The sequence below is a fragment of the Triticum urartu genome, chromosome 5 (genome assembly GCF_003073215.2).
Source record: "Triticum urartu cultivar G1812 chromosome 5, Tu2.1, whole genome shotgun sequence".
NCBI lineage: Eukaryota > Viridiplantae > Streptophyta > Magnoliopsida > Poales > Poaceae > Triticum > Triticum urartu.
In genome coordinates, this window is record NC_053026.1 from 223,236,946 (window position 1) to 223,381,124 (window position 144,179).

A 144,179-nucleotide genomic window follows, 5' to 3' on the forward strand; every position below is an offset into this window, starting at 1 on the left:
CGGACGTTCGTCCTATAGATTTTTCCTTTTCAGTTTATTTTCGGCCAGGGACCTATCTGTAATTATTTCTATCACAGATTAGTCCCTGATCTTTAAACCCTCTACTTTTTGCTTGTTTATCCAAATCCAACGAAACCAACGCCAAATTCTTCGTTACGATCTCTCTGTTCAGATAATCAACTTGTACATGTTTTTGACAGTTTAAAATTTCGTTTCAAATAGATTTGAAATCGAACTTCTTTTGATCATAATTTGAGTTTCGCACCTCCAATTTGATTGATTCTTTGTGCAAATCGAAGCTCTTCACTTGAACTTTCTGTTAAGATCATTTTATTTGGTTTTACCCTTGAATCTTATGCCGGAGTGCTTATGTATGCTATTGTTTGTTGACGATAGAGTATCCTGAGTGCGAAGCTTGCTAGTACGAATCTCTATGGTTTTTCGATCGTCAGCAAGGCAAGTTACACTTCGATCATGTCCCTTTTATTACCCAGTTTTTATGCATTAGTTTCAACCCTCAAACATTGCATGAGTAGGATTGTGAACATGTGGTTATGGTTAAGCAGTTGATGAGGTAGGAACCTATTATCCTTTTACCAACCCCGGGAACATACGTTTGTTACTTATTGCTTAGCCATGCTTGTAGACAGGATTGGTATGTGAGATTCATGCAAGTTGTGAGAGATAATAATTAAGGCAAACTTAAGGCGGCTACTTTAATACACATCTGGGTGGATTGGTTGCGGGCACTTAGAGCAATCCAGTGTTGTCCTAGGATATCCCGGAGTACCCGTGTGATCATCCTATGGAATGCTACCCAGGCTCAAAGGGATCATAAGATTATTCATACCTAAAACTTCTGTGTGCAGCCACAAGCCATTATGGGCTCTGGCATAGTTGAGTAAGTTGTGTGACCTCTCTCAGTGGTAGGCTAGCAGATGTAGGGTAAAGTAGGTGGTACTGTCTACCCAGAGTAAAGAGTTAATGCTTCAGAAAGACTATGTCTCGATCATCCGATCATGGATGTGGTCGTGTCTTGTGGGCAAAAGTGCACAAACCTCTGCAGAGTGTATAAAGTAATCATGGTTATGGACATCTTGAGTATCTGGTATTTGAATTATTGATTTGATCTCATCACTTTACTTAATGAATTTGGTGGGTTACTAATATTAATTTGGGATTTGATATGGGGAACCCATTCTCAATAATGGCATAAACTTGGTAGTTAAATAAAAATTTATTCCTTTGTTGTAGGGAAAAATGAGCTTTATGCAAATGTTAAACTTAGAGCCTCCACCAGCCAAATATGCATATAGTGATAGTTATTATTGCATCATTTTTTCTCTATAGTGTGATCTTGCCAGCATATTCCATGTGCTGACCTACATGGTTGCAACATATCATGTTGCAGAATTTGCAGACGAAGAGTAAGGTTCGATAGGTCGTTGTCATGCACTCACTTTTGCCGTGGAGTTGGATGGACTCATTTATATTCGATGCTTCCGCAAGTTATTTAGATGTCCTTCAGTCATATTATTGTAATAAGTACTCTTTATGAGACACTCGATGTAATAATTGTGTGATTTAACTCTGTTATAAATCCTCGAGTACTATGTGTGTCAGCAATACCGATCCAGGGACGACACTTATGCATCGAGGCTACGGTCCATTGGGATCGGGTCTCTACATCTAGACTGTGTTGCAAGCGGTACATTTATGGAAATTACATTGGGAGAAGCTATGAAACTCCTTGATAATATAATGGCAAACTATTCTCCATGGCACACCGAACGAGCTCCAACAGGTAAGAAGGTAGACTATGTTGAAGAAATTACTACTTTGAGTGATAAAATGGATGCTCTTATGAAAATGGTTGCTAGTAAAAATTCTCATGTTGACCCTAATGATGTGCCATTATCTACTTTGATTTGGAAAAATAATGATGCTATTGATGTTAATTTTTTCTTTACAAATAATTTCAAAAACAATGCTTAAAGAGCCAATTTTAATCCTAGACCCTATCCTGGAAAATCCTCTAATAATTATGGTAATTCCTATGGAAATAATAATAATAATAATAATAATAGAATACATACTGATCTTGAGAACAACATTAAAGAATTCATTAGTTCTCCATCGATTTTCAATGCAACAGTAGATGAAAAATTGAATAAAGTTGATGATATGGATAGAATTGCTCATGATGAGGAAACTCTTAAATCTAAAATTTGGCCACCCAAGCATGATATTAATGAGTCTATTAAAGATATTCATGCCTCCATTAATGAAAGCAAGGACAGAACCGCTAGGTTGAGAGCTAAGCGAGAATTCCTAGAAAAAGCTATTCCACCTGGTTTTTTTTCGTAAGCATGATGAAGATATTAAAATGATTGGTGTCTCACCTATTGAATCCTTATTTATAAACATAAAACTTGATGAAAAAGGGACTGGAGACGGGTCAACTTTAGCTAGAAGGTGTCCAATTGTTCAGAGGGTGATGATTTGGATGATAAAAATCGTAAAAGTGGGTTTGGAGAGGTCAAGATTTTAAATAGTGATGTCCCCACTACTTTGGATTACAAGGACTTTAATTATGATAATTGTTCTTTAATTGAGTGTATTTCCTTGTTGCAATCCATGATAAATTCATTTAATGCCTACAAACAAAATAAAGCTTTCAGTAACATATTGTAGAAGCTGTGATGAAAGCTCATGAAGAAAAGCTAGAGTTAGAAGTTTCAATACCTAGGAAATTGCATGATGAATGGGAACCTGGCAAATTTGACAATTTTGACCTCGGGACGAAATCAATTCACAGAATGAACTGCCCATGAAACTATTTCACGTCGATGACCTTTTTGTGTAGCGCCCGCCACATAGGTGTCACACCCAACGGTGCAGCGCCTACCTCTGGGGCGTTGCACGCTAGTCCACTGTGGCAGCCCCTAGGCCCGCACCTAGCAGTGCAGTGCCTAGGAGCTAGGTGCCACACGTTTAATGTGCAGCGCCTAGGAGCTAGGCACCACACATTTAATGTGCAGTGCCTAGCGCTCGGGCACTGCACTGTGACTTATCCAGCCACTTGGCTGGGCCCCCTCCCCCACTCCCCCACCCCACACACCCCAACCTGAGCTTTGCCCCCTCTCCCACTCTCTCCCCCTCTCAAATCCTCTCCCAAATCTTGCAAATTTGAAGAATTTGTCCGTGGATTTCGAAGTCAAACCCTCCCTCAAGGTAATCTTCTCAGATCCCCTTGTTTTGATCCAAGTAACGTTATCAAATTGCTCATTTCTTGCTAGTTTGGGGAAACCCTAGTTTTGTTTGGATCTAGAGATTTTCTTGGAGATGTGAGATGTTTGTTTGCCAATTTCCTATGATTAGGCTTTGTTAGTATGTTAGGGTTATTCTTATGAGTGTTCTTATGTTGGTGCTAGGGTTAGGTTTAGGGCTAGGGTTATGGTTAGCGTTAGGGTTATGGTTATGGTTATGGTTAGGGTTATGGTTAGGATTAGGGTTGTTGTTTGATATATATTTTAGGGTTTGTATTCCATGTTAATCCTTAAATTAGTACTCATGGAAGCAATGTTACGTTGTGTTGTTTGAATGCTTATAGGGATGGGAAGAACATGTGTGTTTGTTCATCATGGGGACAAAGACGCCTTCTTGAAAGGCAATATTGAACCGGACCCGGATGAGCTTGACATGGTGTTTGATAGTAGTCCTAGCTATGTGGAGCTCTTGCAAAAAGTGAGGAAAGATTTGAATTGGATGGACCCTAGTGATATAGTTGAGTTGGAGGGAAGGCATAATGTAGGTTTTGGAATGCACATCCATTGGAAGACAATGCCTGTCAACTCGGAGCAACGTTGGGTTGCAGACAAGGAAACGGTGGCCGAATCACTTGACAAGGCTCTTGAGTTATTTGCAACAAAGAAGGTTGATTCAAGTTTGCATTTGGACTTGAACCTGAACCCCCCCCTTTGGTTGCTAGTAGCCCCCCACCCTTGAAGCGATATGAAATTGTTGAACCTCTTTTGACCCAGGAAGTGAGGCCAGCATTGAGCCCGTTTACAAACAACCAAGATGAAGCTTTGCAAGAGGTCAGTGATGAGTATGTGGACGATGACAATAAATTTGATCTCCATGACAACAATGTGGGTGATCTCGACAAATATCATTTGCAAGAGACAATGGACCATTCCATCCCTTTTTCCCATGCATATGCATCAGATTCGGATGACGAAGGTCCCAATGAACAAGTTGATGAGGAGGGGTTCACGATGAAGGAGGCCGAAGCTTTCGAGAAGGTATTCAGTCGAGATCAGAAGACACCATTGTTCAAGGATGTTAGTCTCGCGGATGAAGCCATTGTGGATGGTGGCAAATCTATATCTCTTGGGGTTAGGCCAAAGTCTCACCGTGATTTGGGAGACGACAAGAACCGGATTGCTAAAGGGTCTAAGTTCGAAACCTTCTTGTAATTGAAGATGTGGCTCGACAACTACTCGGTTACGCATTATTGTCCACACAAGGTGGTGCACTCGGACGTCAATGTGCACTACACGGTTGCATGTGCATGTGAAGATGAAATATGTCCATGGATTGTGCGTGCAAGACCATGGAAAGGAGGTCCCACTTGGCACGTAGTGAGTTGTGTGCCAACTCACATGTGCCGAGGCAAAAGGGTGGACGGAAAGATTGTGTCCCAAGACCACAGACAACTCACGTCTGAGTTCATCGCTTACAAGCTCTCGAACACAATATCCACACTTCCAACAATGAGCGTCCAACATGTCATTGACCTTGTGAAAGCCATCTTTCATTACAAGGTGAAGTACGGCAAGGCATGGAAGGCGAAGCAAGCCGCATTTAAGATGTTGTGTGGTACTTGGGAGGAAGCATACAACCGAATCCCTAGGTTGTTTATAGCCATGGCCGCCACAAACCTAGACATGGTTCATGTGGTCGGGCCTCATGGGCACCAAACAACGGTTCATGAAGGAAGGAAAGTATGAGTATTTGGACGTGCATTTTGGGCGTTCGAGCAATGCGTGAGGGCTTTCGAACACTGTAGGCCGTTCATCGCCATTGATGGCATGTTCTTGACCAGACAATACAAGGGCACCTTGTTGGTTGCGATAGTTAGCAATGCATCAACAATTGGATATAGTTAGCAATGCATCAACAATTGGATATATATCCTCATGCCATACCTCTTGGGTGACCACACCCACATCCTCATCCTCCAAATGATCACCATGGCCCCGCCCCGAAGCGGGATCTGATGGTGTCGCTGACCTAGACCATTCTGGTGATACATACTCGGGGTCACGACAACCGAAAAGGTTTCATAGCCACCTTAACTTTTGGCCCTGGCGCTGCAACTTGTACAAGTGAATGACACATCGAACGTAGCAACACATGTTAAGTGCTAGTTTGAAGGAGATGTGAACCTTGATGAATGCTCGAAGTGCACCTTCCCCATTGCTTTTTCCAGCCGGGGTTGTTTCAAGAATAGTCTCGGTCTCATCAGCTGCTTTCTTGATCTGGGCACGCTATGAACAGAAACGGTATTAATGTGTTGGGCAAGCGAAGATGTGCATAGTGTGAATGAAAAGGAAAAAGGGCAAATACCACAAAGTTCATCATTGGAGCCGAAGGGATCACTGAGTTGCCTTTCCTGACTAATGTGTTGTACTGGTGCTGGGCTATCTCATCAAAAATGGTGGGATCTTCCAAAATCTCCTCAGCATACGCCAGCTTGCATACCTCCACACGGGTACTTGCAAGAAACCATCTGAGATAGTTGTTGAACGCGATCGGGCAGTGCTCACGAAGTTGGGCTCATTTTCCAGCCCTAGCTTTCTCCACACTAAGCGCAAACTGTACGACATACTTCCTGTGATGCTTGTCCCAATCCTTGATCTTCCGCTGCTTTTTCCTATCCAACCTGCAAGTTAGAAACAGAATATTAGCACCATCAAAACCACTGAGAAGCTGCTAAGGGCTCAAGGTTAATTGTATCTTACGCGTGTAGCAACTTGTCCGTGTCCTTCCACTCCGGCGGGTGTGGATGGAACAAACCAAACTGATGGAACACTCGATGTGGCAGGTGAAGCTCAACCGCCCAGTTGCATATGAGTGGGCACATCGGATTCAGCATGAACTCTCTAGGGTTACCAAAACTCTCTCCTTTTCCATATGGATCCCATTCCACCTGCAAAATGGGATAGAATGCAAAATTGATATCGAGTTACAATAGAAGCATCATAATCACTTATGCAATGTCGATTCACCTGCTCAGGTGTGATCGCATCCAGCTCGCTCTTGTACAACTTGTACATGACCGAGGGATCATCCGTCGTCTCATTTAACACATCCCACTTGTAATCCCATGTGGGGAGCCGTAGTGGGTCGCCTTTGTCGTCCCAATCCTCGTACTTCACGGTCTTCGGTCGTTCAACTGGCATACGCTCCTGACTCCATATGGGAAGTGCGAGAAAACAACCACCAATACCTCCAGATGATCTACAACAGGCTTCATCCAACTGCACATAAAAGAGAACATGGTTGAATTAACAGCAAGATCGCATTCATAATGTAGCAATGAAGTGAAAAATAAACAACTTCATACCTGTCTATACAAGTAAGCCAGTGTCGCGGAACCCCAACTCCATTTGCTATCGAAGACGGTCAACGCCTTCAGCCACATCCATGGAGCATTCTTGCCTGTGCCATCAGCAAACATAGTCCTAGATATCACGTACCACATGTAGACACGGGCATATGTCTTGACCGTGTCCTCATTAGCTTCCTCAGGGCAAGTACCAAAGTGCTCAGTAATCCACGTGAAAGGAGCACCAGCTGCGACTCTTTCCTTCTTCTTGCCTTCTGCTACTGGTTCCCGAGGCTCCGAAGGAACCATACCGATAAGGGCATTCATCTGCGCGCCACCCATCAGAATCGATGCTCATACATAGAGGATTCCCATCAATAGGAATACCGGTGATCATAGCAATATCCTGGAGCGTCACGGTCATCTCCCCGGTCCGAAGATGGAAACTGTGTGTCTCCGGCCTCCAATGATCGATACACGCGGTGAGTGCTGGAGCATTGTTGGGTGGCTTCGACCGTCTGACCATCTGAATGAAAGGGAGAAGTCCTGTCTCCCTTACATACGGTCTGTATCGCTCATCATAGCGCATCCACCCAAGGGTGACCCCGTGAGACCGAAGCTTCAAAGGTGCAAGATCCTACAAACAAACAAATCATAACATTACATATGGGGCATTTGTGTTTGAAATAAACACGAAATATATAACACCGGCCCCTTTCATTATTACTCGCTGCTCCACCGACATAGCGTACGACTAGTGTTGTTTGTCCCAGTGATCATCGAGAAGCCAAACCATCCTAAAAATTTGAAAGAAAGCTTTCTTGTCAACACGATTATCTTTTGAATACAAATAAACTAAAGTACGCATAGTATATGCAAAATTCAAAGCATACGTATCCAAAGCATTCTTGTCAATACATATACAATTTCAACACAAATAAACTAAACTAGGCCTACTTCATGCAAGATTAAATACAAATATTTTTTCCATATAAATAACATGTCAACCTATGTATACAAACCATATCTTTTCAACAAAATCAACTAAACTAGGGTTGCAAAATTAGGTATCTAATACATGCAAGATTCTAATACATGCCACATTCTAATCTAACAAGGGTTCCTTAAATCTAATACATGCAAGATTCAAACAAGGGTTCCCCAAATCTTCAAAATATCATACATTCCATGGATAGAAAGAAGGGGATCGAAGGAGAGTACCTTCTCGGATGGATTGGTGAAGGAATCCACATACCAAATCATCAGATCTGAAGAATTTGGGAGAGGGGATTGAGAGGGGGAGAGGAGAGGGCCGCCGCCGCGGCTTATGCCGTTTCTGTAACTGGTGGTGCAATGGGGTGGGGGGAGGAGAGGGCCGCCGTGGCTGGATAAGTCACAGTGCAGCGCCCGAGCTCTAGGCGCTGCACATGTGTGGCGCCTAGCTCGGAGGCACAGCACTGCTGGGTGCGGGGACCAGGGCTGCCATGGTGGACTGGCTTGCAACGCCCCCGTGCTGGGTGTTGCACTGTAGGGTGTGGCGCCTGCGTGGTGGGCGCTACACAAAAAGGTCAACGGTGTGAAATATTTTCACGGGCAGTTCATTCTGTGATTTGATTTCGTCTTAAGGTCAAAATTGCCAATTTTGCCTGGGAACCTACTATGAAAGTAAAAAAAAGATTATGAATATAATGCTTTATGTAGTCTAGGTGATAGTGTTTCCACTATACCAAAATCTTTATGTGATGTGCTAGGCCTCACTTATATGGATGAATGTCCCTTAATTTGCACTTAGCGGAGTCCACTATTAAGAAACCACTTGGTAGAATAAATGATGCTCTTATACTTGCTAATAGAAATTATATGCCCATGGATTTCATTGTGCTTGATATTGAATGTAATCTGTCTTGTCCTGTAATACTTGGTAGGCCTTTCTTACGAACCATATGTGCTATTATTGATATGAAAGAGGGAAATATAAGATTTCAATTTCCATTAAAGAAAGGAATGGAAAAATTCCCTAGAAAGATATTTAAACCACCATATGAATCTATTATGAGGGTCACATATGAAATTAATTTGAAGAATGACAATACTTGAAACTATGCCTTATGTCTAGCTAGGGCGTAAAACAATAGCGCTTGTTGGGAGGCAACCCAATAGTTATCTTATTTTTTCCTTTTAGTTTTTTTGAGTGTCCACACAATTATGCTACTATTATGATTGTGTTTTTATGTTTTAATTAGTGTTTGTGCCAAGTAAAGCCTTTGGGATGATTTGGTTGATAGTTGACTTGATTATGTGAAAAACAAAACTTTGGGGCCCAGTACTAGAATTTTCATAATTCACCGGAACATGATAAAATTCTAATTTTTATACACATTATTGATATACAAATTTCCCATGTTGTCTTAATATTTCAAAATAAAAGAGTTATAGAAGTATAGTGTTTGTTCAAATCATTGTAGACAGTTCTGTTTTAGATAGATTATGTTTTCTTTGCATACTTTGCTTGTTTTTAGTGATGCTATGGATTATATCAGGGGGTATATGTCATGGAGAAGTTAAAATATAGTAGGTATTGTGCAATACTAAAATATGAATGGTTTCATAACAATACCTAAAGTTTATGATTTGCTTATTAGACTAACGGATCTCACGTGGTTTCTGTTGAGTTTTGTGTGCTGAAGTTTTCAAGTTTTGGGTGAGATTGCGATGGATGAAGGAATAAGGAGTGGCAAGCACCTAAGCTTAGGGATTCCCAATGAGCCCCACGGTAATATTCAAGGAAGGCCCAGTCTAAGCTTGGGGATGCCCTAGATGGCATCCCCTCTTTCGTCTACAATCCATCGGTATATTACTTGGAGCTATATTTATTCATCACACGATATGAGTTTTGTTGGAGCATCTTGTATTATAGTAGTCTTTTCTTTGTTCACTTTTTAGTTTGCCACAATCATTGTTTTCTCCACACACACCTTTTGAGAGGGACACACATTTATTCGTGATTTTTTAGAATACTCTTTGTGCTTTACTTTTATCTTTTGAGCTAGGCAGTTGCTCTAGTGCTTCACTTATATATTTTAGAGCACAACGGTGGTTATATTTTAAAGAAATATTAGCACTCTCATGCTTCACGTAAAATCTTTTTGACAGTCTAATAAATAGTAATGGCAATATGCACGTGTTATGAAATTAGTCCTAATTAATATGATAGGTATTCAAGAGGTATATACTCCCTCTGTTCCAGAATATAAGGTGTATTGATTTCCGTGCTAGTCAACCATTTGAATGTTTGACCAAGATTATGGAATAAAATAATAACATCTGCAATATCTAATAGATAAAATATGACACTACTTTTCATGGTTAATCAAATGATATAAATTTTGTATCGTGGATATTGATATACTTTTTCTAAAACTCGATCAAACATGCACTTGTTTGACTTTTGAAAAAACAAATACACCTTATATAAAGGAATGGAGGGAGTAATAAAAACTTTCATGTAGATCACTGAATATGATAAGTTTGAATGCTTGAAATAGTTTCGTGATATTAAGATGGTAATATGTGGGGGGTACTAGTGAATGATTGTGGTTTAGTAAGAATATTGGTGTTAAGGTTTCCTGAAGCATGCGCATATAATCTCTAGTTATGCGATGAAGTTGGAGCATGATTTGTTATTGAGTATCTTCCCAAGTAAAGAATTTTCCTACCTATCTATCCCACTAGGGCGTGCATAGTAGTACTTTGATTCGAGGGCTAATAAACTTTCACAATAAGTATGTAAGTTCTTTATGACTAACATGAGTCCATGGATTATACGCACTCTTACCTTTCGCCATTTGCTAGCCTCTTTGGTACCGTGATGTGCCCTTTCGCACCTCGAGAGTTGGTGCAAACTTCATCAGTGCATCCAAACCCCCTGATATGATACACTCTATCACACATAAGCCTCCGTATATCCTCCTCAAAACAACCACTATACCTACCTATTATCGCATTTCCATAGTCATTCCAAGATATATTGCCATGCAACTTCCATTGTTCCATTTCTATGACATACACATTCATTATCATATTGCTTTGCATGATTATATAGCTGGCATAGTATTTGTGGCTCAGCCATCATTCATCATTATCATACATGTTACGCTAGCATCATTGCACATCCTCGTACACTGCCAGAGGCATACATATAGTCATATTGTTCTAGTATTGAGTTGTAATATCGTGTTGTAAGTAAATAAATTGTAATGATCATCATTATTAGAGCATTGTCCCAGTGAGGAAAGGATGATGGAGACTATGATTCCCCCACAAATTGGTGTAAGAAACCAGACGAAAAATAAATAAATAAATAAATAAATAAATAAGAAAAAAGAGGACAAAAAGAGCCCAACAAAAAAAGAGAGGAAAAGAGAGAAGGAGCAATGTTACTATCATTTTCTACACTTGTGCTTCAGAGTAGCACCATGTTTTCCATATAGAGAGTCTCCTATGTTGTCACTTTCATATACTAGTGGGAATATTCATTATAGAACATGGTTTGTATATTCCGATGACGGGCTTCCTCAAATGCCCGAGGTCTTCATGATCAAGCAAGTTGAATGCATACCCATTGATGTCTACTACGCAACTTTATTCTTGTAGATTCGTGTTGGGCCTCCAAACACAGAGTTTTGTAGGACAGTAGCAATTTTCCCTCAAGTGGATGACCTAAGGTTTATCAATCCGTGAGAGGTGTACGATGAAGATGGTCTCTCTCAAACAACCCTGCAACCAAATATAAGAAATCTCTTGTGTCTCCAACACACCTAATACATTGGCAAACTGCATAGGTGCACTAGTTCGGCGAAGAGATGGTGATAAAAGTGTAATATGGATGGTAGAAATATATTTTTATAATCTGAATAAATAAAAACAGTAAGGTAGCAAATAGTAAACGGGCACAAAAATGGTATTGCAATGCTTGAAATTGAGGCCTAGGGTCTGTACTTTCGCTAGTGCAATTTCGCAACAATGCTAATATAATTGGATCATATAACCATTGTAACATCCCAAATTTTCAATTTCGAATGTTATACATATGTCATCAATGCTTATCATATTTTATTGCATTTTGTTTTACGATCCTAGAAAATCCTAAGCAACTCAAGGACCCACGGAGAGAGTTGGGGATTTCACGATTTTCATATTGGATTTTTTTGCAAATATTGGAAAGAGGATCATTTTGGTTTTCTTATTTTTCTCTCCAAAAATATTTCATAATAAAAATATATGAGAGGAGATAATATGACTTCTCCAAACTAAATGAAATATTGGAGGTAAAATGTTAAAATCAAATAAATAATTTTTTTGGATTTTATTGCTATTTTATTTGAATTAGAAAAATATGCATTTTCCAAAATTGCATTCTAAGCCCAAATAAATGTTCACTTTGTCCGAAATATTATTAGAGGACTGTGCAAATTTATTTCTTGATTTTTGGACTTCGTTTGGTATTTATTTTATTTACTTTACTCTGTCCGTTAAAAGAAACGCGAACCGACCTAGCGGGTCGTGCCCGACCCGGACACTGCCGCACCAGGCCTTTATAAGGCGAGGCAGAGGCCGCCTCAGCACACACAGCCGCCCCGCCGCCCCAAACCCTAGCGCCGCCAGCCGCCGCCGCCCGACGCGACCGCGCCGCCGCCACCCGCCGCTGTCTGTCGTCGCCGTTCGCCGCCGGAGTTCGTCGCCGCCGGTTTTTTTGCCGGTTTTCGTCGGTTTTATTTCGATAAAAACCTAGATCTTTTTTTATATCGGGTTTTATTTCGGTTTTATTCGTTTTAGTTCATTCAACGAATGTTCGTTCGTTAGATCTATTAGTGAACGGCTTTCGTTAGATTGGTTCTGTTAGCGGACGTTTGCACCGTAGTTTTTTCTTTTTATTTTCTTTTTCGGCCAGGGACCTATCCGCGAATATTTTTATCGTAGATTAGCCCCTAACCTTCAAACCCTCGTAACTTTTCAACCGTTTGTCCAAATCCAGTGAAACCAATGCCAAAATCTTCATCTCGAGCCCCTCTTTCTCTTTAATCAACTTGAACAAGGTTTTGATAATTTAAAATTTTGGTTTCAAGCAGATTTGATTTCGAAGTTTTTTTGACCGTAGTTTCAGTTCCGTAGCTACAATTCGGTTGACTCATTTTGCAGATCGAATCTCTTTAGTTGCGTTTTTAGATTTGATCTTCTTGTTTGATTTTTACACATGCATCCTTGCTTGATTGCTTATGTATGCTATTGTTTGTTTGGGATAGAATTCATGGAGTGCGAAGCGTGCTACTACGAGTCTCTAGGGTTTGTAGATCGTCAGCAAGGCAAGTAACACATTCATCATACTCTTTTCATACCCAGTTTTTATGAATTAGTTACAACCCTCAATCATTGCATAGTTAGGAGTCGATAACATGTGGGTATTGGGAAGTAGATGATGAGGTAGAACCTATTACCTGTTTTATTTTCAAACCCTTGGGAGTTACTCTACGTTAAGCTTATGTTGCTATGCTATGCTCGTAGACGTGGATTTGGTTTGAGTGTATCCATGACAGATATGAGATTGTTAATTAATGGTTCAAATTAAGGTGGCAACTCTAATACACATCTGGGTGGATTGTTGGTTTGGGCACCTGGGTTATACCAGTGTTGTCCTAGGAGATCCCGGGGTTATACCGTGTGATCCTCCTATGGTCCGCCACCCAGGCTCAAAGGGATCATAAGATTATTCATGCTAGAAACTTCCGTGTGCATAGTTGAGTAGGTTGCATGACCTCTTCCAGTGGTAGGCTAGCAGATGTAGGGGATGTAGGTTGGTACTGTCTACCCTGGGTTAGAGTTAATGCTTCTAAAAGACTGTGTCTTGGTCATCCGTTTCACAAACACCATGTAGTGGGAGAAATCCAACGGAGGAGATCGAGTCTTGTGGGGAAAAGTGCGCAAACCTCTGCATAGTGTACAAACTAATCATGGTTAGTCGTGTCCCCGATTATGGACAACTTGAGTATCTGGTTCTTGGATTATCATGTTGATCTCATCACTCTAATTTAATTTGTTTGGTTGATAATTACTTTTATTTGGGATTGAGATGGGGGTACCTTCTTAATATTTCAACTACCATGATAGTTAAATAAAAATATATTCCTTTGTTGTAGGGAAAATTTGGCTTTTCGCAAAACATTATAACCATAGAGCCTCCACCTGGCTTTTCGCAAAACATTATAACCATAGAGCCTCCACCAGCCATATATGCATGTAGTGATAGCATTTATTCTGTTCATTGCTCTACTGTGTTATATTGCCAGCATATTCCATGTGCTGGCCCGTTTCCGGGCTGCAACATATCATGTTGCAGACTTTTCATATGAAGAGTAAGGTGCGCTAGGTCATTTCTCGTGCACTTAGCTATGCCGTTGGAGTTGATGGACTCACTTTATCTTCCAAGCCTTCCGCTGTTATCTTATTTAGATGGCCTTAAGCCATATTTGTTGTAATAAGTTCTCTATTGAGACTATCGATGTAATAAATGTGTGATTGCTACTCTGTTATAAATCCATTCATGTACTGTGTGTGTCAGCATTATCGATCCAGGGATGACACTGAAGCACAAAGATTTGAACGTCTAAGGTCGGATCGCTACAAGATGGGATCAGAGCCAGGTTGATTGTAGGACACAACCACTAAGATGAGCCACAGGTCACTCTTCTCTACCCATTTCTGAATCCTCTCCATTTTCTACTCTATAGGATGGCGGACACAAGGAACAAGTTTGCACAACCGGATGAAGACACACCCTTTGGATGACACTTGAAGGAAGTCACTAGGTACCTGAACATTGGAATATTAAGCTTCACCAGGACCTACACCGCCACTTTACCAGAAGAGGAGCGGTGGATGATTCAAGTTCAAGTTCCAGGAAGGACATTCATGTCAGTTACTGAGCCCATAGAGTTTTCCTTTGATGCACCAACCTGGAGTCTAGGAAAAACCATGGCAGCCCACATCGCCATGTGAAGCATCGACGAAGTTTATCAAAAGGATCTTAAGGACACTATCTACCAGATATGTGGGCACCGAGATGAACGATGGGAGATGATCAGCACCAAGAGAGACATGTCCATTGCAGCTTTCATCCAGGAGTTAAACCAGCACATTCGTCGACAGGAGAACCAGATGTGCGCAAGCATGATAGATTTGAAGAAGGTGATGACTAGGAACATGGATCTTGAAGAGGAACTCAAGTCTACACGCGACGGATATGAGGAGGAAATCACAATACTAGTGTAGAAGAATGACGACCTAACAAGGAAGCTAGGAGTATTCATGGGAGACCCTGTGCCAAGAGGAGATGACGACCATCCAAAGGATTACATCATCATCGATGACACCGACTCTGACCCCAGTGATGATGATTATGAAGACGAAGCTTGAGCAGATATCATGGAGTCTTCCACCGATCAAAATTTCTAGATGACCACCATATGATCAGTAGTATTTCCCCATGTATATATTAGTAGTCTGAGCACTGTAACGATAGTTCTAGACCGATTTGTGTGCCCTTGCTTGAAATTGTTCTGGAGTGATATATTTGTGTTTGTCTCATGTGCATATGGGTGGTGCTTTCTCATTAGACCTCATTCTATTCTAATATCTCCCCTCTAAACCCATCAGATACCTCCAAGGAGTGACCCCGGATTTGTCTTCCCACCGGAGCTCACTTAGTTGATCCAATAGCACAATGCCTTGATGTAGCTACTAGTCCAGAACCAAGGCAACAACAACAACCCACCGCCACCACCACCTCCAATCGACAACTTAGCCCATTTTCTGAGGTTGCAGCCGCTGGTGTTTTCCAGTAGCGTCGAGCCAATAGTTGCTGATGACTGGCTATGCAGGATAGGAAGGGAGTTGACCACCGCAGGTTGCACAGATGCGGAGAAGGTGCGTTTTGCCGCACACCAATTAGATGGACCCGCAGCCTCATGGTGGGAGAATTACACGACCACTTTCCCTATAGCCAATGTCACCTGGGATCAGTTTCAGCAAGCATTCCGCACTGCTCATGTCTCAACTAGAGCTATGAGTATGAAGAAGCATGAGTTTCGCAACTTATGCCAGGGCAACCGCACTGTGGAGCAGTACGTGGAGGATTTTAGCAAGTTAGCTCGCTATGCCCTGGATGATGTGGCCACAGATGCCGCGAAGCAAGAGAAATTTATGGAAGGGCTGAATGACGAGATGGGTGTGCAGTTGATGGTGGCAACCTTTAAAACTACCAGGAATTGGTAGATAAGGCTCTTATGATTGAGGGAAAGCAGCAGCAAATTGAGAGCCACAAAAGGAAGAATGGACAAGGGGAGTACAATTCAGGAGCTCAGCAGAAGCCACGTTTTACCCCGAACTCGGGAGGATATACCCATAACCATGGAGGACATAACCACAATGGAGGAAGTTCGCATAACCACAGTGGTTCCAAGAATGGAAACGGGAATGGAGCAAGTAGCTATCAGAACCACTCTAACCCAACCACACCCGCCAAGAAGGATCAATGTCACATTACTTGTTTCAAGTGCGGGAAGACTGGGCACTACGCCAATGATTGTCCTGATTTGAATAAAGGCAATGGGAATGGAAGCTCTAGGAAGAAGCCCAACCCTTTCAATAGGGGACAAGTGAACCACATGAACGCGGAGGAGGTTCAAGAGAAACCAGACGCAGTGATTGGTAAGTTTTTGGTTAAGTCATTTACCGCTCTCATTCTTTTTGATACTGGTGCATCACATTCATGCATTTCAAGGGGATTTGAGGACAAGTTTAAGTTACCCACCTTAGCCCTCAGGACACCCTTGCTAGTAAGCTCACCAGGTGCAGAGTATATGGCCAGCCGATGGTGCGATCGGATACCCTTAACCATTGGTAGCCATATTTTCCCCTCATGCCTTATAATTTTGGACTCGCAAGGATTGGATGTGATACTAGAAATGGACTGGCTATCTAAGTATGGAGGAAACATTGACTGTGCTAGTAGGTCAATTCTACTCACCACCCCGGAGGGAAAAATGATCAAGTATATATCCACGCATTCGCCGAGGAGGACCCAAGTAAATTCTCTCACGGGAGTTGTTCAGGAGGAAGTGCCTGTAGTGAAGTATTATCCAGATGTATTTCCAAACGAATTACCAGGCATGCCGCCGGATCGAGACATTGAGTTTTTGATAGAGTTATTGCCAGGCACTGACCCGATATCTAAGAGACCATACCGGATGCCCGCAAATGATCTGGAAGAGATCAAGAAGCAGATCAAGGAGTTATTGGAGAAAGGTTACATTCGACAAAGTTCGTCACCATGGGGAGCCCCAGTGCTCTTGGTTGAGAAGAAGGATAAATCTCTGAGAATGGTGGTTGATTATCGTGCATTGATTGAAGTGACGATTAAGAACAAGTACCCACTGCCGATGTTCAATGATTTGTTTGACCAGCTGCAAGGAGCTAAAGTATTTTCCAAGATCGATCTTCGATCGGGATACCACCAGCTGAAGATCCGAGAACAGGATATACCCAAGACAGCCTTCACCACAAGGTACAGGCTATATGAGTACACGGTTATGTCATTTGGATTGACTAACGCCCCATCCTATTTCATGAGTACGATGAATAAGGTGTTCATGGAGTTCTTGGATAAATTTGTCGTGGTGTTCATTGATGACATTTTGGTATACTCAAAGAATGAAGAGGAACACAAGGAGCATTTGCGTTTAGTTCTCGAGAATCTCAGGGAACATCAGTTATACGCCAAGTTCTGCAAATGTGAGTTTTGGTTGAAGGAAGTTGGATTTCTTGGACATGTTATATCAGGAGAAGGCATATCAGTAGACCCTACTAAGGTTCAGTCAGTCACTGAGTGGCAGGCACCCACCTCAGTTGGAGAGATCCGCAGTTTTCTGGGACTCGCGGGATATTATCGAAGATTCATTGAGAATTTCTCTAAGATAGGGAAGCCCATGACGGAGTTGTTGAAGAAAGACACCAAGTTCAAGTGGACAGATGAATGTGAGGTAAGTTTCCAAGAGTTGAAGAAATGTTTGATTACAGCCCCAGTGATGATTCTGCTGGATATACGCAAGGATTTCCAAGTGTATTGCGACGCATCTTGCTTAGTACTTGGAGGCATACTTACGCAAGACGGAAGAGTTGTTTCATATGCCTCACATCAGCTTCGACCGGATGAGTTAAATTATGCCACACATGATTTGGAGTTAGTAGCTGTAGTGCATGAACTCAAGACCTGGAGACATTTTCTTATTGGAAATCATTGTGATGTGTACACGGATCATAAGAGTTTGAAGTACATTTTCACATAGAAGGAGATGAATCTCAGGCAGAGAAGATGGTTGGAGCTTATAAAGGATTATGATATGAAGTTGCACTATCATCCAGGCAAGGCCAATGTCGTAGCAGACACTTTGAGCCGGAAGAGTTACGCCAATACCCCCGTAAGCGGAGGATTGCCAAAGGAGTTAGCTGAAGATTTCAGGGAGCTATGCTTGGATATAGTTCCTAGTGGTTTTGTTGCAGCATTGGAGGTTCAATCAACATTATTGGGAAATATTCGAGAAGCTCAGAAGGATGACAAGGAAATTGCCGAGATAAAGGAGAGAATGAGCAAAGGAAATGCCAAAGGTTTTCGTGAGGATGAGCACGACACCCTGTGGTTTGAGGACCGTGTTTATGTGCCAAATAATGCAGAGATCAGGAATTTGATACTTCAGGAAGCTCATGACTCACCATAATCGATACACCCCAGAAACACCAAGATGTATTTGGATTTGAAGGAGTGTTTTTGGTGGACTGGTATGAAGAAGGATATTGCTGAGTATGTAGCAGTATGTGATGTATGTCAGAGAGTGAAGGCAGAACATCAGAAGCCAGCAGGATTACTGCAGCCTATGCCGATACCCGAATGGAAGTGGGACAAGCTTGGCATGGATTTCATCACCAGATTACCCAGGACCCAATCGGGATATGATTTTATCTGGGTAGTGGTGGATTGTTTGACCAAAGTGGCTCACTTTACCCTAGTGAAGACCACCTATACAAGTGCGAAGTTGGCCAAGATATATATGACCAGGATCGTATGTCTGCACGGAGTTCCGAGGACCATCGTATCGGATAGAGGAACACAATTTACTTCAAAGTTTTGGCACCAGCTACACCAGACTTTGGGTACCATACTAGAGTTCAGTATAGCCTTTCATCCGCAGACAAATGGACAGACCGAGAGAGTCAATCAGATTCTGGAGGACATGTTGAGAGCTTGTGCTCTAGATTATGGATCTAGTTGGGATGACAATCTGCCCTACGCAGAGTTCTCATACAAGAAGATGCAGAACACCGTTGATGTGGGATGAAGTTGGAGACCGTCAGTTGTTTGGACCAGATCTGATTAAAGAGTCAGAACAGAAGGTTAAGCTGATTCGACATAGACTGAAGGTAGCTCAGTCCAGGCAGAAGAGTTACGTAGACTCCAAACGAAAGGAGGTAGTATATGAAATCGGAGACAGAGCGTATCTTCATGTATCACCACTGCGAGGAGTTAAACGCTTTGGAGATAAGGGAAAGTTAGCCCCGAGATTTGTAGGACCATGTCGAATTTTAGAATGTATGGGAGAAGTGGCTTACAAGTTGGAGTTACCCAAAGGACTGTCAGGAGTTCATGATGTGTTTCACGCTTCCCAGTTGAAGAAGTTCCATGCCGAGATGGACGATATTCCTCTAAGAGATACAGTGCCCCTGGAAGCAATTCAGTTGGATAGTGATTTGACTTACGAGGAGAAACCAGTCAAGATTCTCGAGTTTGCCACCTGAGTTAGATGCAGTAAGGTTATTAAGTTTTGCAAAGTTCACTGGAGCCACCATACAGAGGATGAAGCCACCTGGGAATGAGAGGAAGATCTACGCAAAGACCACCCACACCTATTTTCTAGCCAACCCGAATTTCGAGGACGAGATTCATCTTAAGGGGGGTAGGCTTGTAATATCCCAAATTTTCAATTTGGAATGTTCTACATAGGTCATCGATGCATATCATATTTTATTGCATTTTGTTTTGCGATCCTAGAAAATCCTAAGCAACTCAAGGACCCACGGAGAGAGTTGTGGATTTCACGATTTTCATATTGGATTTTTTTTTCAAATATTGGAAAGATGATTATTTTGGTTTTATTATTTTTCTCTCCAAAAATATTTCATAATAAAAATATATGAGAGGAGATAATATGACTTCTCCAAACTAAATGAAATATTGGAGGAAAAATGTTAAAATCAAATAAATATTTTTTCAGATTTTACTGCTATTTTATTTGAATTAGAAAAATATGCATTTTTCAAAATTGTATTCTTAGCCCAAATAAATGTTCACTTTGTCCGAAATATTATCAGAGGACCGTGAAAATTTATTTCATGATTTTTGGACTTCGCTTGGTATTTCTTCTATTTAGTTTACTCCATCCGTTTAAAAAGAAACGCGCACCGACCTAGCTGGCCGTGCCTGACCCGGACAGTGCCACGCTAGGCCTTTATAAGGTGAGGCCGAGGCCGCCTTAGCCCACCCAGCCACCCCGCCGCCCAAAACCCTAGCACCGCCCGCTGCCTGCGACGCCGCCGCCACCCGCCGCCGTCCGCGGTCGCCGTTCACCGCCGGAGTTCGTTGCCGCCGGGTTTTTTCGCCGGTTTTCATCGGTTTTATTTCGGTAAAAACATAGATCAGTTTTTTTAGATCATGTTTTATTCGGTTTAGTTTATTCAATGAACGTTCGTTCGTTAGATCTTTTAGTGAAGGATTTTCGTTAGATTGGTTCTGTTAGCGGACGTTCGTGCCGTAGTTTTTTCGTTTTATTTTCTTTTTCGGCCAGGGACCTATCCGCAAATATTTTTATCGTAGATTAGCCCTTTATCTTCAAACCCTCGTAACTTTTCAACCGTTTGTCCAAATCCAGTGAAACCAACGCCAAAATCTTCGTCTCGAGCCCCTCTTTCTGCTTAATCATCTTGAGCAAGGTATTCATAATTTAAAATTTTGGTTTCAAGCATATTTGATTTCGAAGTTCTTTTGACCGGAGTTTCAGTTCCGTAGCTCCGATTTGATTGATTCTTTTTGCAGATCGAATCTCTTTAGTTGAGTTTTCAGATTCGATCTTCTTACTTGCGTTTTACCCGTGCATCCTTGTTGATTGTTTATGTATGCTATTGTTTGTTTGCGATAGAATTCCCGGAGTGCGAAGCATGCTACTACGAGTCTCTAGGGTTTGCAGATCATCAGCAAGGCAAGTAACACATCGATTGTCGGTGTCAAAACCGGCGGATCTCGGGTAGGGGGTCCCGAACTGTGCGTCTAGGCGGATGGTAACAGGAGGCAAGGGACACGATGTTTTACCCAGGTTCGGGCCCTCTTGATGGAGGTAAAACCCTACGTCCTGCTTGATTTATTCTTGATGATATGAGTAGTACAAGAGTTGATCTACCATGAGATTGGAGAGGCTAAACCCTAGAAGCTAGCATATGGTCTGATTGTATGTTGTCCTACAGACTAAAACCCTCCAGTTTATATAGACGCCGGAGGGGGCTAGGGTTACACAAGGTCGGTTACAAAGGAGGAGATATACATATTCGTATTTCCTAGCTTGCCTTCCATGCCAAGTAGAGTCCCATCCGGACACGGGACGAAGTCTTCAATCTTGTATCTTCATAGTCCAACAGTCCAGCCAAAGGATATAGTCCGGCTGTCTGGAGACCCCCTAATCCAGGACTCCCTCAGTAGCCCCTGAACCAGGCTTCAATGACGATGAGTCCGGCATGCAGTGTTGTCTTCGGCATTGCAAGGCGGGTTCCTCCTCCGAATACACCACATAATGAGTTTGAATACAAAGATAGTGTCCGACCCTGCAAAATGAGTTCCACGTACCACCATAGAGAGAATAATATTTCCACAAATCTAATCCGCTGACACGTTTTGGCAACATGACATCATGCCATGGCCTGGTGATTATTCGAACCGTTTTTCTTTAACCAGCCCCGTACATAACGCGAGGCGGTTTCTTGACACGTCTTGTCAAAGCAGAGATCGTGTCCCCCTTATTACGGGATTCTCATCAATACGGGCGTGGGTAACCCAACCGCGCCATCAATTATAGCGCTTGGGGGAGAAGCGAGTTTTACTAGGCCAGTGGGGGCGCATAGTTTTGTCTGCCCTTATAAAGGGCGGATCTCGGGTAGGGGGTCCCGAACTGTGCGTCTAGGCCGGGTGGTAACAGGAGGCAAGGAACATGATGTTTTACCCAGGTTCGGGCCCTCTTGATGGAGGTAAAACCCTACGTCCTGCTTGATTAATATTGATGATATGGGTAGTACAAGAGTAGATCTACCATGAGATCAAGGAGGCTAAACCCTAGAAGCTAGCCTATGGTATGATTGTTGTATGATGAAGTTGTCCTACGGACTAAATCCCTCCGGTTTATATAGACACCAGAGAGGGTTAGGGTTACACAAAGTCGGTTACAATGGTAGGAGATCTTGAAGATCCGCATCGCCAAGCTTGCCTTCCACGCCAAGGAAAGTCCCATCCGGACATGGGACGAAATCTTCAATCTTGTATCTTCATAGTACTGGAGTCCGGCTGAAGGTATAGTCCGGCTACCCGAACACCCCCTAATCCAAGACTCCCTCAGTAGCCCCTGAACCAGGCTTCAATGACGACGAGTCCGGCACGTAGATTGTCTTCAGCATTGCAAGGCGGGTTCCTCCTCCAAATTCTTCATAAAAGATTGTAAACACCAAGAGTAGTGTCCGGCTTTGCAAAAATAAGTTTCCACGTATTGCCACAGAGAGAATAATATTAACAAAAAACTAATCTGCTGACGTATTCCGCAGCGTGACATCACACTACGGCCAAGCCTTTATTCGAATCGTTTTCACTTTTCCACCTCAGCGTGTTTTGCGAGGCGGTTTCCTTGGCACGTCTTGTCAAAGCAGAGATCGTGTCCCCCATTTACGGGATTCTCATCAATACGGACGTGGGTAACCCAACCGCGCCATTTATCACGGCGCTTGGGAGGCAAGCGAGTTTTACTAGGCCGGTGGGGACGCATAGTCGCATCCACCCATATAAGGGGATAAGGATCCACCTTTTACCTATGCCTTCTTCCTCCTTTGCCAATCCATCTTCTGCGCACCCGAGCTCTAGCACCCAAGCCCGCACTTCCTACCTCAACCTTATCCAATAATGTCCGGAGCGGGAGGCAAGTGGATGGTCTCCTCCGTCACATAGGGCCATGTCAAAAGGCTAAGGAAGGCCGGATACTTGTCCAAAGACATTGCGCACCGGCTTACTGAGGAGGGGCAGCTTCTCCCCACCCCAAGGCCCCATGAGAGGGTAGTATTCCTTCCCCACTTCCTCCGCGGACTGGGTTTTCCTCTCCACCCATTTGTTCGCGGGCTCATGTTCTACTATGGCCTAGATTTCCACAATCTGGCCCCGAACTTCATCCTCAATATCTCGACGTTTATCGTCGTGTGCGAGGCTTTCCTCTGCACCCGCCCCCATTTCGGCCTCTGGCTCAGGACCTTCAACGTCAAGCCAAAGGTGGTGCCCGGCAACCAGGCGGAGTGCGGAGGTGCCATGGCGGGCAAAATAGCCAACGTCCTATGGCTCGAGGGCTCTTTTGTGGAGACCTTGAAGGGGTGGCAGTTAGGATGGTTTTACATCACCGAGCCACGTGATCCAAAGTGGATCGCAACCCCTGAATTCCGATCCGGACCCCCTACGCGGCTCACATCCTGGAAGGAGACGGGCTTGTCATGGGGCGATGAAGAAGAGGTGACCGGACTGCAAAAATGCATCCAGTCCCTAGTGAACAAGCAGCTCAAGCTTGTCAATGTGGTCCAGGTCATGCTCGTCCGCCGGATCCTTCCGTGTCAAGAACGAGACTTCAATTTGTGGGAGTTCAACCCGGCGCAGCACCGAACTCTGAGCAGGCTCTTCGACACGACGTACAAAGATGTCTGGAGGGGGCTAACCAAAGGCGCCAAGGCTCCCACATCCACCTCCGAAGACCGCGGATTCAGCTCGCAGCGTCCTGCTGGCGAGGTAAAATATTTTCATCTTTTACAGGATGTTAAGTTTTCTTCATAGTTTGACTCTATGCGGGATCTAAACTCCCTCACCTTTGACATGATTGGCGGGCGAAGTCCGGACTGATTAACTATCCGGCTCCCTTGCCCGAAGACCCAGCCCCTGCTCTCCTAGTGAAGCTGCTGGTTCCGGCACCTTATGTGGTGCCGGAGAAGAAGGCCAAGAAGAAGAAGGCCACGGGGACTCGAAAGAGTTCCCGGCATATGGTAGTGTTGGACTCGTCGTCCGACGAGTCCGAGACGCACTCCTCCCATGAAGACGAGGAGGAGGAAGAAGAGACCTCTCCCCCTCCAACGGGGGGAGGAAAGAAGAGGAAGGCCGCCCCAGTAGGGGAGGCCGAAGGGTCCAAGAAGAGGAAAACCCCTCCGCCGGACTACGCCCTCGACGCCGACGAGGACGAAGAGGAGTGGCCGGACAGAGCCAAGCGTCCGGCGAAATCATAAGTGTTCGGATACCAAAGTAACTCATGATATTCCTTTTGTTGCACAGCTTTCCCTAATGTCGAATGTAATCATGCAGCCCGCCCAAGGACGGTCTCGACGAGTCGTCAAGCGGCTCCCTGGATTCATCGGACGTGAATTCAGTTCCGCCCGCTGCCTCCCCCCGTGCTGCGGATGACGCCGAAGTGGCGTCGCGACAAGCTCTGGGGCAAGAGGAGGTGGTCCAGGAGGAGCCGCGAGGCGACCTCCCGGACTCCATGAGTAAAGGGGACCAGACCCCCCAGGGCTCCAAGTCCGGCTTTAAGCCGGACACCGCGCCGAAATCATCAACGGTTCCGGATTGCGGCAGGTGAACTCCTGCTAAGAGGAGCAAGCCTATTGAGCCGGCGTCCTCCGTCCAACCGGAGGCGCCGGACAATCTGCTGGAGGTGCTTAAGGGCGCCTCCATCGACGAGGAGCACCGTACCATCATGAGTACGGTGGTCCAGAAGGTTCGGTCCGCCAAAAGCGGACTGAGTGAAGCTTGTGCTAGCCTTCTAACAGGCTTCGAGGTAAGTAAAAAATATGTAAAAGTATTACCGCATACACAGTAGCCCCTGATGCTCTGTTTGGCATTCGGAAAGAAAAGCCGAATAGAGGATCTATTAAATATCGCAGGAGTCTAACTAAAAAGGAGTCAATATACGTATGCAGGCTTCGCTGCTGGCCACCGCCGCACTGACTGCGGAGGTGGGTGCCCTGAAGCAGCGCCTCGAGCGGACCGAGCAAGAGCTCGACCTTGCCAAACGGTAGCTCGAGGAGAAAGAAGGTAAGAGATACCTTATAGAAAAAATGACTATAAGAAGACGCAATTGCAAAACATGACAGGAGTACACTGCTTATTGTAGGGGCCACAACTGAGGTGGCGACCCTCAAGCAGGCGCTGTCCGAGGCCGAGAAGAAAGCGGCCACGGAGCGCACCGAGCGGGAGAAATTTGAGGCGCAAGTCGGCGAGGTGCAGCAAGAGCTTCAGGCTCTGATGGAAAAACATGAGAGTCTGGAGCTCGACTCGAAGGCGCGAGCGTCCGAGCTTGATGCGGCCCTTAAAACTGCCAAATCTGCCAAGGCCGAAGCCCAGAAGGCCCTCCAGGAATTGGATGCGGTGAAAAAGATAGCGGCGGGTAAGGCATTCTCTATGCAAAGCAGACATATAAAAGTAAACTACTTGTTACTTACCCGAATTCGGAGCTCTCCAGGGGCATTCACAGATCTTCCCCGTAGCGTATCCGATGCCGCCGCATTCTACCGAGCCGAGGAAGGCAGCTCAACGGAGAAGGTGTTCTGGTCTCAGTACGCTGAGGCCGGACACCCTGTGCCCTTGAGAGACCAGCTGAAGCAGCTGGTCGAGCTCCACAAGGCGGCCGAACAGGGGCTGCCGCGGATCTCGGGTAGGGGGTCCCGAACTGATCTTCAGGATGCCAACACCAAGCTGGACGTTGAACTTAAAGATGTTCGTGGCCAGCTGGCGGACTCCACAAAGGAGAATCAGCGGCTTCGACGCGGCATATTTAGTAAGTGCTTAAGCGAATCTTTGAAAAAAAATTCAGCGAGGAAGTCGACTAACAGAGTAATATCTGTAGGTATGCTAACGGGTCGTCCTACAGAGGAGATGCCCGGTTCTACGGGTGACCTTCTTCCCGAGCTCTCGCAACTGCACGAGCGAGTTCGGCAGGCGATGCGAGGCGTTGCCCAAGCCTTATGGCCTTCCCACTCTATGCCTGAGGGCCTTAGAGAGCTTTCGGAGAAGCTTAAGGGAGCTCGGCGGCGCTTCCGGTTGTGGAAGATATCGGCCTGCCGACAAGGCGCTAGGGAGGCCTGGGCCATGGTGAAGACACGGTACACGAAGTCTGACCCAAACCACATGGCCGAGGTCGGACCTGTGGGGCCTAACGGGAAGGAGATTCCTGTAAGCTTAGTGTACGGCCAAGTAGAATTGGCCGCAAAGTATTCCCAGCAGGACTGTAAGTTAGACAGCCTGTTAGATGGTATTGAAGAGGAATACAATCAGTCAGAGTGACTATGTAATTTTTAATTGACATGTGTAATGCCATCTAGCCGAATTGTAGATCGTTTGTCGTTGCCGACCTTTTTGCTTCAACCTCAGGACCTGACGGTCCGGAGTGTGTCCGAATACCCTACCGGTTATGTAAGAACCGGGGTATGCATGGAGACCAGGCGTAGGGGTCATTAGTGCTTTATCAGACAAGTGCCCAACTAGTTATGTTATATTACATGGTTAGTAAGAAACATCTTCCAGAGAGAATAGTTCCGTTAGGGGTTCCTTTCTCTGGGAGGCATGCCCTAAAGTGCATGTCCGGACTGAAAACGCAGGAAAATCATCTGGGGGCATATATAAATGAGTAAAAAAGGTCATCCTTTAGTTCACTGACCGAATATTCCCTTAAGAACGCTAGCTTTCGGCTTCACCCAGTCTGAGGTACACATCCAGCTGATCCCGCAGTAGCAATCGCAGAGGTGCTCCCTTTACCACCTAAGCACAGGAGCCAGGCAACCCATCTTGGCCAAAACTTAAGTCATATCGATGCATATAATGGTGAAGAAAAGGTACATGCGGAAGTTTGACACATGTGGTGGGCATGAAGCCCATGTAAATAAGCTTCTGTTAAAGAAGCCCCCAGGTTTAATGAGTGCGAGTAGCACGTCAGTTGAGGAGCCTTTAAGGGCTATAAAAGAAAAGAGGGGAAGGGGAGAAATGTAAGACAGAAAATGTAAAAAATGGACAGAGGAAGGAGACAAACATAGAGTCCGGCACTAGGCATAGAATCTTCGGAGAGGGGCTGCGTTCCATGGGTTCGGCTCGAGTCGGTTATCCGACGCATCTCACAGGCGGTATGCTCCACCAGTCAGGACTTGGTCGATTATGAAGGGACCTTCCCACTTGGGCTTCATCTTGTCCTTTTTCTTGTCCGGCGGGCGTAGAACTAATTCACCAACGTTGTAATTTTTGGCCCGCACTTCTCTGCTTTGATATCTTCGAGCCTGCTGTTGATAGAGTGCGGAACGGGCTTTTGCCACGTCGCGCTCCTCCTCTAAGGTGTCCAAACTGTCCTGCCGATCGAGCTCGGCTTCCCTTTCTTCGTACATGCGCACTCGAGGTGAGTCATGAATTATGTCGCAGGGCAAGACTGCCTCTGTGCCGTACACCATAAAAAATGGTGTGTATCCGGTGGTACGATTCGGCGTGGTCCGCAACCCCCAGAGTACGGAGTCGAGCTCCTCTACCCAGTGCGTGTTAGATTCCTTGAGGGACCGCACTAATCTGGGATTTATGCCGCTCATGATGAGACCATTTGCACATTCGACCTGACCGTTTGTTTTTGGGTGATAGACGGAAGCGTAATCGAGCTTGATGCCCATGTTTTTGCACCAGAGTTTTACCTCATCGGCCGTAAAGTTCGTGCCGTTATCAGTGATGATGCTGTGGGGGACACCATAACGGTGTAGGACCCCGGATATAAAGTCTATCACAGGTCCGGATTCAACCGTCTTAATAGGCTTGGCTTCTATCCATTTGGTGAACTTATCCACCATGACCAGTAAGTATTTTTTCTTGTGGGTTCCGCCTTTAAGGGGTCCCACCATGTCAAGCCCCCAGACCACGAAAGGCCAAGTGATGGGGATAGTTTGGAGGGCGGTGGGTGGCATATGGCTTTGGTTTGCAAAAAGCTGGCAACAGACGCATTTTTGGACCAAGTCCTGAGCGTCCGCCCGGGCTGTTGGCCAATAAAAGCCTGTACGGAAAGCCTTGCTTACAAGGGACTGGGCTGCGGCGTGATGGCCACCGAGTCCGGCATGAATTTCAGCCAGCAGGTTCCGCCCTTCCTCTTCAAAGATGCACCTTTGAAGGACTTCGGTAGTGCTTTTCTTATAAAGTTCTCCCTCATGGACTTTATAGGCTTTAGATCGCCGCACTATACAGCGTGCCTCGTTTTGGTCCTCTGGGAGTTCCTGCCTAGTAAGGTAGGCTAGGAATGGTTCTGTCCATGAGGCGATACTGGCCATTAGTACGTGGGCTGAGGTTGTGATTTCATTGGCAGAGCCTCCGATTATATCAGATTGTTCGGCGTCGGACAGTGCGGTTGGGTCCAGGCTAATATTGCCATGTTCCCCTTCCCATACTACGGATGGCTTGAACAGCCTTTCCAGGAAGATGTTGGGGGGGACCGCATCACGTTTGGCGCCGATGCGTGCCAGGACGTCTACCGCCTGATTGTTTTCTCGGGCTATATGGTGAAATTTGAGCCCCTTAAACCGAGCTGACATTTTGAGGACGGCGTTGTGGTAAGCTGCCATTTTTGGATCCTTGGCATCGAAGTATCCATTTATTTGGGATATCGCGAGGTTTGAATCCCCGTGCACCTCTAGGCGTTGAACGCCCATGGATACTTCCATCCGGAGACCATGTAAAAGGGCCTCATATTCGGCTACATTGTTGGAGTCCGTGTACATAATCTGGAGTACATATTGAACTGTGTCCCCTGTGGGCGACGTCAAAATGACGCCGGCCCCTAGTCCGGCCAACATTTTGGAACCGTCGAAGTGCATGATCCAGTTTCAATATACGCTGTACTCTTTAGGGAGTTCGGCCTCCGTCCATTCTGCGACGAAGTCGACCAAAACTTGCGACTTGATAGCTCGCCATGGCCTATAAGTTATGTTGAACGGGAGGAGATCGATGGCCCATTTTGCAATCCGTCCCGTTGCGTCACGGTTGTTTATAATATCATTGAGTGGTACTTCCGATGCTACTATGATTGAACACTCTTGAAGTAGTGTCGTAGCTTCCGGGATGCCATGAATACCGCATATGCAATCTTTTGATAATGTGGTACCTTGATTTGCATGGGGTGAGGACAGTGGACACATAGTAAACCGGCTTTTGAAGGGGGAATTTGTGTCCGTCCGTTTCCCGCTCGACGACGAGTACTGCGTTGACAACTTGATGGGTTGCTGCAATGTACTATAGCATCGGTTCGCCGATGTTTGGCGCGGCCAGGACAGGGTTTGTTGCCAATATGGCTTTTATTTCCTCGAGTCCGGCCGTGGCGGCATCCGTCCACTCGAAGTGTTCGGTGCGCCAAAGGAGGCGATAGAGGGGTAGCGCCTTTTCTCCCAAGCGGGAGATAAAGCGGCTTCGAGCCGCCACGCGTCCGGTTAATTTTTGTATTTGTTTGAGGTCCTTTGGGATATCCAATTGTGACAAAGCTCGGATCTTGGCTGGATTTGCTTTGATATCCCTCCCTCTCTTATCGAGGACTGCGGGCTAAGCGCGAAGCACCCTGCGAATCCGGTAAGTTCTGTTCATCTGGTAGGATATTTATTTCCCATAGCTTAACCATGTGCGAGGTCTGAGCTCCCATGCCTTTAACTGGACTGGGTGGAGGCATCGGAGCAGATTAACTGTCCGGCCCCCCCTGCCCGAAGACACCGCGGACGCTCTCCTGATAGAGATGCTGACTCCGGCTCCTTATAAGGTGCCGGAGAAGACCAAGAAGAAGTCCAAGGGAACCCGAAAGAGTTCCCGACGCCAGGTGGTATGAGACTCATCGTCTGATAACTCCGCGACGCACTCCTCCCACGATAATGAGGAGGAGGAAGATGAAGATGCTCCCCCTCCAGCCGGGGGAGATAAGAAAAGGAAGGCCTCCCCAACCGGGGAGGCCGAAGGGTCCAAGAAGGGAAGGACTCTCCTTCCGGACTGCTCCACCACCGCTGACGGCGACGAAGACGAGTGGCTGCTCAGGGCCAAGCCCCTGGCGAAGTCGTAAGTATTCGGATACCAGAATAACTCGTAGCATACCTTTGTCGCGCTGCATCTCCTAAACGTCGAATATGATTATGCAGACAGTCCTAAGCCCGTATTGACGTATCCTCGTCGGACGGCTCCTTGGACTCGTTGGATATGGATAGAGATCCACTTCCGACCGCCTCCTCCCTTTGCCCGACGGACAATGCCGAGGTATTGTCTCAAGGGGCACCGAGCCGGGGGAAACACTCCTGGAGGCGCCTCAAGGCGACCTTCCGGACTCCAAGAACAAAGGGAGCCAGGCTCCCGGGGGCTCCAAGTTCGGCTCTCAACCGAAAACCGCGCCGGAAGCTCCAGTGGTTCCGGACTCGAGCAGGCGGCCCCCTTCCAAGAGGGGTAAGACGTACGTGCCAGTGACCTCTGTCCATCCAGAGGCACCGGACAACCTACTGGGAGCGCTTCGTGGCGCTTCCATCGACGAAGAGCACCGCACTATCATGAGTGCGGTGATCAAGAAGGTTTAGTCCGCCAAGAGCGGACTGAGTGAAGCCTGTGCCAGCCTTCTAACAGGCTTTGAGGTAAGTATTTAAAATATAGGAAAAATATTACCGCATAGACAGTAGCCCCTGATGCTTTGTTTGGTGTTCACAAAGAAAAGCCGAATAGAGGATCAAATAATATCTGCGGGAGTCTAATATAAGTATGTCTATATGCGTATGCAGGCTTCCCTGCTGACCTCTACCGCACTGACTGCGGAGGTCGCCGCACTGAAGCAGGACCTCGAGGGGTCCAAGAAAGAGCTCTGCCTTGCTAAGAGGCAGCTCGAGGAGAACAAAGGTAAGTAATACCTAGTCTATAAAAGATGCGATTGCAAAATGACAGGATCATCATGAATTTTCTAGGGGCCACAACCGAAGTGGCGACCCTGAAGCAAGCGCTGTCCGAGGCTGAAAACAAAGCGGCCCAGGAGCGCACCGAGCGGGAAAGGCAAGAGGCTCGGGTGGGCGAGGTGCAGCAAGAGCTCCAAGCTCTCGTGAGAAAGCACGAGGCGTTGGAGCTTGACTCGAAGACGCGAGAGTCTGAGCTTGCCGCTGCCCTTGAGAGCGCAAAGAATGCCAAGGCTGAAGCCCAAAAGGCCCTCCAGGAGATTGAGGCGATGAGGAAGATAGCGGCGGGTAAGGCATTCAATATGCAAAGCAAGCATGTGAAAGTAAATTACTTGTTACTTACCCAAGTCCGGAGCTCTCCAGGAGCATTCGTAGATTTGCCCCGCAGCGTGTCGGATGCCGCAAAGGTTTACCAGGCCAAGGAGGGAAGCTCAACGGAGAAGCTGTTCTGGTCTCAGTATACTGGGACCGAACACCCGATGCCTATGAGCGACCAGCTGAAGCAACTGGTCGAGCTGCACAAGGCGGCCAAACAGGCCATGAAGGGCTTTATAGTCCGGATGTGGCCTGGCGACGCCCTTCCCAACAGCTACTTCAGCCTGGTGAGGCGGCTTGTGGATGCCTGCCCATGGCTGGAAGTCATCAAGCGGTCCGTCTGCATCGAAGGTGCACGCCGGGCTTTCGCCCGTGCGAACGTGCACTGGGCCAAGATGGACGCCGTGAAGCTGGTGAAGGAGGGGCCGCTGCAGGGCAAGGAGCATCGCCACCCCGAGATGTATTATGAGGGTGTCCTGAAGGGTGCCCGTCTTGTAGCGGACGAGTGTGCGAAAGATGTAATATTTGAATGAACTTGCTCGGGTGATCCTGTATGATGAAAACGTGTTCATATGCGCTATGCAACGCTTGTTTGAATTTAAAATATTACCTTCTGTTCGGCTGTTTATCAAATCTGAGAGATGGCTAGTCATCGGCTTCTGCCCCCATGCCACGAGTCCTAGGGTGTTCGGGATAAACCTAAGCACTCTTGTTCCCATTTTTGGGTCCTCCAAGGGAGGTGCTCAGCACAACGAACAATGCAATTGGACTATAATGCTTTATCACTCTCACTTAGCCATAGAATTCTATAATTTTAAATTTCGGCGAAGCCCCTAGTATTCGGAAGGCCGAATTCGGGGCGCTATACACGCCCTAAGCCGGACAGAGCTGACTCCTCGCTCTAAGCGGCATAATTCTTTAGGGACTCGAAACCTCTTGAACAGCGAACAGTCTCTCGCCTTATCATGACATTCAGTTTTAGCTTTCTCTACTGAGGTGCTTAGCCCAGCAGAACATGGCACAATCGCAGTAGTTCTCCCAGTGCTACCTTAGCCGATATAGCGAAACGTAAGTTACCAAAACATGGGAGCCGCGCAAACCCAACTATTGACCCAAGGCATGATTCGGAGCTGATGCATATAATGCTATAAGTTCGGGGTGCCGCACTGTCGAAAGTGTTCGGACTTCTAACGCCATATTATGGGGTGCGTTTAAGCCCCTGGCGTATATGCCGTACCAGAGTGTACGGGTGCTGAATGTCATGAATGAACATATATGTATATATAAAAAAGAAGAATAGAACATGCGATAATAGACTAGTGCTATTCATTTTTTATTCAAAAAGGTGTGTTAAAGCAAAATGATACAAGTAGGGTGATAAGCAAAAAGTGGGACTATTTGACATGTCCCTTCCAAGGACAAGCTGAGAAATGTTATTGAAAGCAGGTATTTCACTCATTATCAGAGACCACCTGGGAATTCCATGATGCGACGTAGCTTTCTGCCTCCTTGGTTGTTGTATCGTGTGTCTGGCAAACATACATCCGGATGGTGTTTCCAGAGAGTAAAGTCCTGAAAGAGAGAAAAAATAATAAGGCTGCAAGCCCCTAGTGCGGTTGAGCCGCGTCTTGGGGTGTGTCGTAGTCGTGCCCCCACCCCACATGTGCCCATGGTATTTTCAATGCGTAATTATGTACGCGGGGCACAGATTTAGCCGTTTGGCTGGGACTGGGGTGGGGGCCGCATTGCTATGCGAGCTCGGATCGTGCCAGGCAGTCCCGTTGCCGATTACTCCGGGCGCGCTTGAAGGTGTCCGGGTCTTGAATCGCCGAACTGGTGGATTGCCTAAAGAGGCTGCTTTGCGCTTCTGCTGTGAGGGCCACAGTGTGATCCTCCGTGCGGAGAGAGCGCTCTGTGTTTCCATTGACTGTGATGACCCCCCGAGGTCCTGGCATCTTGAGCTTGAGATATGCATAGTGTGGTACCGCATTGAATCTCGCAAATGTGGTTCGCCCGAGCAGTGCATGATAGCCACTGCAGAACGGGACTATATCGAAGATTAAATCCTCACTTCAGAAGTTATCCGGGGATCCGAAGACCACTTCCAGTGTGACTGAGCCTGTGCAATGGGCCTCTACACCTGGTATGACGCCTTTGAAGGTCGTTTTTGTGGGTTTGATCCTTGAGGGGTCTATGCCCATTTTGCGCACTGTGTCCTGATAAAGCAGGTTCAGGTTGCTGCCGCCATCCATAAGGACTCGAGTGAGGTGAAATCCGTCAATGATTGGGTCTAGGACCAGTGCGGCGAATCCGCCATGACGGATACTAGTGGGGTGGTCCATGCGATCAAAGGTGATCGGACAGGAGGACCCTGGGTTGAACTTTGGGGCGACTGGCTCCAACGCATATACGTCCCTGAGCGCACGCTTCCGCTCCCTCTTGGGGATGTGGGTTGCGTATATCATGTTCACCATCCGCACTTGTGGGGGGAACCTCTTCTGTCCTCCTGTGTTCGGCTGCTGGGGCTCCTCCTCGTCATCCCTATGTGACCCCTTATCTTTGTTTTCGGCATTTAACTTGCCGGCCTGCTTGAACACCCAACAATCCCTGTTGGTGTGGTTGGCTGGCTTGTCGGGGGTGCCGTGTATTTGACATGAGCGATCGAGTATACGGTCCAAACTGGACGGGCCCGGAGTGCTTCTTTTGAATGGCTTTTTCCGCTGACCGGGTTTAGAGCCTTTGAATCCGGCATTCACTTCCGTATCCTCGGTATTGTCGTTGTTGATGCGGCGCTTATGTTTGTTGCGACGTGACCTGCCATTGCCATCCTCGGTATCCGAAGTACCATGGTTCTTTGATATGTTATTGCTGTGAGCCAGCCAGCTGTCTTCTCCCGCGCAAAAGCGGGTCATGAGTGTCGTGAGGGCTGCCATAGATTTCGGCTTTTCATGGCCAAGGTGCCGGGCGAGCCACTCGTCGCGGATGTTGTGCTTAAAAGCTACTAGGGCCTCTGCATCCGGACAGTCGACGATTTGATTTTTCTTTGTTAGGAATCGTGTCTAGAATTGCTTGGCGATTCCTCTGGCTGCTGAATTATGTGACTCAAGTAATCGGCATCTGGTGGTCGCACATAAGTACCCTAGAAGTTGTCGAGGAATGTGGTTTCCAGATCTTCCCAACAGCCAATGGACTCTGCTGGCAGGCTGTTGAGCCAATGTCGAGCTGGTCCTTTGAGTTTGAGTGGGAGGTATTTTATGGCGTGTAGATCGTCACCGCGGGCCATGTGGATGTGTAGGAGGAAGTCCTCGATCCATACCGCAGGATCTGTTGTGTCGTCGTATGATTCAATATTTACGGGTTTGAAACCCTCTGGGATCTGATGATCCATTACTTCGTCTGTGAAGCATAGGGGGTGTGCGGCGCCTCCGTAATGGGCTATATCGCGACGCAACTCAAATGAGTCTTGTCCGCTGTGTTTGGCCCGGCCGGATTTGCTTTTACTGTATCCGGCGTGACGATTATCGTCTCGCATAGTGGCGCGCCCTCTTGATCCGTAGATCGATCTTGCGTGTTTTGCTTTGTCCTCTAATACGTCTCGCAGGTCTGGCGTATTTCCCCATGCCCTAACATTTTTATTTGAGTGGCGTCAGGGTGCGGGCTGAGCTTTTGGCTGAAGTGCCTCTCTGTCGCGGCCACGAGGTGGCCGATCAGCCGCGTCATATGCTGGAGATGTAGGTTTTGGTGCTTCCTCCTCCAGTCGGGGTAGCAACCTGCACTTTGGGTAACTCTTGGAGGGGCGTTCGAGTTTATATTCCTCGGCCGCAAGGACATCAGTCCATCTGTCAGCTAGCAAATCTTGATCAGCTTGAAGCTGCTACTGCTTTCTCTTAAGGCTATTTGCCGTGGCTATAAGCCGGCGCTTGAAGTGCTCTTGTTCGACGGGATCCTTAGGCACGACGAATTCATCATCGTCGAGGCTTGCCTAGTCTTTGGAGGGAGGCATGTAATTATAATCCTCCGCCTCTCTGTCTGCCACTCTCTCGGGAGGGCTGGCTTCTCCATCCTCCTGCTCTAAATCTTGCTGGAGGGGATTGTTGTTTCCTTCGGCACTGTCCGGAGTGCTATTATCTCCGGTGCCGGTATCACCGCTTTTGCCTTAGCGGGACTTAGAGCGGCGCCACTGACGTTGGCGCTTGTGTTGCTTTTTGGAGGGGTCATCCTCCGTTGTCCCGTTGCCATTGCCTTCTTTGGGTGTGTCCACCATATATATGTCATATGATGAGGTGGATGTCCAGTGCCCTGTGGGCAGTGGTTCTTGCTCGCCTCCTGCATCGTCGTCCATGTCGTCGATGTCTTCGGAGTCGAAGTCGAGAATGTCAGTTAAATCGTTGACAGTGGCTACTAAGTGGGTGGTGGGTGGGCGGCAAATTTCTTCGTCATCAGCATCCCAATCCTGCCGGACATGGTTCGGCCAGGACTCTCCTGACAAGGAGAGAGACCTTAATGAGTTTAGTATGTCGCCGAAGGGCGAGTGCTGAAATATATCCACGGAGGTAAACTCCATGATCGGCGCCCAGTCAGATTCGATAGGCACGGGCGCAGGCAGTTCGGATATCGTGGCCGGGGAAGAATCCGGTAGTTCGGCGTCACGGCTCCCGTAAAGGGTAAGGTCGATCCTCGACTCGATCGCCGCTGACAGTACGGCCTCCATGGCGGGGTCTATCCACCCGTCCATGGATGGCGCGATTGGCTCCGAATTGAGGGTCAGAGCAGTTGCCGGTGCAATCTCCTGAACACTCTCCGATGGTAGAGCTAAATCATGCTCATCGAGACCGTGTGGCGCACTCGGCAGGGGCTCGAATCCGTCAAAGATCAAGTCTCCACGGATGTCGGCCGTGTAGTTTAAGCTTCCAAACCTGACCTGGTGTCCAGGGGCGTAACTCTCGATCTGCTCCAGATGGCCAAGCGAGTTGGCCCACAGTGCAAAGCCGCTGAATACAAATATCTATCTGGGGAGAAAAGTCTCACACTGGACTGCATCGCTATCGATGATCGGAGGAGCCATCAATCCTAACGGTGACGACACAGAGGAACTCTCAATGAAAGCACCAATGTCGGTGTCAAAATCGGTGGATCTCGGGTAGGGGGTCCCGAACTGTGCGTCTAGGCGGATGGTAATAGGAGGCAGGGGACACGATGTTTTACCTAGGTTCGGGCCCTCTTGATGGAGGTAAAACCCTACATCCTGCTTGATTTATTCTTGATGATATGAGTAGTACAAGAGTTGATCTACCATGAGATCGGAGAGGCTAAACCCTAGAAGCTAGCCTATGGTATGATTGTATGTTGTCCTACGGACCAAAACTCTCCGGTTTATATAGACACCGGAGGGGGCTAGGGTTACACAAGGTCGGTTACAAAGGAGGAGATATACATATCCGTATTGCCTAGCTTGCCTTCCACACCAAGTAGAGTCCCATCCGGACACAGAACGAAGTCTTCAATCTTGTATCTTCATAGTCCAACAGTCCGGCCAAAGGATATAGTCCGGCTGTCCGGAGACCCCCTAATCCAGGACTCCCTCATCGATCATACTCTTTTCATTCCTAGTTTTTATGCATTAGTTACAACCCTCAAACATTTCATGGTTAGGAGTCGATAACATGTGGGTATTGGGAAGTCAATGATGAGGTAGAACCTATTACCTGTTTTATTTTCAAACCGTTGGGAGTTACTCTACGTCAAGCTTATGTTGCTATGCTATGCTCGTAGACGAGGATTGGGTTTGAGTGTATCCATGACAGATGTGGGATTGTTAATTAATGGTTCAACTTAAGGTGGCAACTCTAATACAAATCTTGGTGGATTGCTGGTTTGGGCACCCGGGGTTATACCAGTGTTGTCCAAGGAGATCCCGAGGTTATAGCATGTGATCCTCCTATGGTCCGCCACCCAGGCTCAAAGGGATCATAAGATTATTCATGCTAGAAACTTCCGTGTGTAGTCACAAGCTATTATGGGCTCTAGCATAGTTGAGTAGGTTGCAAGACCTCTTCTAGTGGCAGGCTAGCAGATGTAGGGGATGTAGGTTGGTACTATCTACCCGGGGTTAGACTTAATGCATCTGAGAGACTATGTATCGGTCATCCATTTCTCAAACACCATGTAGTGCGAGAAATCTAACGGGGGAGATCGAGTCTTGTGGGGAAAAGTGTGCAAACCTCTGCAGAGTGTACAAACTAATCATGGTTAGCCGTGTCCCCGGTTATGGACAACTTGAGTATCTGGTTCTTGGATTATCATGTTGATCTCAAGACTCTAATTTAATTTGTTGGGTTGATAATTACTTTTAATTGGGATTGAGATGGGGGTACCTTCTCAATGTTTCAACTACCATGATAGTTAAGTAAAAATATATTCCTTTGTTGTAGGGAAAATTGGCTTTTCGCAGAACATTATAACCATAGAGCCTCCACCAGCCATATATGCATGTAGTGATAGCATTTATTCTGTTCATTGCTCTAATGTGTTATATTGCCAGCATATTCTATGTGCTGACCCATTTCCGCGCTGCAACATATCATGTTGCAGACTTTTCAGACAAAGAGTAAGGTGCGCTAGGTCATTTGTCGTGCACTCAGCTATGCTGTTGGAGTTGATGGACTCACTTTATCTTCCAAGCCTTCCGCTGTTATCTTATTGAGAAGGCCTTAAGCCATATTTATGGTAATAAGTTCTCTATTGAGACTATTGATGTAATAAGTGTGTGATTGCTACTCTGTTATAAATCCATTCATGTACTATGTGTGGCAGCATTACCGATCCAGGGATGACACTGAAGCACAGGGATTTGACCGTCTGAGGCCGGATCGCTACAACCATCCCTCAACGTGCAATGAAGAGTCACTCCAAAGTTCTATCTATCAGAGAACATATGAAGATAATGTTTGTAGGGTACGAAACCACCTTGAAGCTATTCTTTTCGATCGATCTATCCAAGAGTTCGTACTAAAATAACACCAAATAATTTCAGATTCATAATACTCAATCCAACACAACGAACCTCAAAGAGTGCCCCAAGATTTCTACCAGAGAAACAAAGACAAGAACGTGCATCAACCCCTATGCATAGATTGCCCCAATGTCACCACGGGAATCCGCGAGTAGAGTGCCAAAAAACATATCAAGTGAATCAATATGATATATACCCCATTGTCACAACGAGTATTCATATGCAAGACATATATCAAGTGCTCTCAAATCCATAAAAGTATTCAATCCGATAACAAAATAATCTCAAAGGGAAAAACTCAATTCATCACAACAAGATAGAGAGGGGAAAACACCATATGATTCGACTATATTAACAAAGCCCGCGATACATCAAGGTCGTGACATCTCAAGAACATGAGAGAGAGAGAGAGAGATTAAACAAATAGCTACTGGTACAAACACTCAACCCTGAGGGTGGACTACTCCCTCCTCATCGTGGTGGCCACCAGGATGATGAAGATGGCCATCGGTGATGATTCCCTCCTCCGGCAAGGTGCCAGAATGGGGTATAGATTGATTTCTTGTGGCTACAGAGCCTTGCGGCGGCGGAACTTCTAATCTAGGGTTACCCCGAGGGTTTTTGGAATATTTGACGATTTATAGGGCGAAGAGAGGGTACGAGAGGCCACAAGGTGGGCACAACCCATCTAGGCACGCCTGGGGCCCAGGCGCACCCTGGTGGGTTGTGCCCCCCTCGGGGCACCACCTAGGTGCTTCTCTCGACCACTGGATGTCTTCTGGTCCATAAAAAATCCACAAAAAGTTTCACGGTGTTTGGACTCCGTTTGATATTGATTTCCTGCGATGTAAAAAACAAGCAAAAATAGCAACTGGCACCAGGTCAATAGGTTAGTCCCAAAAAATGATATAAAGTTGCTATAAAATGATTGTGAACATCTAAGAATGATAATATAACAGCATGAATACTTAATAAATTATAGATACATTGGAGATGTGTCAGCATCCCCAAGCTTAATTCCTACTCGTCCTCGAGTAGGTAAATGATGAAAGAAATAATTTATGAAGTGTGAATGTTGGCAAAGTGCACAAGTTTGATCAATGACAATTTCAAACAACGAATTCTCTTGAAACTCAACAACCTATGTTCTCAGTCGCCAAGCAATTGTAATTCAACTTATTCAACAGAGTTTAAGTAAGAGCTCCACATACTCAACCATAATACAGTCTTCTATGATTCCTAACACTCACTGCATACACATGAGCAAAACGTTTCAACCGAACACATAGAAAGATAGGGGCTTATAATTTTGCCTCCCAACATATTCACCTCAAGGGTGATGTCAACAATAATAACTCATGCTACCCGTATCCAACTAGATATATGTTCCTAGATCTTTCCTCACCACATGGTGCTTTCCAAAAGAGAAAAATAAAAAGGAATAGGGAGAAAAACTTTGACTATTGCATGAAAGTAAATACATAAAAGTAAAATGTAGGACCTTCGCAGAGGGAAGAAGAGGTTGCCATGCGCTTTTTGTTTGTATGCTCAATCCCTTAGTGCAAAAGAACGTCACGTTATATTGCCCCTTATGATAGCAACCTTTATTACGCAGTCTATCGCTTTTATTCTTTGCCATCACAAGTTCGTACAACGCTCAATTTTCTCTTACACTAAATGATCTAACACTTTTAGAAGCAATTTTTATTGCCTTGTTGCGCCGATGACAACTTACTTGAAGGATCTTGCTCAATCCTTAGGTAGGTATGGTGGACTCTTGAAAATAAGATTTGGGTTCAACGGTTTTTGGATGCACAAGTAGTATCTCTACTTGGTGCGGAAATTTTGGCTAGCAAAGATGGGAGGCAAGAACCACATGTTGAAGGATCTATGACAATATAACTTCTATGTGAATATGAACAAACATAAACCATTACGTTGTCTTCCTTGTCCAACATCAACAATTTTGGCATATAATATTTTGATGGGGGCTCACAAGCACAAAAGATTTCCAAGATAGTGTATTTGCATGTAAAATTTCTCTTCCTTATAGTAATCATTTAGGAATTTCTTGTATGGCCAATATTGTGATTGTCAAGCTTCAAAAGATTTCACTTTCTAAACCCAATGTGAAACTAGCACTAGGCATGATATGAACATATATTTATTCAACAATTTACTCATAGGATATAAGTGAAGCACAAGAGTAAATGACAAGCTACTCCAAAAAGATATAAGTGAAGATCAAACGAGTAGTTAAGTAAATGGGTAGCTATTTGAGGACTCTCTCTTATTTAAAAACTTTCAGATCTAAGTATTTTATTAAAAAAAGCAAGGAAAACAAGACAAAATCACATTCCAAGAATAGCACAACTCAAGTGAAGAAGCAAAAACTTAGGCTTAACCGATACTAACCGATAATTGTTCAAGAAGAAAGGTGGGATGCCTACCGGGGCATCCCCAAGCTTAGATGCTTGAGACTTCTTGAAATATTATCTTGGGGTGCGTTGGGCATCCCCAAGCTTGAGCATTTGTGTCTCCTTAATTCCTCTCATATCATGGTTTTCCTAAATATCAGAAACTATATCCACACAAAACTCAACAAGAACTCGTGAGATAAGTTAGTATAAATCAATGCAAAACCTTATCATTCTCTACTGGAGAAAATCACCAAAATTATTATTCAACATTGCATACTAAATGCCTCTGCATATTTAGTACTCCTATCCTCGAATAGAATCTGTCGATGTTCTGGGAACGGGGGTCCCCAAACTTGCCTGCCTACGGCCTGCGGCGTGGCTCAAGTGGGGGCCTAGCGTGGCCCATCTTCATCAGCTCAAGCTCAAGACCCTCGCGATGGTCCAAGCCTCGCGGGGCGGACGACAGAAAGCTTCCTCCGAGGTAGGCTCGCGAGGAGGCGGAGAGATCAAGGCAGGGGTACCTCACGAGGAGCCTGTGACGCAAGCCATGATGATCGAGACCAGGCGGGCGCCAGGCGGGCGCCGGCCTGCACAGTGTCCTTGTTTCCCCTTTGGTGCAAAGGGGGCAAGCGCAGGCCAAGGCATCGGGCAAAGGTTACCATTCCGGTGCAACGAGACCAAGACCAGCAGCGCGGCAGGACGGAGGTCACCATGGAGCCCAAGACGACGTCATCACCAGTACTTTTGGCAGCCGAAGACCACCTTTGGTCAGGATAACTCGTACTATATGTTCCCCTTCAAAATGGCCAAGTGTTGGCACCCTTCCCGCTCATTATTTGGGGGGAGGCCCAGGGCCCCTATAAGTAGAACTAGCCACACAGAGTAGAGGGGCAGCTAGAAATCTGGTAGAGCCCTAGCAGAGAGAGAGAGAGAGAGAGAGAGAGGCGACTGAACTCACCCTAGCAGTTCATCGTACCAGCTCAAGAACACCTCTCGCGAGGCTGTTCTTCTCTTGTACTATTCATCATCAGCCCCTAAGGCAATCCACCACACCACACACTGGATTAGGGTATTACACCACAACGGTGGCCCGAACCAGTATAAACCTCGTGTCCCTTGTGTTGTTCGTTGTTTCCAGCTTAGATCACGCGAGGAGATTGGACATAGATCAGTAGGAGAGAGATTTCCGCATGCACCCCAGTGTTCGAACCTCAAGGGTCTGGCGGAACCCAAAATCCGACAGAATCATTAAACAAGCAAACATATGCAAACAATGCAAACATAAGAGCAATCTGCCAAAACAGTACAGTCTGTAAGAAATGCAAGAGTATCAATAATTCTTTAACTCCAAAACTTATGAAAATTTACCACACTGTAGAAAACTTACCAGAGCTTATTTTGCAGAATTTTCAACATTTTATCACATTCTGGCTTTTCTCAGGAATTTTTGCAATATCGATAAACTTTCTGTTTTGAAACAGCAACTCATATACTTGCAAGATAAGCATGGTGAAGGCTATCCTTGACACTTTTTTATTGAAATAAAAGATGCAAAACATTATTCTAAATAACAGCAAGAAAATCCTAACGAAATAAAATGACGCACCAAGCAAAACACATATCATGGGACGAATAAAAATGTAGCTCCAAGTGAGGTTACCGATAATATTGGAGATGAAAGAGGGGATGCCTTCCAGGGCATCCCCAAGCTTAGTTGCTTGGATCCTCCTTGGACATTGACTTGGGGTGCCTTGGGCATCCACAGGCTTAGGGTCTTGTCACTCCTTATTCTTATCATATCAACATCTCACCCAAAACTTGAAAACTTCAATCACACAAAACATAACGGAACTTCGTGAGGTAGGTTAGTACGATAAAGAGCAAACCATTTCACTTTGGTACTGTCATATACAAGATTCATAATTGTTTCCACACAATGCCTACTGTAGCATATCATTTCCTCAATTTATATTGAGCAATGTAAGCCATAGAAACTAGAAAACAAGCAAACTATGCATTGAAAACAGAATCTGTCAAAAACAGAATAGTCCGTAGTAATCTGTACTCCAACCATACTTCTGCTACTCCAATTTTTTTGAGAAATTAGGACATCCTAGGAAATTTGTCTATTAATCTTCTAAAAAATAATCAGGATTTTATCTAGATATTGTAAAAACAAAATTTATTTTACTAGGCGCAAAAGTTTCTGTTTTTCAGCAAGATCAAATCAACTATCATACACATTATCCCAAAGGCTTTACTTGGCACTTTATTGCTATAAAACATGATTACTATAGTAGCATAATCATGTGAACACACAAAAACAGTAGGGGTAAATATTGGGTTGTCTCCCAACAAGCGCTTTTCTTTAATGTCTTTTAGCTAGGCATGATGATTTCAATGATGCTCGCATAAAATATAAGAATTGAAACATAACAAGAGCATCACGAAGCATATGACTAGAACATTTAAGTCTAACCCACTTCCTATGCATAGGGATTTTGTGAGCAAACAACTTATGGGAACAAGAATCAACTAGCATAGGAAGGCAAAACAAGCATAACTTCAAAACTTTCAACACATAGATAGGAAACTTGATATTATTGAAATTCCTACAAGCATAAGTTCCTCCCTCATAATAATTTTCAGTAGCATCATGAAGAAATTCAACAATATAACCATCACATAAAGCATTCTTTTCATGACACAAAACATAGAAAACTTATTACTCTACACATAAGCAAATTTCTTCTCATCAATAGTAGTGGCAGCAAACTCAACAAAATAACTATCATGAGAGTGAAAATTAAAATCATGATGACAAGTTTCATGGTTATCATTATTCTTTATAGCATACATGTCATCACCATAATCATCGTATATCGGAACTTTGTTGTCATAATCAATTGCAACCTCTTCCAAAACAGTGGATTCATCATTAAATAAAGTCATGACCTCTCCAAATCCACTTTCACCATTATAATCATCATTAATAGGAGGCATGCAATCATTATAACAAATTCGCACATGAAATCTTGGGGGACTAAAAATATCATCTTCATCAAAAATAGCATCCCCAAGCTTATGGCTTTGCATATCATTAGCATCATGGATATTCAAAGAATTCATACTAACAACATTGCAATGATGCTCATCATTCAAAGATCTTTTGTCAAACATTTTATAGAATTATTCTTCTATCAATTGAGCACAATTTTCCTTTCCATCATTTTCATGAAAGACATTATAAAGATGAACAATATGATGCAACATCAATTCCATTTTTTTATAGTTTTCTTTTATAAACCAAACTAGTGATAAAGCAAGAAACTAAAAAATTCGATTGCAAGCTATAAAGATATACCTTCAAGCACTCACCTCCCCGGCAATGGCGCCAGAAAAGAGCTTCGTTGACGGGGTGTGAGTGCCACTTACCTGACCACCCTAGCAATGGCGGCAGAAAACAGCTTGATGTCTACTACTGTCAAGGATATACCCCGCGGTATGACCCGACTGGAGTTATGACCCGGCTGGAATTTGATATTTCATTGGTAAGCCGGCAGATGTTTAAGATAAGCAGGGTAAGCCGGTGGACAGTTAAGCATGGTAAGCCGGCAGACAGTTAAGCTAGACAGTTAAGCCAGATGTTAAGCCGGCAAATTGTAAGCCAGCAGATTGTTTAAGCCAGATGTTAAGCCGGCAGATTGTTTAAGCCAGATGTAAAGCCGGCAGATTGTTTAAGTCAGATGTTTAAGTCAGACTGTGACGGAATTGCCTGGATTTAATAAGCCCAAAACGTTAAGAAGCCTATGAAGAGATGCCCGTGAAGAGAAGTCAGAATAGTTAAATCTTAAGTCCGAGTCATGTAGCCGCCCATTCAACTTATATAAGGAGGGGCAGGGCACCCCAAGAGGGGAGGTTGAATAATATTTAGGGCTGGACACAACTAGGAGAGCCGGTTTACGGTGACTCCCTCGTGATGATAATGAGACCTAGCCTCAAACAACATGTAGGGCTATTACCGGATGATGTTTCCCGGGGCCCGAAGCTGTCTAAACCCTTGTCTTGCGTTACGTCTCTCGATTCTGATCAACCCCTCTCAAGCTATCACATAGATGCGCTGGCCTCACGATTAAGTCCTCACACTAGGACATCTTCCGTGACAATTCCATGACAGTTGGCGCCCACGGTCGGGCTCGCGCACGGTGGTGTTGAGTTCTTGGAGGGATCTTTCACAGGGACCGAGAAGTTTATAAATTCCAGATGAAGAAAAGCAGATTGAAAAGAATCTGCATCAGCTTCGAGTTCATCGGTCTAGATTCATAGTCTGAGAGATTTAAAGTTTCAGAAAAGTAAAATTGTGATCTGATAGCTGCCGGCGGATCAAGATTCCGTCGTAAAGGAAAGAAGTCAAGGAAACCATCCAGAAAGAAGACATAAATAGACGTGAATTTTCCAAAGATGCCTATGACCCGGAAAACAAAAAGTCAACGGGCACGATGCCAGATTCACCATGCTAAACCGCCATAGCGCCTTGCCGAGTCCCCGTCTCCAAACCGCCGTGACTCTTGGCCGCCTCAAATCGCCACCATCGCTGTGTCAGGCCGACCTGGAGCTGTTGCCGTCACGCACCACGCCGTGCTTTGGACCGGAACTACATCATGCTGTGATGAGAGCCGCCGTGTTGACCCGCTGCTTCGAACCGCCGCTTTCTGTTGTGCGTCGCCGCGGCCCCGAGCCGTCGCTCCCTGGCTGCACCTGCCGCCGCGGCTGGCAACCAAAATCTTGCTGAAACGCCGCTTGCTTAAGCCGCCACCTCTGCCAGCATGGACTCAAGCCGCCCTGGTCTCCCATTGAGCCGGCACTGTTAGTGAGTCGCCTACCGCCATCGTCATACAATTCATCTAATTGTTAGAGTCACAGGGACCTATCAGGTTCTGAATAAGACGCATCCGATCAGCTGCTGCTTTCGCATACATACGCATGGTCGTGCCATGAGTGCCTGCTCTATTCCTGTTTCTACTCAAGACTCAAAAAAGGACTTCAAGTCGCCAAACACCATTGTTTCCTGCTAGTCTGTTTCTCCATCGTATCAAGTCTCGACTTTTAAAATCGCCAAAAGCCAGTTGGAGTCTTTGTTTCGTTCAGCATTGGTTCAGCATCAAAATTTTTTTTGGAGTTGTTCACAAGTTGAAACTCTGGCTGTTAGTTTGATACGGAGTTTGATGTACAAAGGAAGAAAATACAGGAAGAGGCCGCGACTCGGAGGAGGATTCGGCTGGGGCTTGACAGTGCCTTCCGTTCATGCTTGGAGCCGATCTTTGGTTCGCAGCCGACCTACGCCTTGGCCTCTGAGCCGCCGCGCCTCGCGCTGCTTTAAGACGCCATGTTGTTAATAGCAGCCTGCTACTCAAGCTACCCTCACGGCGATACCGAGTCACCTTCGCCTCCGAGAGCCCCGCTGCGCCACGAGTCACAGTGCCACGGGCCGCCGCGCTGCTCCTCCGCACGCCCCGAACCGGGTGCCCGCAACACTGCAGATTCTCGGGGGGACCCGCCGCCGTTTACCCCCCATGCTCCGAGCTACCTCTTTACTACGACCACGCCAAGCCAGGCCTGCTGCTGCGGTCGAACCACCCCCGCTGACCGCGGTCCGCCCCTCCATCACGGATTCACCAGGGCCCTCTAAGCCGCCGCCGCAGAGAACCGCCTTGCGCTGCCGGCCTGCATCCATTGAGCCGCCGCCGCAGAGAGCGGCCCCGTACCTCCGGCCTGTACCCATTAAGCTGTCGCGGGTGAGTCGCCATGCTGAATACCTCGCTGCCCTGAGCTGCTGTCAGGGCCTGCGTCCACGACCTCGATTCTGTCTTGAAGTCCTGCCGCGTGCTAGAGCCGCCGCTGCCATGGCCCGCCTGTCGTGGGCCTCCTCAGTCGCAGCCGTCGCAGCGAAGCGCCTCAGCCTCGCTTGCAGCAAGTAGCTGCACGTCAAGTCACCGGAATCCGCTCCGTCATAGCCTCCGCCTCTATGAGCCGCCCTGGGTGTGCTCCATCCCCGTCGGGGCCAAATCGCCTTCGAGCAGTCTTACTTCCGCCGCGAGTCACCTCAAGTTGCTACTGTAAGCCGCTTCGCCGGTCTCTGACTTTGTCTCACCACCGTTGCCGCGCCATTGAGCCGCCCAGATGGCCGCTAGCTTGCCCCCCCCGGTGCTAAGCCGCCCTGTCGAACCACGCCCATTGTGACCGAACCACCTCCGAGCTGCTGTCGTGGTCTCTGCCATCTGTCGCGGATGAGTCGCCGTCCGATCTGTGCTGGCCTCAATTTACCCACGCGGCCTCCAAACCACCACTTGCCTCTGCGTAGGCTGCATCCATGATGTCTACTGCACAACCTTCTTCTTGTAGACGTTGTTGGGCCTCCAAGTGCAGAGGTTTGTAGGATAGTAGAAAATTTCCCTCAAGTGGATTACCTAAGGTTTATCAATCCGTGGGAGGCGTAGGATGAAGATAGTCTCTCTCAAGCAACCCTGCAACCAAGTAACAAAGAGTCTCTTGTGTCCCCAACACACCCAATACAATGGTAAATTGTATAGGTGCACTAGTTCGGCAAAGAGATGGTGATACAAGTGCAATATGGATGGTAGATATAGGTTTTGGTAATCTGAAAATATAAAAACAGCAAGGTAACTAATGATAATAGTGAGCACAAATGGTATTGCAATGCGTTGAAATAAGGCCTAGGGTTCATACCTTCACTAGTGCAAGTTCTCTCAACAATAATAACATAATTGGATCATATAACTATCCCTCAACATGCAACAAAGAGTCACTCCAAAGTCAGTAATAGCGGAGAACAAATGAAGAGATTATTGTAGGGTACGAAACCACGTCAAAGTTATCCTTTCTGATTGATCTATTCAAGAGTCCATAGTAAAATAACATGAAGCTATTCTTTCCGTTCGATCTATCATAGAGTTCATACTAGAATAACACCTTAAGATACAAATCAACCAAAACCCTAATGTCACCTAGATACTCCAATGTCACCTCAAGTATCCGTGGGTATGATTATACGATATGCATCACACAATCTCAGATTCATCTATTCAACCAACACAAAGAACTTCAAAGTGTGCCCCAAAGTTTCTACCAGAGAGTCAAGAAGAAAACGTGTGCCAACCTCTATCCATAAGTTCATGAGGTCACAGAACTCGCAAGTTGATCACCAAAACATACATCAAGTGGATCAAGTGATATCCCAATGTCACCACAGATAAGCACATGCAAGACATACATCAAGTATTCTCAAATCCTTAAAGACTCAATTCGATAAGATAACTTCAAAGGGAAAACTCAATTCATTACAAGAGAGTAGAAGGGGAGAAACATCATAAGATCCAACTATAATAGCAAAGCTCGCGATACATCAAGATCGTATCGCCTCAAGAACACGAGAGAGATAGAGATCAAACACATAGCTACTGGTACATACCCTCAGCCCCAAGGGAGAACTACCCCCTCCTCGTCATGGAGAGCGCTGGGATGATGAAGATGGCCACCGAAGATGGATTCCCCCATCCGACGGGGTGCCGGAACGGGTCTAGATTGGTTTTCGGTGGCTACAGAGGCTTCTGGCGGTGGAGCTCCTGATCTATTCTGCTCCCCGATGTTTTTAGGGTATATGCACATATATTGACATAAAAATAATAATACTTCAAGCATACTAACAAAGTAATGATGTCTTCTCAAAATAACATGGCCAAAGAAAGCTATCCCTACAAAATCATATAGTCTGGCTATGCTCTATCTTCATCACACAAAATATTAAATCATGCACAACCCCGATGACAAGCCAAGCAATTGTTTTGTACTTTTGATGTTCTCAAACTTTTTCAATCTTCACGCAATACATGAGCGTGAGCCATGGACATAGCACTATAGGTCGAATAGAATGGTGGTTGTGGAGAAGACAAAAAGGAGAAGATAGTCTCACATCAACTAGGCGTATTAACGGGCTATGGAGATGCCCATCTATAGATATCAATGTGAGTGAGTAGGGATTTCCATGCAACGGATGACTAGAGCTATAAGTATATAAAAGCTCAACAAAAGAAACTAAGTGGGTGTGCATCCAACTCGCTTGCTCACGAAGACCTAGGGCATTTTGAGGAAGCCCATCATTGGAATATACCAGTCAAGTTCTATAATGAAAGATTCCCACTAGTATATGAAAGTGACAACATAGGAGACTCTCTATCATGAAGATCATGGTGCTACTTTGAAGCACAACTATGGTAAAAGGATAGTAGCATTGTCCCTTCTCTCTTTTTTCTCTCATTTGTTTTTGGGCCTTCTCCCTTTTTTATTTTCGTCCAGAGACTCATCCCGACTTGTGGGGGAATCATAGTCTCCATCATCCTTTCCTCACTGGGACAATGCTCTAATAATGATGATCATCACACTTTATTTACTTACAACTCAAGATTTACAACTCGATACTTAGAACAAAATATGACTCTATGTGAATGCCTCCGGCGGTGTACTGGGATGTGCAATGATGCATGAGTGACATGTATGAAGAATTATGAACGGTGGCTTTGCCACAAATACGATGTCAACTACATGATCACGCAAGCAATATGACAATGATGAAGCGTGTCATAGTAACGGAACGGTGGAAAGTTGCATGGCAATATATCTCAGAATGGCTATGGAGATGCCATAATAGGTAGGTATGGTGGCTGTTTTGAGGAAGGTAAATGGTGGGTTTATGGTACCGGCGAAAGTTGCGCGGTACTAGATAGGCTAGCAATGGTGGAAGGATGAGAGTGCGTATAATCCATGGATTCAACACTAGTCATAAAGAACTCACATACTTATTGCAAAAATTTATTAGTTATCAAAGCAAAGTACTACGCGCATGCTCCTAGGGGGATAGATTGGTAGGAAAAGACCATCGCTCGTCCCCGACCGCCACTCATAAAGAAGAAAATCAATAAATAAATCATGCTCCGACTTCATCACAAAATGGTTCACCATACGTGCATGCTACAGGAATCACAAACTTTAACACAAGTATCTCTCAAATTCACAACTACTCAACTAGCATGACTCTAATATCACCATCTCCATATCTCAAAACAATTATCACGTATCAAACTTCTCATAGTATTCAATGCACTTCTATGAAAGTTTTTATTATGCCTAAAAAAGCAAATTACCATGCTGTTCTTGAAGGACTCTCAAAATAATATAAGTGAAGCATGAGAGATCAATTATTTCTATAAAATAAAACCACCACCGTGCTCTAGAAAGATATAAGTGAAGCACTAGAGCAAATGACAAACTACTCTGAAAGATATAAGCGAAGCACAATGAGTAGTTGAATAATTATGTAACTATGTGAAGACTCCCTAACATTTAAGAATTTCAGATCTTGGTATTTTATTCAAACAGCAAGCAAAGCAAGTGAAAATAAAATGACGCTCCAAGAAAAACACATATCATGTGGTGAATAAAAATATAGCTCCAAGTAAAGTTACCGATGAACGAAGACGAAAGAGGGGATGCCTTCCGGGGCATCCCCAAGCTTAGGCTCTTGGTTGTCCTTGAATATTACCTTGGGGTGCCTTGGGCATCCCCAAGCTTAAGCTATTTCCACTCCTTATTCCATAGTCCATGGAATCTTTACCCAAAACTTGAAAACTTCACAACACAAAACTTAACAGAAAACTCATAAGCTCCATTAGTATAAGAAAACAAACCACCACTTCAAGGTACTGTAATGAACTCATTCTTTATTCATATTGGTGTAGTATCTACTGTGTTCCAACTTCTCTATGGTTCATACCCTCCGATACTACTCATAGATTCATCAAAATAAGCAAAAAACACATCGAAAATAGAATCCGTCAAAAACAGAACAGTCTGTAGTAATCTGTAGGTTTCGAATACTTCTGTAACTCCAAAAATCCTACCAAATTAGAACGATCTAAATAATTTGTATATTGATCTACAGAAATTGTAATCAGTATTTATATCTCTCTGGTTAAAAATGAAAATTATTCTCGTGATCGCATACTTTCTATTTTTTCAGCAAGATCAAATAACAAATATCCAAGAAGATCCTAAAGGCTTTACTTGGCACAAACACTAATTAAAACATAAAAAACAAAATCATAACATAGGATAGATGATTAATTTATTACTAAATAGGAACAGAATGCAAGGAGCAAAAATAAAATTGGGTTGCCTCCCAACAAGCGCTATCGTTTAACGCCCCTAGCTAGGCATGATGATTTCAATGATGCTCACATAAAAGATAAGAATTGTAACATAAAGAGAGCGTCATGCAGAATATTACTAGCACATTTAAGTCTCAACCACTTCCTATGCATAGGGATTTTGTGAGCAAACAACTTGTGGGAACAAGAATCAACTTGCATAGGAAAGCAAAACAAGCATAACTTCAAGATTTTAAGCACATAGAGAGGAAACTTGATATTATTGCAATTCCTACGAGCATATATTCCTCCCGCATAATAATTTTCTGTAGCGTCATGAATGAATTCAACAATATAACCATCACATAAAGCATTCTTTTCATGATCTACAAGCATAGAAATTTTATTACTCTCCATATAAGCAAAATTCTTCTCATTCGGAATATGGGAGTATCATAAGAAACTCGAATACTATAAATTGTTTCCATATAAGAAGAGTAATTGTCGGTGTCAAAACCGGTAGATCTTAGGTAGGGGGTCCCGAATTGTGCGTCTAAGGCGGATGGTAATAGGAGGCAGGGAACACGATGTTTTACCTAGGTTCAGGCCCTCTTGATGGAGGTAAATCCCTACGTCCTGCTTGATTTATTCTTGATGATATGAGTATTACAAGAGTTGATCTACCACGAGATCGGAGAGGCTAAACCCTAGAAGCTAGCCTATGGTATGATTGTCTGTTGTCCTATGGACTAAAACCCTCCGGTTTATATAGACACCGGAGGGGGCTAGGGTTACACAAGGTCGGTTACAAAGGAGGAGATATACATATCCGTATTGCCTAGCTTGCCTTCCACGCCAAGTAGAGTCCCATCCGGACATGAGACGAAGTATTCAATCTTGTATCTTCATAGTCCAACAGTCCGGCCAAAGGATATAGTCCGGCTGTCCGGAGACCCCTAATCCCGGACTCCCTCAGTATCCCCTAAACCAGGCTTCAATGACTACGAGTCCGGCGTGCAGTGTTGTCTTCGGCATTGCAAGGCGGGTTCCTCCTCCGGATATACCACAGAAGAGTTCAAATAAAAGGATAGTGTCCGACCCTACAAAATAAGTTCCACATTCCACCGTAGAGAGAATAATATTTCCACAAATCTAATCTGCTGACACGTTTTGGCAACATGACATCATGCCATGGCTCGGTGATTATTCGAACCGTTTTTCTTTAACTAGCCCCGCACATAATGCGAGGCAGTTTCTTGACATGTCTTGTCAAAGCAGAGATCATTTTCCCCTTATTATGGGATTCTCATCAATACGGGCGTGGGTAACCCAACCACGCCTAGGAATCCTGGATTTTAGGTAAGTCCCAAATGGCCATGAGGAGGACGCTTGATATTCACCCTCTTTATAAAGGGCCAAGGCTTTTACTTTTTTTCCTCCCGTGCTCTCGAATCCCTCCCCGGCATTGAGTTCTAACACTCAAAGCCTAGGTTAGGTGTTTCGGACCTTCAATTATGTCCGGATCCAGTCTCCAGGGCCGGTGGATGCCCTCCTCCGTCACAGAAGAGGACATCAAGAAGTTGAGGGAGGCAAGATACCTGACCGCCGAAGTCTCACATCGGCTGCCCGCTCAAGGGCAGGTCGTCCCTACTCCTGAATCCAACGAAGACATCGTGTTCATCTCCCACTTCCTCCGAGGACTAGGCCTCACTCTGGATCCCTTCATAAGGGGTTTGATGTTCTATTACGGTCTTGATTTCCATGATCTAGCCCCTGATTCCCTTCTCCACATCTCAGCATTTATTGTCGTATGTGAGGCCTTCCTCTGCATTACCCCTCACTTCGGCTTGTGGCTCAAGACCTTTGATGTGAAGCCGAAGACGGTCGAGGGGCAGTATGCAGTGTGCGGAGGCGCATTAATAAGCAAGATTGCAGGAGCAGCATGGCCAAAAGGTTCCTTTCCAGAGGTGTCCGGATTATGGCAATGGGAGTGGTTCTACATCACAGCTCCCAGAAGTGCCAAGTGGGTAGCTTCCCCCGCCTTTTGCTCAGGCCCTCCACCACAACTGATGTCATGGATCAGCAGGGGGCTGAGTTGGGTCCAGCCAAGGATGTGCCCGTATTGCAGAGCCGCATCCGAGATCTCTCTGAGGGAGATTTTAGTTTGGTTATGGTAATGCAAGTCATGCTGGTTGGTCGAGTCCAGCCATGCAAACGCCGGCCCCACCGCATGTGGGAGTTCAACCCAGAAGGACCGTGCACTATTTAGAATTTCCTCAGCTTGACGCACGAGGAGATGTATAAATCATTCTTCGGACCCCAAATAGAGTGTCCGGATACTACCGAGGACGTGGGCCTGAGCAGCAACCATACCGTTGACCAAGTAAGTAATCCTCTAGCCGAACACACCATCTTTCATTTATCATGACATCATTCTCAGAAATCGCTCTTTAACCAGGACTGGCTAACAAAGGCGAAGATGATTCGGTGTTCGGCCCCCCGTCCTGAGGGTTTGGACAATCCGATACTAGAAAAGATGCTCGAGCTAGCACCTTGCCCGGAGCCCTCAAAGGAATATAAAGGGGGGAATAATGAGGGCGAAAGCGGGCCCCCATCGCTGCCAATTCCAACCGAAGGAATGAGCGTCCACGTGGGGGAGGGTAACCAAGGGGAAGATTCTGACCTTCTCTCGCTCCGGGGAAGGAAGACGATTGCCTCTGGAGATCCGGAAACCAAGGTTTCCAAATGGGAGAAGGAGTCTCCAACAAAGGGTCCTGCCTTGGGGGGTGCTCTTGCCGCACAAAGTCCGCGCGGGGATCAGCCCTCTAACGAGCCGTAAGTGATAAAAAATACTTAATAGTAAAGATATTCTACCTTACTTCCGAGGAAAATAACCAAAGCGTTTATCTTGCAGTTCGGATCTTAGCCCTTCTCAACAGAGCTCGCCTTCAGGGGACCTTCTTCTGGAGATGATGGAGAGCGAAACGCCTCCCCCGGACTCCCCCGCGCAAGAAGCGGGCGACCTTGAAGTGTCGTCATGGAGGGCCTCTCTGAATCCGGTGAGGCCAGAAGATAATCCTATAGTCACCCGAAGTCCCCAGCATCCGACTCTTGAAGAAATTAAACAAAGGAGTCCAGTGCCGTCTGGTATGTAGTCGGATGCACTGAGGGATCTGCTAAAGTGAGCGACCATCTCGGAAGAACATCGTACATTGATTGGTACGGTGATGGAAAGGATTTCGTCCGCCGAAAGCGGGTTGCATGATGCCTTTATGAGTCTACTGACGGGCTTTGAGGTACATAAAATGATATACATTTGTGATAGTACCGCACATTTTTAGGTGTGCCCTGTGTAGATAGTAGCCCCTGAGACTATGGTTGTTGCTGAGAGTGGCGGCAAACAGAGGATCGTAGTCCAATGTAATATCCAGACTGCTTTTATGTACAGGTGGTGGAAGCTATGGTGGCTAGCCGGACTGATGTGTTTGCCGAACTAAAGCGGATGCCGACATCGAGCTTGTTAACAAGCGGCTTGACGAGGCACAAGGTAAGTGATGTTTTCTGGTGAATGTCACATAGTAAGAGCAGCGTGATGCCAGTATCTTTAATATGTGTTGACTGCAGATGGAGCTGCCACCGTGGAGACCCTTCGGCCGGAACTTGCCCGAGCCAAAGAACAAGCAAGGAGTAATAATGCGGCTGCTTTGAAGGCGGCCGAAGAGTTAAGAGCCGAGAAGGCCGTGCATTGCAAGAGCAAAGAGAAGATGGCCAAGATGGCTATAAAGTTAAAAGACACTGCCGACCGTTGCCAGTTCCTTGAAGAAGAGAACCGAGCGAAGGCGACGGACCTCGAAAAGGCCACGATGGTGGCCAAAGACACCCGCTCTGCCATGAGGGCGAAGAAGGAAGAGTTGCGTGAAGCCAGTGATATTGTGGCTGGGAAGCCCTTTTTGCTGCGAAGAAAGTTCGGAGATCCGCGGTATGCCCCTCTGGATCGGCTGTGGAGTTCGGCAGACGCATATCTGGATTTGACGGCGAGTGCTATCGATGTGGCCGAATACTTCCGAGATCAAACAGATCGTGAAGTGGACAAGCTATTTTGGTCACAGTTTCACGTTCCAGAGCGTCCGCTTCCACTAACTGATCAGCTTGCCGAATGGGCCGAACTCAATAGATTGTCCGGACTCGCCATGAGGTCCGTCGTAGATCATCTGTGGCCGGAAAAGCCGAAGCCGAACAGCTATTTCAGCTTAGTGCTGCAGTTCCTTGGTGTGGTGCCGCGCATCAATGCGATGAAGAGGTCGGCGTGCATAGAAGGCTCGCGGATGGCCCTTGCCCGTGTCAAAGCATACTGGGCGGAGATGGATGCTACCACTGTTGCGGCGCAGGGTTCGGCCATAGGCCGAGTGGCTGCCGAGCACTATTTTGAAGAAGTTCTTGAGGGTGCTCGTTTGATAGAGGCCCAGTGCTCGAAGAATATTATGTTTGAGTGACATGTATTCCCATTGTAAAAACAATGTTTTATTGAATTTATCAAGGTTGTATTTATACTTGTTCCCGAATTTTTTTGATGCCTCCTATGCAGCCGTTTATGTATACATGTATATAACCTGAAAGATTGCAGTTGTCGGCTTCAGCTCCCACGCATATAATGCGGGGGTGTTCGCAGAAGACGCGTATTCACACTTAATCCAACGTCTTGGTCCTAATAAGGAGGTGATAGCACAGCGAACTAGGCAACCTGACTATAATGCTTTAACACTTTCACTTAGCCATAGGAGTTTCACAGTGGGGCTACTATATAGCCCCTGGTGGCTCCGCACTCTCCCGAATTCGGGGTGCGTACATGCCTGGCCGGGAAATGACCCTTCGTTAAGGTGGAGGAATTCTAAGATTCAGATAGGTCATCTAGTGGTTGACCAGTCTCGCGCTATATCATGACAGTCAGTTTTCGGCTTTCTTTACTGAGGTGCTCGTCCGGATGAACCAGGGCACAGTCACAGTAGTTCTCCTAGTGCCGCCTTAGCTGATAGAGCGGAACGTAAGGCAGCAAAACACAGGAGCCGGGCAAACCCAACATTTGACCAAAGACATGATTCGGAGCTGATGCATATAAGGCCAAACTCGCGACGCCGAACACTCCCTAAGGTATTCGGTCTTTATGGTGTAAACCGGGCCTAAACAGTGCCCTTTGTAAGAAGCCCCTGGTGTCCAGGTATGTGCATTGTTCTGGCATGGACACATGCCAAGATGTCAGCATCCTTCTCAATTGTACTGAGAATCCGAGGGATGTGTATCAACAAGAGATAGTAAAAAAGGTTGACGCAGGGTCTTAATCTAAAAAGAATCCTTTGAACGGGTCCCTGCTGCACGGCACCTGTGTCTCCATTGTGCCATATCCTGGACGGGTGTAGCACGATGGTCATCTGTAAAAGAGAGGAACTTAGGTGAAAAGTTGTCGTGCAAAAAGGTAGGTTTAAAGAAACCATGTACAGTTCAAGATGAGTAAAAATTGCCACTTGTCTGCGCGCGTTGAGCCCCTTGTATTTGTAATAGGGGTCTGGTCATCAAACATGTATGAATTACATATAGCTGTGCCGGACTCGTCTAACCGTGTCCGTGGTCTTGACGACCTATTGAATGCTTTAGTTGGTGAGGCCGTTTTAGTGTGCGGCTGCCAAGGCAGCCGCACTTTCTTTGGCGCATAGGGATCGCTCAATATTTCCATTTACTATAATGACGCCACGTGGACCGGGCATCTTAAGTGTGAGGGAAGCGTAATGCGGTATTGCGTTAAAGCGAGCGAAAGCTTCGCGTCCAAGTAGTGCTTGATAGCCACTTTGGAATGGAGCAATGTGGAAGGTTAAATTTTAGCTACAGAAGTTGTCGGGGAAGCCGAATATAACCTCTAGTAGCAGGGAGCCCGTGCAATGAGCCCCTGGGCCTGGCGTTACTCCTCTAAAGGTAGTATTGTTGTGGCAAATTTTTGTTGGGTCTATCCCCATTTTGCGGATTGTGTCCTGATATATCAGGTTTAAGTTGCTACCGCCGTCCATCAGGACTCGTGTGAAGTGGTATCCGTCAATTATTGGATCTAATACCAAAGCAGCCCATCCTGTGCTCCGGATACTTGCTGAGTAATCCTGATGGTCGAAGGTGATCGGTTGAAACAGCCAGTGGTAGAACTCCGAAGTGATAGGCCCTTGGGCGTGTTTATCTGGGAGTGCCGCTTTGCTTCTCCCCTTTATCACGTGTAACACGTTTACTATTTTGACTTCCGGTGGAAATTTCTTTTGTTCCCTAGTGTTTTGCTTGCGAGGCTCATCCTCGTCTTCGCTTGGTGTATCCTGCCCCTTATGTTCGGCGTTGAGCTTGCCAGACTGCTTGAAGACCCAACATTCTTTGTGGGTATGATTTGCAGGTTTATCCAGGGTGCTATGGATCTGACATATTTGGTCCAGAATTTTGTTTAAGCTGGACAGTTCATCTCTGGCACCTTTAGAGGGCGGCTTTTGCTAACCTGGCCGAGAGCTTCTGAATCCGGCGTTTACCGCCATGCTCTTCGGGCTGTCTTCTTTATTCCGGCGCTTATTATTTTTGTTGTGTCGTGATTTCCCGTTTCCGTCTCTAACTTCGGATATACTTGGGTCGCTGGTGCTGCATCGGGCTAGCCAGCTGTCCTCGCCCGCGCAAAAGTGGGTCATGAGGCTTGTTAATGCTGCCATTGTTCTCGGCTTTTCTTGGCCGAAGTGTGTGGCAAGCCATTCGTCTCGGACGCTATGCTTAAAGGCTGCCAAAGCTTCGGCGTCCGGACAGTCGACTATTTGGTTCTTTTTAGTAAGAAACCTATTCCAAAGCATTCGGGCTGACTCTCCGGGCTGTTGAGTTATATGACTCAAATCGTCCGCATCCAGAGGTCGGACATAAGTCCCTTGAAAATTCGCCCGAAAAGCTTCTTCGAGCTCTTCCCAACTTCCAATGGAGCTTTCGGGGAGGATTTTAAGCCAGTGCCGAGCTGGCCCTTTGAGCTTGAGGGGTAAGTACTTGATGGCGTGGAGATCATCTCCTCGAGCCATATGGATATGGAGGATATAGTCCTCAATCCAGACCCCAAGGTCTGTTGTTCTGTCGTATGCATCTATGTGTACGGGTTTGAATCCCTCTGGAAATTCATGGTCTAGCACCTCATTGGTGAAACATAGGGGGTGTGCGGCACCCCTGTACCTAGGTGTACCATGGTGTTCTGATGTTTGTTGTGTTGCATCGTATGCTGGAGCATGCTTGCGTGGTCCATAAATGGATCTGGTTGCGCCGTCCTTTTGATGCGAGCCCTCGCGTGGATCGCGTATTGGCTTATGTGCGGCATTGTTCGCCGCTCTATGTTGCCCGTGAGGTCGTCTATCCGGCCGGATGCCCATTTTAATTTTTGGTTGCAGGGGATCGAAGGCCTCCCCATCGAATTCAGGTAGAAACTTCCACTTCAAGTAGCTCTTGGTGTGGCGATTATCGCTGTACTTCGCCGCTGTGTTGAGTACTTTACTCCATCTGATTCTGAGTGTGTCTTGCGCAGCCTTTAGCCTTTGCTTCTGCTTTTTTAGACTCCTCGCGGTGGCAACAAGCCTTTGATGGGCATTCTGTTGCTCCGGGTGTCTATCCGGCGTGATGTCGTCTGGATTATTGTCTTTGACAGAGTCGGGTTGTTCCGTTTGATTCTCCGTGTTGCCATCGTCCGGCGATTGTTCACCTTGCTCTAATGCTAGGTCTATATGATCGTTGTTTGTGCCGAGGCGGGATTTGGGGCGGCGCTTATGCCGCTGCTTTGACTGCTTCTTGAGGGGACAACCCTTCGTTGCGTCCTTCCGTTCCTCGTCGTCATTTTCTTTTGGTGTGTCCACCATGTATACGTCATGTGATGAAGTGGGCGTCTAGTGCCCTGTGGGCAGTGGTTCTCGTTCGTCTCCTACATCATCGTCCATACCGTCGATGTCTTCAGAGTCGAAGTCGAGCATGTCGGTTAAATCATCGACAATGGCTAGTAAGTGGTGGTGGGTGGGCGGCGAATTTCTTCATCATCCGCACCCCAATCCTGCCGGGCATAGTTCGGCCAGGACTCTCCTGACAAGTAGAGAGACCTTAATGAGTTCAATATGTCGCCAAAGGGTGAGTGCTGAAAAATATCCACGGAGGTAAACTCCATGATCGGCGCCCAATCGGATTCGCTAGGAACGGGCGCAGGCGGTTAGGAGTCCGTGGCCGGAGAAGGATCCGGCAGTTTGACAACATGGCTCTTGTGCAGGGTGAGGTTGATGTTCGGCTCGATCGCCGCTGAGGATAAGGCGTCCATGGCGGGGTCCATCCACCCGTCCATGGACGATGCAACTGGCTCCGAATTGAGGGTCGGAGTGGCTGCCGGTGCGATCTCCTGAGCACTGTCCGATGGTAGAGCTAAATCAAACTCAATGTAACCGTGTGACCACAAGGCAGAGGCTCGAATCCGTCGAAGATCAAGTCTCCGCGGATATCGGCCGTGTAGTTTAAGCTTCCAAACCTGACCTGGTGGCCAGGGGCGTAACTTTCGATCTGCTCCAGATGGCCAAGCGAGTTGGCCCGCAGTGTGAAGCCGCCGAACACAAAGATCTGTCCGGGGAGAAAATTCTCACCCTGGACTACATCGCTATCGATGATCGTAGGAGCCATCAAGCCTAACAGCGACGACACAGAGGAACTCTCAATGAAAGCACCAATGTTGGTGTCAAAACCGGCGGATCTCGGGTAGGGGGTCCCGAACTGTGCGTCTAAGGCGGATGGTAACAAGAGGCAGGGAACACGATGTTTTACCCAGGTTCGGGCCCTCTTGATGGAGGTAAAACCCTACGTCCTGCGTGATTTATTCTTGATGATATGAGTATTACAAGAGTTGATATACCACGAGATCGGAGAGGCTAAACCCTAGAAGCTAGCCTATGGTATGATTGTTTGTTGTCCTACGGACTAAAACCCTCCGGTTTATATAGACACCGGAGGGGGCTAGGGTTACACAACGTCGGTTACAAAGGAGGAGATATACATATCCGTATTGCCTAGCTTGCCTTCCATGCCATGTAGAGTCCCATCCGGACACGAGACGAAGTCTTCAATCTTGTATCTTCATAGTCCAACAGTCCGGCCAAAGGATATAGTCCGGCTGTCCGGAGACCCCTAATCCCGGACTCCCTTAGTAATGTTCAGAAAAGGGGTAATCATAATCATGACAAGTTTTATAAATATTATCATCACTACTTTTTATAGCATAAGTATCATCACAATAATCATCATTGGTAGCAACTTTGTTCTCATCATAATCGATTGAAACCTCTTCCAAGATAGTGGAATCCTTACTAAATAAAGTCACGACCTCTCCAAATCCACTTTCATAATTATCACAATAAGATTCAACATCCTCCAAAATAGTGGGATTACTACTTCCTAAAGTTGACACTATTCCAAACCCACTTTCATCAATATAATCATCATAAGTAGGAGGCATGCTATAATCATAAAAAATTTGCATATCAAAACTTGGGAGGATAAAAATATCATCTTCATCAAACGTAGCATACCCAAGATTGGGACAGACATTAATTGCAACAAATATATTCTCAAACATGTCATTCTCATCAAACATGGCATCCCCAAGCTTGGGCCTTTTCATATTATAAGCATAATCACTCTCATCATTAATAGTATGGATAGCACCGATAGTATAGCAATTATCATCATCACAATGAGTAGTAGGAGCAACATCATTTGGGAGGGATACCTTTCTACCTTTGCCTCTCCGTCTTTTATTTTTCTTCTTCACATCATGTGTGGGTTTAACCCTCTTTTTTGAGCTCCTTATTAATGAGATTGGTTGAATATAAGGCTCCTCCTCATTACCTGATTCATCATAAGAAATAATAGGAGGATATTGGGAAGGCTCTTCCCTTTAATTAGTATTATCTTCATCCTCTATTTGTTTTCTTTTCTTTATATACTTGGAAATATAAGGATTTTCAATGCAATTCACCGCACAATACATATAAATTTGATCTAGATCAAAATTAAGAACTCTATCAAGGGCAATTCGGGAATAACCTTAGATATACATTTCATTTATTCATAACCCAAGAGAAAACTAAGTTCATTATTATGTGCAAGGGAAATCAAGTCATCACAATTTTTGGACACGATACGATCATGAAACCATTTGCGTTGGGTACCGAAATGATCACATTCATTGCAAAGTTCACAAGTACGGCTAAGAAAGTTTAAATTTTTAGCACAAACATCTAGCATTTCTTGCAACCATTTAGCTTCCAAATACTTATGCCTCTTGCCAAATCTATCTTCCCTGTTTGGTATGTACTTGCAAACTCTATGCACTCCACAAAAATCGATATGCTTATAAGAGATATTTTCATCATGACTAGTGCAATCATCATTAGTACTATGGATATTCAAAGAGTTCATACTAATAACATTGCAATCATGCTCATCATTCAAATATTTAGTGCCAAACATTTTATAGACTTCTTCTTCTAGCACTTGAGCACAATTTTCCTTTCCATCATTCTCACAAAATATATTAAAAAGATGAAGCGTGTGAGGCAAACTCAATTCCATTTTTTGTAGTTTTATTTTATAAACTAAACTAGTGCTAAAACAAGAAACAAAAATATTCGATTGGAAGATTTAAAGATATACGTTCAAACGCTATCCTCCCCGGCAACAACGCCAGAAAAGAGCTTGATGTCTACTACACAACCTTCTTATTGTAGACGTTGTTGGGCCTCCAAGTGCAGAGGTTTGTAGGACAGTAGCAAATTTCCTCAAGTGGATGACCTAAGGTTTTTCAATCCGTGGGAGGCGTAGGATGAAGATGGTCTCCCTCATGCAACCCTGCAACCAAATAACAAAGAGTCTCTTGTGTCCCCAACACAACCAATACGATGGTAAATTGTATAGGTGCACTAGTTCGGCGAAGAGATGGTGATACAAGTGCAATATGGATGGTAGATATGGGTTTTTGTAATACGAAAATATAAAAAAAGCAAGGTAACCAATGATAATAGTGAGCACAAACGGTATTTCAATGCGTTTAAACAAGGCCTAGGGTTCATACCTTCACTAGTGCAAGTTCTGTCAACAATAATAACATAATTGGATCATATAACTATCCCTCAACATGCAACAAATAGTCACTCCAAAGTCACTAATAGCGGAGAACAAACGAAGAGATTATTGTAGGGTACGAAACCACCTCAAAATTATCCTTTTTGATCGATCTATTCAAGAGTCTGTAGTAAAATAACATGAAGCTATTCTTTTTATTTGATCTATCATAGAGTTCATACTAGAATAACACCTTAAGATACAAATCAACCAAAACCCTAATGTCACCTAGATACTCCAATGTCACCTCAAGTATCCGTTGGTATGATTATACGATATGCATCACACAATCTCAGATTCATCTATTCAACCAACACAAAGAACTTCAAAGTGTGCCCCAAAGTTTCTACCGGAGAGTCAAGAAGAAAACGTGTGCCAACCTCTATCCATAAGTTCGTGAGGTCACGGAACTCACAAGTTGATCACCAAAACATACTTCAAGTGGATCAAGTGATATCCCAATGTCAGCATAGATAAGCACATGCAAGACATACATCAAGTGTTCTCAAATCCTTAAAGACTCAATCCGATAAGATAACTTCAAACGGAAAACTCAATTCATTACAAGAGAGTAGAAGGGGAGAAACATCATAAGATCCAACTATAATAGCAAAGCTCGCGATACATCAAGATCGTACCGCCTCAAGAACATGAGAGAGATAGAGATCAAACACATAGCTACTGGTTCATACCCTCAGCCCCGAGGGAGAACTACCCCCTCCTCGTCATGGAGAGCGCCGGGATGATGAAGATGGCCACCGAAGAGGGATTCCCCCCTCCGACGGGGTGCCGGAACGGGTCTAGATTGGTTTTCGGTGGCTACAGAGGCTTCTGGCGGTGGAGCTCCTGATCTATTCTGCTCCCTGATGTTTTTAGGGTATATGGAAATATATAGGCGAAAGAAGTCGGTCAGGGGAGACATGAGGGGCCCACGAGGGTGGGGCCGCGCCCAGGGGGGTAGGGCGCACCTCCCTGCCTCGTGCCTCTCTCGAAGCTTTCCTGGCGTCTACTCCAAGTCTCCTGGATTGCTTCCGTTCCAAAAATAAGTTCCGTGAAGTTTAAGGTCCATTGGACTCCGTTTGATTTTCCTTTTCTGCGATACTCTAAAACAAGGAAAAAAACAGAAACTAGCATTGGGCTCTGGGTTAATAGGTTAGTCCCAAAAATAATATAAAAGTGCATAATAAAGCCCATAAACATCCAAAACAGATAATATAATAGCATGGAACAATCAAAAATTATAGATACGTTGGAGACGTATCAAGCATCCCCAAGCTTAATTCCTGCTTGTCCTCGAGTAGGTAAATGATAAAAATAGAATTTTTGATGTGGAATGCTACATAACATATTTATCAATGTAACCTTCTTTATTGTGGCAAGAATATTCAGATCCATAAGATTCAAGACAAAAGTTTAATATTGACATAAAATAATAATACTTCAAGCATACTAACAAAGTAATGATGTCTTGTCAAAATAACATGGCCAAAGAAAGCTATCCCTACAAAATCATATAGTCTGGCTATGCTCTATCTTCATCACACAAAATATTAAATCATGCACAACCCCGATGACAAGCCAAGCAATTGTTTCGTACTTTTGATGTTCTCAAACTTTTTCAATCTTCACGGAATACATGAGCATGAGCCATGGACATAGCACAATAGGTGGAATAGAATGGTGGTTGTGGAGAAGATAAAAAGGAGAAGACAGTCTCACATCAACTAGGCGTATTAATGGGCTATGGAGATGCCCATCAATAGATATCAATGTGAGTGAGTAGGAATTTCCATGCAATGGATGCACTAGAGCTATAAGTATATGAAAGCTCAACAAAAGAAACTAAGTGGGTGTGCATCCAACTCGCTTGCTCACGAAGACCTAGGGCATTTTGAGGAAGCCCATCATTGGAATATACAAGCCAAGTTCTATAATGAAAGATTCCCACTAGTATATGAAAGTGACAACATAGGAGACTCTCTATCATGAAGATCATGGTGCTACTTCGAAGCACAAGTGTGGTAAAAGGATAGTAGCATTGTCCCTTCTCTCTTTTTCTCTCATTTGTTTTTGGGCCTTCTTCCTTTTTTTATTTTCGTCCAGAGTCTCATCCCAACTTGTGGGGGAATCATAGTCTCCATCATCATTTCCTCACTGGGACAATGCTCTAATAATGATGATCATCACACTTTATTTACTTACAACTCAAGAATTACAACTCGATACTTAGAACAAAATATGACTCTATGTGAATGCCTCCAGTGGTGTACCGGGATGTGCAATGATGCATGAGCGACATGTATGAAGAATTATGAACGGTGGCTTTGCCACAAATACGATGTCAACTACATGATCACGCAAGCAATATGACAATGATGAAGCGTGTCATAATAACGGAACGGTGGAAACTTGCATGGCAATATATCTCGGAATGGCTATGGAAATTCCATAATAGGTAGGTATGGTGGCTGTTTTGAGGAAGGTAAATGGTGGGTTTATGGTACCGACGAAAGTTGCACGGTACTAGATAGGCTAGCAATAGTGGAAGGATGAGACTGCGTGTAATCGATGGACTCAACATTAGTCATAAAGAACTCACATACTTATTGCAAAAATTTATTAGTTATCGAAACAAAGTACTACGGGCATGCTCCTAGGGGGATAGATTGGTAGGAAAAGACCATTGCTCGTCCCCGACCGCCACTCATAAGGAAGACAATCAGTAAATAAATCATGCCCCGACTTCATCACATAATGGTTCACCATACGTGCATGCTACATGAATCACAAACTTTAACAAAAGTATCTCTCAAATTCACAACTACTCAACTAGCACGACTCAAAACAATTATCACCATCTCCATATCTCAAAACAATTATCACGTATCAAACTTCTCATAGTATTCAATGCACTTATATGAAAGTTTTTATTATGCCTAAAAAGCAAATGACCATGCTGTTCTTAAAGGACTCTCAAAATAATATAAGTGAAGCATGAGAGATCAATTATTTCTATAATAAAACCACCACCGTGCTCTTGAAAGATATAAGTGAAGCACTAGAGCAAATGACAAACTACTCCGAAAGATATAAGCGAAGCACAATGAGTAGTTGAATAATTATGTAACTATGTGAAGACTCTCTAACATTTAAGAATTTCAGATCTTGGCATTTTATTCAAACAGCAAGCAAAGAAAAACAAAATAAAATGACGCTCCAAGCAAAACACATATCATGTGGTGAATAAAAATATAGTTCCAAGTAAAGTTACCATTGAACAAAGACGAAAGAGGGGATGCCTTCCGGGGCATCCCCAAGCTTAGGCTCTTGTTTGTCCTTAATATTACCTTGGGGTGCCTTGGGCATCCCCAAGCTTAGGCTCTTTCCACTCCTTATTCCATAGTCCATGGAATCTTTACCCAAAACTTGAAAACTTCACAACACAAAAACTTAACAGAAAACTTATAAGCTCCGTTAGTATAAGAAAACAAACCACCACTTCAAGGTACTATAATGAACTCATTCTTTATTTATATTGGTGTAATATCTACTGCATTCCAACTTCTCTATGGTTCATACCCTCCGATACTACTCATAGATTCATCAAAATAAGCAAAGAACACATCGAAAACAAAATCCGTCAAAATATAACAGTCTGTAGTAATTTGTAAGTTTCGAATACTTCTGTAACTCCAAAAATCCTACCAAATTAGGACGATCTAAATAATTTGTATATTGAACTACCTAAATTGTAATCAGTATTTTATATCTCTCTGGTTAAAAATAAAAATTATTCTCATGATCGCATACAAACAACAAACATCCAAGAAGATCCTAAAGGCTTTAGTTGGCACAAACACTAATTAAAACATAAAAAACACAATCATAAAAGAGGATAGATGATTAATTTATTACTAAACAGGAACAAAAAGCAAGGAGCAAAAATAAAATTGGGTGGCCTCCCAACAAGCGCTATCGTTTAACGCCCCTATCTAGGCATGATGATTTCAACGATGCTCACATAAAAGATAAGAATTGTAACATAAGGAGAGCATCATGAAGAATATTACTAGCACATTTAAGTCTCAACCACTTCCTATGCATAGGAAAGCAAAACAATCATAACTTCAAGATTTTAAGCACCTAGAGAGGAAAATTGATATTATTGCAATTCCTACGAGCATATATTCCTCCTGCATAATAATTTTCTATAGCATCATGAATGAATTCAACAATATAACCATCACATAAAGCATTCTTTTCATGATCTACAAGCATAAAAATTTTATTACTCCCCACATAAGCAAAATTCTTCTCATTCGGAATAGTGGGAGTATCATAAAAAACTCGAATACTATAAATTGTTTCCATATTAAAATAGGAATGTTCAGAAAAGGGGTAATCAAAATCATGACAAGTTTTATAAATATAATCATCACTACTTTTTATAGCATAAGTATCATCACAATAATCATCATAGGTAGCAACTTTGTTCTCATCATAATCGATTGAAACCTCTTCCAAGATAGTGGAATCCATACTAAAGTCATGACCTCTCCAAATCCACTTTCATAATTATCACAATAAGATTCAACATCCTCCAAAATAGTGGGATTACTACTTCCTAAACTTGACACTGTTCCAAACCCACTTTCATCAATATAATCATCATAAGTAGGAGGCATGCTATCATCATAACAAATTTGCATATCAAAACTTGGGAGGCTAGAAATATCATATTCATCAAACGTAGCATCCCCAAGCTTGGGACAGACATTAATTGCAGCAAATATATTCTCAAACATGTCATTCTCATCAAACATAGCATCCCCAAGCTTAGGCCTTTTCATATTATAAGCATAATCACTCTCATCATTAATAGTATGGATAACACCGATAGTATAGCAATTATCATAATCACAATGAGTAGTAGCAGCAACATCATTTGGGAGGGATACCTTTCTACCTTTGTTTCTCCGTCTTCTCTTTTTCTTCTTCACATCATGTGTTGGTTTAACCCTCTTTTTTGAGCTCCTTATTAATGTGATTGGAAGGCTCCTCCTCATTACCTGATTCATCATAAGAAATAATAGGAGCATATTGGGAAGGCTCTTCCCTTTAATTAGTATTCTCTTCATCCGCTATTTGTTTTCTTTTATTTATATACTGGGAAATATAAGGATTTTCAATGCAATTCACCGCACAATACATATAAATTTCCTCTAGATCAAAATTAAGAACTCTATCAAGGGCAAATTCTGGAATAACCTTAGATATACGTTTGATTTCTTCATAACCCAAGAGCAAACTAAGTTCATTATGATGTGCAAGGGAAATCAAGTCATCACAATTTTTGGACACGATACGATCATGAAACAATTTGCATTGGCTATTGAAATGATCACGTTCATTGCAAAGTTCACAAGTACGGCTAAGAAATTTTAAATTTTCAGCACAAACATCTAGCATTTCTTGCAACCATTTAGTTTCCAAATACTTATGCCTCTTGCAAAATCTATCTTCCCTGTTTGGTATGTACATGCAAACTCTATGCACTCCACAAAAATCGATATGCTTATAAGAGATATTTTCATCCTGACTAGTGCAATCATCATTAGTACTATGGATATTCAAAGAGTTCATACTAATAACATTGCAATCATGCTCATCATTCAAAGGTTTAGTGCCAAACATTTTATAGGCTTCTTCTTCTAGCACTTGAGCACAATTTTCCTTTCCATCATTCTCACGAAATATATTAAAAAGATGAAGCGTGTGAGGTAAACTCAATTCCATTTTTTGTAGTTTTATTTTATAAACTAAACTAGTGCTAAAACAAGAAACAAAAAGATTCGATTGCAAGATCTAAAGATATACCTGTTGGGGAACGTAGTAATTTCAAAAAATTTCCTACGTACACGCAAGATCATGGTGATGCATCGCAACGAGGGGAGAGTGTGATCTACGTACCCTTGGTAGATCAACAGCGGAAGCGTTTGGTTGATGTAGTCGTACGTCTTCACGGCCTGACCGATCAAGCACCGAATCTACGGCACCTCTGAGTTTTAGCACACGTTCAGCTCGATGACGATCCCCGGACTCCGATCCAGCAAAGTGTCAGGGAAGAGTTCCGTCAGCACGACGGCGTGGTGACGATCTTGATGTACTACTGTCGCAGGGCTTCGCCTAAGCACCACTACAATATTATCGAGGACTATGGTGGCTGGGGGCGCCGCGCACGGCTAAGAATAAGATCATGTGGATCAACTTGTGTGTCTCTGGGGTGCCCCTGTCTCCGTATATAAAGGACTAAAGGGGGGGTGCGGCCGGCCTAGGAGAGGCGCGCCAGGAGAGTCCTACTCCCTCTGGGAGTAGGATCCCCCCCCAATCCTAGTTGGAATAGGATTCGCGGAGGGGGGGAAAGAGAGAGAGGGGCTGGCCCCCTCTCCTTGTCCTAGATCTATAGATCTTGATACTCAATATGTAAGCAGCTTTACCGAGGTCTTTCTTTGAAAAACTCCTTTCAAACACTCCTTTATGCTTTGCAGAATAATTCTACATTATTTCCGATCAACAATATGTCATACACATATACTTATCAGAAATGATGTAGTGCTCCCACTCACTTTCTTGTAAATACAGGCTTCACCGCAAGTCTGTATAAAACTATATGCTTTGATCAACTTATCAAAGCGTATATTCCAAATCCGAGATTCTTGCACCAGTCCATAGATGGATCTCTGGAGCTTGCATATTTAGTTAACACCTTTAGGATCGACAAAACCTTCTAGTTGCATCGTATACAACTCTTCTGTAGTAAATCCATTAAGGAATGCAGTTTTGTTTATCCATTTGCCAGATTTCATAAAATGCGGCAATTGCTAACATGATTCGGACAGACTTAAGCATAGATACGAGTGAGAAAATCTCATCGTAGTCAACACCTTGAACTTGTCGAAAACCTTTTGCGACAATTCTAGCTTTGTAGATAGTAACACTACTATCAGTGTCCGTCTTCCTCTTGAAGATCCATTTATTTTCTATGGCTTGCCGATCATCGGGAAAATCCATCAAAGTCCATACTTTGTTCTCATACATGGATCATATCTCAGATTTCATGGCCTCAAACCATTTCGCGGAATCTGGGCTCATCATCGCTTCCTCATAGTTCGCAAGTTCGTCATGGTCTAGTAACATGACTTCCAGAACAGGATTACCGTAACACTCTGGTGCGGATCTCACTCTGGTTTACCTACGAGATTTGGTAGTAACTTGATCTGAAGTTACATGATCATCATCATTAGCTTCCTCACTAATTGGTGTAGTAGTCACAGGAACAGATTTCTGTGATGAACTACTTTCCAATAAGGGAGCAGGTATAGTTACCTCATCAAGTTCTACTTTCCTCCCACTCACTTCTTTCGAGAGAAACTCCTTCTCTAGAAAAACTCCGAATTCAGCAACAAAAGTCTTGCCTTCGGATTTGTGATAGAAGGTGTACCCAACAGTCTCCTTTGGGTATCCTATGAAGACATATTTCTCCGATTTGGGTTTGAGCTTATTAGGATGAAACTTTTTCATATAAGCATCACAACCCCAAACTTTAAGAAACGACAACTTAGGTTTCTTGCCAAACCATAGTTCATATGGTGTCGTCTCAATGGATTTAGATGGTGCCCTATTTAACGTGAATGCAGCTGTCTCTAATGCATAACCCCAAAACGATAGTGGTAGATTGGTAAGAGACATCATAGATTGCACTATATCCAATAAAGTACGGTTATGAGATTCGGACACACCATTGTGCTGTGGTGTTCCAGGTGGCATGAGTTTGTGAAACTATTCCACATTGTTTTAGTTGAAGACCAAACTCGTAACTCAAATATTTTACTTCCGCGATCATATCGTAGAAAGTTTCATTTTTGTTAAGATGATTCTCCACTTCACTCTGAAATTCTATGAACTTTTAAAATGTTTCAGACCTTTGTTTCATCAAGTAGATATACTCATATCTGCTCAAATCATCTGTGAAGATCAGAAAATAATGATACCTATCGCGAGCCTCAATATTCATCGGACCACATACATCAGTATGTATGATTTCCAACAAATCTGTTGCTCACTCCATTGTTCCGAAGAACAGAGTCTTAGTCATTTTGCCCATGAGGCATGGTTCGCAAGCATCAACTGATACATAATCAAGTGATTCCAAAAGCCCATCAGCATGGAGTTTCTTCATGCGCTTTACACCAATATGACCTAAACGGCAGTGCTACAAATAAGTTGCACTATCATTATTAACTTTGCATCTTTTGGTTTCAATATTATGATTATGTGTATCACTACGATCAAGATCCAACGAACTATTTTCATTGGGTGTGTAACCATATAAGGTTTTATTCATGTAAACAGAACAACAATTTATTCTCTTACTTAAATGAATAACCGTACTATAATAAACATGATCAAATCATATTCGTGCTTAACGCAAACACCAAATAACACTTATTCAGGTTCAACACTAATCCCGAAAGTATAGGGAGTGTGCGATGATGATCATATCAATCTTGGAACCACTTCCAACACACATCGTCACTTTACCCTTAACTAGTCTCTGTTTATTCTGCAACTCCCGTTTCGAGTTACTAATCTTAGCAACTGAACTAGTATCAAATACTGAGGGGTTGCTATAAACACTAGTAAAGTACACATCAATAACATGTATATCAAATATACTTATGTTCACTTGGCCATCCTTCTTATCTGCCAATCACTTGGGGTAGTTCCGCTTCCAGTGACCAGTCCCTTTGCAGTAGAAACACTTAGTCTCAGGCTTAGGACCAGACATGGGCTTCTTCACTTGAGCAGCAACTTGCTTGCTGTTCTTCTTGAAGTTCCCCTTCTTCCCTCTGCCCTTTTCTTGAAACTAGTGGTCTTGTCTACCATCAACACTTGATGTTTTTCTCGATTTCTACCTTCGTCAATTTCCGCATTACGAAGAGCTTGGGAATCGTTTCCGTTATCCCTTGCATATCATAGTTCATCACAAAGTTCTACTAACTTGGTGATGGTGACTAGAGAATTCTGTCAATCACTATCTTATCTGGAAGATTAACTCCCACTTGATTCAAGCGATTGTTGTACTCAGACAATCTGGGCACATGCTCACTAGTTGAGCGATTCTCCTCCATCTTTTAGCTATAGAACTTGTTGGAGACTTTCATATCTCTCAACTCGGGTATTTGCTTGAAATATTAACTTCAACTCCTGGAACATCTCATATGCTCCATGACGTTCAAAACGTCTTTGAAGTCCCGATTCTAAGCCATTAAGCATGGTGCACTAAACTATCAAGTAGTCATCATATTGAGCCAGCCAAACGTTCATAACGTCTGCATCTGCTCCTGCAATAGGTCCCTCACCTAGCGGTGCATCAAGGACATAATTCTTCTTTGCAGCAATGAGGATAAACCTCAGATCATGGATCCAATCCGCATCATTGCTACTAACATCTTTCAACACAATTTTCTCTAGGAACATATCAAAATAAACACAGGGAAGCAACAACGTCAGCTATTGATCTATAACATAATTTGCAAAATACTACCAGGACTAAGTTCATGATAAGTTTAAGTTCAATTTAATCATATTACTTAAGAACTCCCACTTAGATAGACATCCCTCTAATCCTCTAAGTGATCACGTGATCCAAATCAACTAAACTATGTCCGATCATCACGTGAGATGGAGCAGTTTCATTGGTGAACATCACTATGTTGATCATATCTACTATATGATTCACGCTCAACCTTTCGGTCTCCGTGTTCCGAGGCCATATCTGTATATGCTTGGCTCGTCAAGTATAACCTGAGTATTCCGCGTGTGCAACTGTTTTGCACCCGTTGTATTTGAACGTAGAGCCTATCACACCCGATCATCACGTGGTGTCTCAGCACGAAGAACTTTCGCAATGGTGCATACTCAGGGAGAACACTTCTTGATAATTAGTGAGAGATCATCTTAAAATGCTACCGTCAAACTAAGCAAAATAAGATGTATAAAAGATAAACATCATATGCAATCAAAATATGTGACATGATATGGCCATCATCATCTTGCGCCTTTGATATCCATCTCCAAAGTACTGTCATGATCTCTATCGTCACCGGCATGACACCATGATCTCCATCATCTTGATCTATATCAATGTGTCATCACACGGTCGTCTCGCCAACTATTGCTCTTGCAACTATTGCTATCGCATAGCGATAAAGTAAAGCAATTATTTGGTGCTTGCATCTTATGCAATAAAGAGACAACCATAAGGCTTTTCCCAGTTGCCGATAACTTTAACAAAACATGATCATCTCATACAACAACTTATATCTCATCACGTTTTGATCATATCACATCACAACATGCCCTGCAAAAACAAGTTAGACGTCCTCTACTTTGTTGTTGCAAGTTTTACGTGGCTGCTACGGGCTTAAGCAAGAACCAATCTTACCTACGCATCAAAACCACAATGATAGTTTGTCAAGTTGGTGCTGTTTTAACCTTCGCAAGGACCGGGCGTAGCCACACTCGGTTCAACTAAAGTTGGAGAAACTGTCACCCGCTAGCCACCTTTGTGCAAAGCACGTCGGGAGAACCGGTCTCACGTAAGCGTACGCGTAATGTCGATCCGGGCCGCTTCGTCCAACAATACCGCCGAACCAAAGTATGACATGCTGGTAAGCAGTATGACTTATATCGCCCACAACTCACTTGTGTTCTACTCGTGCATATAACATCAACACATAAAACCTAGGCTCGGATGCCACTGTTGGGGAACGTAGTAATTTCAAAAAAATTCCTACGTACACGCAAGATCATGGTGATGCATAGCAACGAGCGGAGAGTGTGGTCTACGTACCCTTGGTAGATCGACAATGGAAGCGTTTGGTTGATGTAGTCGTACGTCTTCATGGCCCGACCGATCAAGCACCGAAACTACGGCACCTCCGAGTTTTAGCACACGTTCAGCTCGATGACGATCCCCGGACTCCGATCCAGCAAAATGTCGGGGAAGAGTTCCGTCAGCACGACGGCGTGGTGACGATCTTGATGTACTACTGTCGCAGGGCTTCGCCTAAGCACCACTACAATATTATCGAGGACTATGGTGGCTGGGGGCGACGCACACGGCTAAGAATAAGATCACATGGATCAACTTGTATGTCTCTGGGGTGCCCCTGCCTCCATATATAAAGGACTAAAGGGGGGGTGCGGCCGGCCTAGGAGAGGCGCGCCAGGAGAGTCCTACTCCCTCTGGGAGTAGGATTCCCCCCCCCAATCCTAGTTGGAATAGGATTCGCGGAGGGGGGAAAAGAGAGAGAGGGGCCGGCCCCCTCTCCTTGTCCTATTCGGACCAAGGGAGGGGAGGGGCGCGCGGCCCATGTTGGGCTGCCTCTTCTCTTTTCCACTAAGGCCCACTATGGCCCATATAGCTCCCGGGGGGTTCCGGTAACCTCCCGGTACTCCGGTAAAATCCCGATTTCACCCGGAACACTTCTGATATCCAAACATAGGCTTCCAATATATCAATCTTTATGTCTCGACCATTTCGAGACTCCTCGTCATGTCCGTGATCACATCTGGGACTCCGAACAAACTTCGGTACATCAAAATGCATAAACTCATAATATAACTGTCATCGTAACCTTAAGCGTGCGGACCCTACGGGTTCGAGAACAATGTAGACATGACCGAGACACGTCTCCGGTCAATAACCAATAGTGGGACCTGGATGCCCATATTGGCTCCTACATATTCTACAAAGATCTTTATCGGTCAGACCGCATAACAACATACGTTGTTCCCTTTGTCATCGGTATGTTACTTGCTCGAGATTCGATCGTCGGTATCTCAATACCTAGTTCAATCTCGTTACCGGCAAGTCTCTTTACTCGTTCCGTAATACATCATCTTGCAAATAACTCATTAGTTGCAATGCTTGCAAGGCTTATGTGATGTGCATTACCAAGAGGGCCCAGAGATACCTCTCCGACAATCGGAGTGACAAATCCTAATCTCGAAATACGCCAACCCAACATGTACCTTTGGTGACACCTGTAGAGCACCTTTATAATCACCCAGTTACGTTGTGACGTTTGGTAGCACACAAAGTGTTCCTCCGACAAACGGGAGTTGCATAATCTCATAGTCATAGGAACATGTATAAGTCATGAAGAAAGCAATAGCAACATACTAAACGATCGGGTGCTAAGCTAATGGAATGGGTCATGTCAATCAGATCATTCACCTAATGATGTGATCCCGTTAATCAAATAACAACTCTTTGTCCATGGTTAGGAAACATAACCATCTTTGATTAACGAGCTAGTCAAGTAGAGGCATACTAGTGACACTCTGTTTGTCTATGTATTCACACATGTATTATGTTTCCAGTTAATAGAATTCTAGCATGAATAATAAACCTTTATGATGAAATAAGGAAATAAATAATAACTTTATTATTGCCTCTAGGGCATATTTCCTTCAATACCTTCAAGCGCTAACCTCCCCGGCAACGGCGCTAGAAAAGAGCTTGATGTCTACTACACAACCTTCTTCTTGTAGACGTTGTTGGGCCTCCAAGTGCAGAGGTTTGTAGGACAGTAGCAAATTTTCCTACGCACACACAAGATCAAGGTGATGCATAGAAACAAGAGGGGAGAGTGTTGTCCACGTACCCTCGTAGACAGAAAGCGGAAGCGTTAGCAAAACATGGTTGATGTAGTCGTACGTCTTCACGATCCGACCGATCAAGTACCGAACGTACGACACCTCCGAGTTCAGCACACGTTCAGCCCGATGACGTCCCTCGAACTCCAATCCAGCCGAGTGTTGAGGGAGAGTTTCTTCATCATGACGGTGTGATGACGATGATGATGTTCTTCCAATGTAGGGCTTCGCCTAAGCACCGCTACAGTATTATCGAGGTGGACTATGGTGGAGGGGGGCACCGCACACGGCTAAAAGATCAAACGATCAGTTGTTGTTTCTCTAGGGAGCCCCCTGCCCCTGTATATAAAGGAGAAAGCGGGGAGGTGCGGCCGTCCAGGAGGGGCGCGCCAGGAGGAGTCCTACTCCCACCGGGAGTAGGACTCCCTCCCTTTTCCTTGTTGGATTAGGAGTGGAGGGGGAAAGAGGAGGGAGAGAGGAAGGAAAGGGGGGGGCGCCGCCCCCCTCTCCTTGTCCTAATCGGACTAGGGGGGAGGGGCGCGCGGCCCTGCCCTGGCCACCTCTCCTCTCCTCCACAAAGGCCCACTATGGCCCATTAAGCCCCCGGGGGGTTCCGGTAACCCCTCGGTACTCCGGTAAAATCCCAATTTCACCCGGAACACTTCCGATATCCAAATATAGGCTTCCAATATATCAATCTTCATGTCTCGACCATTTCGAGACTCCTCGTCATGTCCGTGATCATATCCGGCACTCCGAACAACCTTCGGTACATCAAAAACCATAAACTCATAATATAACCGTCATCGAAACTTTAAGCGTGCGTACCCTACGGGTTTGAGAACTATGTAGACATCACCGAGACACGTCTCCGGTCAATAACCAATAGCGGAACCGGGATGCTCATATTGTCTCCCACATATTATATGAAGATCTTTATCAGTCAGACAGCATAACAACATACGTTGTTCCCTTTGTCATTAGTATGTTACTTGCCCGAGATTCGATCGTCGGTATCTCAATACCTAGTTCAATCTCATTACCGGCAAGTATCTTTACTCGTTTTGTAATACATCATCCTGCAACCAACTCATTAGTTGCAATGCTTGCAAGGCTTAAGTGATGTGCATTACCTAGAGGGCCCAAAGATACCTCTCCGACAATCCGAGTGACAAATCCTATTCTCGAAATACGCTAACCCAACAAGTAACTTCGGAGACACTTGTAGAGCACCTTTATAGTCACCCAGTTACGTTGTGACGTTTGGTAGCACACAAAGTGTTCCTCCGGTAAATGGGAGTTGCATAATCTCATAGTCATAGGAACAAGTATGAGTCATGAAGAAAGCAATAGCAACATACTAAATGATCGAGTGCTAAGCTAACGGAATGGGTCAAGTCAATCACATCATTATCCTAATGATGTGATCCCGTTAATCAAATGGCAACTCATGTCAATGGCTAGGAAACATAACCATCTTTGATCAACGAGCTAGTCAAGTAGAGGCATACTAGTGACACTCTGTTTGTCTGTGTATTCACACAAGTATTATGTTTCCGTTTAATACAATTCTAGCATGAATAATAAACATTTATCATGATATAAGGAAATAAATAATAACTTTATTATTGCCTCTAGGGCATATTTCCTTCAGTCTGCCGCTTGCACTAGAGTCAATAATTTAGATTACACACTAATGATTCTAACACCCTTGGAGCCTTGGTGCTGATCATGTTTTGCTCGTGGAAGAGGCTTAGTCAACGGGTCTGCAACATTCAAATCCGTATGTATCTTACAAATTTCTATGTCTCCTACCTGGACTAGATCCCGGATGGAATTGAAGCGTCTCTTGATGTGCTTGGTTCTCTTGTGAAATCTGGATTCCTTCGCCTAGGCAATTGCACCAGTATTGTCACAAAAGATTTTCATTGGACCCGATGCACTAGGTATGACACCTAGATCGGATATGAACTCCTTCATCCAGACTCCTTCATTTGCTGCTTCCGAAGCAGCTATGTACTCCGCTTCACACGTAGATCCTGCCACGACGCTTTGTTTAGAACTGCACCAACTGACAGCTCCACCATTCAATGTAAACACGTATCCGGTTTGCAATTTAGAATCATCCGGATCAGTGTCAAAGCTTGCATCAACGTAACCATTTACGATGAGCTCTTTGTCACCTCCATAAACGAGAAACATATCCTTAGTCCTTTTCAGGTATTTTAGGATGTTCTTGACCGCTGTCAAGTGATTCACTCCTGGATTACTTTGGTACCTCCCTGATAAACTTATAGCAAGGCACACATCAGGTCTGGTTCACATCATTCCATACATGATAGAACCTATGGCTGAAGCATAGGGAACATCTTTCATCTTTTCTATATCTTCTGCAGTGGTCAGGCATTGAGTCTTAATCAACTTCACACCTTGTAACATAGGCAAGAACCCTTTCTTTGCTTGATCCATTTTGAACTTCTTCAAAACTTTGTCAAGGTATGTGCTTTGTGAAAGTCCAATTAAGCGTCTTGATCTATCTCTATAGATCTTGATGCCCAATATATAAGCAGCTTCACCGGGGTCTTTCATTGAAAAACTCTTATTCAAGTATCCCTTTATGCTATCCAGAAATTCTATATCATTTCCAATCAACAATATGTCATCCACATATAATATTAGAAATGCTACAGAGCTCCCACTCACCTTCTTGTAAATACAGGCTTCTCCAAAAGTCTGTATAAAACCAAATGCTTTGATCACACTATCAAAGCGTTTATTCCAACTCCGAGAGGCTTGCACCAATCCATAAATGGATCGCTAGAGCTTGCACACTTTGTTAGCTCCCTTTGGATCGACAAAACCATCTGGTTGCATCATATACAACTCTTCTTCCAAAAATCCATTCAGGAATGCAGTTTTGACATCCATTTGCCAAATTTCATAATCATAAAATACGGCAATTGCTAACATGATTCGGACAGACTTAAGCATCGCTATGAGTGAGAAAGTCTCATCGTAGTCAATCCCTTGAACTTGTCAAAAAAATTTGCAACAAGTCGAGCTTTATAGATAGTAATATTACTGCCAGCGTCAGTCTTCTTCTTGAGGATCCATTTATTGTCAATGACTTGCCAATCAATGGGCAAGTTAACCAAAGTACACACTTTGTTCTCATGCATGGATCCCATCTGAGACTTCATGGCCTCAAGCCATTTTGCGGAATCTGGCCTCACCATCGCTTCTTCATAGTTCGTAGGTTCATCATGGTCTAGTAACATGACTTCCAGAATAGGATTACCGTACCACTCTGGTGCGGATCTTACTCTGGTTGATCTACGAGGTTTAGTTGTAACTTGATCTGAAGTTTTATGATCATCATCATTAACTTCCTCACTAATTTGTGTAGGCGTCACAAGAACTAGTTTCTATGATGAACTACTTTCCAATAAGGGAGCAGGTACAGTTACCTCATCAAGTTCTACTTTCCTCCCACTCACTTCTTTGGAGAGAAACTCCTTCTCTATAAAGGATCCATTCTTAGAAACGAATGTCTTGCCTTCGGATCTGCGATAGAAGGTTTACCCAGCAGTCTCCTTTGGGTATCCTATGAAGACACATTTCTCCGATTTGGGTTCGAGCTTATCAGGTTGAAGCTTTTTCACATAAGCATCGCAGCCCCAAACTTTAAGAAACGACAACTTTGGTTTCTTGCCAAACCACAGTTCATAAGGCGTCGTCTCAACGGATTTCGATGGTGCCCTATTTAACGTGAATGCAGCCGTCTCTAAAGCATAACCCCAAAACGATAGTGGTAAATCAGTAAGAGACATCATAGATCACACCATATCTATTAAAGTACGATTACGACGTTTAGACACACCATTAAACTGTGGTGTTCCGGGTGGCGTGAGTTGCGAAACTATTCCGCATTGTTTCAAATGTAGACCAAACTCGTAACTCAAATATTCTCCTCCACGATCAGATCGTAGAAACTTTATTTTCTTGTTACGATGATTTTCAACTTCACTCTAAAATTCTTTGAACTTTTCAAATGTTTCAGATTTATGTTTCATTAAGTAGATATACCCATATCAGCTTAAATCATCTGTGAAGGGGAGAAAATAACGATGCCCGCCGCGAGCCTCAACATTCATTGGACCACATACATCAATATGTATGATCTCCAACAAATCACTTGCTCGCTCCATAGTTCCGGAGAACGGTGTTTTAGTCATCTTGCCCATGAGGCATGGTTCGCAAGTAGCAAGTGATTCATAATCAAGTGATTCCAAAAGTCCATCAGTATGGAGTTTCTTCATGCGCTTTACACCAATATGACCCAAACGGCAGTGCCACAAGTAAGTTGCACTATCGTTATCAACTCTGCATCTTTTGGTTTTCAACATTCTGAATATGTGTATTACTACTATCGAGATTCATCAAAAATAGACCACTCTTCAAGGGTGCATGACCATAAAAGATATTACTCATATAAATAGAACAACCATTATTCTCTGATTTAAATGAATAACCGTCTCACATCAAACAAGATACAGATATAATGTTCATGCTCAACGCTGGCACCAAATAACAATTATTTAGGTCTAATACTAATCCTGAAGGTAGATGTAGAGGCAGCGTGTCTTCGGCGATCACATCAACTTTGGAACCATTTCCCACGCGCATCGTCACCTCGTCCTTAGCCAGTGTCCGCTTAATCTGTAGTCCCTGTTTCGAGTTGCAAATATTAGCAACAGAACCAATATCAAATACCCAGGTGCTACTGCGAGCTCTGGTAAGGTACACATCAATAACATGTATATCACATATACCTTTGTTCACCTTGCCATCCTTCTTATACGCCAAATACTTGGGGCAGTTCCGATTCCAGTGACCAGTCTACTTGCAGGACAAGCACTCAGTCTCAGGCTTAGGTCCAGACTTGGGTTTCTTCTCTTGAGAAACAACTTGCTTGCTGTTCTTCATGAAGTTCCCCTTCTTCTTCCCTTTGGCTTTTTTCTTGAAACTGGTGGTCTTATTGACCATCAACACTTGATGCTCCTTCTTGATTTCTATCTCCGCAGCCTTTAGCATTGCGAAGAGCTCGGGAATAGTCTTATCCATCCCTTGCATGTTATAGTTCATCACGAAGCTCTTGTAGCTTGGTGGCAGTGATTGAAGAATTCTGTCAATGGCACTATCATCCGGAAGATTAACTCCCAGTTGAATCAAGTGATTGTTATACCCAGACATTCTGAGTATATGGTCATTGACAGAACTATTCTCCTCCATCTTGCAGCTGTAGAACTTATTGGAGACTTCATATCTCTCAATCCGGGCATTTGCTTGAAATATTAACTTTAACTCCTGGAACATCTCATATGCTCCATGAAGTTCAAAAAGTCGTTGATGTCCCGGTTCTAAGCCATAAAGCATGGCACACTGAACTATCGAGTAGTCATCAGCTTTGCTTTGCCAGGCGTTCTTAACGTCGTTAGTTGCATCTGCAGCAGGCTTGGCACCCAGCGGTGCTTTCAGGACGTAATTCTTCTGCGCAGCAATGAGGATAATCCTCAAGTTATGGACCCAGTCCGTGTAATTGCTACCATCATCTTTCAACTTTGCTTTCTCAAGGAACGCATTAAAATTCAATGGAACAACATCATGGGCCATCTATCTACAATCAACATAGACAAGCAAGATACTATCTGGTACTAAGTTCATGATAAATTTAAGTTCAATTAATCATATTACTTAAGAACTCCCACTTAGATAGACATCCCTCTAATCCTCCAAGTGATCACGTGATCCATATCAACTAAACCATAACCGATCATCACATGAAATGGAGTAGCTTTCAATGGTGAACATCACTATGTTGATCATATCTACTATATGATTCATGCTCGACCTTTCGGTCTCAGTGTTCCGAGGCCATATCTGCATATGCTAGGCTCGTCAAGTTTAACCTGAGTATTCTGCGTGTGCAAAACTGGCTTGCACCCATTGTAGATGGACGTAGAGCTTATCACACCCGATCATCACGTGGTGTCTGGGCACGACGAACTTTGGAAACGGTGCATACTCAGGGAGAACACTTTTATCTTGAAATTTAGTGAGAGATCATCTTATAATGCCACCATCAATCAAAGCAAGATAAGATGCACAAAAGATAAACATCACATGCAATGAATATAAGTAATATGATATGGCCATCGTCATCTCGTGCTTGTGATCTCCATCTCTGAAGCACCGTCATGATCACCATCATCACCGGCGCGACACCGTGATCTCCATCATAGCATCATTGTCGTCTCGCCAACTATTGCTTCTACGACTATCGGTACCGCTTAGTGATAAAGTAAAGCATTACGAGGCGATTGCATTGCATACAATAAAGCGACAACCATATGGCTCCTGGCAGTTGCCGATAACTCGGTTACAAAACATGATCATCTCATACAATAAAATTTAGCATCATGTCTTGACCATATCACATCACAACATGCCCTGCAAATACAAGTTAGACGTCCTCTACTTTGTTGTTGCATGTTTTACATGGCTGCTACAGGCTTAGCAAGAATCGTTCTTACCTACGCATCAAAACCACAATAATAGTTTGTCAAGTTGGTGCTGCTTTAACCTTCGCAAGGACCGGGCGTAGCCACACTCGGTTAAACTAAAGTTGGAGAAACTGACACCCGCCAGCCACCTGTGTGCAAAGCACGTTGGTAGAACCAGTGTCGCGTGAGTGTACGCATAATGTCGGTCCGGGCCGCTTCATCCAACAATACCGCCGAACCAAAGTATGACATGCTAGTAAGCAGTATGACTTATATCGCCCACAACTCACTTGTGTTCTACTCGTGCATATAACATCAACGCATAAAACCTGGCTCGGATGCCACTATTGGGGAACGTAGTAATTTCAAAAAAATTCCTATGCACACACGAGATCATGGTAATGCATAGCAACGAGAGGGGAGAGTGTTGTTCACGTACCCTCGTAGACCGAAAGCGGAAGCGTTAGCACAACGCGATTGATGTAGTCGTACGTCTTCATGGCCCGACCGATCAAGCACCGAACGTACGGCACCTCCGAGTTCGGCACACGTTCAGCCCGATGACGTCCCTCGAACTCCGATCCAGCTGAGTGTTGAGGGAGAGTTTTGTCAGCATGACGGCGTGGTGACGGTGATGATGTTCTACCGACGCAGGGCTTCGCCTAAGCACCGCTACAGTATTATCGAGGTGGACTATGGTGGAGGGGGGCACCGCACATGGCTAAAAGATCAAATGATCAGTTGTTGTATCTCTAGGGTGCCCCCTGCCCCCGTATATAAAGGAGCAAGGGGGGAGGTGCGGCCGGCCAGGAGGGGTGCGCCCGGAGGAGTCCTACTCCCATCGGGAGTAGGACTCCCTCCCTTTTCCTTGTTCGATTAGGAGTGGAGGGGGAAAGAGGAGGGAGAGAGGAAGGAAAGGGGGCGCCGCCACCCTCTTCTTGTCCTATTCGGACTAGGGTGGAGGGGCGCGCGACCCTGCCCTGGCCGCCTCTCCTCTTCTCAACAAAAGCCAACTATGGCCCATTAAGCCCCCGGGGGGTTCCGGTAGCCCCTCGGTACTCCGGTAAAATCCCAATTTCACCCGGAACACTTCCGATATCCAAATATAGGCTTCCAATATATCAATCTTCATGTCTTGACCATTTCGAGACTCCTCGTCATGTCTATGATCACATCAGGGACTCTGAAAAACCTTCAGTACATAAAAAACCATAAACTCATAATATAACCGTCATCGAAACTTTAAGCGTGCGGACCCTACGGGTTCGAGAACTATGTAGACATGACCGAGACACGTCTCCGGTCAATAACTAATAGTAGAACCTGGATGCTCATATTGGCTCCCACATATTCTACGAAGATCTTTATCGGTCAGACCGCGTAACAACATACGTTGTTCCCTTTGTCATCAGTATGTTACTTGCCCGAGATTTGATCGTCGGTATCTCAATACCTAGTTCAATCTCGTTACCGGCAAGTCTCTTTACTCGTTTTGTAATACATCATCTGCAACCAACTCATTAATTGCAATGCTTGTAAGGCTTAAGTGATGTGCATTACCGAGAGGCCCCAGAGTTACCTCCCATACAATCGGAGTGACAAATCCTGATATCAAAAGACGCCAACCCAACAAGTACCTTCGGAGACACCTGTAGAGCACCTTTATAATCACCCAGTTACGTTGTGACGTTTGGTAGCACACAATGCGTTCCTCCGGTAAACGGGAGTTGCATAATCTCATAGTCATAGGAACATGTATAAGTCATGAAGAAAGCAATAGCAACATACTAAACGATCGGGTGCTAATCTAATGGAATGGGTCATGTCAATCAGATCATTCTCCTAATGATGTGATCCCGTTAATCAAATGACAACTCATGTCAATGGCTAGGAAACCTAACCATCTTTGATCAATGAGCTAGTCAAGTAGAGGCATACTAGTGACACACTGTTTGTCTATGTATTCACACAAGTATTATGTTTGCGGTTAATACAATTCTAGCATGAATAATAAACATTTATCATGATATAAGGAAATAAATAATAACTTTATTATTGCCTCTAGGGCATATTTCCTTCAGGATGACCTAAGGTTTATCAATCCGTGGGAGGTGTAGGATGAAGATGGTCTCTCTCAAGCAACCCTGCAACCAAATAACAAAGAGTCTCTTGTGTCCCCAACACAACCAATACAATGGTAAATTGTATAGGTGCACTAGTTCGGCGAAGAGATGATGATACAAGTGCAATATGGATGGTAGATATGGGTCTTTGTAAACAGAAAATATAAAAACAGCAAGGTAACTAATGATAATAGTGAGCACAAACGGTATTGCAATGCATTGAAACAAGGCCTAGGGTTCATACCTTCACTAGTGCAAGTTCTCTCAACAATAATAACATAATTGGATCATATAACTATCCCTCAACATGCAACAAAGAGTCACTCCAAAGTCACTAATAGCGGAGAACAAACGAAGAGATTATTGTAGGGTACGAAACCACCTCAAAGTTATCCTTTCTGATCGATCTATTCAAGAGTCCGTAGTAAAATAACATGAAGCTATTCTTTCCGTTCGATCTATCATAGAGTTCATACTAGAATAACACCTTAAGATACAAATCAACCAAAACCCTAATGTCACCTAGATACTCCAATGTCACCTCAAGTATCCAAGGGTATGATTATACGATATGCATCACACAATCTCAGATTCATCTATTCAACCAACACAAAGAACTTCAAAGAGTTCCCCAAATTTTCTACCGGAGAGTCAAGACGAAAACGTGTGCCGACCCCTATGCATAAGTTCACGAGGTCACAGAACTCGCAAGTTGATCACCAAAACATACAACAAGTGGATTAAGTGATATCCTAATGTCACCACAGATAAGCACATGCAAGACATACATCAAGTGCTCTCAAATCCTTAAAGACTCAATCCGATAAGATAACTTCAAAGGGAAAACTCAATTCATTACAAGAGAGTAGAGGAGGAGAAACATCATAATATCCAACTATAATAGCAAAGCTCGCGATACATCAAGATCGTACCACCTCAAGAACACGATAGAGAGAGAGAGATCAAACACATAGCTGCTGGTACATACCCTCAGCCCCGAGGGAGAACTACCCCCTCCTCATCATGGAGAGCGCCGGGATGATGAAGATGGCCACCGAAGAGCGATCCCCCCTCCGGCAGGGTGCCAAAACGGGTCTAGATTGGTTTTCGGTGGCTATGAAGGCTTCTAGCGGTGGAACTCCTGATCTATTCTGCTCCCCGATGTTTTTAGGGTATATGGACATATATAGGCAAAATAAGTTGGTCAGGGGAGCCACGAGTGGCCCTCGAGGGTGGGGGGTGTGCCCAGGGTGTAGGGCGCACCTCCCTGCCTCGTGCCTCTCTCGAAGCTTTCCTGGCGTCTACTCCAAGTCTCCTGGATTGCTTTCGTTCCAAAAATAAGTTCCATGAAGTTTTAGGTCAATTGGACTCCGTTTGATTTTCCTTTTCTGCAATACTCTAAAACAAGGGAAAAACAGAAACTGACACTGGGCTCTGGGTTAATAGGTTAGTCCCAAAAATAGTATAAAAGTGCATAATAAAACCCATAAGCATCCAAAACAGATAATATAATAGCATGGAACAATTAAAAATTATTGATATGTTGGAGACGTATCAAGCATCCCCAAGCTTAATTCCTGCTCGTCCTCGAAGGTAAATGATAAAACAGAATTTTTGATGTGGAATGCTACCTAACATATTTATCAATGTAATCTTCTTTATTGTGGCAAGAATATTCAGATCCATAAGATTCAAGACAAAAGTTTAATATTGACATAAAAATAAGGGACATTTACATCTATGCCCCTAATTTGCGCCCACTCTCAGATTTACCCCTAATTTCAAAGCCTGCTCAAATTTGCCCCTCCCCCGTTAGGTGCACTTACAGAAATACCCTTCTGACCATCCGGTCAAAGCAGGTCAAAGCCGGTCAAAGGGCTTTGACATCCTGAAAAAAATAGCAAAAAATTCTAAAAAATCTGAAAATTTGTGGGATCAAAGATACTCAGGTTCGCAAGGTGCATGAAAAGTTTCGTGTTGTTTGTACATTCCAGGAGCTCGTGTCAGAGGAAAAACAATAAATATGTAAGCCTATGAATAGTAAATTAAAAAATAGCAAGAAAATTAAAAAAAATATTAAATTTTTTTGGCATCAAAGAGGCGCGAGTCTGCAAGCTGTGTGCAAATTTTTGTTGTGTTTGGACATTGGAGGGGCTTGTGGAGAAAAAAAACAAAATTTGGCTCAGGAAAAAACTTAGGAAAAAATGACTATTTTGTTTTTTCTTGCTAGAGCTCCTCGCATGTCATTTGATCACAAAAACTTGCAAGCACCTTGTGCACCCAAGCCACTTTGATGCCAAAAAATTTCATATTCTTTTAAATTTTCTTGCTATTTTATTTCCAATTTATTGTTCACAAGCATGCAGATTAACTATTTTTCCTCGCCACGAGCTCCTGGAATGTCCAAATAGCACGAAAATTTGCACACACCTTCGGAACATGAGTATCTTCGATCTCACAAAATTTTAGATTTTTAAGATTTTTTGCCATTTTTTCGAGGACGGTCAAAGCTATTTAACCGGACATTAATGGTGTAGAAGGGCATTTGTATAAGGGCACCTAACGGCGGAGGGGCAAATTTGAGCAGTCTTTCGAATTAGGGGTATATCTAATTAGGTGGTTCGAGTTAGGGACAGAAATGCAAATGGCCCTAAAAATAATAATACTTCAAGCATACTAACAAAGTAATGATGTCTTCTTAAAATAACATGGCCAAAGAAAGCTATCCCTACAAAATCATATAGTCTAGCTACGCTCTATCTTCATCACACAAGATATTAAATCATGCACAACCCCGATGACAAGCCAAGCAATTGTTTGTAATTTTGATGTTCTCAAACTTTTTCAATGTTCACGCAATACATGAGCGTGAGCCATGGACATAGCACTATAGGTGGAATAGAATGGTGGTTGTGGAGAAGACAAAAAGGAGAAGATAGTCTCACATCAACTAGGCGTATTAACGGGCTATGGATATGCCCATCAATAGATATCAATGTGAGTGAGTAGGGATTGCCATGCAACGGATGCACTAGAGCTATAAGTATATGAAAGCTCAACAAAATAAACTAAGTGGGTGTGCATCCAACTTGCTTGCTCACGAAGACCTAAGGCATTTTTAGGAAGCCCATCATTGGAATATACAAGCCAAGTTCTATAATGAAAGATTCCCACTAGTATATGAAAGTGACAACATAGGAGACTCTCTATCACGAAGATCATGGTGCTACTTTGAAGCACAAGTGTGGTAAAAGGATAGTAGCATTGTCCCTTCTCTATTTTTCTCTCATTTGTTTTTGGGCCTTCTCCCTTTTTTTATTTTCGTCCATAGTCTCATCCCAACTTGTGGAGGAATCGTAGTCTCCATCATCCTTTCCTCACTGGGACAATGCTTTAATAATGATGATCATCACACTTTATTTACTTACAACTCGATACTTAGAAAAAAAAAATGACTCTATGTGAATGCCTCCGGCGGTGTACCGGGATGTTCAATGATGCATGAGTGACATGTATGAAGAATTATGAATGGTGGATTTGCCACAAATACGATGTCAAACATGATGACGCAAGCAATATGACAATGATGAGGCGTGTCATAATAACGGCACGGTGGAAAGTTGCATGGCAATATATCTCGGAATGGCTATGGAAATGCCATAATAGGTAGGTATGGTGGCTGTTTTGAGGAAGGTAAATGGTGGGTTTATGGTACCGGCGAAAGATGCACGGTACTAGATAGGCTATCAATGGTGGAAGGATGAGAGTGCGGATAATCCATGGACTCAACATTAGTCATAAAGAACTCACATACTTATTGCAAAAAATTATTAGTTATCGAAACAAAGTACTACGCGCATGCTCCTAGGGGGATAGATTGGTAGGAAAAGACCATCGCTCGTCCCCGACTGCCACTCATAAGGGAGACAATCAATAAATAAATCATGCTCTGACTTCATCACATAACGTTTCACCATACGTGCATGCTATAGGAATCACAAACTTTAACACAAGTATCTCTCATATTCACAACTACTCAACTAGCATGACTCTAATATCACCATCTCCATAACTCAAAACAATTATCACGTATCAAACTTCTCATAGTATTCAATGCACTTATATGAAAGTTTTTATTATGCCTAAAAAGAAAATTACCATGCTTTTCTTAAAGGACTCAAAATAATATAGGTGAAGCATTAGAGATCAATTATTTCTATAATAAAACCACCACCGTGCTCTATAAAGATATAAGTGAAGCATTAGAGCAAATGACAAACTACTCCGAAAGATATAAGCGAAGCACAATGAGTAGTTGAATAATTATGTAACTATGTGAAGACTCTCTAACATTTAAGAATTTCAGATCTTGGCATTTTACTCAAACAGCAAGCAAAGCAAAAGAAAATAAAATGACGCTCCAAGCAAAACACATATCATGTGGTGAATAAAAATATAGTTCCAAGTAAAGTTACCGTTGAACGAAGACGAAAGAGGGGATGCCTTCCAGGGCATCCCCAAGCTTAGGCTCTTGTTTGTCCATAATATTATCTTGGGGTGCCTTGGGCATCCCCAAGCTTAGGCTATTTCCACACCTTATTCCATAGTCCATGGAATCTTCACCCAAAACTTGAAAACTTCACAACACAAAACTTAACAGAAAACTCGTAAGCTCCGTTAGTATAAGAAAACAAACCACCACTTCAAGGTACTATAATGAACTCATTCTTTATTCATATTGGTGTAATATCTACTGTATTCCAACTTCTCTATGGTTCATACCCTCCGATACTACTCATAGATTCATCAAAATAAGCAAACAACACATCGAACACAGAATTTGTCAAAAACAGAACAGTATGTAGTAATCTATAGGTTTCGAATACTTCTGTAACTCCAAAAATCCTACAAAATTGGGACAATCTAAATAATTTGTATATTGATCAACCGCAATTGGAATCAGTATTTTATAGCTCTCTGGTTAAAAACGAAAATTATTATCGTGTACTTTCTGTTTTTTCAGCAAGATCAAATAACAAACATCCAAGAAGATCCTAAAGGCTTTACTTGGCACAAACACTAGTTAAAACATAAAAAACACAATCATAACAGAGGATATATGATTAATTTATTACTAAACAGGAACAAAAAGCAAGGAGCAAAAATAAAATTGGGTTGCCTCCCAACAAGCGCTATCGTTTAACGCCCATAGCTAGGCATGATGATTTCAACGATGCTCACATAAAAGATAAAAATTGTAACATAAAGAGAGCATCATGAAGAATATGACTAGCACATTTAAGTCTCACCCACTACCTATGCATAGGGATTTTGTGATCAAACAACCTGTGGGAACAAGAATCAACTTGCATAGGAAAGCAAAACAAGCATAACTTCAAGATTTTAAGCACATAGAGAGGAAACGTGATATTATTGCAATTCCTACGAGCATATATTCCTCCCGCATAATAATTTTCAATAGCATCATGAATGAATTCAACAATATAACTGTAACACCCCGAGTCCGATGCGCCAGGTGTCTTCCAGTTATTCGCCGACGTTGCCATGTCATTTGCCTGCGTGTTGCATTTCATCATGTCATCATGTGCATTGCATCATCATGTTTTCAAAACTTGCATTCGTCCGGATCTCCTCGTTCTCTCTGTTGTCCATTCTAAGCGCAGACACACTTGCACGTGCCCGTGGCACGTCCGAAATAGTAGTTTATAAGCGGACAGAAAATGTTCTCGGAATGGGTTGAAAGTTGGCGTGCGGTCTTATTTTAGTGTAGGTAGACCGCCCGTGAAATTTCATTGTGTTCGGAGTCCGTTTGATGCCCCAACGAATAACTATAGCGGCATTATAGCCGGTCAAACGTCGGACATTTTCGGTCTCCGAAAACTGTTGTCGGGCTGCCATCCTCCCTCTCTTTTCGGCCCACAACCATCGACACAACCCACCTGCAGCCCACCTAGACCTGCCTAACCAACCCTCGCGATCGGATCCGTCAGATCGCGATCGGAGGTTCCGAAAACCCCTGCTAACCCCTCAAACCCTAGCCCCTACCTATAAAAGGAAGCCTCCCTTCCATTTTTGGCAACAGCCAAACCCCCCTCCTTGAAATCCACGCGCCGCCAGCCTCCTCCCACCTCAAGGGCCGCGCTGCCGCCTTTCCCTCCAGATCCGGCGCGCCCGAAGCCCTCTCCGCCACTTGGCGCTTCTCCACTGGCTGGCGCCGCCGAAGCCATCGGTCTCCACCTCTCCCAAGCCGCCACGTGCCCCAGCCCCGCACCCTCCTCCGCCGCCAGCCCGCCAAGCCCAGATCGGGGCCCGCCGAGCCCATCTGCACTCGGGCGAGCCCGCAGTGCTGCCTGTGCGATGCAGGAGCGCCCCGCTCCCCACGCTGAGCTCCGCCCTGAGCGCTCCTCCCGCCGTGCCTCGACCACGCCACTGACGAGCCTCGCCGCCACCTTCGTCAGGTCGCCGCCTCCTGCACCCAGATGCACCGCCGTAGATCCACGCCTCTCCCCATTTCCCTCCTGCTTCTTCCCCCTCCACTTCTCACTGGATTCTCTCTCTCCCTCTCACTAGGGAGCGCCACGCCCAGAGCTTCCTAAACTCACCGTCGCCGGGAATGAGGCCCCGGGGCCAGATCTGTCCTCTCCGGTCTTTCCCGTCGCCCTAACCTGCCGGAGTCGCCGCTGCCACTGCCTCCTTCTCGTGCGACTCAGGCACGAGGAGAACGATGATCGTGTCGTCGGCCGCAAGGGCCACCGCTCGTCCGCGTGGGCCTCCTTCCCGCACGCGAGGCCCAGCTGCGCACCCCCTGTCGGCCTCCCTCTTCCCACCGAACCGGGCCGAGCCCATGGTGAGGCCACCCCGCCGACGCCCCTTTTTTTTTTCTTGCTGTAGGGCTGCCCAGATTTGGCCCGTTTCTATTTTTTCCCTGCGCTGCGATTTTCTCTATTATCCAGCGAATGACTGATTTACAGAAAGGTCCCTAAACTTCATGCATATAATAACTTAATAACCGTGCATCGGTTTAAAATGATTTATATATGAAAGTTGCTTAGAATTTTGTTTAGTTTCATAATATGTCATTTTCATCCATGTTTAAAATGCTTAAAATGTTGTTTGTTTAAATTTGTTCCTATGCCATGTTAAAATGCTTTATTTCATAACTAAATAACCGTAGCTCCAAACTTAACAAACTTTATATGTAAATGGGGTGGAAAAATGCCTAGTTTAACATGGTGACATTGATTTGCATGTTTAACAACTCTATAATTGTGTTTAGGGCAGAACAGTACCAAATCTATAATATGCTCATGAGGATTTTTCCGGACTTGCTGTTCGTTGTTTTCGGCATCATTTAAACTTGCCTAGATAGGTAGTTTTGTTGTGCTTCACCCCTTTCCATGTTAATCAAAATTTAATATTGTTGAGTACCTAAACGAGATCAAACTAAATAATGGGAGGTGGTGTTTTGTCAATATGCACCCCGATGCATATTGAGCTCCACTTAATTTGTAGGATTGTTTGTGCATTTTTGCCATGACATGCCTCATTAAACCGGACATGCATCATACTTGGTTGTGCATCATGCCATGGTTATGTGATGGTCGTTTACTTTGTTGTTTGCTTTCTTTCCGGTGTTGCTTCTTCGAGTTAGTTCCGATAACGTCGTGTTGTGAGGATTCGTTCGACTACGTCCGTTTGTCTTCTTCATGGACTCGTTCTTCTTCCTTGCGTGAGCTCATGCAAGATGACCATGCCCTCGAAATCAATTCTATCTTTGCTTGCTAGATGCTCGCTCTTTTGCTATGCCTATGTTGCGATACCTACCACTTGCTTATCATGCCTCCCATATTGCCATGTCAAGCCTCTAACCAACCTTGTCCTAGCAAACCGTTGTTTGGCTATGTTACCGCTTTGCTCAGCCCCTCTTATAGCGTTGCTAGTTGCAGGTGAAGATGAAGTTTGTTCCATGTTTGGAACATGGATTTGTTGGGATATCACAATATCTTTTATGTTAATTAATGCATCTATATACTTGGTAAAGGGTGGAAGGCTCGGCCTTATGCCTGGTCTTTTGTTCCACTCTTTCCGCCCTAGTTTCCGTCATACGGTGTTATGTTCCTTGATTTTGCGTTCCTTACATGGTTGGGTTATAAGGGGAACCCCTTGACAGTTCTCTTTGAATAAAACTCCTCTAGCAAGGCCCAACCTTGGTTTTACCATTCGCCACCTAGCCTTTTTCCCTTGGGAGTCGCGCATCCCGAGGGTCATCTTTATTTTACCCCCCCCCCCCCCCCCCCCGGCCTTCCGGTATTTTTTTTTTCCCCCCCCCCCCCCGAGCTAGTGCTTGTCTAAGTGTTGGTCCAAACCAGAGCCACTTGCGGCGCCACCTCGTGGAAACTTGAGGGCTGGTTTTAGCTGTACGTAGTGTTCATCCGGTGTTGCCCTGAGAACGAGATATGTGCAGCTCCTATATATCAGGATGTCGGTGCATCGGGTGGTCTTGCTGGACTTGTTTTACCATTGTCGAGATGTCTTGTAATCGGGATGCCGAGTCTGATTGGATTGTCTTGGGAGAAGGAATATCCTTCGTTGACCGTGAGAGCTTGTGATGGGCTAAGTTGGGACACCCCTGCAGGGATTTGATCTTTCGAAAGCCATGCCCACGGTTATGGGCAGATGGGAATTTGTTAATGTCCAGTTGTAGAAAACCTGAACCTTAACTTGATTAAAATGCATCAACCGCGTGTGTAGCCATGATGGTCTCTTTCCGGCGGAGTTCGGGAAGTGAACACGGTGTTGGAGTTATGCTTGACGTAGGTTGTTCCAGGATCACTTCTTGATCATAGTTTCTCGACCGTGCCTTTGCCTTCTCTTCTCGCTCTCATTTGCGTATGTTAGCCACCAAAAATGCTAGTCGCTTGCTGCAGCCCCACCTCATACCTTTTACCCTACCTATAAGCTTAAATAGTCTTGATCGCGAGGGTATGAGATTGCTGTGTCCCCGTGACTCACAGATACTTCCAAAACCAGCTTGCATGTGCCGTTGAACCGTGCAGGTGAAGCAACCAAGCTCAAGGAGGAGCTCGATGGAGTTCGTGCTCGTTTTGTTGTTTCGTTTCCAGTTGATCAGTAGTGGAGCCCAGTTGGGACGATCGGGGATCTGTGTAGCATTTGGGGTAGTCTTCTTTTATTTTGGCTCTGTAGTCGGACCTTGAGTGTATCTGGATGAATGTAATGTTTTATTCATGTAATTGTGTGAAGTGGCGATTGTAAGCCAACTATGTATCTTTTTCCCTTATGTATTACATTGGTTGTGTGAAGATTACCTCACTTGCGACATTGCTTTCAATGCGGTTATTCCTCTAAGTCGTGCTTCAACACGTGGGAGATATAGCTGCATCGAGGGCGTTACAAGTTGGTAATCAGAGCCTTCCCCGACTTAGGAGCCCCCCTGCTTGATCGAATCACTGGCGTTGTTGAGTCTAGAAAAATGTTTTGAGTCATTTAGGATTATATATATCGGAGAGTAGGATTCTTTTTACTCCTTAGTCCCTTCGTCACTCTGGTGAGGCATCCTGACGTAGAGTTTTGACTCTTCTCTTCTCAAATTTCACTAAAAAAAATTTAGGATCACGCGGGTATCTTGGAATTGTTCCGATGGTTTTGTGACGAGAACATTGTTCTTGGTGCCTCCTGACATTTAGGGGTTGTGGCAGTGTCCCGGGGAGTTGAGCTCCGAGGTGTTGTCATCACAATTTTATTGTTGCAATTCTGGAATACCTGAGTTTCGCCGACATCGAAAATCTCTTTTATGCAGTTGTTGGTGAGATAACCTCGACGCCACCCAGTACTGGGGCGGGAGTTCGGGAGTATTGCCATAACTCGTATAATGGATGCTTTTCGAAGGTTGAGGTAAACGATTTCCGAAGGTTTGTTGGTTATGTGTTGAAGGATGGATACAGCTGGATGTAGGATTTGCTAGTTTTGGGTGAGATATTATGCTTCCACTGTATCCCCAACACCTAATTGCATAACCGGAAAGTTTTGGGAGTTTATAAGTGGGAATTCAAGTAGCTCTTAGGATATCTTTCCGACGGATATATGATATGAAATTGGGGTTCGACGTCTAGTGGTCCGCCTATCCACGGTTGGTTTTACAGTGGTCTCATTGTGTCTTAAAGAGTCCTTGGCTATTCTGAATCAGGGACGCTTCGCATGTCATGTGCACTTCCTTGTACATGATGGTGCTGTACGATCAAGCCCGTGTAGGCCCCACCACAAAAACTTCGGACGAAATCTCTATCATATGTTTCTTCCGGCTTATTCTGCAAGCCAATCCTCTGTTTTCGTTTTCAGTTGTGGTATTCGAGTTGCTTCAATGTCAAGTGTTGATTCCATACCTTTCCTAAGCAGTGTTCTCATGTTCCTATGTGAATACTAATCCTTCTTGATAATCGAGATTGTCATGTCAATCCTTTTTCAACCGGCGTGTTTCTCTTCAAGTGGATCCGATCTTTTCTACATCCGCAAGGTCAATTATCAGTTCTTCTCAACGGTGCTCATTTCATCCGTCCCAAGATGCCTTTGTTTTTTCCCCCCCCCCCCCCCCTTTTTTTTTGGGGCTAAGATTTATTAATCAAGTATCCATCTTATTGATGGGAAGTCTACCCATTCTTTTCCATCAATATTCTTATCCGTTGTTTCTCAGGAAGATACTAAGGAAGCCTCAAGTTCGTCATTCTTCACTCGTTTTATTCTCCAGTGGATTCAAGTAAAGCCTTGTAGATCATATCTTTTCCTCGTTTCAAATGTTTTCTCATGCCGGTGCACCTCTTAATCATCCACTTCTCGCTATTCAATTGTTCCGGAGTGCTGAAGATATCTCAAAGATTCATGTTTCTACTCCGCATTCGATCAACCTATTCCGAGGTTGTTATCTCATTCAAGCCATCTAATTCAACCGGTGCAATCTTTCCTTTAAATCATTTCAATGGTGTATCTTTCAGTGGGCCCTAACCCACAGGTCTTTCCCAGGATCTTACCTGACTCTTCTAATCTCCCCGAAGTTATTCTCAAATCTTCTAAAGTTTGACGTAAGAATGAATTGTCATCGGCCATATGTCTTTCACCAAGATCTTTCAAATTCTTTCATCATTGGTTCAATCTTTCTAATTTTCATCCCGGAGTATCTCAACAATTCATGGTGGTGCTTATCATCGTCATTCTCTGCATTTGAAGACCGAATACGATTTTTTCTCTCAATCTTGCTCCATTATCGTCAAGATTCATGGCTCTAGCTTTGTGCCATCCTCTCATAATTATTTTCGATTGTGAGAATTATTTTCACTCATCCGGAGCAATTCATGAGTCTTTTCAGTATGATTCTCCGGAGCCCATGATCTCAGAATTATTCATTCCAGCTTCCAGCTCTCACTTCTCCAAATCTTACCCGTGCATCGTTCAAATATCCTCTAATCAGCTTGTGCTCTCTTCGTTCTCATGTATCTAAATTCTCTCAAGTATATTCTTTCGTTTTTCACATTCTACCCGGTAATTTGTGCCTTTGCTACTTTTTTTTCAATTCTCACAGTGGTTCTTCCAAGATTTTGCTTCCTTGGTTATCATATCAATTTATGCGTTGTCTCAATCCTTCTGGCGGTTCGTCGAAGACCTTCTCAAGTTTGCGCTATATCAATCTTAATCCTTTCTATGAGAATAAGTAGTATGCAAAAGTCCGCTGCTTCTCATCAATTTAAATTGATGAAGGATACGCATAACATAATTCTTATTCTTGCTTCATCCAAGTGATGGATTCATTCTTCCGGAGTGTGTTTTCGATGAGTAAATTCTCGGTTCAAATGATTCATACTTTCCCGGAGTTCCAAGATCTCATCATCACGAAGCTCCTTCTAAATCATCGCAAGGCTTCACCGTGTGTTTTCAATTTCTCCTTATTTTCATTTCATCATCCTTTTGTTACCGGAGTTCTTCATGGAGGCTCTACATGTTGGTTCATCAAGGATTTAATTCTTTTCCGAAGTGTTCATCGAGATTCTTTTCAAAGGGGCTCAAGCATTCTCCATCTTGCAATCTGGAGTGCAATTCTTTCTTCCGTATCATTGGAGGTTGTAGCGACTAGACCTCAAACAGTCTGATCTCTGTGCTCCGGTGTCATCCCTGGATCAGTAATTCTGACACCACACAGTACTCGGAGGATTTATAGCAGAGTAGCAATCACACACTTATTACATCGAGTGTCTTAAAAGAGAACTTATTACAATAAATATGGCTTAAGGCCATCTAATAACGATAACAGCGGAAGGCTTGGAAGATAAGTGAGTCCATCAACTCCAACAGCATCACTGAGTATAGAACCACGACCTAAAAACTCCTTAATCATCGTCTGAAAAGTCTGCAACATTAATGTTGCAGCCCGAAACGGGTCAGCACATGGAATATGCTGGCAATGTAACACATAGAGAGTAATGGAATGAAACAACTATACTATATGCATATTTGGCTGGTGGAAAGCTCTATGGTTACAGTTTTTGCGTAAAGCCAATTTTTCCCTACTTCAAAGGAATAAATTTATTTAACTATCATGGTAGTTGTTAAACATTGAGAATGGTTGACAGCATTCTCAATCCCAATTAAGCATCATCATTAAACATAACCCAACAAAATTAATTTAGAGTAACATGTTCAGATTCACATGAAAATCCAGGTACTAGATACTCAAGATGTCCATAACCGGGGACACGGCTAACCATGATTAGTTTATTACACTCTGCAGAGGTTTGCGCACTTTTCCCCACAAGACTCGATCGCCACCATTTGGTTTCTCGCACTACATGGTGTTTGAGAAGACGGATGACCGAGACATAGTCTTTCAGAAGCGCTAGCACCTTACGATCGGGTAGACCGTACCACCTACATCCCCTACATCTGCTAGTCTACCACTGTAAGAGTTCGCACAACTTAGTCAACTATGCTAGAGCCCATAATAGCTTGTGGCTGCACATGGAAGTTTCTAGTATGAATAGTCTCATGATCCCTTTGAGCCTGGGTGGCGGTCCAAAAGAAAACAGGCAAGTCCTGGAATACCCAGGTGCCTCAATCCACCCACATGTGTGTTTAAGTTGCCACCTTAGATAAACCATTAATTAACAATCTCACATCTGTCATGGATTTCACTCACCCAATCCACGTCTACTAGCATAGCATGGCATGATAAGCAAACGTAGAAGTAACTCCCAAAGGTTTGAAAAATAAACTGGTAATAGGTACTACCTCATCTACTTCCCATCCCACAATTTAATTAGATCCTAATCATGCAATGTGAGAGGTTTGATCTAATGCAATAAAACTGGGTAGTAGAAAAGGTATGATCAAAGTGTTACTTGCCTTGCTGATGATCCGGGAAACCTAGCGATTCAAAGTAACAGGCAGCGCACTCCGGATACTCTATCGCAAACAAACAAACGAGCATGCAATAATTACTCATCTAATGCACAGGTAAAACTCAAACAAGAGATCTAACCAGAAGCTTCAACTTAAGAACTCCGGTTGGCAAAAAGAATCAAATCAAACGAAGCAACGAAAGTCAAACGACGAAAGAAAACAACTTCGTTCTAGTAATCTAGATCTAGGGCAAATTTTTACAGTAGCAAAATCTTGTTTAAGTTGGTTGAACGGATAGAGGGTTTCGAGACGAAACTCTAGGCGCTTGAATCGCCTGATTCCGATAAACGAGCGAAAAGTTATACTAAAACAAAAATCGGATCAGCAATCACGATCAGAAAAATCGCGAATTTAATCCGAGAAAAAGGAAAACGACAAATGCTCGCAAAAAAATAAATAAACCAGAAAATGGATCTATTTAAAAAAACCGAAACTAATAAACCGGCGAAAACCGATCGGTTTTTTTAAAGACAGCACGGAAAACGAGGCGGCGGCGAACCTCGGCGGCGGCGACGGCGTCCGGCGGGCGGCGTGGCGGCGGCGTCGGCGGCGCGGCGCGGGGTGGCGGCGCGGTGGCGCGTGGCGGCGGCGCGTGGGGCGGCGGCGCGGGGATAGAGGGCGGGCGGGGCTGGCAGCTAGGGTTTCCTCCCGGGGGGGCTGGGCCAGCTTATATTGCTTAGCCGGGCCAGAGTCCTAGTCGGACACGGCCCGTTAGGTCGGTTCGTTTTTTTAATTATTCCGCTCGGAAGAAAAATAAAAAGAAATATTAAACGGACTCCAAAAATTCCGAAATAAATTTTCACGGGCTTCTAAAATCAAGCGTCACAAGGTGAACATTTATTTGGGGCCTAAATGCAATTTTGAAAAACACACTTTTTTCCTAAATTCAAATAAAACACCGAAAAACTCCGGAATAAAATCCTATTTGATTTTATTATTAAATCCACAATATTTCTTTATTTTGGGAAGGTCATTTTATTCCCTCTCTCATATTTTTGTAATATAAATAATTGATGATAAAATAAATAAAATCAAATGATCCTATTCTCAAAATTTGAGAAGACTCAAATATGAAAATAACGAAATCCCCAACTCTCTCCGTGGGTCATTGAGTTGCGTAGAATTTCTAGGATCAACCAAAATGCAAATAAAATATGACATGCATTGGTGATGTAATGTATAACATTCCAAATTGAAAATTTGGGATGTTACAAACCTACCCCCCTTAAGATGAATCTCGCCCTCGAGATTCGGGTTGGCTAGAAAATAGGTGAGGGTGGTCCTTGAACAAATCTTCCTCTCGCTCCCAAGTGGCTTCATCCTCTGAGTCGTGGCTCCACTAAACTTTGCAAAACTTGATAACCTTGCTGCGAGTAACTCGGTTGGCAAACTCGAGAATCTTGACTGGCTTCTCCTCGTAGGTCAAATAGTTATCCAACTGAATAGTTTCCAAAGGCACTGTATCTCTCAACGGTATGTCAGCCATCTCCGCGTGACACTTCTTCAGCTGAGAAACGTGGAACACATCATGAACTCCTGACAATCCTTCGGGCAATTCCAGCTTGTAGGCCACTTCCCACATATGTTCCAAAACTCGATATGGTCCTACAAATCGTGGTGCTAACTTCCCTTTAACTCGAAAACGCTTTGTTCCCCGAAGTGGAGATACTCGAAGATAAGCTCTATCTCCAACTTCGTAAACTATCTCCTTGCATTTAGAATTTGCATAACTTTTCTGTCTGGACTGGGCTACCTTGAGCCTATCGCGAATCAATTTCACCTTCTATTCAAACTACTTAATCAAGTCAGGTCCAAACAACTGGCGGTCTCCAACTTCGTCCCATGACAACGGTGTCCTACACCTCCTTCCATACAAGGCTTCGAAAGGAGCCATCTTTAAACTGGTTTGGTAACTATTGTTGTAAGAGAACTCTGCATATGGAAAATTGTCGTCCCAACTAGATCCATAATCTAGCGCACAAGCTCTCAGCATATCCTCCAAAATCTGATTTACCCTCTCGGTCTGTCCATCTATCTGTGGATGAAAAGCTGTACTGAATTCTAGCCTGGTACCCAAAGTTTCGTGCAACTGCTTCCAGAACTTTGAGGTAAACTGGGTTCCTCTATCTGATACGATAATCCTTGGAACTCCATGCAGACATACGATCCTGGTCATGTATATCTTTGCAAACTTAGCACTGGTGTAAGTGGTCTTTACTGGGATGAAATGAGCTACTTTCGTCATCGATCAACTACAACCCAAATTGAGTCATAGCCTGAACGAGTCCTGGGCAATCCCGTGATAAAATCCATGCCTAGCTTATCCCACTTCCATTCGGGTATCTGCAATGGTTGTAACAATCCTACTGGCTTCTGATGCTCTGCCTTTACTCTCTGACATACATCACAAACGGCTACATACTCCGCTATATCCTTCTTCATTCCGGTCCACCATAAAATATCCTTCAAATCCAGATACATCTTGGTATTTCCTGGATGAATTGAATATGGTGAATCGTGTGCCTCTTGCAAAATCAACTTACTGATCTCCGGGTCGTTGGGCACATAAACGCGGTCTTCAAACCATAGGGTGTCGTGCTCATCCTCACGAAATCCTTTAGCTTTTCCTTTGCTTAGTTTCTCCTTTATAGCGGCAATCTCTTTGTCAGCTTTCTGAGCTTCTCTGATTCTATCCATCAAAGTTGACTGAATATCCAATGCTGCTACATAGCCTCTCGGAACTATTTCCAAACATAGTTCACAAAGATTTTCTGTTAACTCCTTGGGTATTTCTCCCGTCAATAATGTATTGACATGGCTCTTGCGGCTTAATGCGTTAGCTACTACATTAGCCTTTCCGGGGTGATAATGCAATTTCATATCATAATCTTTGATAAGCTCCAACCATCTCCTTCGTCTGAGATTCAATTCCTTCTGGGTGAAAATGTACTTCAAACTTTTATGATCCGTGTACACCTCACAATGATTACCAATGAGAAAATGTCTCCATGTTTTCAAGGCATGCACTACGGCTGCTAACTCCAAATCATGCGTAGCATAATTCAACTCATGGGGCTTCAGTTGTCTTGAGGCATATGAAACAACTCTCCCTTCCTGCATAAGCACTGCTCCAAGTCCTCGACGTGAAGCGTCACAGTACACCTCATAATCTTTGGTCTGGTCTGGCAAAATCAACACTGGTGAGGTAACCAAACGTTTCTTCAACTCTTGGAAACTAGCCTCACACTCCTCTGTCCATATGAACTTGGTATCCTTCTTTAATAACTCTGTCATAGGCTTCGCAATCTTTGAGAAATTCTCAATAAATCTCCGGTAGTATCCTGCGAGTCCAAAAAAACTCCGGATCTCTCCAACTGTTGTTGGGGCTTCCCACTTGGTCACAGTTTCAACTTTAGCGGGATCTACTGCTATACCTTCACCAGATATAACATGTCCGAGGAATCCTACTTCCTTCAACCAAAACTCACATTTGCTGAACTTGGCATATAATTGATGTTCTCTGAGCTTTCCAAGTACCAAACGCAAATGCTCCTTATGCTCCTCTTCATTCTTCGAATAAACTAGGATATCATCAATGAACACTACGACGAACTTATCCAAAAACTCCATAAACACTTTGTTCATCAGGTTCATAAAATAGGCAGGTGCGTTAGTCAGACCAAATGACATAACGGTATACTCATACAGCCCATACCTGGTGGTAAAAGCTGTCTTCGGAATATCCTGTTCTCGAATCTTCAACTGGTGGTATCCTGATCGCAGATCGATCTTGGAAAATACCTTAGCTCCTTGCAATCGATCAAATAGATCATTGATCATTGGTAATGGGTACTTGTTCTTGATCGTTACTTCATTCAATCCTCGATAATCAACAACCATCCTTAACGATCCATCCTTCTTCTCCATTAGAAGTACTGGCGATCCCCATGGTGAAGAACTTGGGCAAATATATCCCTTATCCAGTAACTCCTTAATCTGCTTCTTAATTTCCACCAAATCCTTTGCTGGCATCCTATATGGTCTCTTTGATATTGGCCCTATGCCTGGCAATAGCTCAATCAAGAACTCAATATCTCTATCCGGTGGCATGCCTGGCAACTCTTCTGGAAATACATCAGGGAAATCCCTTACCACTGGTACTTCCTCCTGCACAACTCCTGTTAGGCAATTTACCTGGGTCCTCTTTGGCACATGTCGGGATACATACTTGTTCCTTCTCCCTTCTAGGGTGGTAAGCAAAATTGACTTACTAGCACATTCAATATTCCCTTCATACTTTGATAACCAATCCATGCCTAATATCACATCCAATCCTTGAGATTCCAATACTATTAGGTCTGAGGGGAAAACATAGTTACCAATCCTTAATGGTAATCGATCACACCATAGACTAGCCACACACTCTGCTCCGGGCGAGGTTACTAACATGGGTGACCTAAGGGCTTGGATTGGTAGGTTATACTTATCCACAAATCCCCTTGAGATGTATGAATGCGATGCACCAGTATCAAAAAGAACGAGTGCAGTAAATGACTTAACCAAAAACTTACCTATTACTGCATCGGGCTGAGCTTCAACCTCCTCCATGCTAACGTGGTTCACCCGTCCCCTATTGAAAGGGTTCGGCTTCTTCCCAGAACTTCCATTGCCATTTTGGCCTTCAGGACATTCATTGGCATAATGTCCGGTCTTCGAACACTTATAGCAAGTGACTTGGCTCAAGTCCTTCTTGGCTGGGGTTGAGGGGTTGGTGCGGTTCTGGCCGTTGCTTCTTCCATTGCCATTACCATTTTTGGTGCCATTGTGATTGTGCGAGCTACCTCCTCCATGGGTATGCTGAAAATGTCCTCCCAGTCTAGGGGTAAAACGTGGCTTTTGCTGAGCTCCTGAATTGTACTTTCCTTGTCCATATTTCCTCTTGCGATTTTCAATTTGCTGCTGCTTCCCTTCAATCATAAGAGCACGATCTACCAACTCCTGGTAGTTGTTGAAGGTGGCTACCATCAACTTCATGCTCAACTCATCATTCAGTCCTTCCAGAAACTTCTCTTGCTTAGCTGCATCCATAGCGACGTCATCTGGGGCATAACGTGCTAACTTACTAAATTCCTCCACATACTGGCCAACTGTCCGTCCTCCTTGGCGCAAGTTACGAAACTCACGCTTCTTCATGGCCATAGCTCCTGCTGAAACATGGGCAGTACGGAAAACCTGCTGAAACTGGTCCCATGTGATAGTGTCGACTGGGAAGGTGGCTGTGAAATTCTCCCACCATGATGCTGCGGGTCCTTCTAACTGATGTGCGGCAAACTTCACCTTCTCCGCATCTGTGCATCCTGCTGTGGTCAACTCCCTAGCTGTCTTGCGGAGCCAATCATCTGCTACTATCGGCTCGGTGCTACTGGAAAACACCGGCGGATTCAGCCTAAGGAAACGGGCTAAGTGGTCAACAGGTGGTGGTGGTGGTGGGTTGTTGTTGTTGTTCCCCTGATTCTGATTCTGGACTAGCAACTTCATCAATGTGTTCTACTGCTGGATCAACTGGGTGAGCTCTGGTGGGAAAGCAAACCCGGGGTCACGTCTCGGAGTCATCTGTGGGTTTAGAAATGATGAGATATAAGAATAGAGGGGGTCTAAAGAGAAAACACTACCCATATGCACATGAGGCAAAAGCAAACAATTCACTTCAATCAATCAAACAAGGGCATACAATCGATCTATCTATCGCAAAAGTGCTCGGACTACTATATTTACATGGTGGACTACTACTACTGATGAGGTGGTCTACTAGAAATATTCTTCGGTTGCAGACTCCATGATATCTGCTCCAGCTTCATCAACATAGTCATCATCGCTACTGTCTGGTTCCGAGTCGGTGTCGTCGATGATGATGTAGTCTTCCGGGCTAATCTCCTTGGGTTCTTCGTCTTCATCTACTGGTGTCGGGCCTCCCATAAATATTCCAATCTTCTTGACCAGGTCGTCATTCTTCTCCACCAATACTTCAATTTCCACTTCATAATCTTCACGTGTAGCCTTGAGTTCTTCCTCCAGTTCCTTGATTCTAGTCTTAGCCTTCTTCAGATCTATCATGTCGGCACACATCTGGTTCTCCTGGCGTCGAATGTGCTGGTTTAATTCCTGGATAAAAGCTGCAATTGATCTATCCTTCCTGGTGTTGATCATCTCCCAGTGTTCATCTCGGCGCCCACAAATTTGGTAGATAGTATCCTTGAGATCCTTGCGGTAGACTTCTCCAATGCGTCCCATGGCGATGTGAGCTGCCATGCTCTTTCCTAGACTCCAAGTTGGTGCATCAAATGAAAACTCTATGGGCTCAGTGACTGGCATGAACGTCCTTCCTGGAACTTGAACTTTAATCATCCAGCGCTCTTCTTCAGGTAAAGTGGCGTTGTAGGTTCCCGTGAAGCTTGGTACTCCTATGTTCAGGTATCTAGTGACTTCCTTCAAGTGTCGTCCAAAGGGTGTTTCTTCATCCGGTTGTGTGAACTTGTTCCTTGCATCCGCCATCCTAAAGAGTAGAAAAGATGAGAAGTCAGAAAAGAAGAGAGTGAATAGTGATCTAGGTCTTTTAGCTTAGTGGTCGTGTCCTACAGTCAGCGTGTGCTCTGATACCATCTCTGTAGCGACCAGACCTCAAACAGTCTGATCTCTATGCTCCGGTGTCATCCCTGGATCGGAAATGCTGACACCACACAGTACTCGGAGGATTTATAGCAGAGTAGCAATCACACACTTATTACATCGAGTGTCTCAAAAGAGAACTTATTACAATAAATATGGCTTAAGGCCATCTAATAACGATAACAACGGAAGGCTTGGAAGATAAGTGAGTCCATCAACTCCAACGGCATCACTGAGTATAGAACCACGACCTAAAAACTCCTTAGTCGTCGTCTGAAAAGTCTGCAACATTAACGTTGCAGCCCGAAATGGGTCAGGACATGGAATATGCTGGCAATGTAACACATAGAGAGTAACGGAATGAAACAGCTATATTATATGCATATTTGGCTGGTGGAAAGCTCTATGGTTACAGTTTTTGCGTAAAGCCAATTTTTCCCTACTTCAAAGGAATAAATTTATTTAACTATCATGGTAGTTGTTAAACATTGAGAATGGTTGACATCATTCTCAATCCCAATTAAGCATCGTCATTAAACATAACCCAACAAAATTAATTTAGAGTAACATGTTGAGATTCACATGAAAATCCAGGTACTAGATACTCAAGATGTCCATAATAGGGGACACGGCTAACCATGATTAGTTTATTACACTCTGCAGAGGTTTGCGCACTTTTCCCCACAAGACTCAATCGCCTCCGTTTGGTTTCTCGCACTACATGGTGTTTGAGAAGACGGATGACCGAGACATAGTCTTTCAGAAGCGCTAGCACCTTACGATCGGTAGACCGTACCACCTACATCCCCTACATCTGCTAGTCTACCATTGTAAGAGTTCGCACAACTTAGTCAACTATGCTAGAGCCCATAATAGCTTGTGGCTGCACACGGAAGTTTCTAGTATGAATAGTCTCATGATCCCTTTGAGCCTGGGTGGCGGTCCAAAAGAAAACAGGCAAGTCCTGGAATACCCAGGTGCCTCAATCCACCCAGATGTGTGTTTAAGTTGCCACCTTAGATAAACAATTAATTAACAATCTCACATCTGTCATGGATTTCACTCACCCAATCCACGTCTACTAGCATAGCATGGCATGATAAGCAAACGTAGAAGTAACTCCCAAAGGTTTGAAAAATAAACTGGTAATAGGTACTACCTCATCTACTTCCCATCCCACAATTTAATTAGATCCTAATCATGCAATGTGAGAGGTTTGATCTAATGCAATAAAACTGGGTAGTAGAAAAGGTATGATCAAAGTGTTACTTGCCTTGCTGATGATCCGGGAAACCTAGCAATTCAAAGTAATAGGCAGCGCACTCTGGATACTCTATCGCAAAATGAGCATGCAATAAGTACTCATCTAATGCACAGGTAAAACTCAAATAAGAGATCTAACCAGAAGGTTCGACTTAAGAACTCCGGTTGGCAAAAAGAATCAAATCGAACGAAGCAACGACAGTCAAACGGCGAAATAAAACAACCTCGTTCTAGTAATTTGGATCTAGGGCAAATTTTACAGTAGCAAAATCTTGTTTAAGTTGGTGACACGGATAGAGGGTTTCGAGGCGAAACTCTAGGCGCTTGAATCGCCTGATTCTGATAAACGAGCGAAAGTTATACTAAAACGAAAATCGGATCAGGAATCGCAATCAGAAAAATCGCGGATTTAATCCGAGAAAAAGGAAAACGACGAACGCTCGCAGAAAAAATAAACTGGAAAACCGATCTATTTAAAAAAACCGAAACTAATAAACCGGCGAAAACCGACAAAAACTGATCATTTTTTTAAAATACGGCACGGAAAATGAGGCGGCGGCGAACCTCGGCGGGCGGCGCGGCGGCGGCGCCGGCGGGGCGGCGCGGGGTGGCTGCGCGGCGGCGGCGGGGCGGTGTGGCGGGGCGGCGGCGGCGGCGCGTGGGGCGGTGGCGCGGCGATCGAGGGCGGGCGGGGCTGGCGGCTAGAGTTTCCTCTCGGGGGGGCTGGGCCGGCTTATATTGCCTAGCCGGGCCAGAGTCCTAGTCGGACACGGCCCGTTAGGTTGGTTCGTTTTTTTTAATTATTCCGCTCGGAAGAAAAATAAAAAGAAATATTAAACGGACTCCAAAAATTCCGAAATAAATTTTCGCGGGCTTCTAAAATCAAGCCTCACAAGGTGAACATTTATTTGGGACCTAAATGCAATTTTGAAAAACGCACTTTTTTCCTAAATTCAAATAAAACACCGAAAAACTCCGGAATAAAATCCTATTTGATTTTATTATTAAATCCTCAATATTTATTTATTTTGGGGAAGTCATTTTATTCCCTCTCTCATATTTTTGTAATAGAAATAATTGATGATAAAATAAATAAAATCAAATGATCCTATTCTCAAAATTTGAGAAGACTCAAATATGAAAATAACGAAATCCCCAACTCTCTCCTTGGGTCATTGAGTTGCGTAGAATTTCTAGGATCAACCAAAATGCAAATAAAATATGATATGCATTGATGATCTAATGTATAACATTCCAAATTGAAAATTTGGGATGTTACAGAGGTGGTATTATGTCATTCTTGATAATTTGAGTTCATGTTTCATGATTCACATGTTGTTAAGAATGAGGTATTTTAAATCCATCAACCTCTTCGTTGGAGTTATCTTGTGTCATGTTTCACCTAAAGTCTTCCCTAAGGATTGTGGCTATTTATGATGCTCATAAATGACCCAAGTTCTTCATCTATCCTCCCGGTGAATTAAGTTTCTCGTCTTCTTGTTCATATCAATCCAATCTATTGTTTCCGTTAGTGGCAGAATTTCACCTCATAGTTTTGAGATGTTTCCTATAAGACCACAACAAGTTTACTCTTTTCGTTGTTGGTTTTCCAACAACTCCGTTCGACCCCTCACCTAAGGTTACCTTTTCAAGCTAAATTGTTGTGGTAGAAGTGGCATTTCCTTCTCAATTCTTTTATTCCAATGATCTATCTTCTATTTCTTTCTTTCGGAGGCATTGTGATGTTGCTGTCTTCATCCCATCAACTCATTTTGCCAAGTTCATATTCTTTTCCTCGCATATCCCATTTAACCGGAGTGTTGTGCCCTTTTGCTCAAGTTCTTTTCGTCTTATCAAGTTTCATATCTCTTTTCTACCGGAGTGCTGTCCGAATTTGTTCTTCCTTGTTCCTCTTTTCTGACGGAGATTGTCAACTTCATTTATCTCTATTGTATTCTTTTCTCGAAATGGCTCAACCTCTCAAGGTTCTTTGGTTTCACTCGTTTGTCAAAGAAGCAACTTAGTTTTACCTCTTCTCTTTCTCTTCCGTTGTCCCTCCGGTGCCATTCTAGATCTTGGGACGAGATCCTCTCGTAGTGGTGGAGTGTTGTAACACCCCGAGTCCGATGCGCCAGGTGTCTTCCAGTTATTCGCCGACGTTGCCATGTCATTTGCCTGCGTGTTGCATTTCCTCATGTCATCATGTGCATTGCATCATCATGTTTTCAAAACTTGCATTCGTCCGGATCTCCTCGTTCTCTCCGTTGTCCGTTCTGAGCGCAGACACACTTGCACGCGCCCGTGGCACATCCGAAATAGTATTTTATAAGTGGACATAAAATGTTCTCGGAATGGGTTGAAATTTGGCGTGCGGTCTTATTTTAGTGTAGGTAGACCTCCTGTCAAATTTCACCGCGTTCGGAGTCTGTTTGATGCCCCAACAAATAACTATAGCGGCATTATAGTCAGTCAAACGTCGGACGTTTTGGGTCTCTGAAAACTGTTGTCGGGCTGCCATCCTCCCTCTCTTCTCAGCCCACAACCATCTACACAACCCACCTACAGCCCACCTAGACCTGCCTAACCAACCCTCGCGATCGGATCCGTCGGATCGCGATCAGAGGTACCGAAAACCCCTCCTAACCCCTCAAACCCTAGCCCCTACCTATAAAAGGAAGTGTCCCTTCCATTTTTGGCAGCAGCCAAACCCTCCTCCTCGAAATCCGCGCGCCGCCAGCCTCCTCCCACCTCGAGGGCCGCACCGCCACCATCCCCTCCAGATCCGGCACGCCCGAAGCCCCCTCCGCCACTTGGCGCTTCTCCACTGGCTAGCGCCGATGAAGCCACCGGTCTCCACCTCTCCCAAGCTGCCATGTGCCCCAGCCCCGCACCCTCCTCCTCCGCCAGCCCGCCAAGCCCAGATCAGGGCCCGCCGAGCCCATCTAGACTCGGGCGAGCCCGCAGTGCCGCTCGTGCGATGCAGGACCGCCCCGCTCCCCATGCTAAGCTCCGCCCTGAGCACCCCTCCTGCTGCGCCTCGACCCCACCAACGATGAGCCTCGCCGCCTCCTGCACCCAGATGCGCCGCCGTAGATCTGTGCCTCTCCCCTTCTTCCTCCTGCTTCTCCCCCTCCACTTCTCACCGGATTCTCTCTCTCCCTCTCACCAGGGAGCGTCGCCGCCCGGAGCTTCTCGAACTCGCCGTCGCCGGGAATGAGGCCCCCGGGGCTAGATCTGTCCTCTCCGGTCCTCCCCGTCGCCCTAACCTGCCGGAGTCGCCGCTGCCCCGCCGTTGATGTTAGGCGCCGCCGCCACTGCCTCCTTTTCGTGTGACTCAGGCACGAGGAGAACGACGATCGCGTTGTCGGCCGTGTGGGCCACCGCTCGTCCGCATGGGCCTCCTCCCCGCATGCGAGGCCCAGCTGCGCACCCCCTGTCGGCCTCCCTCTTCCCACCGAACCGGGCCGAGCCCATGGTGAGGCCACCCCGCCGACGCCCCTCTTTTTTAACCTGCTATTGTGCTGCCCAGATTCGGCCCGTTTTCTATTTTTTTCCCTGCGCTGCGATTTTCTCTATTATCCAGCGAATGACTGTTTTACAGAAAGGTCCCTAAACTTCATGCATATAATAACTTAATAACCGTGCATCGGTTTAAAATGATTTATAAATGAAAGTTGCTTAGAATTTTGTTTAGTTTCATAATATGTCATTTTCATCTATGTTTAAAATGCTTAAAATACTGTTTGTTTAAATTTCCTCCTATGCCATGTTAAAATGCTTTATTTCATAACTAAATAACCGTAGCTCCAAACTTAACAAACTTTATATGTAAATGGGGTCGAAAATGCCTAGTTTAACATGGTGACATTGATTTGCATGTTTAACAACTCTATAATTGTGTTTAGGGCAGAACAGTACCAAATCTATAATATGCTCATGAGGATTTTTATATAACCATCACATAAAGCATTCTTTTCATGATCTACAAGCATAGAAATTTTATTACTCTCCACATAAGCAAAATTCTTCTCATTCGGAATAGTGGGAGTATCATAAGAAACTCGAATACTATAAATTGTTTCCATATTAAAAGAGTAATGTTCAGATAAGGGGTAATCATAATCGTGACAAGTTTTAAAAATATAATCATCACTACTTTTTATAGCATAAGTATCATCACAATAATCATCATAGGTAGCCACTTTGTTCTCATCATAATCGAATGAAACCTCTTCCAAGATAGTGGAATTATTACTAAATAAAGTCTTAACCTCTCCATATCCACTTTCATAATTATCACAATAAGATTCAACATCCTCCAAAATAGTGGGATTACTACTTCCTAAAGTTTACACTCTTCCAAACCCACTTTCATCAATATAATCATCATAAGTAGGAGGCATGCTATCATCATAACAAATTTGCATATCAAAACTTGGTGGCTAAAAATATCATCTTCATCAAACTTAGCATCCCCAAGCTTTGGACAGACATTAATTGCAGAAAATATATTCTCAAACATGTCATTCTCATCAAACATAGCATCCCCAAGCTTGGGCCTTTTCATATTATAAGCATAATCACTCTCATCATTAATAGTATGGATAGCACCAATAGTATAGCAATTATCATCATCACAATGAGTAGTAGGAGCAACATAATTTGTGAGGGATACATTTATACCTTTGCTTCTTCGTCTTTTCTTTTTCTTCTTCACATCATGTGTGGGTTGAATAGAAGGCTCCTTATTAATGAGATTGGTTGAATAGAAGGCTCCTCCTCATTACCTGATTCATCATAAGAAATAATAGGAGGATATTGGGAAGGCTCTTCCCTTTCATTAGTATTCTCATCATCCTCTATTTGTTTTATTTTCTTTATATACTTGGCAATATAAGGATTTTCAATGCAATTCACCGCAAAATACATATAAATTTCATCTGGATCAAAATTAAGAACTCTATCAAGGGCAAATTCTAGAATAACCTTAGATATACGTTTCATTTCTTCATAACCCAAGTGCAAACTAAGTTCATTATGATGTGCAAGGGAAATCAAGTCATCACAATTTTTGGACACGATACGATCATGAAATTTTTTTGCATTGGGTACTGAAATGATCACGTTCATTGCAAAGTTCACAAGTATGGCTAAGAAAGTTTAAATTTTCAACACAAACATCTAGCCTTTCTTGCAACCATTTAGTTTCCAAATACTTATGCCTCTTGCAAAATCTATCTTCCCTATTTGGTATGTACTAGCAAACTCTATGCACTCCACAAAAATCGATATGCTTATAAGAGATATTTTCATCATGACTAGTGCAATCATCATTAGTACTATGGATATTCAAAGAGATCATACTAATAACATTGCAATCATGCTCATCATTCAAAGATTTAGTGCCAAACATTTTATAGACTTCTTCTTCTAGCACTTGAGCACAATTTTCTTTTCCATCATTCTCACGAAAGATATTAAAAAGATGAAGCATGTGAGGCAAACTCAATTCCATTTTTTTGTAGTTTTATTTTATAAACTAAACTAGTGCTAAAACAAGAAACAAAAAGATTCAATTGCAAGATCTAAAGATATACCTTCAAGCGCTAACCTCCCCGGCAACGGCGCCAGAAAAGAGCTTGATGTCTACTACACAACCTTCTTCTTGTAGACGTTGTTGGGCCTCCAAGTGCAGAGGTTTGTAGGACAGTAGCAAATTTCCCTCAAGTGGATGACCTAAGGTTTATCAATCCGTGGGAGGCGTAGGATGAAGATGGTCTCTCGCAAGCAACCTTGCAACCGAATAACAAAGAGTCTCTTGTGTACCCAACACAACCAATACAATTGTAAATTGTATAGGTGCACTAGTTCGGCGAAGATATGGTGATACAAGTGCGATATGGATGGTAGATATAGGTTTTTTTTAATCTGGAAATATAAAAACAGCAAGGTAACTAATGAAAATAGTGAGCACAAATGGTATTGCAATGCGTTGAAACAAGGCCTAGGGTTCATACCTTCACTAGTGCAAGTTCTCTCAACAATAATAACATAAGTGGATCATATAACTATCCCTCAACATGCAACAAAGAGTCACTCCAGAGTCACTAATAGCAGAGAACAAACGAAGAGATTATTGTAGGGTACGAAACCACCTCAAAGTTATCCTTTCTAATCGATCTATTCAAGAGTCCGTAGTAAAATAACCTGAAGCTATTCTTTCCGTTCGATCTATCATAGAGTTCATACTAGAATAACACCTTAAGATAGAAATCAATTAAAACCCTAATGTCACCTAGATACTCCAATGCCACCGTAAGTATACGTGGGTATGGTTATACGATATGCATCACACAATCTTAGATTCATCTATTCAACCAACACAACGAACTTCAAAGAGTGCCCCAAAGTTTCTACCTGAGAGTCTAGACGAAAATGTGTGCCAACCCCTATGCATAAGTTCACCAGGTCACATAACTCGCAAGTTGATCACCAAAACATACATGAAGTGGATCAAGTGACATCCCAATGTCACCACAGATAAGCACATGCAAGACATACATCAAGTGTTCTCAAATCCTTAAAGACTCAATCCGATAAGATAACTTCAAAGGGAAAACTCAATTCATTACAAGAGAGTAGAGGGGGAGAAACATCATAAGATCCAACTATAATAGCAAAGCTCACGATACATCAAGATGGTACCACATCAAGAACACGAGAGAGAGATCAAACACATAGCTACTGGTACATACCCTCAGCCCCGAGTGAGAACTACCCCCTCCTCGTCATGGAGAGCGCCAGGATGATGAAGATGGCCACCGAAGAGGGATTCCCCCTCCGGCAGGGTGCCGGAATGGGTCTAGATTGGTTTTCGGTGGCTACGGAGGCTTCTGGCGGCAGAACTCCCGATCTATTCTGCTCCCCGATGTTTTTAGGGTATATGGATATATATAGGCGAAAGAAGTCGGTCAGGGGAGCCACGAGGGGCGCACAAAGGTGGGGGGGCGCCCAGGGGGTAGGGCGCTCCTTCCTGCCTCGTGCCTCCCTCGTAGCTTTCCTGGCGTCTACTCCAAGTCTCCTGGATTGCTTCCGTTCCAAAAATAAGTTCCGTGAAGTTTCAGGTCAATGGGACTCCATTTGATTTTCCTTTTCTGCGATACTCTAAAACAAGGAAAAAAAGAGAAACTGGCACTGGGTTCTGGGTTAATAGGTTAGTCCCAAAAATAATATAAAAGTGCATAATAAAGCCCATAAACATCCAAAACAGATAATATAATAGCATGGAACAATCTAAAATTATAGATACGTTGGAGACGTATCAAGCAACCATGCCTCTGTGCCGCTTGTGTTAGCCCTGCTATTTCTACGACGGTGTGGTAAGTCGCCGTCGCCCTCAACGCCTCGAGTCGCCGCCGCCGGAGAGTCACCCTACGCCTGTGAGCCGCCACGACTGTCGCCGCCTTGAGCCGCCCTCGCTGGATGGCCTTCCCTGTGGCACTCAGACCTGCCGGCCGCACCTACTGAGCTTGCAGGTTGCATCCGACCTGCTCTATTTTTCTCAGAGAAAAGAACAAGATAAGATGAGGTCGGTTGAGAGAAAAGAAGGTCAAAGTGGTCCAAGTGCTAAAAAAAGGGGGTCAACATGACCCGGAGGATTTTTTATGAGCCGCGCCCGGTGTTGTGCTCTAAGCCGCCATCTCCGTTATCATTGCTGCAACCCTACAACTGATAATTTCCGGTCAAACATATCAAGTGAAATCCATCCTATCAAAGTTTTCATTGATATACTTTTATTTTCTTTGAGAAAAATTACTCTCGTTTGTGATATTTCTTGTACAGAACAATTCATCATTACAAAGAAGCCATCAAACTATGGCCATTGCCTACACCGGACGGATCCATGGACAGGGTCAATTTTAACCCATCGAGATTCAACATATTCCAACAATCCATTGGTCATATCATGGTCAAGCATGGAGAGTCTGAAGCCAACTCCTCGAGTAGCCGTAAGAGTCGAGAGCTATAATGACACGACTCAGCCAATTCAAGAACTCCGGGTCATTGGAGGGAAAATAACCCGGCCCGAGAGGCTACTGCCCTATTAATGAAAATTTAAAAGGCCGTCAGAAAAATTTTCGGGTCATCAGAAGGATTCCGGTTCAAAATCCGGTTCAAGGGAAACTTATCTACCACAAAGCTTTGAAGTTCTCAATATCCGGTTCACAATCCGGCTCAAGGAAAATCTGTCTCCCACAAAGCTCTGTAGCTCTCAAATCCGGTTTAAAATTCTGTTTCAAAAAGAATTTATCTCTTGCAAGATTTGAGTTCTCAGAAAAGTTAAAGGTTGCCGAAGAGGACCTGCTGCCATGATACACGGTTCAAACATGGGTATCCTGCCTTACCAGCTCATCACATTATGGTCACTTGGGGGCTTCCTGCTCATCGAGCATAGCTGTCGGTACCCTGTTGATCGGCGCAGTGCCAAAGCTTATATGATCACTTGGGGGCTTCCTACTCATCGAGCATAGCTGTTGGTACCCTCTTAATCGGCACAATGCCAAAGTTTGTATGGTCACTTGGGGGCTTCCTATTCAAACATAGGTGTATTCACCAAAGAGAACATAGCTGTCGGTACCCTCTTGGTCAGCTCAACGCCACACTTTTAAGTATGTCACTTGGGGGCTTCCTGTTCAAACATAGGCGTATTAGACCAAAGAGAACATAGCATTACTACCCTCTTGACCAGGTTTGTTCAAACATACGTGTATTCGACCGAAGAGAACAAACTCTGACCGGGTCGTCCGACCTATACACCAGTTGCTTCAACTCCATCAGGTCATCCTGATTGACCCGCCGAACTCTTAACGATCAGTCTTTATGGCGTATTAGACCAAGATCTGAGCTCGACCAAGGCTCAAACAGCGGCTTGTCATGCGAGAGCACGGTTTACAAAGTCACATGGATCCAGGCTTCATAAGCCGCCTTCCTTGGAACTTGGATAAATCGGCCCATGATATTGTTACTCTGGCCACGTGTACTCCTGATAAGTCTTTGAGCAAGACTAGACTTATTCCAGGGTTCAAATGTCGATTGGGCACACTGTTAGTCAGGATCACGACAGCACGAACAATCAAGTGGCTCCAGCTAGTTTCATTGAAAAAGACACTTTAGTTTGACAGTCTACAAAATCCTCGAATTTCTTATTCGTATTTGAGTTTTTCGCTATCTTCTGGTTTTTTATAAGTCGGGCCAAGCTGCCCTACTTCTGGCTCATATTTGAAGCATCTTCTGGGTCTCTACAACCCGCCAGGATGGCAGACTCTAAGTCACTAGTATATGATGATATTGAATGATTGAGGTTTTCATACCGGATTATATTATTCAACTCTTGAATAGCCAACATGGCTGGATTTTTATTATGGTTATCAATAACCAATATTATGATTATGGTTTTCAAAGTTGCTTCACCGCAATGGCTATTATTTTATCAATGGATATGATTTATTCTACAATGGAAGGAATAGTCCCGAGTCGCTGCAGGCTTATGACCCGGCACTTGGGGGCTACATTATTCAAGTTGAGATTACATCAAATATGCAAGTCTCATGTCACTGCCAGCATGTACCATGACTTGGGGGCTAATGCAAAGTCATTTTTACTAGCCTTATTGAAGACCCAACTCATCGCATCATAATGAGCCAGCTCTTGGGGCCTACTAACTGCTCATGTCAGAAATTCAAGGTACACAAGCCTTAATCCATTATATTGAAGGGTTCATTGCTCAGTTGGTAAAACACAAATCTCTTAACCTTGTGGACGTGGGTTCAAGCCCCATGATGGGGGTTACATCATATGATGTTCTTTTCAAAGAAGTATATATTAAGTCCCAGCTCAATATTATCTTACTGAGCCGGCCCTTGGGGGCTACACATTGCTGTTCAAGTCTACATGATCATATTTACAAAGTTCTTCTCATTACTGCATAATGACCCGACCCTTGGGGGCTACACTGGTTGAAGTTTTTATGAGCATAAGGCAATTTTAGAAGTCCCAGGTTGCTGCAAGCATGACAACCTGGCACTTGGGGGCGACATATGTGGAATACTTAGTTCTGACTAGTGATTGAGATGAACAACATGGATTTATTCAAAGTGCTAATATTTATGTAGAAGCAAGTCTTAAGTCATCACTTTGTTCTGCTCAAGACTTGGGGGCTACAGGTAATGTGGATATGATGGAGAGAAATCTTCAAAATTCTCAGTTTTGACCCGGCGTCGGCAACAATTTTGACTCGGCAATATCTATTTATAACCCGACAAGTTTTTTCATCTTTAAGCCGGTTGAAGGTCACATAAGTGTTTCAAGACCAATATTTTTGAGTATTGGGAGCTGAGTCAAATGAATATTCTTCATAGTCTTTCTCTGTGAGAAACCAACGTCAGCAAATTGATTATGAAGTTGGATTATTGCCCCGGATTTTCAAAGAAGGAAATAACAAGGAATTAAGGATGATCAAGTGCCGGCTTACAAGAATATTTAACCCGGAGCATAACCTGTCAAAATTGCTCTTGTGCTTTGTTTACAAGATTAGTTTAACATAGATAAATCCAAATTAAACTGGGGGCTAATGTCGGGGATATACCCCGCGGTATGACCCGGCTGGAGTTATGACCCGGCTGGGATTTGATATTTCATTGTTAAGCCGGAAGATGTTTAAGATAAGCAGGGTAAGCCGGCGGACAATTAAGCATGGTAAGCCGGCAGACAGTTAAGCCAGATGTTAAAACGACAGATTGTAAGCCGACAGATTGTTTAAGACAGATGTTAAGCCGGCAAATTGTATGCCGGCAGATTGTTTAAGCCAAATGTTAAGCCTACAGATTGTAAGCCAACAGATTGTTTAAGTCAGATGTTTAAGCCAGACTGTGACAGAATCGCCTGGGGTTAATAAGCCCAAAACGTTAAGAAGCTCTAGACGTTAAGAAGCCCATGAAGAGAAGCCCGTGAAGAGAAGTCAGAATAGTTAAATCTTAAGTCCGAGTTGGACTCTACATGTAACCCGCCCCTTCAACTTATATAAGGAGGGGCAGGTCACCCCAAGAGGGGAGGTTGAATAATCTTTTGAGCTAGACACAACTAGGAGAGATGGTTTACGGTGACTCCCTCGTGATGATAATGAGACCTAGCCTCAAATAACATGTAGGGCTATTATCGGATGATGTTTCCCAGGGCCCGAAGCAGTCTAAACCCTTGTCTTGTGTTACGTCTCTCGATTCCGATCAACCCCTCTCAAGCTACCACATAGATGTGTTAGCCTCACGATTATGTCCTCACACTAGGACATCTACCGTGACAATTCCATGACAACTACACAACTTTATTCTTGTGGACTCGTGTTGGGCCTCCAAGCACAGAGTTTTGTAGGAAAGCAACAATTTTCCCTCAAGTGGATGACCTAAGGTTTATCAATCCGTGCGAGGTGTACGATGAAGATGGTCTCTCTCAAACAACCCTGCAACGAAATACAAGAAATCTCTTATGTCCCCAACACACCTAATACAATGGCAAATTGTATAGGTGCACTAGTTCGGCGAAGAGATTGTGATAAAAGTGTAATATGGATGGTAGAAATATAATTTTATAATCTGAATAAATAAAAATAGTAAGGTAGCAAATAGTAAACATCCACAAAAATGGTATTGAAATGCTTGAAAATGAGGCCTGGGGTCCGTACTTTCACTAGTGCAATCTCTAAAAAATTCTAATATAATTGGATCATATAATCATCCCTCAACGTGCAACGAATAATCACTCCAAAGTTCCTATCTAGCAGAGAACATATGAATAAATCGTTTGTAGGGTACGAAACCACCCATAAGCTATTCTTTCCGATCGATATATCCAAGAGTTCGTACTAAAATAACACCAAATAATTTCAGATTCATAATACTCAATCCAACACAAAGAACCTCAAAGAGTGCCCCAAGATTTCTACGGATGAAACAAGACAAGAATGTGCATCAACCCCTATGCATAGATTACCCCAATGTCACCGCGGGAATCCGTGAGTTGAGTGCCAAAACACATATCAAGTGAATCAATATGGTACCCCATGATACGTCTCCAACGTATCTATAATTTTTGATTGCTCCATGCTATATTATCTACTGTTTTGGACTATATTGGGCTTTATTTTCCACTTTTATATTATTTTTGGGACTAACCTATTAACCGGAGGCCCAGCCTAGAATTGCTGGTTTTTTGCCTATTTCAGTGTTTCGAAGAAACGGAATATCAAACGGAGTCCAAACGGAATAAAACCTTCGGGAACGTGATTTTCTCACCGAACGTGATCGAGGAGACTTGGACCCTACTCCAAGGAGTAAAAGAGGCGGTCACGAGGATGGGGGGTGCCCCCCCCAAGGGCGCGCTCCCCTGCCTCGTGGGCCCCTCGGTGCTCCATCGACGTACTCCTTCCTCCTATATATACCTACGTACCCCCAAACGATCAGAACAGGAGCCAAAAACCTAATTCCACCGCCGCAACTTTCTGTATCCACGAGATCCCATCTTGGGGCCTGTTCCGGAGCTCCGCCGGAAGGAGGCCGTCATCACGGAGGGCTTCCACATCATCATAGCCTCTCTGATGAAGTGTGAGTAGTTTACCTCAGACCTTCGGGTCCATAGTTAGTAGCTAGATGGCTTCTTCTCTCTTTTTGGATCTCAATACAAAGTTCTCCCCCTCTCTCATGGAGATCTATTCGATGTAATCTTCTTTTTGCGGTGTGTTTGTTGAGACCGATGAATTGTGGGTTTATGATCAAGTCTATCTATGAATAATATTTGAATCTTCTCTGAATTCTTTTATGTATGATTGGTTATCTTTGTAAGTCTCTTCGAATTATCCGTTTGGTTTGGCCAACTAGATTGGTAGTTCTTGCCACGGGAGAAGTGCTTAGCTTTGGGTTCGATCTTGCGGTGTCCTTTCCCAGTGACAGAAGGGGAAGCAAGGCACGTATTGCATCTTTGCCATCGAGGATAACAAGATGGGGTTTATTTCATATTGCATGAATTTATCTCTCTACATCATGTCATCTTGCTTAAAGCATTACTCTGTTTTTAACTTAATACTCTAGATGCATGCTGGATAGCGGTCGATGAGTGGAGTAATAGTAGTAGATGCAGAATCGTTTCGGTCTACTTGTCACGGACGTGATGCCTATATACATGATCATGCCTAGATATTCTCATAACTATGCACAATTCTGTCAATTGCTCAACAGTAATTTGTTCACCCACCGTAGAATACTTATGCTCTTGAGAGAAGCCACTAGTGAAACCTATGGCCCCTGGGTCTATTCTCATCATATCAATCTCCATTACTTTATCTTGCTTTGCTTTTTTACTTTGCCTTTACTTTTCACTTTGCATCTCTATACCAAAAATACCAAAAATATTATATCTAATAGATCTCACTCTCGTAAGTGATCGTGAAGGGATTGACAACCCCTCATCGCGTTGGTTGCGAGTAGCTATCGTTTTGTGCAGGTACGAGGGACTTGAGCGTGGCCTCCTACTGGATTGATACCTTGGTTCTAAAAAACTGAGGGAAATACTTACGCTACTCTTCGGGGAAATCCAACAAAAGCTCAAGAGGTAGCAAGAAGGATTTCTGGCGCCGTTGCCGGGGAGTCTACGCAAAAAGTCAACATACCAATACCCATCACAATCCCTATCTCTCGCATTACATTATTTGCCATTTGCCTCTCGTTTTCCTCTCCCCCACTTCACCCTTGCCATTTTATTCGCCCTCTCTTTCCCAATCTCCTTCTCTTTCTCCGTTTGCCTTTTTCTCGCTTGCCTTGTCATCATGACTAGTCTCTTATCTTCTCCGTTGTCTCCCGAGAATGAAGTCCTAAATTTTAAACAAATGGAGGGAGAAAATCTAAAAGATTCTTGGTATAGAATTTGCAATGCTCAAAATAGATCTACCAGGAAGCAATCTACTTCACTTCTTCTCCGCAATTTTTATGTAGGCGTTAATCCTTGGTATAGATATATCCTCGATACCATTACCGGAGGGAACTTCTTGGGTAGCCATACTTTTGATTCTTATAATGCTATGTTAGATTTATTTGGCTCACCACCTCTTTTGGTTAATGGAACCATGTTAACTTTGGAGCATGTCATGCAAAGACTTGAAATTATTGAAAATAAAGTTGCTACTATTGAATTAATTGAAAATCTAGATAAAAAGATCCACAATCAAATTACTCAATATGGATCTAAGGTAGAAATGACTTTGAAAAATATTAAGGAAAAGGAACCCATAGTTAATGAGAAGATAAACTTAGATTCTACTAGAATTGATAAACATGATGGTATCATTACAAACTTGGGAACCGCTTTTTCTTCCGTAAAGAATACTCCAAGTCCTCCTACTAAAATTTCCAAGCTTATGCATGTTCCTAAAAATAAGGGTGAATCATCTAGTAAGGAAACTGCGGATCTTAAATCTATAAGTATTCATCCCAATCTTTTTGCTATCATTAAGGAACCAATTGCTACAAATGAATTTTTCGATCTTGTGCCTAAAAGTTTGATGATCACTAGAAAGAAAGAAATTCCTAAGGGAAATAGATGCCTCATGGAAGAATTGCCTACCAAAGATGGCAAAACCTAAGATCTATAGATCCTCATCCGCTTGCTAATCTTTTTAAGAGATCCAATTATGATGAACCAATTGCTAGTGAGTTTTGTGCACTTGATTATCTTTATGAGGTTTTGCTTGAAATTCGTGAATCTGAAAAGTGTGATGAGTTACTTTATGAAGCGATTCATGATAGATATTTGAATAGAAAGCATGATTTCAATGATTTTATTACAAATTCTATTTATGTAAATTGTGCTAATAATATGCAAAATCCTAAGCTTGGGGATGCTAGTTTTGCTATGTCCTCTGCTTGTTGCAATGATCATGATTGGGGTGATTCTTCTTATGATCTTGAAAATTTATTTAAGCCCCATGATGAATATGAGATTGATAATGGTGTTTTAAATATTATTGAAAGTGGGTTTCGAAGAGTTTCAACTTTAGATCCCACATATTTGGAAAATGTTCAATCTTATGAAATCTTTGATAAAAGTGGGTCTGGAGAGATCATGGCTTTAGTTAATGTTAATCCCACTATTTTGGAAGAGTGTCAACTTTGCATGCATGTGGATCGTGTTGAAAATATTTATGTGATAGCTATTTTGTTGAATTTTCTTATCATCCTGCATGTAATTACTATGAGAGAGGAAAATATGGTGGTAGAAATTTTCATGTTACTAAATTACCTCTCGTTATGTTGAGATTACTATTGTTCCTTTCCTCTTCTATGCATATGCTAGTTTTTGCTTGCCATGATAATTTGTTTGCCTATAAGATGCCTATGAATAGGAACTATGTTGGACTTAGATGTGTTTGTCACATGTTTTATGATGCTCTCTTTGTGCTTCAATTCTTGTCTTTCATGTGAGCATCGTTAAAATTATCAATGCCTAGCTAGGGGCGTTAAACGATAACGCTTCTTGGGAGGCAACCCAATTTTATTTTTATTCCTTGCTTTTTTCTCCTGTTTAGTAATAAATAAATTATTTAGCCTCTGTTTTTTTTGTGTTTTTTGTGTTTAATTAGTGTTTGTGCCAAGTAGAACCGTTGGGAAGACTTGGGGAAAGTCTTGTTGAACTTGCTGTAAAAAAACAGAAACTTTAGCGCTCATGAGAACTGCTGTCATTTTTATTTGGAGAGTGCTATTTAGTTAATTATTTTTGCAGATGATTAATAGATAAATTCCTCACGTCCAGAAATTTATTTTAGAATTTTTGGGGTTCCAGATCTTGCGCTAGCTACAGATTACTACAGACTGTTCTGTTTTTGACAGATTCTGTTTTTCGTGTGTTGTTTTCTTATTTTGATGAATCTATGGTTAGTAAAATAGTTTATAATACATAGAGAAGTTGGAATATAGTAGTTTCAACACCAATATAAATAAATAATGAGTTCATTACAGTACCTTGAAGTGGTCTTTTGTTTTCTTTCGCTAACGGAGCTCACGAGTTTTCTACCTTAAGTTTTGTGTTGTGAAGTTTTGAAGTTTTGGGTAAGGATTTGATGGATGATGGAACAAGGAGTGGCAAGAGCCTAATCTTTGGTATGACCATGGCACCCCCAAGATAATCTAAGGACACCTAAAAGCCAAATCTTGGGGATGCTCCGGAAGGCATCCCCTCTTTCGTCTACTTCTATCGGTAACTTTACTTGGAGCTATATTTTTATTCACCAACATGATATGTGTTTTGCTTGGAGCGTCTTGTATTATTTGTGTCTTTGTTTGTTAGTGTGCCACAATCATCCTTGCTTTATACACCTTTTGAGAGAGCCATACATGAATTAGAATTTGATAGAATACTCTATGTGCTTCACTTATATCTTTTGAGCTAAGTAGTTTTGCTCTACGTGCTTCACTTATATCTTTGGAGCGTTATAATTTTTCTCTATGTGCTTCACTTATATCTTTTGAGCTAAGTAGTTTTGCTCTATGTGCTTCACTTAAATCTTTTTAGCATTATAATTTTGCTCTATGTGCTTCACTTAGATCTTCTAGAGAACGGTGGTGGATTTGTTTTAAAGAAACTATTGATCTCTCATGCTTCACTTAAATCATTTTGAGAGTCTCTTAATAGCATGGTAATTTTCTTAATAATAATATGCTTGGTATTCAAGATTTGTGAAACATTCTTTTGATTGTGTTGAATACTAAGAAAAGATTGAAGCATGATAAGTGTTTTGAGATATGGAGGTGATAATATTAAAGTCATGCTAGTTGAGTAGTTATGAATTTGAGAAATACTTGTGTTGAAGCTTGTGATTCCCGTAGCATGCACGTATGGTGAACCGTTATGTGATGAAGTCAGAGCATGATTTATTTATTGATTGTCTTCCATATGAGTGGCGGTCGGGGATGAGCGATGGTCTTTTCCTACCAATCTATCCCCCTATGAGCATGCGGGTAATACTTTGCTTTGATAACTTGTAGATTTTTGCAATAAGTATATGAGTTCTTTATGACTAATGTTGAGTCCATGGATTATACGCACTCTCACCCTTCCACCTTTGATAGCCTCTCTAATACCGTGCACCTTTCGCCGGTATCATACACCCACTATATACCTTCCTCAAAACAGGCACCATACCTACCTATTATGGCATTTCCACAGCCATTCCGAGATATATTGCCATGCAACCTTCCACCGTTCCGTTTATTATGACACACTCCATCATTGTCATATTGCTAGCATGATCATGTAGTTGACATCGTATTGGTGGCAAAGCCACCGTTCATAATTCTTTCATACATGTCACTCTTGATTCATTACATATCCCGGTACATCGCCGGAGGTATTCATATAGAGTCATATTTTGTTCTAAGTATCGAGTTTTAATTGTTGAGTTGTAAGAAAAATAAAAGTGTGATGATTATCATTATTAGAGCATTGTCCCAGTGAGGAAAGGATGCTGGAGACTATGATTCCCCCACAAGTTGGGATGAAACTCCGGACGAAAAATAAATAAAAGAGGCCAAAGAAGCCCCAAAAAAAAGAGAAAGAAAAGAGGCCATAAAAAAGAGAAAAGGCCCAAATAAAAAAATAAATAAATAATGAGAGAAAAAGAGAGAAGGGACAATGTTACTATCCTTTTACCACACTTGTGCTTCAAAGTAGCACCATGATCTTCATAGTAGAGAGTCTCTCATGTTATCACTTCCATATACTAGTGGGAAACTTTCATTATAGAACTTGGCTTGTATATTCCAACGATGGGCTTCCTCAAATTGCCCTAGGTCTTTATGAGCAAGCAAGTTGGATGCACACCCACTTAGTTTCTTTTTGAGCTTTCATATATTTATAGCTCTAGTGCATCCGTTGCATGGCAATCCCTACTCACTCACATTGACATCTATTGATGGGCATCTCCATAGCCCGTTGATACGCCTAGTTGATGTGAGACTATCTTCCCCTCTTTTTGTCTTCTCCACAACCACCATTATATTCCACCTATAGTGCTATGTCCATGGCTCTCGCTCATGTATTGCGTGAAGATTGAAAAAGTTTTGAAAAAGTTCGAGTATGAAACAATTTCTTGGCTTGTCATCGGGGTTGTGCATGATTTAAATATTTTGTGTGGTGAAGATAGAGCATAGCCAGACTATATGATTTTGTAGGGATAACTTCCTTTAGCCATGTTATTTTGAGAAGACATAATTGCTTTGTTAGTATACTTGAAGTATTATTATTTTTATGTCAATATAAAATTTTGTCTTGAATCTTCTAATCTGAATATTCATATCACAATTAAGAAGATTTGCATTGAAATTATGCCAAGTAGCACTCCGCATCAAAAATTCTCTTTTTATCATTTACCTACTCGAGGACGGGCAGGAATTAAGCTTGGGGATGCCTGATACGTCTCCAACGTATCTATAATTTTTAATTGCTCCATGCTATATTATCTACTGTTTTGGACTATATTGGGCTTTATTTTCCACTTTTATATTATTTTTGGGACTAAGCTATTAACCAGAGGCCCAGCCCAGAATTACTGTTTTTTTGCCTATTTCAGTGTTTCGAAGAAACGAAATATCAAACGGAGTCGAAACGGAATAAAACCTTCGGGAATGTGATTTTCTCACCGAACGTGATCCATGAGACTTGGACCCTACTCCAAGGAGTCAAAGAGGCGGTCCGAGGGTGGGGGGCGCCCCCCTAGGGCACGCCGCCTGCCTCGTGGGCCCCTCGGTGCTCCACGGACGTACTCCTTCCTCCTATATATACCTACGTACCCCCAAACGATCAGAACAGGAGCCAAAAACCTAATTCCACCGCCGCAACTTTCTGTATCCACGAGATCCCATCTTGGGGCCTGTTCCGGAGCTCCGCCGGAAGGAGGCCGTCATCACGGAGGGCTTCTACATCATCATAGCCTCTCCGATGAAGTGTGAGTTGTTTACCTCAGACCTTCGGGTCCATAGTTAGTAGCTAGATGGCTTCTTCTCTCTTTTTGGATCTCAATACAAAGTTCTCCCCCTCTCTCGTGGAGATCTATTCGATGTAATCTTCTTTTTGTGGTGTGTTTGTTGAGACCGATGAATTGTGGGTTTATGATCAAGTCTATCTATGAATAATATTTGAATCTTCTCTGAATTCTTTTATGTATGATTGGTTATCTTTGCAAGTCTCTTCGAATTATCCATTTGGTTTGGCCAACTAGATTGGTAGTTCCTGCCATGGGAGAAGTGCTTAGCTTTGGGTTCGATCTTGCGGTGTCCTTTCCCAGTGACAGAAGGGGCAGCAAGGCATGTATTGCATCATTGCCATCGAGGATAACAAGATGGGGTTTATTTCATATTGCATGAATTTATCTCTCTACATCATGTCATCTTGCTTAAAGCATTACTCTTTAACTTAGTACTCTAGATGCATGCTGGATAGCGGTCGATGAGTGGAGTAATAGTAGTAGATGCAGAATCGTTTCGGTTTACTTATCACGAACGTGATGCCTATATACATGATCATGCCTAGATATTCTCATAACTATGCTCAATTCTATCAATTGCTCAACAGTAATTTGTTCACCCACCGTAGAATACTTATACTCTTGATAGAAGCCACTAGTGAAACCTATGACCCCTGGGTCTATTCTCATCATATCAATCTCCATTACTTTAATCTTGCTTTGCTTTTTTAGTTTGCCTTTACTTTTCACTTTGCATCTCTATACCAAAAATACCAAAAATATTATATCTATCAGAGCTCACTCTTGTAAGTGACCGTGAAGGGATTGACAACCCCTAATCGCGTTGGTTGCGATTAGCTATCGTTTTGTGCAGGTACAACGGACTTGAGCGTGGCCTCCTACTGGATTGATACCTTGGTTCTCAAAAACTGAGGGAAATACTTACGCTACTCTGCTGCATCCCTTCCTCTTCGAGGAAATCCAACGCAAGCTCAAGAGGTAGCACCCCATTTTCACCACGAGTATTCATATGCAACACATATATCAAGTGCTTTCAAATCCATAAAAGTATTCAATCCGATAACAACGAAATCTCAAAGGGAAAAACTCAATTCATCACAACAAGATAGAGAGGGGAAAACACCATATGATCCGACTATATTAACAAAGCCCGCGATACATCAAGATCATGACCTCTCAAGAACACTAGAGAGAGAGAGATATATTAAACACATAGCTACTGGTACAAACCCTCAGCCCCGAGGGTGGACTACTACCTCCTCATCGAGGTGGCCGTCGGGATGATGAAGATGGCCACCGGTGATTATTCCCCCCTCTGGCAGGGTGCCGGGACAGGGTCTAGATTGATTTCTCGTGGTTACAAAGCCTTGCGGCGGCGGAACTTCTGATCTAGGGTTACCCCGAGGGTTTTTGGAATATTTCACGATTTATAGGGCGAAGAGGGGGTACGGGAGGCCACCGAGGTGGGCACAACCCACCTGGGCGCGCCCTAGTGGGTTGTGCCCCCCTCGGGGCACCCCCAGGTGCTTTTCTGGCCCACTGGATGTCTTCTGGTGCATGAAAATCCATTAAAAGTTTCACGGTGTTTGGACACTGTTTGATATTGATTTCCTGCAATGTAAAAAACAAGCAAAAAAAGCTACTGGCACCGGGCATTGGGTCAATAGGTTAGTCCCAAAAAATGATATAAAGTTGCTATAAATGATTGTAGAACATCCATGAATGATAATATAACAACATGAATACTTCATAAATTTTATATATGTTGGAGACGTATCACCCACTTAATTTCAGTTTGAGCTTTCATACACTTAAGCTCTGTGTGCATCCATTGCATGGCAATCACTACTCCTCGCATTGACATCAATTAGTGGGCGGCTCCATAGCCCGTTGATTAGCCACGTTGATGTGAGACTATCTTCATTTTTTGACTTGCCCTTATTGATCTCTATCACCGATTCTATTCCACCCATACTGCTATATCCATGGCTCACACTCATGTATTGTGTGGGGTTGAAAAAGCTAAAGCGCATTTATAAATATGATGCAATCGCTCGGCTTGTCATCGGGGTGGTTCATGATTAACACTTTGTGTTAGGAAGACCAAGCATGACAAGGCTAGATGATTTTGTATGGATAGGGTTCTTTACCACTTTTTTTTGAAAGGCATGATTGTTTGTTGGTATGCCCGAGTATTGATGTCTTTATATCAAATTATAGACTATTGCGTTGAATCACTCAGATCTTAATATTCATACCACAGAAAGAGATCACATGATAACCATGTCAGGCAGCATTATGATAACCCACAAGTATAGGGGATCACAACAGTTTTCGAGGGTAGAGTATTCAACCAAAATGATTGGACACAAGGGGAGTCAAAGAATATTTGCGAGTACTAGCAGTTGAGTTGGCAAGTCAACCACACCTGGAGAACTAAATATCTACAACAGAGTGATCAGTAGCATAGTACCATGATAGTTTGATAGCGCTAGTAATGATACGAGTAGTAACGGTAACAGTAACAGTAGCAGTTTTTTAGCAATTGTAACACCAGCAGCTGATTGCTTGTATCTATGTTGGTATTTCCCCGAAGAGGATAGGATGATGCAGCACAACAAAGGTAAGTATTTCCCTCAGTTATGAAACAAAGGTTATCAATCCTGTAGGAGAACCAAGCAACACTATGTAAACAACACTTGCACATAAACAACAAACACTTGCAACCTAACGCGTAAGAGGGGTTGTTAATCCCTCCTTGGTATTGACATAGATTAAATTTTATGAGATTTGATAAATAGATCTGACTAAAACACAAAATAAAATAAATAAAGGAAAAATGCAGCAAGGTATTTTTGGTTTTATATGATAGGAAAATAGACCCGGGGGCCGTAGAGGCTTCTCTCGAGAAAATAGCATACGGTGGGTAAAGAAATTACTGTTGGGCAATTGATAGAAAAGTGAATAATCATGAGGATATCCAAGGCAATGATCATGTATATATGCATCATATCCAAGATTAGTAGACCGAAACGATTCTGCATCTACTACTATTACTCCACACATCGCCCACTATCCAGCATGCATCTAGTGTATTAAGTTCATGGAAAACGGAGTAATGCAATAAGAACGATGGCATGATGTAGACAAGATCTATTCATGTAGAAATAGACTCCATCTTTTTAGCCTTAATAGCAACAATACATGTGTGTCATGTCTCTTTCTGTCACTGAGATTGAGCACCGCAAGATCGAACCCATCACAAAGCACCTCTTCGCATGCCAAGAAAAATCAATCTAGTTGGCCAAACCAAACCAAAATTTCAGAGAAGAAATACGAGGCTATAGGAATCATGCATAAAAGAGTTCAGCAAAGACTCACATAATATTCATGGATAGAACTGATCATAAACCCACAATTCATCGGATCCCAATAAACACACCGCAAAAGTCATTACATCAAATAGATCTTCAAGAACATCAAGGTGAACATTGTATTGAAGATCAAAAATAGTTAAGAAGCCATCTAGCTACTAGCTACGGACCCACAGTTCTGTGGTAAACTACTCACGCATCATCAAAGGGGGGACAAGGATGATGAAGGACCCCTCCGTGATCGTTGACCGTAATGACCCACAAATATAGGGGATCAATTGTAGCTCTTTTCGATAAGTAACAGTGTCGAACCCAATGAGGAGCAGAAGGTAATGACAAGTGGTTTTCAGCAAGGTAATGTACGCAAGTGCTGAAATTCTAAGTAACAGAGTAGTTAGATAGCAAGATAATTTGTAACAAGAAAGTAATGATAATAGTAGCAAAGGTGCAGAAAGGTAGCCCAATCCTTTTGAGGCAAAGGACATGCCAAAATGGTCTCTTATGATAAGCAAAGCGTTCTTGAGGGTACACGGGAATTTCTTCTAGTGACTTTCACCATGTTGGTCTGATTTGTGTTCGCTACTTTGATAATTTGATATGTGGGTGGGTCGGTGCTTAGGTGTTGCTCTTACCTGAACAAACCTCCTACTTATGATTAACCCTCCTGCAAGCATCTGCAACTACGAGAAAAGTATTAAGAATAAATTCTAACCATAGCATTAAACTTTTGTATCCAATCCGTCCCTTACGGAATAGCACACAAACTAGGGTTTAACCTTCTGTCACTCTAGCAACCCATCGTCTAATTGCTACTCTACAATGCATTCCCTTCGGCCCAAATATTGCAAAGTGTCATGTAGTCGATGTTCACATGACACCACTATGGGAATGAAAACATACATACTATCAGAATATCAAACACATATCAAGTTTACATGATTACTTGCAACATGATTTCTCCCGTGGCCCCAAGAACAAAAGTAACTACTCACAAACGATAATCATGCTGATGATCAGAGGGGTATTAAATAGCATATTGGATCTGAACATATAATCTTCCACCTAATAAACCATATAGTAATCAACTACAAGATGGAATCAACACTACTAGTCACCCACAAGCACCAATCTGTAGTTCCGGTAACAAGATTGAACACAAGAGATGAACTAGGGCTTGAGAGGAGATGGTGCTGTTGAAGATGTTGATGGAGATTGCCCTCCCCAAGATGGGAGAGTTGTTGGTGATGATGAGGACAATGATTTCCCCCTCTGGGAGGGAATTTCCCACTTCGAAATCGCTCCACCGAAGGGCAAAAGTTCTCTTGCCCAAGTTCCGCCTCGAGACAGCTGCGCTCCATCCCGAAAGTCCCCTCCTTATTTTTGCTAGGTCAAAATTACTTATATACCAGAAGATGGGCACCGGTGGTGGGCCTGGGTGAGCACAACCCACCAGGGCGCGCCTGAGCTCCCTAGCGTGCCTAGGTGGGTTGTTCCCACCTGGTGGGCCCCCTCTGGTAGTTATTTGCTCCAATATTCCTCATATATTTGATAAAATATCTCCGTGAAGTTTCAGCTTGTTTGGAGTTGTGCAGAATAGGTGGCCTGACGTAGCTTTTCCAGGTCCAGATTTCCAGCTGTTGGAATTCTCCCGCTTTGTGTATACCTTGCATATTATGAGAGAAAAGGCATTAGAATTACTCGAAAAGCATTATTATGGATAAAACATCATAAATAACAGTAAGAAAGCATGCTGCAAAATGGACGTATCACTTATATACCAGAAGATGGGCACCGGAGGTGGGCCTGGGTGAGCACAACCCACGAGGGTGCGCCTGGGCTCCCTAGTGCGCCCAGGTGGGTTGTGCCCACCTGGTGGGCCTGGGTGAGCACAACCCACGAGGGCGCGCCGGGCTCCCTGGCGCACCCAGGTGAGTTGTGCCCACCTGGTGAGCCCCCTGTGGTAGTTATTTGCTCGAATATTCATCATATATTTGATAAAAATTCTTTGTGAAGTTTCATCTTGTTTGGAGTTGTGCAGAATAGGTGGCCTGACGTAGCTTTTCCAGGTCCAGATTTCCAGCTACCGGAATTCTCCCTCTTTTTGTATAACTTTCATATTATCAGAGAAAAGGCATTAGAATTACTCCAAAAAGCATTATTACGGATAAAAACATCATAAATAACAGTTGGAAAACATGATGCAAAATGGAAGTATAAACTACCCCAAGCTTAGACCTCGCTTGTCCTCAAGCGAAAACCGAAATCAAAAAACATGTCCACATGCTTAGAGAGAGAGGTGTCGATAAAAACAAAATACGAACATAGAAGCATCGTGTTGATTATTATAACAGCAACAAACTTAAACATAAGATTGTTATCATAGAACTTTTATCATAGACTTCTCATAAACAAGTGACAATTCATCACACTATTGAAGTATAAAGCAAAAACTCTATTAAAACTAGAAAACTATGTTCTCAGTCAACTTTGCAACTACAATTCATCATCTTTTCGGGAAGGGTCACGTATCGGAGCCTTTAGGCAAGTCCACATCCTCAACCATCATATAGTTTTCCATGATTGCTAACACTCACCGCGTACACATGAGCAAAACGTTTCAACCGGACACATATAAAGATGGGGGCTTGTAGTTTTGCCTCCCAACGTATTCACCTGAAGGGTGATGTCAACAATAATAACTCATGCTATCTATATTCAACTAGACATATGTGCCTAGATCTTTCCTCGCCACATGATGTTTGCCAAAGGACAAAAATAAAAAGGAATAGAGAGACAACTTTTGACACTTTTCATAAAAGTAAATACATAAAAGTAGAAGATAGGCCCTTCGCAGAGGGAGGCAGAGGTTGCCATGCACTTATTTGTTTGTATGCTCAACCCCTTAGTGAAAAAGAACATCACGTTGTATTGCCCCTTGTGATAGCAACCTTTATTATGCAGTCTGTCACTTTTATTCTTCACCATCACAAGTTTGTATAACGCTCAATTTTATCTTACACTAAATGATCAAACACTTTTAGAAGCAATTTTTATTGCCTTTTTGCACCGATGACAACTTACTTGAGGGAACTTGCTCAATCCCTAGGTAGGTATGGTGGACTCTTGAAAATAAGATTTGGGTTTAAGGTTTTTCAGATGCATAAGTAGTATCTCTACTTAGTGAGGAATTTTTGGCTAGCAAAGATAGGGGGCAAGCACCAGATGTTAAAGGGTCCATGACAATATGACTTCTATGTGAATATAAACAAACATAAACCATTAGGTTGTCTTCCTTGTCCAACGTTAAAATTTTTGGCATATAATATTTTGATGAGGGCTCACAATCACAAAAGATTTCTAGGATAGTATATTTATATGTGAATCTTCTCTTCCCTTATTAATTCTTTCATGAGTTGCATCATTGACTAATGCTATGTTTGTCAATCTCTAACAAAATTTTCTACTTATACTTTTCCTTATGTGGTGTTATCACCAACTATAAGATTAGCATATGATATTTTTCATTTATTTCCTTTATTTTTATTTGCAACATGAAAGAAAAGAAAGAAAAAACTCAAACTAAACTTTATTATATATCTCGCACACGATTACAAAGATAGATCACTAAGTAAACTCTTGAAAAGAAAGGATCGAACTAAACTTTTATTCAACTAAAGCAAAAGATCTAACTAAAATAAGTAAAGGCAAAAGATAGTGGGGATGATACGATCCCGGGGCACCTCCCACAATCTTGGCGGAAGCCAAGGGGAGTGCCCATACCCGATACTCAATTTTCTTTTGGTGATGTAGAAGAAGGTGGTGGTGGCGATGATGTAGAGGGTTTGCCCTTCTTATTTAGCTTACACTTGAGGATTGAATTTTCCTCCTTCATTTCACCGACCTCCTGCTCGAGCTCCAGTACCCTCTTACACAAGTCCTGCTTGCATTCCTGCAAAAGGCGAAAAGGTATAAACTGAACCTTAGGCCTCTTTGCTTTATTGGGGAGGCTTGACTTCTTGAATTCCACATGCATGTCCCCAGGTTTAGGTAGCGGAGGTTCGTCCTCATCTGAGCTCGTCTCATGCTTCTCCCTAGGATAATAGTCTTCCTCTTCCTCCCTGGTCCAACCACAGTGCTCCACATCCCCATTGGACTTGGGGTTTGAGATGAAATCAACAACATAGCTGTCACCCTCGGAGTCTTGGGATGACATATTTTCAGATCTATCGGGACAATAGCAAGGAAAACAAAACAGAAGATTTCTCCACGATAGGAGGTCAATAGGTTCAGGGGGTATATAATGATTTTTTTATCTTGGGAAATAAGCAAGTTGTAGAAAAACGAGTCCAGAAGGTATACCCTAGGTGGGCACAACCCTCCTGGGCGCGCCTGGTGTCTTGTGCCCACCAGGGTACTCTTCCTAGAAGTTTCTTATTTTCCTAATTTTCTAAATATTCCAAAACTAACAAAAAATATTTTTGCAGATTTTTCGGAGTCCGTTTACCTACCGTATAATGTACCTCCTTATTTTCATGATTCTAGAGTGTTCCGGAAGGACTCTTTTATGTGTTCTTCTGGTGTACAAGTTTGGATAATATTACTTTCAACATTAGTGGGCGTACCTGAGATATAATGTTTTATTCGTTGCACATTAACAACCTTCGGGTTAGTACGTTCGGAATTATTTATTTTGATGGCTCCACACCGATAAACCTCCTCGATAACATAGGGCCCTTCCCATTTTGAGAGGAGTTTTCCTGCAAAGAATCTGAAACGAGAGTTGTACGAAAGAACATATTCTCCTACTTTAAACTCACGTTTTGGATTCTTTTATCATGCCATCTTTTGACTTTTTCTTTAAACAACTTGGCATTTTCATAAGCTTGTGTTCTCCATTCATCTAAAGAGTCAATATCAAATAACCTCTTTTCACTAGCAAGTTTGAAATCATAGTTGAGCTCTTTGATTGCCCAATATGCTTTATGTTCTAATACTAGAGGCAAATGACAAGCTTTTCCATAAACCATTTTATAAGGAGACATACCCATAAGATTTTTGTATGCAATTCTATAAGCCCAAAGTGCATCATCTAATTTCTTAGACCAATTCTTCCTGGAACTATTGACAGTCTTTTGGAAAATTAACTTTATTTCTCTATTGCTAAGTTCAACTTGACCACTAGACTGAGGATGATAAGGTGATGCAATTCTATGGTTAACATCACTTTTGGCAAGCATTTTCCGAAAAGAATTGTGAATAAAGTGTGAACCACCATCAGTCATTAAGTATCTAGGGTTTCCAAACCTTGGGAAAGTAACTTCCTTAAGCATTTTAATAGAGGTGTTGTGATCAGCACTACTGGTTGGAATAGCTTCTATCCACTTAGTAACATAATTGATAGCAACCAGAATATGTGTATACCCATTAGAGGAAGGAAAAGGTCCCATGTAATCAAATCCCCAAACATCAAATGGTTCAAAAACAAGTCAATAATTCATAGGCATTTCTTGATGCTTACCGATATTACCTATTCTTTGGCATTCATCAGAAGATAAGACGAACTTACGGGCATCCCTGAAGAGAGTAGGGCAATAAAATCCAGATTGCAATACCTTGTAAGTAGTTCTATCTCTAGCATGATGCCCTCCGTAAGCTTCGGAGTGACATTTCCATAGAATTTGTCCCTGTTCATGCTCAGGTACACAACGTCTAATAATACCATCTACTCCTTCTTTATAAAGATGTGGGTCATCCCAAAAGTAATGTCTTAAATCATAATTTTTTTCTTTTGTTGGTATGTAAAGCTAGGTGGTAAATATTTAGCTACAATGTAATTAGCATAGTCAGCATACCAAGGAGTGTTATGAGCAACATTTGTTGCAGCTAACTGCTCATCAGGAAAACTATCATCAATAGGCAGTGGGTTATCAAGCACATTTTCAAGCCTAGACAAGTTATCAGCTACGGGGTTCTTGGCTCCTTTACTATCATTGATATGTAAATTGAATTCTTGTAGCAAGAGAAGCCATCGAATAAGTCTAGCTTTAGCATCTTTCTTTTCCATAAGATATTTAATAGCAACATGATCGATGTGAACAATTACTTTTGAATCAACAATATAGGATCTAAAGTTATCACAAGCAAACACCACTGCTAAGAATTCTTTTTCAGTAGTAGCATAGTTTCGTTGAGCACTGTCTAGAGTTTTACTAGCATAATGAATAACATTCAGTTTCTTATCAACTCTTTGTCCTAGAACAACACCAATAGCATAATCACTAGCATCACACATATTTTGAAAAGGCAAATTCCAATCAGGTGGTTGAACAGTAGGTGCAGAAATTAAAGCTTTTTTTAGTGTTTCAAAGGCTTCTAAATAATCATCATCAAAAACAAAAGGAATATCCTTTTGCAAAAGATTCGTAAGAGGCCTAGAAATTTTAGAGAAGTCTTTAATAAATCTCCTATAGAAACCAGCATGACCTAAGAAACTATGAATAGCTTTGATGTCTTTAGGACATGGCATTTTATCAATTGCATCAACCTTAGCTTTGTCCACTTCAATACCTCTTTCAGAAATTTTATGGCGCAAGACAATACCTTCATTATCCATAAAGTGGCACTTTTCCCAATTCAAGACAAGGTTGGTTTGCTTGCATCTCTGCAAAACTCGGTCAAGATTGCTTAAACAATCATCAAAAGACTTCCCATAAATAGAGAATATAGCAGTCATACATCTTTGAAAGGTAGCAGGTGCATTGCATAAATCGAAAGGCATACGTCTATAAGCATAAGTTCCAAATGGGGAAGTAAAAGTAGTATTTTCTTGATCAGGTTGAGAAACAGGTATTTGTGAAAAACAAGAATATCCATCAAGGAAGCAAAAATGTGTGTGCTTAGATAATCTTTCTAACATTTGATCAATAAAAGGCAGAGGATAATGATCTTTTCTAGTTGCTTTGTTTAATTTTCTAAAATCAATTACCATTCTGTAGCCTGTAACAATTCTTTGTGGAATAAGTTCATTCTTATCATTAGGAACAACAGTTATACCTCCTTTCTTAGGGACACAATGAACAGGACTTACCCATCTACTATCAGCTATGGGATAGATTATACCTTCTTCCAGAAGTTTTAAGATTTCCGTTCTTACCACTTATTTCATCTTTGGATTTAACCGACGTTGGTGATCAACAATGGGTTTAGCATCAGGTTCCATATTAACTTTGTGCTGACATAGAGTGGGACTAATGCCTTTTAAATCATCAAGAGCATATGCAATAGCAGCTCGATGCTTCCTTAGAACTTTCAATAATCTTTCTTCTTCATGTTCTGAAAGGTTGGCACTAATAATAATAGGATATATATTCTTTTCATCAAGATAAGCATATTTCAAACTGTCTGGCAATTGTTTTAATTCAAACACAGGATCACCTTTAGGTGAAGGAGGACCTCCTAGAGTTTCAATAGGCAAATTTCGTTTAAGCAGAGGACATTGTTCAAAGAAAATCTTATCTATTTCATTTCTTTCATGCATATGTAAATCATTTTCATGGTCCAACAAATATTGTTCTAGTGGATCAGTAGGAGGCACAACAATAGAAGCGAAGACCAATTAATTCATCTTTACTAGGCAATTCTTTTTCATGAAGCTTTCTACTAAACTTGGAAAAATAAACTCATGAGACTCATCACCAAAGCTAACACCGACAGTTTGTTTCTCACAATCTATCTTAGAAATAATGGTGTTCAAGAAAGGTCTACCAAAGATAATGGGACAAAAGTCATCTTGTGGGGAACCAAGAACAAGAAAATCAGTAGGGTATTTTATTTTCCCACACAGGACTTCAACATCTCTAACAATCCCAATTGGTGATATAGTGTCTCTATTAGCAAGTTCAATAGTAACATCTATGTCTTCTATCTCTGCGGGTGCCATGTCATTCATAATTTCTTGATATAAAGAATAAGGAATATCACTCACGCTAGCACCTATGTGACATAAACCATGATAATAGTGATCTCCTATTTTAACTGAGACAACGGGCATGCCAACAACAGGTCTATGTTTATCCTTTTTATCAGGTTTGGCAATTCTAGCAGCTTCTTCGCAGAAGAAAATAACATGCCCATCTACGTTTTCTTCTAAGAGATCCTTAACCATAGCAATACTAGGTTCTACTTTAATTTGTTCATTAGGTTTAGGTGTTCTAGTGTAAATTTTGTTGACCATAGTTGAAACTTTAGCATGTTTCTTTATCCTAATAGGGAAAGTTGGTTTCTCAATGTAAGCAGTAGGAACAACTGGATCAACATTGTAAAGTATAGTTTATTCTTTAACTATTATCGGTTCTCTAATTTCTTCTTTTCTAGGTGGGTGATATTTAAAACACTTCTCTTTAGGGAGATCAACATGAGTAGCAAATGATTCACAAAAGGAGGCTACTATCTCAGAGTCAAGTCCATATTTAGTGCTTAATTTTTGAAAAGCATCGGTATTCATACAAGATCTAACACAATTATACTTAAGCTTAATACCTGACTCTTTACCTTCGTCGAGTTCCCAATCTTCAGAGTTGCATTTAATTCTTTCCAAAAGATCCCACCGGAATTCAATAGTCTTATTCATAAAAGAACCAACACAAGAAGTATCAAGCGTGGATCGATCATTATGAGAAAGCCGAGCATAAAAATTCTGGATAATAATTTTTCTTGAGAGCTCATGATTGGGGCATGAATATAACATTGACTTAGGCCTCCCCCAAGCTGGAGTGATACTTTCTCCTTCACGAGGCCAAAAATTATATATATAATTCCGATCACGATGAACTAGATGCATAGGATAATTTTTTTGATGGAACTCCAATTTCAATCGATTCCAATTCCAGGATCCAATATCATCGCATAGCCTATACCATGCCAATGCTTTTCCCTTAAAAGATAAAGGGAAAACCTTCTGCATAACTTCATCTCTAGGTAAACCTGCAAGCTTGAATAATCCACAAATTTGTTCTACATATATCAAGTGCATATTAGGCTGTTCGGTTCCGTCTCCTGCATAAGGATTAGCTAGCAGTTGTTCTATCATACCCGAAGGAATTTCATATTATATATTTTCAGTAGGTGCAGTAGGTTGAGGGGTAGCTAATTGTGGTTCTGGTCGAGGTGAAGATACCCCGAACAAACCCCTCAAAGGATTGTTTTTCATAGTAACAAGTGACAGTAAATTTCAGCACACTATATAAATGTTTTCTGACCAAATTCCACTTACCAAAGGTGCTTCACTCCTAGGAAATGGCGCCAGAAAATATCCTTGATGACCCACAAGTATAGGGACCAATTGTAGCTCTTTCCGATAAGTAAGAGTGTCGAACCCAACGAGGAGTAGAAGGAAATGACAAGTGGTTTTCAGCAAGGTAATGTATGCAAGTGCTGAAATTGTATGTAACAGAGTAGTTTGATAACAAGATAATTTGTAATAAGCAAATAAAGATAATAGTAGCAGAGGTGCAGCAAGGTAGCCCAATCCTTTTGAGTCAAAGGACAGGCCAAAATGTTATCTTATGATAAGCAAAGCGTTCTTGAGGGTACACGGGAATTTCATCTAGTCACTTTCACCATGTTGGCTCGATTTGTGTTCGCTACTTTGATAATTTGATATGTGGGTGGACCGGTGCTTAGGTGATGTTCTTACTTGAACAAACCTCCTACTTATGATTAAAGCTCCTGCAAGTATCCACAACTACGAGAAAAGTATTAAGAATAAATTCTAACCATAGCATTGAAATTTTGGATCTAATCGGTCCCTTACGGAATAGAGCGTAAACTGGGGTTTAAGCTTCTGTCACTCTCACAACCCATCATCTAATTGCTACTCCACAATGCATTACCTTAGGACCAAATATGGTGAAGTGTCATGTAGTCGACGTTCACATGACACCACTAAGGGAATCACAACATACATACTATCAAAATATCAAACACATATGAAGTTTACATGATTACTAGCAACATGATTTCTTCCGTGACCTCAAGAATAAAAGTAACTACTAACAAACAATAATCATGCTCAAGATCAAAGGGGTATTAAATAGCGTATTGGATCTGAATGTATTATCTTCCACCAAATAAACCATATAGTAATCAAATACAAGATGTAATTAACACTACTAGTCACCCACAAGCACCAATCTATAGTTCCGGTAACAAGATTGAACACATGAGATGAACTAGGGTTTGAGATGAGATGGTGTTGCTAAATATGTTGATGGAGATTGCCCTCCCCAAGATGGGAGAGTTGTTGCTGATGATGAGGACGATGATTTCCCCCTCTGGGAGGGAAGTTCCCCCGGCGGAATCGCTGTGCCGGCGGGCAAAAGTGCTCCTGCCCAAGTTCCTCCTCGAGACGGCGGCGCTCCGTCCCAAAAGTCCTCTCCTTATTTCTTTTCTAGGTCAAAATGACTTACATACCAAAAGATGGGCACCGAAGGTGGGCCTGGGTGAGCACAACCCACCAGGCCGCGCTTGGGCTCCCTGGCGCGCTCGGGTGTGCCCACTTGGTGGGCCCCCTTGTGACACCCCAAAAATTTAAACATGATTTGTCTATTAAAATTTTGCCAGGAAATTAAAATTTTCATTTTCTGATTTTTCCTTGATTCTAGAACCACTCCTTTCTTTGATTTTGATGGAGTTTTTACCCCAAGTGAAAACTTTCCAAATGTATTATTTGACTTGCCTTTTCCCTCAAGAAAAACATTTCTATTATCAGTGGATTTATTTGCATAATTATTTCTCTCTGAGCTTTATTCCTTAAAAGTGATTTTTCTTAAATTTTGGACCTCTATTTGCACTACAACCCTTTGATGAATTTATTTAAAATTCCAACCAAAATTTGGGGATGTCATGTGATGTTTTTAAATCACTTTTATGCAAAAATATATTTCATTCATTGGATATTTTGAACTTTAGCCCAAGTTTTCAAAACTGGTCCAGTTGGCAATTTTTCACTACAACCTATTTAAATATTTCTTTAAAGCTTCGACCAAAATTATGGGATGTTAGTGGTAGCATATAATTCAACTTTATGCAAAAACCCAGTGATGTTCTTTGAAAAATTTGAGTGAATCAACCTCATATTCTTTCTGGTCCAGTTTGGCTTTTTCTACTGCAACCCTATTTTATTTTGCTCTAGTGCCCTTGAGCTTTCTCATGCTTATAACCCACCCTACAAAACCCTTAAGTCCAGGAGAGTGGACCCATTGGAGGATTTTAAGTAAATGCAATGAGGCCTTTTTCTTTCTGTCCAAAACTGAAGATTTACAAAACTTGCATTAGCAAGTTTCTGGCTTTGCCCAAATGACCTTGCCATCATCACCTACATCTAGAGAGGCACTGATCTAGAGTTTTTGTCCACCCCAAGAGTTGCCTAGATGACATTGGCATCCTGTCAAACACCTTGAGGGCATGGACAGTTTTGGCATGATTTTTGTCTTTGCATTGTGACCTTGCACCTCTGGACAAACTAGCATGTCCACTAAGCTCCTAGATGACACTAACCACGACCTGTTAATCCCCAACCTCACCACAGCCTCCTAGCATGCCCTGGCATTATGCCGAACATGCAGCGTGCGTGCGCTGGGCGCGCCCAGAGCGCATGTTTTGCACGCGCGCGCACCGAGTCGCCGCGTCGCACTGCCGCCCCGCGCGCCCGCTCTAGCCTCTCCCCACTCGCAGCCAACATGCCCGCCCCCTCCCTCGCCGCAGAGTCATCCCTGGAGCCCTACAGCGCCGCCGTCAGGTTGGCCACGGCAGCTAGCGGCCGGCCACAGCAGCCTCTGCCGCGGACGGCGCTTCCCGAGCCACCCTCGCTCGCTAGCTTCCCCCTGGAGCAGCTCAAGCTTATCTTCAAGCTCATCCCCTAGCGCATGTCGCGGCCACATCGCCCTGCAACTACAGAACGGCGGTTCGCCGTCGATCCTATCCATGGCCACAGCAGAACCGACCTCGATCGCCTATAAGAAGGGCCCACGAGCTCGTCCAGCCAATCAGGCAGCCTCAGGCCATCCCCATGGAGCCCCCACAGCCAGCAAATCCTCAGGGGAAGTCTTCTTCCTCGTCTCCAATCAGTGCGGCCGCCGCCACGCTCCGGTGCCGTGCATCGCTAGCAGAACCTCCTCCACTCTTCCAGCACCACCGTTCGACTCCACTTGATCGTGCGGAGCTGCCCAGCCTCTCAAACGCGGCTAGGAACCACCGTAGACCGAGCCCCTAAATCCACCGAAGCCTCCTCCGCCGCGAAGCTCGCCGCCGGCGACTCCCTCCACCCCCGCCGACCCAACAACCACAGGGAGGACCGCCCTGGGCTGGCGGATCCATCCCTGCCCTCCGGAGCCCGCAAGGAGCCGCTATTCGCCGGCGTCGATCACCGGAGCCCCGCCTCTGTTCGGCCAGAGGAGGAAGGAGGCGGGGGGGGGGGGGGGGGGGGGGGGGGGGGCGACTAGTCAAACCTGACCAGTGGGCCCAAGGGACCCACTGTCAGTAACCACGAGCCGGTCCACGCTTGCATAAGTGGAGGCGTAAAACCCATAGTACGTCTCCTCTACCTCAAAAGCGTATTCCCTTTCGAACCTTTTTCTTTTTTGTTTTTATTTTTAAAATAGAAATTTGACTAAACTTTGACTGGACATATCTTTTAAAATAAAACTCCAAATGAGTTGATTCTTTTTCCCACCTCTCTCAAATTTCACCTAGTTTATTTTAAGATTTATTTCAAAAATAATTGGGACAACTTTTTGTACTGTTTTTAAAGTATGCGTTATTTGAATATTTCTTTTAAAATGGAATTTGGAGGGGAGATTATAACTTGCAAAAGTTTTGGAGGGCACCTCACCTCTCCACACCTTGAAGGCAAGCATTTTTGAACCCTGGCATAATATTATCGTTTGTTGTTTGACCGAGTACAACACCACCTTGTCTTAGAGTTTTCGTTACTTTATGTGATGATATGACCCTACTCATAAGTGCATATTGATGACCCCGTGCTATGGAAAATTTGATATGTTGATACGATTACCCTCGTATGCTTTTCCTGCCTATCGGAAGGAAGCCGGGAAAGTCTCTGTCTTGGGTAGATACGAGCTTGTCTCCGGTATTCGTTGAGACGGTTGTGTCCGGTACGTCATAGTGAGGCATGATGAGTGGTGATTGTGTTTGTTGGCTGAAACATAATTGTTATGCTAACCGTGCAGGGAATACTTAAACCTCCTGAGTCGGCCATAGATCAAGTCTTGTTCCGGTAACCCCCATACTTGTTTCGTGATACCACTTGTCCTTGCCATAGGTAGGGTACGGTTCAGTAAGTTGTCAACCCCTTTCCTAGCACACACCATATAGAGAGGCCATGGTGGAAGATACCAGAGGCATCCGGTAGGCATGCCACCTAGTCCGGGGGCATGGGTGTTTTCGGCTGTAGCCGAAGGGGTAGCTCCCCTAGTTTGCACGCGGTATAAATTTTGTTATCCCAGGCTAGTCGAGGTTGTAGCCTCCCCACTTAGATTTTTGCTTAACAGGTGTCAAGGGTGATTCCAGACACCGGTGAGTTAGGCTGGTGTGTGCGGTCAGGTGTGTTTTCAATCAAAAGACCGTAGACGGAATTAGTCCCGGTGGACTAAAGAAATCCGTTACTCGTGGGTAAAGAGTACACCCTCTGCAGAGATTATACCTATTCGAATAGCCGTGTCCATGGTTAAGGACTACAGTCTGGGATGGGTCAAGTGTCAGTCTTCGGAGGAAAAACTACTAAACCAGAACATTGATTATGACCTATGACATGTGATGATTATGGTTATTATTATTGTGGACTAACCATTTGTATTATTTGAATTATTGAATATCCCTGGGACGGTTCTACCTCCCGGATATTCAATGTGATTATTCTTATATAAGCCCTTTATGTGGTGTCGCTCAGACGCCCGACTGTGGTATGTTTGTTATTTAAATTACTTATAAGCCCTTTATGTGGTGTCGCTCAGACGCCCGACTGTGGCCTGCTTGTTATTTCAATTACTTATAAGCCCTTTATGTGGTGTCGCCCAGACGCCCGACTATGGCATGCTTGTTACATCTTTCATATATAAGCCCTTTATGAGGTGTCGCTCAGACGCCCGACTGAGGCATACTTTACATTATTATCCTTTCGAGGCGTCGCTTCAGACACCCGATCGGTGCATTCTATTTCTACTCTCTGATTGCATAGTCATGTTTGACATGAATAACCTGCTTGCATGCATCATGGTTTATTTTTATGACTGATGTTGTGATCATAGAAAAATTTAGAGCATGGTTATTTATTCGTTATATTATACCCGTGTTCACAATGTTTGCGAGTACATTCAAAAGTACTCACTGGCTTGTCCCTGGCTATTGTCTTTGCCAGATTTCTTGCGTGGAGAGGAACGTTGCGATGACAGCCCCGGAACCTACGCAAATGGAGATAGCAGCCTCACGAAGATAGGAATTATCTTGGTCAGCTGTTCCGATGGGAAATGGAGTCCCATAGACGCTGGTGATCCGCAAACCGCTACCGCCATCAACCGTTAGAAACCATTTTGTTGTACTCATAGGCCAGAATGGTCTTGTACTACATATGATGTACTTTGCTTGGAGTTTCTGTATCAAGTTGGTGCCTCATCAGCTAACAGTAATCCTGGGGCTGGTGAGCACAAGGGCCATTTTCTGGGAAATTAATGTCCCGAAAATCCGGTCTTGACAAACTTGGTATCAGAGCCAGGCTGACCATTGGCTAATGTCAGGACCCCGATTCCAAGCGACATCGATCTAGCCGGTAACACATCATATCACTTTGCGGCCTCACGCACGGTATCCCACGGGTGTCACCTTACCATAGCCCGGGACCGTTTGCGCCTTTTGGCTCACGTATATGATAGTGTCACTAGCATCCATATGACAGAGAACCCGGGCCGACATGGCTAGTCGTGAACCCAAAGTGGCACAGACCTATGGAGACAGGCATACATGAATCACATCGAGCATGTCGGTCATCAGCGAGTGATTCTGGGCTGTAGCACTAGGCTAACAGGACTCCGGGGAAACCCGGGCTGTAGCAGGCTAGGCAGGACTCCGGATGTCACCGCGTGACATTTCCCCGAAGGGACAGACATAGGAACGACGTGAAACACATGCCGGCCAGTCAAGTGTCCTGAGCAGTAGTGCTGGGCTAGCAGGACTCCGGTGAACCGGGCTGTAGCGGACTACTATGGCTCGAGGAACACTAGACTACATTTCCCCATAAGAAATGCTGCCAAGGATAAACAACTAGATTGTCAGATCCCACTCATACCAAGCATTTCAATCATACACACAATATGCCCGATATGAGTACATACAACATGGCATCACAACAAAACTCTACAACTCAAGTACTTTATTTAAAGGCTCCAGAGAGCCATACATAACATGTTCATACAGATAGGGGTCACATGACCCGACACTCAAGTCATACAATCATACAAGCGCATGCGGAAGCAACTAGTCTGAGTACTGACACTAGAAAGAAAGAAGGCTTCTCAAAGCCTGATTATCTACATAGGGCCCTCCATGGCCAGGACCACCACCTGGGTGGCTAGTCACTCGTCGACGTCAAGGTCTACGTAGAACCCATCGGAGGGGGCGGTGTTGTCGTCTGAAAACAGTAATTAACAAACATGAGTACAAAGGTACTCAGCAAGTCTTTCAACAGAACCTACTATACATGCTCATTCTCAAGAAGGTGGTGGGGTTATTGTAGCAATCCAGCTTTGACTTTTGGCTAAGCTATCCTACGGAACTCCACTAGTAAAATAGTTTTCGCACACGAGTCCACTACTCACCAACACAATACTCCACCGGGGATCCTCTCTCATCATCCTACGAGAGGGCCATCCTCGGTACTCACACTTATCTTGAGTCTTTTAGTAGTAACCATTAACTAGTCTATGAACTGTATAGGCAACCAAGTAGTCCTTTACCGCGGACGCGGCTATTTGAATAGTTTTATACCCTACAGGGGTGTACTTCGTCACACATGTTTCCACCACTTAGCGTCTGCACACGACATGTGCTCGGCAGACTTCAAGCAAAAGCTCACGTGGGTGTAGACCACGACCTGACTAACCGCGCAAGTCTCTAGTCCAGGTTTATCGCCTATTCAGGTTCCATCCATAAGGAAATCCGGCCGGGGTGTCCTCAACGGCCCCAAACGATGTGTACAGGGTCTCGAGACGCCAAACGGGCGCCCGGCATAATCGGCCACAGTGTATCTACCGCATCATAGCCCACCCCTAGGGTCAGCGCTACGCACGGCCGCCAACACATAACCTACAAACACCAGAAACTAGTTGCTACTCCTGGACAGAGGGCGAGAGGGGTCAGTAAGTCGAGCGGGGTCATATTTCAGGGCCAAATGTGTGGTAGTAGCTGAATCTTAAATCACGCATATAGATCTCAGTTCTTAAGTACGGTCTCAATGAAACAACCCACCATGTACTCCTACATGGCCTCTCATCGATACCTTTACCAAAACATGTTCAACACATCCCTCACATTACGGACAAAAACATTCCACTCTAGCCCATCACCCAGATGAACCAGACCTGACACAACTCTAAGCATAGCAGGCATAGCAAGGTAGGAATCACATACATGGCCCAATCAACCCCTACACATGCTAGTGGGTTTCATCTAGTTACTATGGCAATGACAGGTCATGCAG